The 144,179-nt window shown below is 39.3% G+C and overlaps 2 protein-coding genes across 5 annotated transcripts; one reads left to right on the forward strand and one right to left on the reverse strand.

The window, feature by feature from the left end:
• The first annotated feature begins 6,094 nt into the window (after positions 1-6,094).
• Positions 6,095-94,165, forward strand: OXR1 (oxidation resistance 1). 4 transcript variants are annotated; one of them, XM_075704695.1, is made up of 15 exons: positions 6,095-6,263; positions 18,214-18,296; positions 28,964-29,071; positions 30,194-30,313; positions 36,081-36,233; positions 43,933-44,117; positions 47,609-48,402; positions 52,383-52,551; positions 55,697-55,859; positions 78,622-78,702; positions 82,083-82,208; positions 82,911-83,063; positions 90,641-90,736; positions 91,315-91,388; positions 92,168-94,165. In XM_075704695.1, the coding sequence occupies exons 1-15, from the start codon at positions 6,110-6,112 to the stop codon at positions 92,301-92,303; spliced, it is 2,595 nt and encodes an 864-aa protein (XP_075560810.1). In that variant the 5' UTR covers positions 6,095-6,109; the 3' UTR covers positions 92,304-94,165. The 4 variants fall into 4 exon arrangements, with proteins under 4 accessions (XP_075560810.1, XP_075560808.1, XP_075560811.1 ...); XM_075704693.1 differs by lacking the exons at positions 6,095-6,263; positions 30,194-30,313 and having other exon boundaries at positions 18,228-18,296; XM_075704696.1 differs by lacking the exons at positions 6,095-6,263; positions 18,214-18,296; positions 28,964-29,071; ... (4 more) ...; positions 52,383-52,551; positions 55,697-55,859 and adding an exon at positions 67,261-67,326.
• A 7,816-nt stretch (positions 94,166-101,981) lies between these two features.
• Positions 101,982-110,045, reverse strand: ABRA (actin binding Rho activating protein). The gene is made up of 3 exons (XM_009484964.2): positions 110,010-110,045; positions 108,114-108,940; positions 101,982-102,459 (listed from the first exon to the last, which is right to left on the reverse strand). Exons 1-3 carry the CDS (start codon positions 110,043-110,045, stop codon positions 101,982-101,984), a joined length of 1,341 nt encoding a protein of 446 aa, XP_009483239.2.
• Between the last annotated feature and the right edge of the window lie 34,134 nt (positions 110,046-144,179).

Below are 144,179 nucleotides of genomic sequence, written 5' to 3' on the forward strand. Positions count from 1 at the left end.
CTGATCAAAATATGTTGCAGGATGAGGTTAAGTGTATTTTATGGAGTAAAATACACTCACTCACTTTACACTCACTTCTATTGACTTTCATATGCTCAGTATGCATTTTTGCAACTATGGTGTGTATGCCAGTACAGGACACTTGTGAATCAATTAACTTTTGGGGTTTTTTTCTGTTTCAGTAATGTCCTAGATTTGATTGTACATTTCATTTGTATGGTGCTTTTATCTTTACTATCTAATTTAAATTATGGTATGAAGATTTTTGAAATTGCTTTTGTAGCTTCAAAGGTGACAAGGACTTGTTGGGCTGTCCTAAGTATAGATAGTCTGACTTGGATTAGGTTAGATACCAACCTAACAAACAAAAACATAACATTTATTTAACTACAACTGTATCAGAACAGACAAAGCACAAACAGGTCAGATGTTGCAGTGGCATCTGACAGGAATGACTTGTCCTCTTGAAACTTTTTAGATTCGGTAAGACAAAAACTAAACACAGCGAATGTTACGGTACTTAAATATTATGAAATTAAACCTAAGGAGCAGTGCTTAGGACTGCATGTTTTGATGCTTAAATGCATTGTTGGGGGAGGCTGAGGTGCCCAAGGTCCAAATGTTCTCCTCAGCCTGGAGAAACCTAATGTCTAGTTGTGGTACCTTTATTTTATACAGCTTCTACAAAAATAAATGAAAGATTTCTTGAGCTAGATTTAAAATACTAATAAAGTAGGTAGTCTGATTCAGTTTCTACTGAGAAAGCAACTCCCCTAAAAGAGATGCTGTAATAGCTTCCTGTCTTTTTCAGTGTTATTTCAAGACTAATCAGATACAAAACATAACCTATACTTGAAGTATCCCAGTCCAGAACCAAGGACTGCCAAATTCCTTTGTTCCCCATGTTTATTCTGTATTGTCCGTTCAGTGTGACATTTTCTGCTGAACAGTGAACAGCATCAATGTATCAAGGTGGAGACTGGCCCTCATTTCATTTAATCTTACAGGGAGCTGGTTAATAAAAACGGAATTATAATCCCTACCTGCTGAAGTCTGAAATTCCAGGTTTACCATTTCTGAGGCTAGTTTGCAGATGATAGCTTCCTTCTTGCCGAGTGTCTAATCTGAAAAGAAGATGCGGTATTGTGAAACCTGTATGGACGAACACACCTAACCCACAGTTCTCTGTAAAGAACCTGTTTTAAACACACCCATTTACTTAGTGTCACCTACTGGTTATCTCTTTTCAACTTCTCCCAAATTTATAGTGACACTGAATTGCCATTTGGAACTATTTGGACCTTCTGAATCACAAAAATAGATTTGTGCAACTGTTTTTACTTCTAGAACTGTGTACTAGCATACTTCATCATTCAAATTAGTGGGTTCATACGGAAATATGCCTGAGAATGTGGGAGTTCTGCATGCCTCAGTTCTAGTCCCTCCTTGAGGGACTGCATGTGCATTCTGCATTGTATTTAATTTTTACTGAACCAGCGTTGGAAACAGACTGCAGTCTGTTTTTCTGTGTCATAAGAGTTTAGCTTTTTCACTAGGAAAAAACAATTCCTGAATTATTTTACATGACTATAAATAGGTTTCATTAAAAATTGAGAGGTTCAGCTTTTATGCATGTTCTAATTCAAATCCCTATTTTAGCCACTCATTATAGGTTTTGCAACCACATAAATGGTAGGGTCTTGACCAGTAATTTAGAATACTTAACAAAGGCATACAGCATCCTCATAGCATCACATGAGAGTCAGTGCCTCCAGAATGAGTAAGGAGGCTGAAATGAGGCATTTGGTTCAAACTGTCAAAATTACATACTTGTGTATAGGTTGCTTATATTCAAATGAACACTGACTGATTGCCAAATGACTGACATCAAGATTTTCACCTCGCAAAGCACGTACAAACCTCATTTCTCGCAAAATAAAATAGGGATTTTCTGTTAGCGCCCAGTGTACTTTTGCCTGCAGCTTGGTAGCACTGGAAATTTGGCAAGATGAACTGCAAGACGCCCATATTCTGTACACCAGGCATGTGAACCGGCCAAGACCTAAGGAAGTTTGCACAGCATCTGCTGGCATGTTGCCTGGATTAGTTGCTGCAATTTGCACTTATTTTCACAAGCAACAAATCTGTCCCCAAAGAAATGATAGGTCACTACCACTTCCTGTGTTTTTATCTTTTTTTTCTCCTTTGAAATACTTTTATATATAATTCTATGTTCAGACCTTGGAAATAGTCTTTCCTCATTGTGTCCTTTTCTGTTTGACCAAAACTGATCCCTGTTCTCCCCTCCACCACCAGCTCTTTTAGGATGCAGCTCAAACAGCTCTCTGCCTGCTCTGGTTTGGGACATTGGGATCTAGCTACAAGACCAGGCTGTGCCTTTATTTACAGCAACAGATTGGCATAATGTGTTATTAAGTGTTGCATCATAAATGCAGACAGATTGTCAGACATTTCTGTGGCTACTGGAGGTGTTCTTGTGTGTAATACCGATATGAAGCCATCTCCAGTTGTGCCACAATCTCGCTATCACGTTGAGCTAACATACACTGGCACTGAAGACAAAACTGCTGGGCTGCAGCTTCCTCCCTCCCTTTCCTCTCTTCCAGCCACTTGTCCTCTTCTGTTGCTTTGCAACTTGTCCTTCCACAGGTGTTTACACACAACTCAACCACATCTGGATATCTAACTGGGGATAATATTAACTCCACAAAAAAAAAAAAAAAGTTTAGTTAGTTTTGACTGAACTAAAAGAGACTTTTAAATGGGTCAGCTTTACTGCACAGTTCATTCACCTGCCAAATGAATGCTCATGCTCACACTGGTAGCACAGGAACAGGCACAGGCAATTAAGAGCAGGTAGAACCAGCTCCTCCTTTTGGAGGGCCAGTTTTAAGGGACTGAGTTACAGAGATACACTTTCTGCACTGATACCACAGGCCAGAAAATAAACCCAGAGATCGTTGTTGCACATTCAGAGATCAGATACAAACTTACTAGCCCCTCTCAGCAAAACCCTGGTTATTTCTAGACATTGAGGACATAAAGGCAGTATGATCAAGTTTCTGTAAAGGTGCTCACTATCAATGTAAGTGTAAAAAATTCTTATGAATATTGTAGAACATATTTATATTTAATTTTATGGCAAAAGGGACACACATTGCTTATGTATGTAGTGTTTACTACATACTACTCCTACCAATGAAAAAGTTGAGGAATGCTGCAAAGGTTTTCAGATGGAAACGTGGGCTATAATCTTAAATCCCAGTATATTAGATTTTATAAATAACACAGGATTAAGCCTGGGCAGTTTTCAGACCAGAGATCTTTGTCAAAAATCTTGCTATCATAGGTGTGGCCTAATACTACTACTGGATGTTTGTGTTGAAGATGCCTACTGAAGTAGTATAGCTCTATGTTCTTCACAATGTATTAATAGTATTATAATAATTGTATTACCTCAATGCCTTGAAATTTTATCGGTAGTCAATAAGTGTCACATATCTTAAAGAGTAGTGTTACCTTTTGAGCACAGATACCTAAATCTTGTTTTTACAGTTGAGACAGTTCAATTGAAGTATTTGTTGTTCCTAAGTAAAAACATTGCTAAATGGATGCTTTTGAGTACAGGGAATGATTTTCAATACTATGAAAATCACATTGCAGTAATAGATGATCATTTTATACTTCAGTTAGACTGTTTCTGAACAAAGCAGATGGAAGCAGCTAAAATGTATCAAATTCATAGTTATCAAAACATTTACCTTGAATACTTCATCAAAATGTTGGCTGAATCTGAATCTGTAGCCTCTATCACTGCAATATAATGATAAACGCTGCATAATATGGACTTGGAAGAGAAAAAAAAGAACTATTTCAAACCACAGAGGAAATACGTGCAATCAATAAAATAACAGAGGTGCGTATGTGGCTAGAATACTGGTGGACAAGCCAGCTCAAAGTTTCAAAAGTGCTGAGCACTACAGTTGTAAATTCATGGCTGGTGCAAAGATGTAGGTACATTTTGCCTAATATAGAATCAACAGGGCAAAAGACCAACCGTAACTTCTTCACAGCAGAAACACTGTAATGAAATGAAAACTAATTACAGTGTTTAGGGCAAGACAGATCTGGTAGGCAGAATAGTTTATATACTAAATATCTAGTGGTACTTAGACCATGCAGTGACTCTGCAGTTCCCGATTTATTCATTTGTCTTGGAACAGACAGATTACACATCCATTTCTACTGGCAGGTTTTGGGGGGAGGGAGGGAGAGCTAATTCTGCTGAAAATTTCTTGTTCTGTTTCAGTGAAAAGGTTTTATTTGAAAAAAGTCTTGAACATCATTATCTCCTGAGCAGGAACTGATTTAAGTAGTAGAAAGGTTGATTTGAGTGTACTGTTTACATCAAGTAACCCTCAGAAATCAGCACTCCAAAACGCTGACGTTAAACTGATTTAATTGAGCAGCTGCTACAACTGAATAGGAGTTGAGATAGCTCAGCACTTTGTTCCTCTGTTCTGCATGTACACAATAGATTTGGCTCAACAAGAGCATTTTTTATTAAACAATGCTTTCATTTGCAGCTAGATGCAGCATATAATTGCATCATACTGTGATTAGAATATAGGCACATTAGCTTACAGTTCTGCGTTCTTAAGGTCTATGGCACAGGTAGTAAATGTTGTTCTTCCAGCCTCAATATGTGCAGAAAGCACCTCCTAAGGTGAATCATGAGATTCAATGCCTTAGACATTTCTTTCTCTGTTAAAATGCTGGATCATGTTCTAACTGGTTTTATTTCTCTAAACCTTAAAAGTTCCATCAATTGTGAGGACAAAGAATGCGAGGGTACAAATGAACACCACAAATCAAACATCTTTTTCAAAAAGAAAGAAACACTTGTATACCCAGTAAGTTCTGCTGGAAGACTCAAGTGAGATAGTCAGTTCAAAGGTCAGGTCAGGCAGCAACGCTGGCAGTCAGGCAGCAACGCTGGCAAACGCTCAGAGGAGGATGGGGGGCATGGCTGGGCTAGCACAGCAAGGCCGGCGGCTCCCCAGATGGCAGGAAGTCTGAGAGCGTGAGGGATCAAAAGCGGAGCAGCAAAACCACAGAGTGTCACAGCTGGTCTCCTTTTACAGTTACAGTGGTAAAACATCTTAATATCCACGGCTGTCAGAAGATTTAAAAGTAAGATGCTGCCTTGGTTCTTGATTTTCATGCTTCTTAGTAAAGGGAAGCTGGGACACGAAAGCTAGAAGTTAATAGAAAGCTCGGCAGCACATCGCTGTAAAGCAGTGAGGTTTCACTGAAACACAAGTAAAAATGTAAACATGACAAAACGTAGCAATACAGAAGTAAGTACATAACGGAACAGAACATAACTAAAACCCCAACCTGCGGATAAGTTCACAGAGATGTACAGGTGGCCGTGAGCCTGCCTGAGACTGAAAGGAAGCAATGTCCCAGGCGTCCCGGCTGAGGAGGCAGCGAGGCGACCCAGGCGTCCACCGCTCCGCTTCGCGGCCCTGGCCAAGCCGCCCCCAGGGCCTACCGCCCCCAGGGCCTACCCCCCTCAGCGCCTTCTCCGGCAGCCGATGGGCCGCCTCCTCAAGGCAGAGAGAAGTTTGGGGCCCGCCCCGGCGCCTCCGCGCTCCCCCGCGGGCCCGAGGAGCCTCGGGAGGACGGGGGCGGCGAGGCGGCTGCGGGAGCGCCCAGCCGAGGAGACGCTGCCCCTCCGCCGGAGGGCGGCCGCGGCCTGCGCGGCCCAGCGCCCTCACAGCCCCGCACGGCGCCGGGCCCGCCCGGGCCCCGCCGGCTCTGCCCCGGCGCCGGCACGCTTGGGGGGGTGGCCGCAGGCCCCCCGCGGCCCTCACGGCCCGCTCCCCGCACGGCCCCCGCGTCGCGCCCGTCCGCGCCCAGCGCCGGCGGCGGCGGCGCGGCCCCTTTAAATGGAGGCGGGGCCGGGCCGGGCCCCAAAGTTTGCACAAGTTGTGGAGCGGGGCCGGCGGCGGCGCGGAGCTGCGTGTTCGGCCCGGCCATGGGGCCCCCCGGCCGTTAGGAGCCCCCGCTCCCTCCCGCCGCCATGGACTACCTCACCGCCTTCACCGGCAAGGGCGGCCGCCTCCTGCGCGGCACCGCCAGCCGCCTCTGGGGCGCCGTGCCCGGCGGCCTCCGCCAGGTCCGCTTCCAGGACGGCCGGAGCCGCGGGGCAGCGGGCCCCGTCGAGCCGGCGCCAGGTACCGGCGGGGAAGGGGCCGGGGGGCGGCAGGGCAGCGGCCGGTCAGGGGCCTCCGTGGGCGCCGGGGTGGGTCTCTTGTCCCCTCTGAGCCTCCCTGGAGGGGAGCGAGCTCCGGGGGAGCGGGAGCGGGACGGGGATAGTGTCCCTGCCCCAGCAGGGAGCGGTCCGTGGGCGCCCGCCGTGCCCCGGGCTCGCAGGCTGGCCGAGCCCTGGCAGGGAGACCCGCAGCGGGCTGCTCCCCTCCGCTCCGGGGCGGCCCGGAACGGCGGCGGCGGTGGGAGACGGCGAAGGGAGGGCGTGGGGGGCCGGCAGCCGGGCCGCGGCCTGCCCGCCCTGCCGGGGCGCCTGCCCGGGCGGCGGCTGCGCCCCGAAGGGGTTGCACCAGCGGACGGGTCTAAAAACAACAAAACCAACTTTGCTCTTGCTGCGCGTCTTCCTGCTTTCACTGACAGTACTACTGCATGTACTTTCGTTACCTCCCCCACTAGCTTCCCTGCTGCCTTTATTGACCAGCGTGAGGGAAAGCGGCTGGAGCACAAGCTCCTTGGTTCGAGATCTCCTTTGCGCACAGGGTGGTTTCTGCCTTTCGTGTGCTCCCGGAGAACAGGCAGTAGCGCTTTGGAAGCAGGTTTGGTGTTGGTGAGGGCAGAAGTACTACATCTGCCTTGCAGTAGCCAAACGGGTCAGTTAGGAGACAGTAAGTGGCTCTTTTTGTCCTGTGTCTGGGAGTAAGAGGGCTGCTTTTGTCACCTGCCTTCTTCATAATGTCGTTGGGCTGTAAGTATGGGTGTTGTAACTACTCATCTGAAGTAAGTGTTCAGATTGGCAAGAAGTACCATGAAAACTGGAGGGGTGGACAGTGAAAGTACACAGACTGCGTATGCAGAAGAGGACTGGGCAATAAGGACTCTGGGGAGGTACTGCTGTTGATTGGAGATTAAAAACAAACCATGACATAACTAGTAAAAGCAGCATGGTCTAAGGACTACTTGGAAAGAAAAAGCCATAGGAAGTTAGGTTTGTGAAAATGCTTTCTAAAAATCTGCAGAGCAATATACAATGAATGGTAGACTTGTTGGAGAACAAGTTTTATGAGGAGTGGCTGAGGGAACTGGGATTGCTTAGCCTGGAGAAGAGGAGGCTGAGGGGAGACCTTATCGCTCTCTACAACTACGTGAAAGGAGGTTGTAGTGAGGTGGGTGTTGGTCTCTTCTCCCAAGTAGCTAGCGATAGGACAAGAGGAAATAGGCTCAAGCTGTGCCAGGGGAGGTTTAGATTGGATATTAGGAAAAATTACTGAAAGAGTGGTCAAGCATTGGAACAGGCTGCCCAGAGAGGTGATGGAAGTCACCATCTGTGGAGGTGTTCAAAAAATGTGTAGATGTGGCACTTTGGGACATGGTTTAGTGGGCACGGTGGTGTTCGGTTGATGGTTGGACTGATGATCTTAGAGGTGCTTTCCGGCCTTAATGATTCCTAGTTTTACTTTCATTAAAAAATAATCCAGCCACCAAGCCAGGCAATGTGAAATTAATTCTTACTCTCCCCTTAATTGGTTTAGTGGTGGACTTGGTAGTGTTAGGTTAATGGTTGGACTGGATGATCTCAAAGGCCTTTTCCAACCTAAATGATTCTGTGAATCTAAATTTTTTTTTTTTTTTTCCGTTTCAAGAAGCTCTGTGCAAAGTGGGTGATCACGTGTTTGTCGTTGTCTGTGGGTAAGGTTGAAGTCAGGTCTCTACTGAAAGGTAATATTAAAGACCGTTAAGTGTCATTGATACTTTAGGTTATTTTGGAAGAGTAAAATAGTCTTTTTTTTATCAAGAGAAACAAGATCTGGTACTTAATGTAGTAGGCAAGGCAATAGGAATATCCATGTAGTCTGTCAGATGTAGATGATGTCTCCTTGTGTGCCTTGGATCACACTTTTTGCACAGAAAGGATAATAGGTAACCAGCTATATTTACAGTGCCACTCTTTCTTTATTCCGTGTCCCTCTCCCCCAAGACATACAGGGAGGAAAAGAAACAGCAACTTGTGTTTGAGCAGTGAGATGAAATACCTTGAATAAGGCCTCTACAAACTGTTAAAGGCTTGTTGACAAAGATTACTTACACTCTTTTGCAGAAGCAAAATGGAAGCAAAACTCACATCTTCTGGTCTTTTGATCAGTTACAAGGCCATGCGTTCAGCTGTTCATCTAAAGCATCTCCTGTGATACATGCGATTTCTTGGAGGAAGAAGCTCTCTACGACTGTTCGTCCCCTCTTGCTCTGGGACAAAGGATCCACTTAGACTGCATTATAATGTTTTGGTTTTTCCCTAGCTTTGAGCAGGAAGTGTATTTCCTCAGATACTTTCATAATGTAATACTTAATTTGTGTTAATGCAAAGTGACTGCAGTTCTGGAATGCAGGGTAGGTTTCTGTGTGTACAGAAGCTGATGTGCCTTTCTGACAGAACCATACTTGGGGTTTTTCCCTAACCTAGGCAAAGCACACTGTGCCAAGCGATTAGATCCCCTCCCATGCTTTCTTCTCCTTGACGGGGTTTCTGTCAGTTATGGGCAGAAACAAACTCTTGTGACTGTAGAATTCTTCTTCTGGCAAGCATTTTGCTGGCTTTCACAAACTGCCTGTCCCCTGGTAGTGGGTGCTGTGGAAGCTGCAACAATGATTACAATAGTTCAGTTGAAATCCAACCTCTCTCTTAATTAGAGATGGGTCCCCTGACATTAACTTAAACCTTAATGGCAAATTCTGACTACTCCAAATGTTTAATCTTTGTATGTGGTGTTCTGGATTCAGGCCTACTCTGGCTTTTTTTCCCCACTTAGGACTTTTCAGGAGGATCTTTTCAGTGTTCATTTGATTTGCATGGTTCAGTTGTGACTATGCATTACTTCTTAAAAGAGTAGTTCTTCATAAATACCTTAAAAACCTGTTTCCATGTTTCTGAAACAAAAAACCAACCTTTTTTTATTCTTAATTATTTTTAATTTCACTTCTACAATAAGGTATTTCAATTTTATTCATGTAATATTAGTAAATTTATGTTTACTGTTTCCTTGCTTGGCTTTCTAAACAGTTGAAGAGCTGCTCTATAAGGTTTCCAAGTTCAGGGAGGCAAGTTTGTTCAAATGCTGTACTTTAAATCACTGTTCTGAGCCTCTGTACTTCTTTGGGTACATGCAGAACAGTTTATAGTATTTCTTAGTAGGGAGACTGAGTAGTGCCATAGGAGGCCATAAACCTGTTTAACCAGTTTACATTGTTTGTGTCAGCAGCCAAGTCGGTGAAATAACTTTAGAAAGGTATTTTGTCTTTTAATGATTGTGGTAGAAGGTAAAAATGCAAGGAGAACGAGAAATTCTAGAGAAGCATCTGGCTCTGGTAAAGGTGCTACCAATAATTTTGGAGTGCAAAATTCCTTTTTTTTTTTTTTTTTTTTTTTTAAAGAAAGAAAAAAAGGCCTTGTGGGCTTTGAAATGTAATTTCTGAAGACAGTCTGTTGATAATTTCTAGAGAGAGCTTGTATGTATGTACGTATTCAAGGCCTGGATTTACCTAGAAACTTTAGCTAGAACAGAATGTAGTTTTCTTGTTGTATATTGTTTAGGTGGTGGCGTGCTGAAGTTGCATGTATTCTTATTTGCTTTAAGATGCAACTCAAGGCTTTAGGGGATGTGTGATTAAGGATTACCTTTACTGCAGAATTAACTTGAATGTTCAGTTTAATTTGAGTCTCATCTATACAAACCTCTTGCTTAAATGAGCCAACAGCATGTCTCATAGTTTAGTATGCCGTTTGCTTTGTCTGCTGTGTAAGGGGGAGTGTGACTGGCAGTGAGGGACATGGTTTTGCTGCTTTTCTGTGACACTGGTGAGGCCATACTTTGAATATGCTTTTTGGTTTGGTGCACCACTGTTAAAGCAGGCTGCTGAGCAAGTGCAGAGGGTCCAGCCAGTATGTTTAGGGGCATAGGGCATATAACCTGTGAGGAGGGATTGAGGGAGCTGGTCTTTAGTCTTGCAAAGAGACCAAGGCAGTTTAGGGGCAATCTAATCGTGACCTACATCTACCTAAAGAGGCACACTTTTCTCAGTAGTAAGAGATGATAAAAGAAAGGGCAGCAGCCACGAGTTAGCTTAGGACGTTCAAACCGGACAATAGAAAAAACTTCACAAGGGAAGTGGTCCATCAATGGGACAGGTTACAGTTTTAAGTTGACCTAATCTGATGTTGACAATATTCCTGCTTCAAACTAGAGGCTGGAATAGATGTACTCAAGAGGTTTCTAACAGATAACACTTTTTGGTTCTGTGAGGATATACTTCCATACCTGGAGTCTCATGCTTCTTCCCTCCTAGACATTTTCACCTCGCTTCTGTCTGTGGTCACTTCATGGAGGGAGAAGATATACTGCACAGGCAGTATGTGTCTCATTAAGTACTGAAGTTTAAAGAAATGAAAATCAGTCATTCAGAACTCCTTGTTAAGAGAATCCTCTTAATCAGTCTGTCAGGGAAATTGTTCTAGCTGCTTTCTATTAAAAGATTTTTGGGGGGGTTGTTTTTCTCCCTCAGGCTCAACTTGATTGTTCAGTTCTGAACCATGTGGCCTGTGGGTTTATTTACATTTTTTTTCTATCAGCTTTTGAGTCTTGATTGGTAAGATAACCATACACAGTATATCCGGTAAGCCATGTGGCCTGTCAGCCATCTGTACTACAGTGAAGGTAGCAGCAGTGCATTAGAAAGATAAATGTGCATAGCCAAGTTATAGTACATTTGTCAAGTCCTGCTGTAAAAGTTAGTATCTTGCTTTCTAAAAATCTGTCTCAGAATAAAGCCAACGTAAAAATAAGGTAGGTTATTTCCTCACTTCATCATTATTCAGTACTTCACTTTTAAGAAATTAACTTTTAACAGGTGTGTGATAAAGTATGAGAGAGGCTTAAACTGGGCAGACACAATTCTGCAAGTTTTCTTGTACGTGCTGTTCCGGATGAAACGCATGTGAAATGTACCAGCACTCTTTACAAAGACGCTAATGCTTCGCTTTCATGTCTGAAAATACTTCAGTTGGTACAGGCATAAGAAGCAAATGTGATCTTGGAATGTATCAGGCTGGTGACTCAGTCATCTTGTGATATGTTAATTATGCACAATCTCTTCTTCTGACTTATGCACTACTAGTATATAGAAATTCTTGACTATTCTCTGGGTTTATGTGATGTTAAATGATGTTTTACTTATGTTATGCTTTGTACTGCTACATCTTGCCCTGATTTTTTTTTCTCCAGGCCTTGAGGCTACAGAATCCTTGGGGCTACAGAATTCCTTGTGTGTCCTTTTGCCCAGCCTTTGCTGTTGATTGTGCTTCTGAGTTTGCTGATGTGCAATTAAACTGTTTTAAAAACTAGTCCATTGGGAACTCATTAATATACCCCTCCATTCTGCTAGTTTCTATTTCACTCTCTCCTTTAGTGAATTTTTGATATAGTTTACAATTCTTGGTCCGTTTTTTACTGTTTGGTAGGATGCTGATGTATTGGATGTTTTACTGAAGTTTGGTCTATATCTGTTTCGGTCATCTGCTAGATGAGTTGCTAATCTAAATATGGTTTATTCTAGTAATCTGGTATCCCTTGACCATATTGCATTTTTATTTTAATGTGTCATGTTGCATTTTTATCTTAATTTTCCTTGTTAATTCCCGCTTCTAACATTAAAACAGTTTTGAAGCTGATGTTTTATTGAGAACCTGCATGTTCATGGCTGCCTTTCATCTTATACATGTATGAGTAATACCTTTCTGTTCATCAGGAAGCAACACACCTCACTGTGTTATATGCATGGATCTCCCGCTGGCTTGGTTTGGAGATGGCCTTAAAAACAGCTGCAAAACTTGCTTTGGTGGTGGCCTCATGCATCTGCGTTGCTTGTCAGAAAAAAAGTGGGAGGAATCATAGTTGCAGATAACTGAAATGGCAAGGAAGACTGTTTAGCCCTGCTTAAAGTAGGGAAGACTATGACTTCAGGTTAGGTTTCTCAGTGTTTTATCCAGCTGGGCCTTGAAAACGTCCAAGCATGGAAACTGTACAACTGCTGTGGGCAATTAGATTTTTACCTCTTATCCAGTCAGAAGCTCTCCTGTTTCTCCATTATGTCTGTTGTCTTTTGTTCTCCCACTGTATATCACTGCAGAGCCTGGCTCTGTCATCTTGGCACCTGTGGGCAAGTTATCTAGAAGTTACAGGAAGGCTGCTGTTACAGTCCCTCAAAACCTGAAGAGATCTTCTTCAAGCTGGAGAATCTCTGTTCTCTTAGCCTCTTCTCACAGCCCCCAACTACCTTGGCCCTTCACTGAAATAGTTCCTGTTTATTAATGCCTTTCTTCTATTAAAAGGGACTGGGAGCGGGGTGGAATGGGATGGTGACGCTAGAGCCAGTATTCCAAAAGCAGTCTGAGTGCCAAGTTAAGGAGAATAGCTGCTTCCCTCTGGCGCTTTCAGTCTGCTGGCTATGCTCCTGTTAATACAGCTGAGGATGCTGTTGGCCCTCCTTGCTGCCAGGGCACGCTGCTGGCTCATGTTCATCTTGCTGCCTACGAGGACCCCCAGGTTTTTTTTTCAGCAGAGCTGCTCCCTGGCTGGGCAGTGCCAGCCTGTACAACACAAGGGGCTCTTCCCTGCCATGCAGAGGACTGTTGTCCTGTTAAATTTTATAATGTTCCTGTCAGCCTGTTCCTCCAGCTTGTCCAGGTCCCTCTGAATGGCAACCCTGCCCTCAGGTATGTTGACTGGTCCCCCCAGTTCAATGGCATTTGCAAACCTAATGCAATAAACTTGTACAGTAGGATGTTTACCACAGCATTGGGTCTAACTTCACATACACAGTAGATCTGTTTGCATGTTAGCAGAGCAGTTGAGGTGCATGTCTGTGATATGTAGTGATAGTAGTGATGTGATAGTAGACATGTAGTGATGTGATAGTAGACGTGATCATGTCTGTGATATGTAGTGTAGCATGTAGTGATAGTGCATCATTAGGATAAGCTGACTGATTTTGAGCTCTTAGAAAAAGAGGTACCATTGGCTTAAGTGTGATAAAGCAAAGTGTGAATTCTTAAAGATGTCTACGGATAACTTGATACTGCTGCTTGATGGTTAAACTGCCTATGGGGTATTGTGTAGTCTTGAAGATGTAGAACTAAATGGAATTCAATATCTGAAACAGAAGGACAATGATTATCGGAAAAGTTGACTTCCTGTGCTGTCTCAGTAGAGCAGTCATAATTTTTGCAAGTTTTCATTAATATGTACATCTGGTCTGCAGAGAGGTTGTACAGCAGGTGGACATTGCAGTTAGGTAGTCTCTAATGTATTAAGCTGTATACATATGTATTTTAGGTGGAACAGGGAAGGAATCTTACTGTTATTAACACATACTGTGGCATAATCTGAAAATCTGGTGAAGCATTTCTGTTTACCCTGAATGTGAAATCTTATTTTAGAAGAAAGCCTGTGTGATGCACGTAGCAGGAGTGTCATGCATGGAGCTGGTGGTGTCTCCTAGCTATTTGGAGAAGTGGCCTGCCTTATATTTGTTTCTGTTGAATTGTCTTTCATCCTGAAATCATGCATTTAATTATTTCTGCCTGTGTGCTATGCAGCTGGCTGGATAGCAGAAAATATGGTTACGTGTTGGGGGATCACAAAATGAACTTGAATCAGTGCTGAATCTGTATTGCAGAAAAAAAGCTATTTTAGTGTGTTTGAAGTATTGATGCAACATTAACAACGTCTCAGATGCATTTAGTTTGGGGTTTTGCTTGAGAAAAATGTGAACAAAAGAATTGTGTGGAGAGTAGTGATAAGGATCAAGAGTTTTGAGAACTTGGCTTACTAGGCAAGACTCAATCACAGAGTAAGTAGCAGTTGCTTAGCAAGAGGACATTGTTTATGACACTGCCTTTGTCTGAAAAAACTACCATTTTGGCTAGAAAAGTGCAGGCTACTAGCATCTTGTAGGCTTCTATTAGGGCCTCTTTTATTCTGGTTCCTAAGATATTGGAAGATAACTGAAAATAATATTCCAGTAATTAGCATAAGCATATCTAACTGCAGGAGAGGGAGAAGGGTCAATGAGACAGTTGCTCTGTTGAGATGTACCCCCTGCTATTAGGAACCCCAAATCACCAAGCCTTATGGAATATAAAAATTTCCTGCTTCAGTCTTTTTTGTTTCTTTATGAATAATGAATAGATGGTAAGTTTCTTAATGAATAGATGATAAAGATCTGTTATTGAGGAGAACTAATCAAATAAAGACGTAACATCTATGCTTCCTCTGTTTTATCAATTAGAAAGTTGTTTCATGTGCTACTGAGTAACAATGTACTCAAGAATACTTCAAAGAAAGACTAGTTTTCTTTCTTTACCTTCTTGTGATTCAGTTTTTAAAAATCTTTACCCCATATGTGCTGTGTGGGTTTTTTTTAAGAACTGTGAAAAATTGTGTCCTAGACAAGTATTTAACAAGGCTGCCGCCTCTGTCTTTTTCTTAAACACATGTAAATCTAATGCATAACTTGCAGTTCCTGTTGGGGGTGGGGGGGTGTGTGTAAATCGCCTTTTTCTCATCTTCTTGACCATAATAAGCTCAGTTATTAATTGTAAACAATTTGCATTAATTGTTGACTTGTCCAGCTTACTTGCTTTATCTCAAAGGATACTTGTTTGGTTTATCAATTCATTCCTCTGGAAAAAGTGATCTTTGTAATATCTGTTAACACTGAAATTAATAGAAGACCAGCAGCTGAGAAACATTGCAAGTTATTAGAAATTTAAGTTTATCATGCAGAAAAATAGTAGGGTAAAGGAAAATTTAATACATTTTGCTTTATGCAGAGCTTGAACATACATGCCAAGAACTGCTTAGGAGTATCATTGCATTGTTACTCACAGTACAAATCTTGAGTTCTCTTTACCAGCTTTTATTGCCAGAAGTCCAAAGGATGTGCTAGAAGCATCAGCAAACAGAAAACTGAAGGTCTACAATTCAGCTCTGACAGCATACTAAGAAATGAGAAATGTCACTCTTGTCATGTCAATTTGAACTAGCAGTGCCACAAGAATATTTTCGGTCAGCCAAAACTCAGTGGCACAGGGCCACACAGAGGCAGTTAGTAGAACTCACCTATAAATGTTTTAATTTAACTTCAGTTGTCTTCAGATTACAGTTGAATAATACCACTGACTTAAATATTTTAAGGTCAAAGCTGCCTCATTGAAAGCTGTATGTTTCTAAAACATAATGTTCCTAAAAAAACCTTTTTCTGTCTTGTGTAAATGTGTTGGAACAGTAAGTCCTCTCTGGTTATGTTGATGATCATATGTAACCATTCTTATAACTACAGTCACTTAATCTTAAGTTTCTGTATGCATGCATCCAGCATTCAGACTAAATATTGGTTTGGTGTCATTTTGAACACTGCCTTCTGTATCTTTCTAGTTCTAGTCTTTTAAATCCTGGACAGTTATAATATTTTCTTGTAATTTGTGGATCTGATGGGTGCTTTTTCACTTCACTGTTTCAGGCTGTTGTGGAGGCCCAGTCCTGCAAAATGGTAGTTCAGAAGTAAAGCATCAACCCTGATGTTACAACAGGTCTGGTCTTGTTTGTGTCTAAAGCAGCACAGCTACAGATCTGATAACCTAGCACCACAGATCCCCTTGTTAAACAAGTTACTGTTGACTCTTGAGGTTGTGTACAGCATGGTCAGGTTTTTCCTTCTACCTGTGGTCTGAGAACATCAGCCTTTGGTAGTCTTGCTGGCTTAGTGCTGGCAGATGAGGTAATGAATGTATGTAACCTAACAAGATGAGCTCATGTGCAACAGAGTTATCATCAGGAAAATAAGTAAAATAAAAGGATGTGACTGATTCCCATTGGTGCTGAGGTCTTTTCAGACTACTGCATCCTATGCTGGCAGTTGTTTCCACTTTCACGTGCTTCCTAGAATACTAGGGCAAAAGGATGGCTGAAAGATTTACTTTCCTCTCAAAAACAAATAGCCCGCTCATTCAGCAAGAGATAGTTGGAGGCTTTGGAGTATGCCCTCAGGCAGGTTGAATTCATGTCTCTGCTACCCTGACCTATTTTCACAGTTGAAACACCTCCTAGTTTTGAAATTCATGCAAGTATTTGTCTAGTCTCTTTTCCAGTGTTGCAGTCAGGATGCTAATTAAAAATAGTAATGCACAGAAGTTTCTGTCAATTTATCAAAAACTTCCTTAGTACCTCAGGCGAGGCCTAAATAGATGTACAGCATGTTTTGCATTCTCAATCTAGCCATGCTAAAATATTTTGAAATAATACATTTTGTAAGGTTGGTTTCTTCTATTCAATTTGGCTTCAAATATTTGACTAAATATATTCAGTTATGGTAACAGAAATTTGAATGTGTCAAAATGGGAGTATAACTAATCCCATTGCAGCATGAAAACCTAACATCTCATTCATGTAAGTATTTTGGGCTCCTTAATAGCAGATATTTAACTGTTGAAGGTGGAGGCCTTGTGACAGAGACCTAACTTCTTAAGAGGTTATTCTCAAAAAAATGCATGTGTGTATATAAATGGATATGTTAAAAAACCACTTTTCTAGAAATGTAGAATTTAAATGCTTTCTGTTGAATCATGTAAGTACACTGTTGCATGGTCTTTATCCTAAATATCAAGCCAATTAGTATCAAAAAGTAGAGTATCCTTCAGGTACAAATTGTCATTGATTTGGCTTATGAAATGGAGATCATCAAAATACAATGCCTCAATGAAAAGAACAGTTCTTAACTTGTGGGTTTTTTATTTAGAATCTTTGTTGTTTATGCATAGGCTATATGTGGTTGCTACAGACAGGATATGCGAAGTTAAACACTAATGCTTTTTGGTTTATAAAAGAAGTTTTAAATGCTCTGTACTTATCAAACAGCATTTAGACAAAAAAATCCCACTGATTAGATCAAACATGCAGGAACTCTAGATCATCTCCCCTCTAGACAACAGCAGACTGGGTATGATATAAAACCAATTAAACGTGGTAGTTCCAGAAATGTACTCCCCTGTACTGGGCACTGGTGAGGCTGCACCCCGAATACTGTGTCCAGTTTTGGGCCCCTCAATACAAGACAGACATTGAGGTGCTGGAGCGTGTCCAGAGAAGGGCAACGAAGCTGGTGAAGGGTCTGGAGCACAGGCCTTACGAGGAGCGGCTGAGGGAACTGGGGTTGTTTAGCCTGGAGAAGAGGAGGCTGAGGGGAGACTAACTATCTGACAGGCAGTTGTAGCGAGGTGGGGGTCAGTCTCTTCTCCCACGTAACAAGCAATAGGACAAGAGGAAACGGCCTCAAGTTGCACCAGGAGAGGTTTAGATTGGGTATTAGGAAAAATGTCTTCATGGAAAGGGTTGTCAAGCACTGGAAGAGGCTGCCCAGGGAAGTGGTTTGAGTCCCCATCCCTGGAAGTAATTGAAAGACGTGTAGATGTGGCACTTAAGGACGTGGTTTAGGGGTGGATTTGGCAGTTAGTTAGGTTAACAGTTGGACTTGATGATAAACAATTCTATGATTCTAAATGTTGCTTGCCTCATGGGGTCAATCTCCTATTTAGTCTTCCTTCGTTAATAGCTTCCTGGATAGCAGCAAGTACTTATGCAGTTAATTGAGTCCCAGTTATCAGTGGTTTATATTGGTCAAATTCTTGAAGCATTGCAGAGGAATGAAGTCCCTATTCTAGCAGCTGGTTGTCTGTTAGACAGAGTCACCAGGAGCAAGCTGTGTAACTGGTGAATTAGATGTCTGCCCACGGGGCTGTAGTCAGCAGCCTGTGACAGTACTGAGAGAGGAAAATGAATTTAACACGCACGTTGCCTCAATTTTTTTCAGACACTGGCCAGAAGAAGACCCCAGACAAGAAAGATGGGCGACGAATGTCTTTTCAAAAGCCTAAAGGGACTATTGAATATTCTGTAAGTTACTGCTTTATTGTTAGAATGTCATTGCAAAGCAAGTGCAGACTTAGTTTCATTATGAAATATAAGCAAAACAGTAATGTGTATTACCTTTTAATCTTAGAATTCTGTGTATCTGATAGCTTATTTTGACAGGAATTAAATCTGGAATTAGCTAGTAGTACTTGAAAATGCTTTTTTTTATTTGGCTTTTTTCTTTAAGTTACTTTTTTTTCCTTCAAAAACAAGCTAATCAATCTGACTAGTTCACTTTTAGGTAACGAGTGAGAAATGGTAAATAACATTAATTACAAAAATCATGTGCAAGTTCCCTGCTTTCAGCATTATTCATAAACTGTTGACATCAGGAGAAATAACAAAATTAAGTTGGGGGGGAGCTATATCTTGATACTGGCATTCTGGCATTCTCCTAGTAATTTTCATAGATCTATACCTTTTACTGTACAGATCTGTTACCACAGCAGTATCTGAAAATGGAGCCTTTCTCTGCCTGTTCTGTTCTTGAAATGACCCTCAAACTGTGCTGCAGTCAGCTTTTCACATTTGTGGTTACTAAGGGAAACTGAAGTGAGAAGTATCTGTCTTGTGTTATATACTGGAAATATAATTAAGCCTATAAATAATGCTTATAGGGTTGACATTAAAATAGGGAAAGTCTGTCACAATTATCTTTGAATGCTTTTGAAGCTGGACATGATAAAATAAAAATGAGAACTTTATAAAAAGTCTTTACTTCACCTCTCGGTGTTCTCTTATTCCAAGAATAAGAGATATGGGGGAGACTTAACTCTTAACATTACATTAAGCCAAGCTGTGGTACAGCTTAACTACTGAGAAGGCTGTGATAGTCATCTGGAGAGAGACAGAGGATGTGTGTATTGGAGCGAGAAGCACTTCATTAATGTGGCTTATATTGGGAACTTGAGTATCATTCTAGCCTATACTAAAGACTTCCTTGAAGCTGAAATTCAGAAAATAAATTTCTTCTGCTTAAATTCTAGCAGCTGAAGAATGGTAAAGTAAATGTGACTTCTTTCTATTACATTAACCTCATTTAGTCTGCAATAATTGGAAAAAATGCTCACGTGTAACTGTAAAACTGGGGTTCCTCTTCAGTCAGTAAATCCCTTAACTTGTCTCTTGCCACCATGTGTGTGCATTTACCTTGGTGTGTAAGATTCCAGGCAAAGCTAAAGCAGCAAGCTTTCCTTTTTTAAATTAGTATGTTTGTGTCAAGTTGTCATGTACCTCTGCAGGTTTTTGTGTTCCAGTAGGTGGGGTTTTATTTGCAAAAATAACTTTCTTAGTACATACTGAAGGTATGTATCATTTCCTTGTGAGGCAAAAAGACCGATTCACAAGAATCAAAGACTTTTTGTCTTTAAACTTAGTTCAGATTCTAAAGGAGCCTGTTGTGTGTACGGAACATGGTGCATTTCGGCTTCGCAAGTGCAGTATTCTGACTGGTCTTGCTGTACCTCTCACTCCTGAAGTACTTAAGTAACATCAAGTGTTCAGAGCTTTCAGTTATGTGTCTTGTACTATGTCTTAATAAAATGCACAGATACAACCTTTAGGAACCAAGGTTATGCTCACTATATGTATGAGAGAGGTCTGGTAACTTGTGATAATTTGCTACTGTTATTATTTATGACTTTATATTGTGTGGAGAGATGAACTTATGTCTAGTTTCTGCCTTCATCCTACTACCTCTCAAAGCAACAACACACACATATTTATATGTCTGCATGTGTTGCTGCTTTGAGAAGTAGTAGAAGGATGAAGGCAGAAACTAGACTCCCCCCAGTATTGTTGAAAAGTTAGTGGAGTTTTCTGCTTTGTTTTTTTAATAATAATTTAATGCATTAGTTTTTCCAGTGGCTACATGGTTTTAGGAGGGAAGGGCTTATTTGTATTCCTGAAGTTTAGAGTGAGATAGTCTCACTGATGTAAACTGTGGATTTTTAAGGTAAAATACACCTGCCACAAGAATTTTTTAAAAAAGAAAATCATTACTTTGGGGACAAATAAACAATAAAATATATTTTCTCTTTTAAGATAAGGCCAAAAGGCAGTTAATGTTAAAGATTTTAATCTAAAATTCCCAAAACATAAAAATTTGGAACTGCTGTTCTGTATGTAGCACCAGCAAGAAGATGTCAACAGATTTGGTACTAAGTGAAGGAAGCAAGTCCTAAGCTTACCCATGTTAGTAGGTTTAAAAGAATGTCACTAAGTTAATTTTCGGTGACTTCCTCTAAAGGATACAGAAAACTCTGGTTTATTTTCACTGTCATTGCTTAGACACGGAACAGATTTTTTTTTAAAGCTTTTTAAAAGTTTTTAAGGTTTTTAAAGTTAATATAGTTTCTCTTCTTCTGAATGTCAATTAACAGATTAGATGCAAATTGATTTTCAGTTGGTGTTCCAAGCGAATTGTTTTCCCCTTCTGCACACAACTCATGCATGTGAACAGGCTTTAAGGACCAACAGAGCAGATAGTTTAGGTGAATTATTGTTACTAGCTAGAACTCTTAGTCCTTTTTATGAAAACAGTGTTTTTATGTTGCTTATTTGACATCATTATATTACTGTTGCATTAGAAGTATTTTGTGTTAAATGTTGTACAAACGCAACCAGTGTCTGTCTACAGGTGTTAGAAGAGCCAACTACAGATAAATAAAGGAGCATAAGCAGAGACAGTGTCAGCCATGAATTGCCAATGATACTAGCATGGTAGCAGTTGCATGACTTCAACAGAAGTCTTCTAACCCCTCTTTCGCTTGAGGAGAAAAAGGAAATAATGGTGGCTATTTACAGATAGCTTTTTCTCAAGTGCAATAGACTATACAGGGAAAGCACTTTTGTTGGAAAAAAATTACAAGTGAGCAATGGAGGCAGGTGATCTGGTTTATATCTGTGGCAGACTCCACTGTAAGACTTCCCTTCCCCTGCCCCACTCCCTCCCCTTTAACTCTCTGGGGATCAAAGGCTGTGCTCTTCTCCTGAAATAGCAGATAAGCACCGTAATACACGGAGTATGTTGTCCAGATCATGAGAAGAGCCTGATACCAAGTAATGAAGGTCACACAAGCCTGTAATAGACCAGAGTCTTAAGACTGAGTTTTAAGCCTCAATGTTGAACTGCAGGTCTTCCTGCATGTGATCTTTTCCCTGTTACTTAGCGCTAAGTCCAACATCTGGAAACCGGGTCTTGACTCTTTTTTAGTTAGAAACCAGTTAGCTAAGTATACTGAGAACAAAACTGCAGGGGCTTCTGAAGTCAGCTTCTTAAGGTAAAGCAAGGAGGAAGTTTTGATCTTTCATTAGCTCAAGGGGCATGGGTGGCAAGTGGTTTTTGTGGTGACCATCAAAGAGGTGAAAGTTCACTAGAATTTGAACCCACATGAATACTTGGAATTTCTTGTTGTAATGACTTGCTGAACATGTTTATTTTGAGAGTAGATAAATGGTGAGTACTTGATAATATCTTTCTAGAGTAACTGGATTATGCTTTCAATCCTAGGGTAGCTTGGTGTCACAAATGCAGGTTTGTGAATCCTGCTGATTATGTCAATTCACTATGAATGAGTGACTTTACACAGTTTGATTTAGTAAAAGTCAGAGTTTACTTGTAGCAAATTGCAGAATTGGATTATAATATTTTCTATAGCGCTCAATCATCAATTTTAATCATCATCATCATCAATGATTAATAAAGTGATTAGACAAAATTGATCAAAACAGTGACTTAGTTACAGATTCGAAGATGGCAAGGTTCACTCTATTACTACATAGAAGCACATAAAAGAGAATTAAATCACAATGAGTTAAAATGATTCATAAAAGGATTGCGTATATATGGAATAAAGGCAAGGAGGAGGGGAGGGCCCTCCCATTGAGTCACGAGGTTTAGACTAGACCCCCTTGCTTTCTAAACTCCTTCTCAGAGAGGAGCCTAGGTGTGGCTAGGTCTAGTCTTAGTCTCAGACTTGGTCAATGGTTTATATGGATAAGGATAATGTATATATGCATATATGTGTATCTACTACATAGGAAAAATATATAAAGGAAATTGGATTATATGAGAGAGAAAGAGAAATCATATGTAGGGGATACGGAAACCCTCCCGTTGAGTCACGAGGTTCAGAATGGACGCCCTTGCTTTCTAAACTCCTTCTCAGAGAGGAGCCGAGGTGCGGCTGGGCCCACTCTTAGTCTCAGACTTGGTCAATGGTTTAGGAGAGTAATGCTGTAAGAATAGTACAGCAATATAAAACTCCTTTTAAAATTAAATCATACATCTACAAAACTACTTAAATTGATTCACGCATGCACACTTACAACTATAAATGCATATATGAAAATCGTATACCTGTTAAAAATTCCCCTCGAGTTTAGTGAAATACTCACGTCTAATGCCTTGGCATTTCTCAACGGGCGAGGGCAGAGTCTCGAGGAGTGAAGAATATCAGCAGCCCAGGCTCCGTTGTCGATCTCCGGCAATGGAGTTCTGGTAGCAGCAGACTTTCGGAGTCTGCTAGTTTTCTCTGACTCCGAGAGACATTTCGATCAGAGGGAGATGCTGGTGCGGCCCGCGGTGGTCCGGGGGAGCTCAAAGGGCCTCACTTAGGACTGCCGTTTATAGGATTGTGAGATGATTGACTTTAATCACCAGTAAATTTCCATCCAAGCCACAATTCGGGTCGGCTTGTTGTTGGAATTCCAGCAGTGATGATACCACCCAGTTTCAAGGCTGTCCGGGGTAGCTGTTTGTTCTCGTTCCCCTCGTTAGCCATAATATGAATGTTGATAAGAACAGAGCCGCCCTCTGCTCCAGCCATGTAGGAGTTTCTGGTACAATTAAGGGGCGCTTAACTGACCAACTCTCTACGCAAAAGCTGCGGCCTGGAATTCCTGAGATTGTAAAGCAGCCGAAGTAAAGGGGAAAAACAGAACAGAAAATCGGGGGGTGGGGGGAGATGTACCACCACACTTGGATAAAGGGTGCTAAAGGTTCTCTCTTCTGGTGCAGCTAGTTTTATTGCCATTGTAAGCCTTTAAGTGCTGGTTAGACTACTACACACTTAGGAGTTTTTTCTTTTTTTCTTTTTTTCTTGGTGCTTGCATTTCAAAGTCAGGGATTGTGTTCTTGTCTGACTGCCACTTTTTGTTGACCGTGCTACTATCATAGTCTTTTTCCCAATTTTGGGGAATTTAGAAAATGTGGATCATAATGATGGCATATTACTTTCTGTTGTATCTTTTGCCTAATTCTAAAATTATTTTTGGAGTTGCTTTTATGATATTTACAAGTTCTGTTTTCCTGATGTTGCATATAATAGAAGTTAGACATATTAACAATTAGTTAGTATAGTCATAATCTGTTATTTCTCAAGGCTTGGGTACAGCACCAAAGTTGTTGTTGTGTCCTCTTCTGCCCTTTGTCCTCACCCCTCCTTCTAGTCTTCCCATTTCTTTAATTTTATTACTTCCTTTTAATACTCTTAAACCATTGCTTTGTTGTTTTCTGGTTCTTGGACAATTAGTCTTGAAATACTTTAAAACACCTAAATAATTCTTTGTGTGCTCTGATTCATATGTATTCAATGTGTAATTTTTAATGGAAAAATAAGTGAACTCCAGTTGTTGAGATGCAATGATAGTAAAGTTCATTAAAGTATCAGTAGAGAATTCGGTTTTAAATAAGGCTTTTAAATAACTTTGCCAGCTGCTAAACTGACAGAAATGAAGGCAGTTTGAACTATGGTCAGTGGTGACTCCAAAGCTATTTTGTCTACTGGTGCACACAAGCACACCTGACAAATATTGGGTGTATAAGTAGTGCTCCATAACTGGAAAAAGGGTAATGGGATGAACCTCTGCTCAAATGGGGACACAATGATTTGAAGAGTGTTTGATTTGCGATTTTATTGGAAAAGGAAGATGGAAGATATGGTTCTTTTGATATATAGACATATCTGTAAAAACTGATTTTAACTAACTTAGAATTTTAGCCTTATTTGTATACATATGTTAGTGATGACATAAGGTAGAAGTAACTACATAGTAAGGCCTTATGTATTTTATCTCCACGTAACAGAGTTGATGACTAGAAGCTCTTGCTACTGAATACAGGAAAGCTACTTATATTTTAAGAAGCTTTTTTTCGACAGAAGTTTGTGTGCATTAAGTTTAACACAGTCCTAAGTGATTCTTGTTTTCTTTTTACGTTTTCATTAATTGGTATCTTTCGATCTTTATACTCAAGTCAGCATACTGAAGGGAGCAAAACCAATGTATGATACATATTGAACCACTTCAAAGCACCACCTGGCCTGCTCAAGTCCATTTCAGATTCTTTCAAGGAATAAAATAGTGTTTTCATATGTCTGTTGGTTGTTTTTCAGAGGTTTACTTGTATTTGAACAAATCTTGCTGTTCTCTTAAAATCATGAAACAATGCAATCATTGTTCATCATCCCTCTCTCTCCTCAAAAGGGGAAATTATCCCATGAAGATTCAGCATAGTACTTTAATATCCAGGTATTTACATAAAATTCTTAATATTCAAAATAGCATTTAAAAAACTACATGCATATTGTTAGCAAGTTTGTTTCCTGGGAGAGAAGTATTGAATTGGGGGGGGGGAGGGTTGGGGTGGAAATGATTGGAAAAGCTGTGGGGTGGCTGTGGTATGTGGTGGCATGGCTTTTTCTTTGTTAGTTCTTAAACTATGCTTTTCCACAAAGCTATTCTTCCAGTTTTTGCTGTTCAGATTCTATTTTTTTGAAATTGTGGAAAACCTGAGTGTCCTGGCTTCAGCTGGGATAGAGTTAATTTTCTTCTTAGTAGCTGGTATAGAGCTGTGTTTTGGATTTAGTATGAGAGTAATGTTGATAACCACTGAAGTTTTAGTTGTTGCTAAGTAGTTGTCGTGGTTTAGCCCCAGCTAGCAACTAATCACCACACAGCCACTCGCTCACTCCCTCTACCCCGATGGGATGGGGGAGAGAATTGGAGGACTAAGAGTGAGAAACACTCCTGGGTTGAGATAAGAACAGTTTAATAATTGAAATAAAGTAAAATAGTAATGATAATAATAACAATATAATAACGATGATAATAATATACAAAGCAAGTGATGCCCAATGCAATTGCTCACCACCCGCCGACCGATACCCAGACAGTTCCCGAGCAGCGATCTCCGCTCCCCGGCCAACCCCCCCCCCCCCCCGTTTATATACTGAGCATGACGTCATATGGTATGGAATAGCCCTTTGGGCAGTTTGGATCAACTCTTCTGGCTGTGCCCCCTCCCAGTTTCTTGTGCACCTGGCAGAGCATGGGAAGCTGAAAAGTCCTTGACTAGCATAAGCAGGACTTAGCAACAACTCAAACATCAGCATGTTATCAACATTCTTCTCCTACTAAATCCAAACCACAGCACTATGCCTGCTACTAGGAAGAAAATTAACTCTATCCCAGCCGAAACCAGGACAGTAGTGTTTACACTAAGTCAAGGACTTCTTAGCTTCCTGTGCTCTGCCAGGTGCACAAGAAGTTGGGAGGGGGCACAGCCAGGACAGCTGACCCAAACTGAAGTCTTTATTACATTAACAGCTGCTTTGTTTTAAGAAGGTATCAGTCCTGGTCCCTGAAATCCCATGTAGTGTGGAGATTTGCCTGTGCAAACTTTGCAGCCAAATAAGAAAAATAAGCTTATATTTGCCATTCTTGTGTTCATGATTTGTGAGATAAACCCTTTAGTTGCCAAGAGATCTCATCATATGGTTTTATTTCTGAAGGCTGAAAAAGAGTGAATGCACTCTTAAAGGGCTTAAGTTCTGTGTTTTTTAAATGAATGCTTTTAATTAATTTATTTTATGTCATATCGTAAGTTAGTCTAAAATCTCAAATATTTCAGTTGGAAGTGATGCCTAAGGAATATCTACCTAGCAGCTAACGGTTGTCTTCCAGCACTTACGTGAGAGCAAACTTTTGAATTAGACAAAGCTTTTGAATCTTGCTTTACAGTTTGCTTTAGCAAACCTTTGTATTATGTAGAGCTTCTGATGGAAGCAGTACTGTTGGTTGCTTTAGTTGTCAGTTTTGTTATCATCTATGGAACAAGTAGTACATATCTGGTCAGGTTAGGGTCCTGTTTTTATTTCTGTCTTAATACTAATTAAAAGTGGCATACAAGAATATTCTTATTTTTTGCATATCTATGTTATCATACAGTACTGAATTACTAAGAGGTACTGCAATACAGTCTTTCATAGCTGGAATACCAGGAGAGAGAGAGATTTTGCTGCTTTGTTTAGCTTAATGGCTTCCTGTATAGAGGGTTGTCAGAATTAGGAATTTATCTTAAAAGCTAATTGCCATTTCTTTGGCAATACCTATCTTTTTTTCTTTAGTGAATCTAGGCTGACAAATGCACCTTTACCAAATGGTAATGAATTCTTTAAATCTTACTTGTGAACCTTAATTATGTTAGTATCCCAAACCACCCTCCATTTTTATCTGCTGAATTATAACAGCCTTCAAAGTACACTATACTTATAGCACTTTTTCTTGCAGGACAACCCACTTCTCTATTTAAAGGATATAGTTTGCTTCTCTATCTGTCAGTTACACTTTTTTGTTCCTGTGCTGTCAACATGTGTTCTCTAACATGACATAACTTTGAAAAAAGTTAATGAAGACAAAGTGGTTCTTTTCCTAAATTCTTTTGGGGCTGGTGTTCTTTTCAGTGTTAAGTTTTGGAACATTTAAGTGGGAATAGGTTTTGAGGAGCAATTAATTTAACTTTTCATGTACTACTTTTGCTTTGCAGCCAATAGGAACTCTGTTTGCAAGCTATTCTCGCAATGCAAGTAAAATGTATTGCAATATTAAATATTTAATCACGCAATATTAACTAGCACTATAACATGTAGATACATATTCTTCCACTCTGGCAAAATGTTTGCTGCTTCTGTAAAGAATGAATGTGCATAATTACGTTCTACTGACAGCAAAACATATAATGCTTATTAGTTATATGGAATATACTAATTCAACTGGAACAGTCCACAGTAGAGTATGTCTGGAAGCAGGGTAGCCCAATGTATGTTTTATTACTTACCTCCACTGCAGTATGGCTACTGAAATAGAGCAGTGTAGTCTTTTGGTTCCAAACGCTGCCTCTTCCTGTGTGACTGTGTAAGGTCAAGGTCTACTCTCAGAGCAAGCAGTACCAGAAGTTATTAAAACATGTATGCTCCAAGACTTTTCCTCCTTCCGCTTACCCTACCCTCAATTTTTTTTTCTGCACCAGTTCAAGCAGAAGTAAGGGATATCTACCTTTAAGTCTAGAAACTGTTGACAAGGCATACAAGACATGGTGGTCACACAGTTTTGTTAAGTGAGTGAGTGAAGAGCAGAAGATACCTAGTGGGTATGTAGTCAACTAATGATATCCATTGGCTTTCTCAAAACAGTTGTATGTAGAACATAACACTATGAAAAAAAAAATGGTGGTGTTTTTGTCTTTCACTTTTTTCTCCCTTCCCTACTTTTCCCTTGAAAATTAAGAAAAGGGAATTTAAATGAGAAAGCGTTCTCTTTCTGTAATTGTCAAGAAAACCTAGTTAAGTGAATCGCCTGAAAATAGAAGGAAAATTAAACCTGAATAATTACTCTAATACCTACTGTTTACATAGAGTGGAAGGTGTATATCTTCTGCAGATGTAATAAGAGGGACAAATGAGAAGACATTTAAGACAGGAGTCCGGAATTTTTCTAGCTGTGCTCCATATTTAGCAACACAAATGTAGCTTTGCTTATATTGCTTCATCTTATCTTAACTGATAAGATTTATTTTTCCTGGTACAGTGTTTGTGAAGCCCTGTGCCATTGTGCAATAACTTCTTTTGGTTGTATGCTCCGTTGTTACATGATCTTCACCATTCTTAAATGCTTGCTATGAATTCTTTGTTCTGAAATCCTCTCTGTGAATGAAACTTTTTCCTTTTGCTTTCTTCTGCTGGTTCATATTGCATATATCTGGGGAGACGGGGGTGGAAACAAGAGCTTGAAAAAATCCTTTCCTTACTTGGGAATCACCTGCTCAAAATGCTTATGTTCCATCTGCTGTTATACTGGTTGACCTGTTTTGCTTCAGTATTTTTACTTTTTATCTTAGTGATGGATTTTACTTGAAAGTCAGGTTAACGGAAGATGATTTCAATAGGAAGAGAGTGTGTTTGTGTTTATAAAGATTGCTTCAGCTTTTCTATAAATGAAGAACAGAGAGGACTTGGAAGAGGGGAGAATGAAGATTTCTGTGAAACCAGTCAATCATGTGTTGGTCTAGTAGTACCCAGCAGTGAATGTACAGACCAGAAGTTCTGGTGCAATAGCTGAGCCTATAGCTCAGGGTGTGAGACTGACACTTCTGGCCACCTGAAAACATAGTGGGAAGGCAGGTGTCCTTATATCGGGTTGCAATAGACTAATATTTAGGGGATAGGGATGGTTTTGGGGGGGGGCAATCATAGGATATGAAGTTCATCAAAATCTCGGTAAATCTACATGTGATAAAGTTTGTAAGCCACTATTTGAACTAACTGCTTACAGGTTTGTTTTTCTTTTTCTTTTTTCCCCAATTGATACAGGTGGAATCAAGAGACACTTTAAACAGTATTGCCTTGAAATTTGATACAACACCCAATGAACTGGTTCAATTAAATAAGCTTTTCTCCAGAGCAGTCGTTCCTGGACAGGTACTATGACACTATGTTACTTAACCAACAAAGACCTTTTTCCCTATATTTCTCACCTCTACCAGAGAAAGTGTTAAAGTAGTTCTCTTACGGGTTTTCCTATTGGCTTTGTAAAAGACTTTCTCATTTTTCTTTAGTTTGTGAATTCCTTGTGCCTATTTAATAACTGCCTAAAAGGGAACATGTAACGAAGCTACCTGTCTCTTAAATAAGATCGGGGACTTTTAAAACTAAATATACTTAATGGCATAATAACACTTGGGTACAAGATAAATTGTTACTTTGCAAATATAGCAGGCTGTTTACCAACTCTAGTTCAGAAGACAAATTCAGGGTACAGCTTACAAACAACATTCCTGACTGCATGTTACTGCCTGCAATTCTATTTTAATCAATTGAACAATGTTTCTGTTCTGTCCTGAAAACTTGCTGTCTTTACTGGCAGTATAAGAACTATCATTCATTTCTTGTAGGTCACTGTTGCTTACATCTTTCTTTCCCTTTTTTTTGTCTTCACTTTTAACTTCTCTTTGAAAGTCAGGCCTGGAAACAAGTAATAAGTCAGCTACAGTATTAGCCCTCTGTTCGAACAAATCCTGCGTTTATTTCTGATTGCTGCAAAACTTTGCCTAGGCAGCCTGAATGCCTGTGATGGCCAAAATAATGTATTTAAGGACTGAATAACTTCTATTGACTTTCTTTTTTTACATTCAGTGCTATGAGCTATGTCTAGGAACTTGTTCCCCAGCCTGTTTCTTCATTGCTCAAATAGCACAGTAATAGCATGAGAAATAATTGGGCAGGTCTTCCTTGGACTCTATACTGGGCGTTCCTGGCATACTGTATACTTTTAATGCTTTCTCTCTGTACTTTTTCCTCAATTATTATGACTAAAGGTCAGTCTTATCTCAAGATAGCTCTTAAAAACTTTAAAAGCTAAAATGAAAAAGTACTTTGGTATTGTTTATTCCCTTGACTCATAATTTCTCTTAAAATTAATGGGAGCAGAAATGATTTTGTTTAGCCTATTTTGAGAAAGCATAGCAAATATACCTGAACTAGTGGGAAATCTAAAGTAAACCTGAAAGCATAACTTCTAACTACATTATATCTTCTTTATAGATTTTGTATGTTCCTGATCCAGACTACATTTCTAGTGTGGACAGCTCCCCCTCTCTAAGTCCTATAAGTCCCCTATCACCTACATCTTCCGAAGCAGAGCTTGACAAGGCTACAGTAAATGTAGGTATACCTGTTGTCCTTGAAATTAATTTTCCCTTACAAGATAAACGTTACAGACGCTATGCTTTCTTCTTAAACTATCCTTTCATTTTGAGGAGAAAGTACTTTACAACACTTGGAGTTGAAAAGTAAAATAACAACTTTTTAAAGTAAATACAAGCTTTTAATCTTTGTAAATGAGTTTTCTATGTGAAAACTGATTTGAAGGCAAGTTATTTTTAGCAAAATACTATTCTTGCATACCGATACCTCAAATACTAGCTCCTGTTGCATTTCTCTATTTGTTACCTTGCAGAACTAGTTAAATATTTGTCTCTTATTGATAGTTTTTGTAGCAATGATAGATAGGGAAGAATACTGAAGTACCTAAAAGGTAAGGGCTCTGCCTGCTCCCTGCAGAGGTGCAGGAGGGGGTTCTCTAGTTTCATTTAGCAAAACAAAGTAAAGGGGGGGGGCAGGGAAGTCTGTTCCAGTGAAGTTAATACAGAGTTGATTATAACTGACTTCTGCTCACTAGTTCTACCTTTGTAGACTTCCAAATACTGAAATTGTTTAGCCATCAAAGCTGCTCTGTAATTCAGCTGGAATGTAGGTTTTGGCTAGGAGCTAGCTTTATAAAAGCATGTCTTTCCAGAAACACTGGTTTGCTGTCACAGAATTCCATGGGGAGAACTCCAACCAGGAAGATGCTGTATTGGAGCCTCAGGAAGATGCTGTATTGGAGCCTGAGCTTCTCTGCAATTTATGCAATGATGACCTTATTCAGATGTTTCTTAACATGTCACTACTATTCTTTTCCCAGTTATTATTATCTTTTCTCTCAAATTACAAATTTTCTGATAGTACTTCTTGATAGTGCTCATTCAAACTGTCAGATTGTCTACACCAGGGTTTTGTGTGCTCAAAGTTTAGGACGGTTTGAGACTTTAAGCATTTATTTATTTGCTTGCATGGCTTGGTCCAGAGAAGTTTAAATATAAAGGTATTGCTTTGTTGCTGAACAGGTTGCCAAGCTGCATTACAAAGGCTGTGATGACTCTTCTACTGAAAATTACTCTTGGTTTTGGTGTTATACCTTTATTCTGACATAGTATGCCTGTTCTTGTGAGGTGTCTGCTGTCATTTGTGCCGAATAATTTCTTTTATATTTTATGACAAACTGAAGATGTTGTAGCACAGTAAATAGACTAGTCTGCAAGAATACATTCTTCTATATCTGTCTGGGAATGACTATAAATGCTAGGATAGGCCTACCCATGTAACATATGCCGTGAGAAGTGACTCAAGGGAAAATTGTTAGTTTTACTACTAGAAATTAGAGTTCTTCCTACAGTGCACTAGATCCCATGTCAGAAAAAGACCTTTTTCTTGCTTTTGTGGATTATTTTCTCCTGCGGAGAAGGACTTGGGGGTACTGGTAGATAAAAAGCTGGACGTGACCTGGCAATGTGCACTCGCAGCCCATAAAGCCAACCGTATCCTGGGCCGCATCAAAAGAAGCATGGCCAGCAGGTCGAGGGAGGTGATTCTGCCTCTATACTCTGCTCTGGTGAGACCTCACCTGGAATACTGCATCCAGCTCTGGAGTCCTCGGCACAAGAAGGACATGGACCTGCTGGAGTGGATCCGAGGGCTGGAACACCTCTCGTACGAGGCCAGGCTGAGAGAGCTGGGGTTGTTCATCCTGGAGAAGAGAAGGCTGTGAGGAGACCTTATTGCGACCTTCCAGTACTTAAAGGGGGCCTACAGGAAGGAAGGGCGCAATCTTTTTAGCAAAGCCTGTTGTGACCGGACAAGGAGTAATGGATTTAAACTAAAGAAGAACAGATTTAGACTAGACATTAGAAAGAAGTTTTTTACAATGAGGGTGGTGAAGCACTGGAACAGGTTGCCCAGAGAGGTGGTGGAGGCCCCATCCCTGGCAACATTCAAGGTCAGGTTGGACGGGGCTCTGAGCAACCTGATCTGGTTAAAGCTGTCCCTGCTCACTGCAGGGGGGTTGGGCTAGATGGCCTCTAAAGGTCCCTTCCAACCCAAAGCATTCTATGATGCTATTTTGGATATGCTTGTTTGTATATAGTAGATAAGGAGGCTTAATAAGTGTTACCATACCTGTAATTTTTTTGAAACTTTTTTATTGACTATATGCATATAGCAGAGATAAAAGCTTGAAAGTGTAGAAGAAACAAAGCAGATTAAAATACTTTAAAAGTTAAAATCCTCTTATGCAAAAGGTTATTTTGTTTAGCGTAGGCAGTTCGATGTTGGCAACAATTTGAGTGTTAAATTTCATTTTACTAACACTGTATTGTTGCAGAACTATTTTGTGCATCTCATTACATGTCGTGGATCACTACAAGCAGTTCTTAAATGCTTCAGGGAAAGTCAAACAAATGAGCAGTGTGACTATATAGAAAAGTGTTTATGGAAGTTTCTGTTCCTGAGGTCTTTTAGGAGGGAAGGGATGCTCCTAGATACAGTTTGTCAAAAGAAAGCAAAGAACAGAAATCACTTGGCACTTGTCAGTGTGGACTCTGTGTGTGTCTCTGTGTGTGGTTTGGTTTTGTTTTTTAAACAGTCTCTCCAGAAACACAAAAAGCATTCCACTTCTATTTGAGTAGTTAAGGCTGGAGGGTTTTGTTCTTCATTACAGCACCTGTTTTCCATGTTTCTCTTTTCTCTCTTTGCTGATTTCTATCCTTAAGAACAAGAGAAATACTAGCGTATGTTCTCTAATGCTCTGTATTGATGTCTGTCGTCTGACTCTCCTCCAATTTTTACTCTAGATTTGCAGTTTAAGTACAGTTCAAGGTAAAGAGGATGTGTTACTCTGCCTTTGTAATGTAAAGGGGTCTTCTCTGTGTGCTATGGTCATAGAAATTGATGAGTTCTTGCCAGAAATTGAATGAGATGACTAACCAACATCTGAACCTCTGTGGAGGCAAAATATAAACTATGATGTGCTTTGTTCTTTTGTTTGTGTTTGATAAACATTGGAGTAGCTTACCACAACCGTGTGGCTAACTATAAGCTAGCATGTGGCTAATAGAAGACCTGCATAACCCTGTTAAGTTTTTTACGTTGCTACACTTAAGCTTAGATTTCAGTGTGTATTTCAGTAAGTTTGTTAGTGTCAGTGTTCGTGTAAGAACTCAGCTTACATTTTTAAGCCTTTCTTATCCTTCTGGATTTTGTGAAGGGTTTCTTCATTCAGCAGTCAGATGCACGTATTTGAGAAGATCCAATAAGGTTTGCTACCTATAAAACTGAAAATCCACTTCAAAGTAATATGTGAAGACAAGGGTGCTGTCATTAAATTTGAAAATCTGCCACCAGTATTATTCCTGCTTCTGTGTCACGTGCCAATATGAATGGGAAATAGCTGGCTTATTCACAGTGGGCTTGGATGTCAGCTGGGGACTTTTGCAGCCACTTGCTAAGTTAAATGCAGTCACAAAGGTGACCACATAAGTTTTAGGAGAAAGGCATATAGATAAGGAGAACTTGTCTCCAGGAAGTCTGCCTTTTAATTATATCTTCATTAGCTTTTTCAGCAAAATTCAGTTCAGTGTTCTGTAAGTTGTTTTGGGTTTTTTTGTTTGCTTTCTAACTGAAATTGAAAGATGCAGGCAAAGGCTAAAGTAGTGCCAGAGAGATGATGAACTGAAAACAGTTGTGCATAATGTTCCTGCGTATGATTAAAGGCATTTAACTGCAATCTGTACTAGTGACTAGAACTGAACAGAAAAGCAGAAAACAAAAGGGAACGTAGAAGTTCACAGTTTTTATAAATAGTAATATTTTATTAGTAACTAAAAATAGCAATTATGTATGAAATGGAAGTCCTTAAATGTTGACTAAGCTCCAAAACAGGGTTGCTATGACTATAAAATAGGCTTAGGTGCAGTCTGGCTACAACACATGTAGCTTTTATCTGAAAATAATTTTTTCACTGTCTGTCCTGTCTCTGGTAGGGTTCCACATTTACTACTTTGTTGGATGTGCTGTTAGACAGGAAGTTAGATAACTCTTCTTACCAGCTGCCCAGGAAGGTCATGAAGGAAACTTTCTGGAAGTTATATCCAGGCATGTGAAAGACAAAGATGGTTCGGAACAGCCAGAGTGAATTTTGCAAGGGTTTATCACTCACACCTGGACAAAGTGATTGCTTTCTGTGATGAGATGACTGGCTCAGCAGATGAGGGAACAGCAGGGCATGTTACTTACCTTAACTAGAGCCAGGCCCTTGACACTGTCACAAATCAGACTTGTTGCAATAATGGGGAAATGTGAACTGAATGGGTAGGCTACAACATGGGTTGAAAAAATTGGCAGGATCTTTGGGCTCAAAGTGATTCAGCATTTGTGTGTGGCTGGGTTTTTTTTGTTGTTTGTTTTCTGTGGTGATGGACAGTTAAAAATCCTTGAGAGTCCCTATTGGGGCTAATATTGTTTATAATCTTCCCATCAGTGACCTGAATGGTGGGACAGAGGACAGAATGCACTGTCAGCAAGCTTGGGGGAGGGGCAGGCAGCAAAAATTAGGGAAAGTGGTCAATACACTGGAGGGAAGGGCAAGGGCTGCTCATCAGGGACATCAGGAGTCTGCAGAGATGAAGTAACAGAAGCCTTATGAAGCTCAAGAATAGCTAAGACCTGCCTGGGACAGAAAGGTCCCCATATGGCAGTTTGAGCTACATAGCAGTTTTTGCAGAAAAAGACTAAATGCTAACGAGATGTTGAGGCTAGTGTCCTGGTGGACATGTTGAACAATGTCTACTAGTGATGGTGAAAGCTAATCACATGCCAGGTGGCAGATGAAAGAGGAATACCAACAGGTTAAGGAAAATTATTATTCCCCTGTCTAGGGGGCTTATGAAGCTGCATTTGTAGTGTTGGGTCTACTTCTGGCACCTCCAGTACAACACAAAGATTGACATGCTGGAGAGAGTCCAGTGGAGGGTCATTAAGATGATCAGGGAATGGAAACAGATGAGGCACAAGGATTGGCTGAGAGAGCGGGGTTTTTTTAGTCTAGAGGACAAAATACTAATGGACAACCTGATTTCTGTGTTGTACTACCTAGCAGACAGGTTAGAGGGAGGAGAAGAGTCGGGGGCTTCAGAAGTTCACAGTAAAACAATGGGCAGCAACAGCTGCCAGTTGCTGCACAAGAGGTCCTGGTTAAATAATGGGAAAATATTTTTCCTAATGAGGGTGGTTAAACGCTGGAGCAGGGTTCTTGGAGAGGCTGTGGACTCTCCATCCTTGAAGACTTAAACTCAACTGGAAGGGCCATGAGCAACCTGATCTAATGTAGGCTTAGGCCTGCTTTGAACACAGGTTTGGACTAGCTGACCTTCCAATGTAAAGTAGTGTATAATATTATGGAAGGATAACAGGATACATTTAGTAGGACTTCTGATGAAGTTTGAAAATAATCCTATCAGCTAACTTCTCAAATTTTACATATGACAGTATATTGGATAGTTTCCTTATGTGAGTTCTGATCATTATTTTGTTGTTTATTCCCAGGTTGATTCTTTGCCCACTTGTATTTCTTATGAGCTGGTTAAGTTGTGCTTCATTAGTTATATACACTGTCAAAGCAAAGCAGTCCTTTAAACTGCAGAGGATTTGGAACCCTATTTTTACATTTACTTCTATGTCAAAGAAAAAGAACAAAAAATTACACAACAGAAAATCTCTTAATCCTGAAAAATGCAGGCTGCTAATTTTTTGTTTGGGTTTTTTCCCCCCCTTTTAGGATCCAGATGGAGTCCAACGGAAAGAGTCAGCTGCTTCACCAGCACATGCATGTGTTCGTCCTACAAGAGTGGTATCATCCACCTCCGAAGAGGAGGAAGCATTTACAGAGAAATTTCTAAAAATTAATTGCAAGTACATCACTAATGGCAAGGTACTTAAATGTTCAGGTTTTACTGTTACTGTATGGGATGTAAAAATAAAGTATGTTTAAACCATAAACATACAGTAAAATTTAGTTAATGATGGGTAGATGGATCAGCTTATGTACATCTATACATCTATATATTAATATTTTTATTCACCATTTCCTTTGGATTACCAGACCACTTGTTTCTTAGATGTGATGCAAGCAGTTAATATGCAATTAACCTGTGACAAACTTCCCTGTAGCCATACTGTTAAGTGACTCTCTTGTGCTGAGAGCATGAGGTCTGTTTGTTCCTTATGTTAGTATCTCTCATAAGTAATTCTCTTTACTTACAGTGGAGAAGAACGTGCCTTAAACTATAAGGAAATATGTGGTTGGTAGCTTCACTTCCATTTTCCTAAAGCAGAACAGCGCAAGCAAAATTAACTTCTGATTCTGTAAACAAACACTTCTGTTTTGGGTATAATATGGTAGAAATCTTGATTTTTCTTTGAAGCAGTAGTTACAGTTCTCTCTGTCATTACACAGACACCTCTAAGTTTGTGGCACTTAATTAACTTCCATTCGGCTCATAGGTGCACAAGTCTCGTGCAGTTTTTTAGGGACTGAGATCATGTCAAAAGACTTTACCTCAGAACACTTTAGGAAAAAACCAAAATGTATTGCTCTCCCACCCCACAGAAAATGACTATTAGGCACTTTAATCATGAAAAATCCTGCCTTCGCTCAAGCTGAACAAATGCAAAGAAACTCAAAGTACTTGTAATACTTTCTCTTTCACCTGAAGTTTGGGTATGTATATACAAATACTGCTGATTCTGTGTTGCTCAGCAATAGGTTTGCAGATAAGTTACACTAATGATAAACAGATTAATAAGAATCTCCTAAAACTGCGTTTATTTTCTTCGCTGATGGAGAGGATTGCAGACCTGTGTATGTCTAGACTTAAAGCCTTTTGACATGTATATTACCAACAGTTGTGTTCAGAAGTTGGTGAGACAAGTACTGGAAAGGCTTTGTTTGTTACTTTGTTCTACTTATGCAGTTAATTTGCCTCACTCCTTGCATTCTGTCCCTAGGTGACTCTTTATGTTAATCCTAGACAGCTCATTACTTCTCAGTCTCCTCTCCTGATGCAGAGGAATTGAGAACTGTGAGCCTCTGTTAGAACTTGACTGTACTGGAAAAATGCAGTCTAGGGTTAAAATTTATAGCATATTACTTACATGCTGTAATTCCTCATCAGAATTTTATGAGGAGTGTTCACAGCATCTGTCTTTGACTTGCATCTTTACAGCCTGTTTTCTAAAAGCTTCAAGGAGAATCCTGTTTCTAGAGTTGTATAATCCACTGCAGTATCGGTCCATACTTGGGGAGGTGGGTGGGGAGAGAAATGAATGCTAACTCGCTCAGATTTGAGTGTTAGATTTCATAAGTCTAGCATGTAATTTAGCCTTTGTCTCACATGTGGTAGGAATGTCCTCTGGCATGTTGTCTTATCCTCTCCTTGATATATTTCTAGATGATGCAGGATGATAAATCTTCAAAGGTTTTCTGGAGAAAGCTTAAAAGATTCATCCTCTGCTTCCCGCTCTGGGAGTGATTTTGAAGCTCACTGTTAACTGTTTTATAGGGCTTCAGATGTGAAGTCTCAGTCCTCACTGTACTTGTAAACTAAAATCTAGTGAAAGCCTCTTTTTCCATGTGTTTAATTTCACATATGTGAAAGGGCTTGCGTTAAGCCTGTCTCACTTCTCGCTTTTCAAGACTGCTTATTCTGTAAACGTTCGGAGTTGGTTTTAGTCACATCTGTTACTTTCTGGACACGCACACAGGAATTCTGAGAGACAGTGTCTGGAAACACTTGCTTTGTTATAATATTTGCTCTCTGTTACCTCGTTATGGCTACTGTTAGAGACAGGGTGTTGGGCACAAAACAGGGTGGTGTGAATATGCCACATCCTGGTCAGACAATAAATCAGAGTAGAGTAACCAGTGTGCTGCAGAGTCACACCTTAACTCACTGTTTATTGCTCATGTAGGCATGCCCTTTCTTGCAGCCACACTGTTTGCTGCTTTTCTACAAAAGTATGCTGCTCTGGTTTTTTGTTCTTTGCACTGTTTGTTGGAGGCAAAAAAAGGTATCTTAAACAGTCTGCTTGATTGAAACAAAGTAATCGAGGAGCTTTGAAATTCTTTGTTCTCTCTTACGCTTGCTAGTTTGCTTGCCTTGTTTTTAAAGTAGTGGGTAAAGGAAAATTACTAACACTAAGGCTTAAAGGAAAAAAAAAAAGCCCACAAAACCTGGCAATATGGGCACAAAAAGCACAAACATATTGTTCATGAAGTGAAAAGGAGGACACTGATGAGGTTCAAGACTTCTACAAGAAAAAAAGAAGTAAATTGTTATCTTCATGATAAAGGCTTCACAAATGGTGAATTACAGTTTTTGTTCTACCTTGTGTGTTCAAGAACATAATGGAATTATTGAGAGGTAACTTCTGTTTGAAAACTTCTTGGTGGAAGTCCTCTCAAACCATCTTAAAAGTGTGTTTTACTGAACTGCCTAATCTTAATGTTTGGGTTTACCAATGTAATAAAGTTTGGCTCTAATCCTCCCTTTTATCGTGATTGTTCAAATTTCTATCTCAGATATTGTGTGCTATTTAGAGCTCCTACTTCCTGAGGTTTAAGGAACTTTAATGGAAAGAAGTTCAAACCAATTCAGAATTGAATATCTGCAGGCAGGTGCAATTTAATCTACTTTCAATGTGCATGTTTTTGCTTATCTAGATTAGTATGTTCTGGACCAGCTTTAAGACTAAAGGGATCTATTTCTAATAACCTAGTGTGTCCACATGGTTTTCAGTAATAAAGCGGCTTGACATTTCTCCTGGGGATTGGAGTGGATGACCTTTAAAGGTCCCTTGCAACCCAAACTGTTCTATGACTCTGTGATTGAGGCTGTTAAATCTTCAACTTCACCTGAACAGAAACTTACTTCACGCCTTTAGAATCTGTCTTACATACCAGAAACTTGACTTCTCCCCAAGACACCACTTAGTTTTGCTCAAGAACCAGAACTTCCTGTAACAGTGTCATGTTGAACTACTTAGTAGCTATATGCAGGGTAATTTTTACTTACATTTCATTCACAGAGGTTTTTGATAGTTTTTTAGGCCATCCTCCACCAAACAGCCAGTGACTGGTTTCTCTTGGACCATACTTTTAACTAGCTGTTGAGGGGAAAAAAGTGTTTACCACGGTACTCTATCAACAATTGCGCTGCTTATAGACTTTCTTCCCCTGCCCCCCCCCTCCCCCCCCCCCCCCCCAAATTGGAGATTAGAGCCCACACTGGCAGTATACTGGAGTCATGTAGGAGTCTGTAGTGTGCATGCCGTTGCCCAATCTCTTTACTTATGCTTGTGCTCTGATTTGCTGATCTGTCTCTAGCTACATTATTGGTACAAATAATTTTTTGAAAACAATTTGAAAATTGAATTTGTATAAAATAAAGTAAAAAAGCTGTTTCTAAAATGTTCAACAAATACTTGATTACCATCAAAGGGATCTGTGCTGAAGACACAGTGTGTCAGGGCATGACCACAAAGGAGAAGCTGGGCTCATCTCCCTGTGCTGGTATCGGTAGGTGAGGGCATAGGAAGGGCTTTACTTAGTAAGTAAGCCTCCATGATATTCTTTACTCTGAAAAATATATTCATGCTGGAAATATTTTCAGCTGCTCAGCCAGGCCAGAGAGGGAACTTTGGAACTTTCTCTCTGCTCCAGAAGCAAGGAACCAAGAAGATTTTATGGGGAGCAGACTTCAGTCTTCAGTGCTTGTAAGATAGCAGGGGAGGTCAGGTTATTGAAAGTAAGTCACTAAAGAACAGTATGCTGTAGGGGGTTTTTTTGTTTGTTTTTTTTTTCCTGGCATCAGTGTTGTTACCCATTTCTGGGTATTTTGTAGAACAACTGTAACATAAGCTGCCATAGTGCATAAATGTGTACAAGTAACCAGAAAAGTCAGTTCAGAACCTGAAATGAGTATGTTGGTTTTGTGTGGCAAGTTTTTGGTAGTGGGGGGTGATACAGGGATGGCTTCTGTGAGAAGCTGCTAGAAGCTTCCCCTGTGTCCAATAGAGCCAATGCCAGCTGGCTCCAAGATGGACCCATGGCTGTCCAAGGCCAAGCTCATCAGTGACAGTGGTATCGCCTCTGGGATAACATATTTAAGAAAGGGGTGGGGGGAGGAAGTGCGCAACACCAGCAGCAGTCAGAGCAGAGGAGCAAGAATATGTGAGAGAAACAACCTTGCAGACACCAAGGTCAATGAAGGAGGGGGAGGGTGTGCTCCAGGCACCAGAGCAGAGATTCACCTGCAGCCTGTGGTGAAGACCATGGTGAGGCAGGCTGTCCCCCTGCATCGCATGGAGGTTAACAGTGGAGCAGCTATCCTCCTGCAGCCTGTGGAGGACCCTATGCTGGACCAGGTGGATGCCCAAAGGAGGCTGTGACCCCATGGGTAGCCTATGCTAGAGCAGGCTCCTGGCAGGACCTATGGACCCATGGAGAGAGAGGAGCCTGTGCTGGAGCAGGTTTGCTGGCAGGACTTAGGACCCCATGGAAGGGACCCATGCTGGAGCAGTTCCTGAAGAACTGTAGCCCGTGGGAAGGGCCCATGTTGGAGAAGTTCATGGAGGACTGTCTCCCGTGGGAGGGACCCCGTGCTGGAGCAGGGGAAGAGTGTGAGGAGCCCTCCCCCTGAGGAGGAAGGAGTGGCAGAGACAACATGTGATGAACTGACCACAACCCCCATTCCCTGTCCACCTGTGCCACTGGCAGGGAGGAGGTAGAGAAATCGGGAGTGAAGCTGAGCCTGGGAAGAAGGGAGGGGTGGGGGGGGAAGGTGTTTCGTTTTTTATTTTCTCATTATCCTACTCTGATTTGATTGGTAATAAATTAAATTCATTTTCCCCAAGTTGAGTCTGTTTTGCCCATGATGGTAATTGCTGAGTGATTTCTCCCTGTCCTTGTCTTGACCCATGAGCCTTTCATTATATCTTCTCTCCCCTGTCCAGCTGAGGAGGGGGAGTGATAGAGCAGTGTGGTGGGCCCCTGGTGTCTAGCCAGGGTCAACTGACCACAGTGGTACTAAAATGCTCAGTTCATCGCTGGCTTACTCTGAGGCAATAGTTCTAAAGTATATGTACTGTAGGAATACTAACACAGAAGTCTGTCTGATCTATAATGGCAAACCCACAAGGGAATGAAGTTTCAGGTACTGTCCTTTAAAGAGGATATGTTATATTTATCTTTACTTACGCAAAACTGTGGTGTTAGCTCTCCAAGGCTGGAGTTGCATCAGTTTCTGTCTTTCAGGGAAGACTAGTGTAATGCAATGAGCTATTCTTGACCCGTGGTCAGCTAGATGCACGTATGCTCCCACTTACAAGTTTTATTCTGATGTTATACATTTTTATTCTCACAGAATCAATAGCCCTTGGTTTCTGTCCATGCTAAAAATCCCATCTGTTAAGTATTACATGTTCCACAGGTTTTTAAGGAAAGTTTTCTCCTGCAATCAAGTTAGAAGGCGGTAAAGACATAAGCTATTTGTCTTACAAAAGAGTCACAGAAATTGTTAGAGAAAGTGGCAGAAACACTGGCATGTCTGAAGAATAATAATTAAAACTTGGGACCAAACGAAATGTCTTTATCTGGTTCTTCCCTGAGCTTTACGTAGCTACCTAGGTTAACATTCAGTGATTCTTGGTAATAATAATAATAAAAAATTACAGAAATATTAATGATGTTTAGTGTATTGTTAAGAATCTCATTTCTCTAGCCTGTAAACTTGGGGTAGCAATTCTTCTCTAAAGAATTACCCTGAAGTGTTCATGTAGTAACTGTGGACCATATCAAATAACTCATGAGCCAAAAATGTTGCATTGGTCTGCCTTGTGTCATTTTTTTTTCAAATAGATAACAATGAAATAGGTCATTTCTTATTGAGGAGCTATAAAGCCAGTGTTTCCAAGATACCTGTATAGTCTTTCAATTGCTTGTAGTCATTGCAAGTGAAGTGTTTGATCAGCTGCTTAGTCAAGTATACATAAAAGCCTGATAGTTCCGAAGGTTTAATTCTCTCTTTCTTTATCAGTGTAATAAATTTTAAATGGAATTACACTTTCAGATGAATTTTTATGTTGAATATTTACCTATTGGTATTGAGAGCTTCTTCTAAAACCAAGATAAGCAAACTTTCAGGTTTCTAGCTGTGTCTTTTGTTGAGGCTGCAGAGGTAGGCTTTAGAATGTTCCATACATGTCAAGGACAGCTGCCTGATGTACAAGTTTGGGGGTTTTTTGCCATCAGACGGGTCATTGTCAGACTGTTCTAGGAAGCTTCCATTTACAATAGAAAGTCTCTTAAACTTGTTTGCCTTATGTAGTCAGTAGTCTTGCACACTTCTTTGGGTGAACGTTTCCCTGTAGAAAGATTGTACCTAAATTCTTCAATGTCTGAGAATAAACACCACAAGGTACTATACAATTTCTTTGAACATGTTCAAATTTGCCACAAAAACAGGCTCTTGTCTTGGATATGATGGCATTTCTTTAAGATACTGACAAGCCTGGGTTCTGGGTTTTGGGGAGGGGTAAACTGGTGTTTTCTGACCTGCTAAAATTGAAGCTGAAGCAAGGTAACTGAAATGAGATGATGTGCAACTGGTTCTTCATACACATCATTCCAATGTTGTGACTCTAGTGTTCAGATAAACAATGTAAAATTGACTTATGAAACTTTTAAATTATTTTGCAATAAAATATTCTTTAATAATTTTTGACCTGGAGTGCCAGCTGAAGCAGTCTTTTAACTTGCTTTTGAGAGCACAGTTAAAGCATGTTTAACATACTGTAAATTAGTGTGGTACCTGTATTGTTTAGGAACCCTAGAGCTCATACTATGAGTGTCAACTTTCTTTACACTTTTTCATACCAGAAGTTTAAAATCTACTTGTGTTTGTGTACTGCAGCGATATGATTGTGATTAAATCCATCCAAAGCAGTATCTTGATGCAGCTGCATCTTTAAAAATCTTTAATATTTTTAATCTAGTTTCATACTATCAATGTATTTGTCCAACCAGTCAACAAGTCTATTAAGTTAGAATGACTTGTATCGGACACTGCTGTTGCTTTTGTGTAAACAAAATGAAGATAAATGACAGGTTTTGAAGATTTTTCTTGTTTTTTGTTCTTTAATTAAATAGTAGAAAGTGAGAAGAGTTAAGAGTCAGGTTTTAGACAATGCTTGAAACTTCTTGCAAAACTAGCAGTAAGCCCTGTGGTTATCTGGGAAGGATGTATCTTTACCTCAGAGGAGCTGCCTGGACTACCCTTTAGGGTGCATGGGTTTCTCTTTTCTTTTACTCAACTCAGCTATTAAGTAGCTTTGAGAAACAAAACTGTTTCTTTTGGGGAAAGTAGGTGGCATTAATTCGCTTCACCAGAGAAACGGTTATGCTTCTAGATGACTGCAAAACACAAGAAACTGTATGAAGTTACTTAAATAAAGATTATAAAGATGCTTTAAAAACAAATCAGAAAACACTTTTTTCCTACAAAAAAAAAAAATGGAGAATAAGCTGAAGTATGAAGGAGAAAATTTACCACTTCTTTTCCCTCTCATTTTAGGGTACAGTCAATGGTGTGCTGCTAGTGACGCCAAATAATATAATGTTTGATCCTCATAAAATGGATCCTCTGGTCCAAGAGAACGGCTGTGAAGAGTATGGCATCATGTGTCCAATGGAAGAAGTGATGTCAGCTGCTCTGTATAAGGAAATTGTGGACAGCAAAATTAAGGAATCATTAACCATGTAAGATAGAATAGTATTGATAAAGCTTTGAGTAAATATGAACTGTAGTCATATTGCTGACCATACAAAACTAGCAAAACCACATTTTCTTCTGTTGTTTTCCTTTTTAAGATGACCATCAAAGATTGGCTTGGAAAGACCCTTGAGAAAGCTTGCGTTACCTTAAGTTCTCACATTCTGTGTGTGATATAGAATAAATCCTCTTTGATATACATGGATTCTAATTTCCTCCAATAGTATCTTTTAAAAATCAGTGTACAGCAAAAGGTACCACACCACTTCCTCTACCCCTTCCCAACTATGAAAACAATAATAGATGCATTTGATTCTTTAGTAATTTAAAAACTGATGTACAGAATAGAAAAGTCCAACTTAAACAGCTTTAGGTGCAAATCTTCATTGTTTACAATTTTCCACTTGCTTCTCAAACTAGCTTCACATACCCTCTTGTTGCTCTGATAAATTACTGTAAGACTAATTTTTTGAGGTTTGTGTATATTTTTATGGCATTAGGAGTATATTTTTTTTTCCTTCTTTTGCTAGGAGAAGAACTGCATATTTGCCTTTGGGTGTAGCCTTGTTTGGGGTGAACAGAGTGAATTTGGATCGGTGAGCTTTAATTGCTGGTGTTTAGCATTTAAAACTGACTTCAAACAACATTATGAAAAAAATCTTTGTTCTGTTCTGTCTGTTGCCTAATTTTTGTACTGTCCTCAGAAATAGGATGAATTCTAACATTAAAGCCAAAAAGGATTTAAAAAAAAAAACCACCAAACCACATGCCACCTTTACCTATCACAGCCCATAAAGCACAAACATTTGCAGACTACCTTGACCATCTAACTGCAGGGAAGTGGATTGCTTTAACCGAGGTAGAGTTGTCTATATGTATGAGAGAGTAAAGCTGTTCCCCTGATCTGCAACTCTAAAAAAAAACCCCAAACAAACGAACAAAAAACCGAAAAAAACCAACCATTTTACTCAGTAACTCTGAAAAATGCCCTTTTATGGTTCTTACAGGTAGTGTGCCAAGCACATCTTTCTTGGTAATCTAACATATCTGGACACACAGAAGAAATAACTTGTCTCATACCATTTTTAAGTTCAGTTTCAGCAGAGACCTGGTAGTAAACTGGTATCTTGGCATGGTCTTGTTTGCTGCCTGAAGTCATGTGTTTCTTGAAAGAGCAACTAATGTATGTATTACTATGGTAGTACTTTTGGGGCTTTTGATGTAGAATGATGATGCCTTCAGCATGATTGCTTCCTGGAAGTTTATTTTTCAGATTGAGTTTTAAAAAGTTGCTTGTAGTTCCTACTCCAATTGATGTATAGGGCAAGTAATGAGGTTATGAAAATCAGATGACTCTTTAATCTGCCTGTTTGAATCGCAATGTTGCTAGGAAAAAGACTTGTTTTGCAACTGCATGTTTAGTTTCTTAATGACTCAGTGTAGACTTACAAATCTACCTTCTGTGCCCTGTTGATTTTTGTGCTCTTGTAGCACTTGCATTTTCCGTTTTGTTTATAATATAAATGCATATGGAATGAAAACATGTCTAATAATGAAAGGTTAGACTGTGCGTTCAGAGCCCTGTATGTCCAATCTGATTTATCTTTCTTGTCAACATTATAAACTATTAAATGGAACACTAACTTCTAGTGTTTTCTTCAGTCCCAGCACTTTTATGCCTTAACCTCATCAAAATTTGAAGCATGTTTGTAAATTTTGGGGAAAATAAAATTCAAATTTCTTAACTCTCTAACCAGAACTCCCAACGGCTACAGCTAGACCTGACAAGACCTGTGTGTCTCAAGGTATTTGAGACTTAAATCATGTTTTCCCACTATTTGTTTTTTTATAAATATTCCACTGTTATAATTTAACCCTCCTTTACTCTCCTAATTTTGCCAACTGTCAAACCTGTTTAAACTTGGAAAAACAATCAGAATACTGACGCTAACATTATTGGTATAATGGAAACTGATCCAAACCGGATGGATTCTTCAGTTCTTAAAACTTCAATTTCATGTTGTATGGTTTCTATAGATAAGCCACAATCTATGCTGAAACTGGAAAAAAAATGTATCTGAAGACATAGGGTTTTACAGATTTCATGAACCTTAGGTTGTGCTTGTCCAAGAGCACCTATTACCAGCATAATCCTGAAAAATTAAGGAAATGGCCCAGTCTAATAGGTGATAAATCCTGAAGTCTAATCTACATGCTTTGTAAGCAAAATTACTACATCAGCACAAGCTTAATATCAGCTTCATGTTAACGCTTGGGTAAGAGGGTGCATATGCTTTGCAAACATCCTGAATTCTAGCAGTGTCTCAGTAATGTCAGTAATATGACCTAACTGAATGAAAAGTTTTGTAGAAGTGTGGAGTGGATTTATCTATCTTCAAGATGGGAGATTAAGGTACAAGCTTCTTAAAAGCATTTGATACTCGGTAATGGAAGGTGTAATGGGCTTGTTGTAGCAAGGGAGTTGGCGTTGATAACTCTAGTCAAAAGTATGTTTAAACATGAGAAATTTTTTATGAACGTTGTGTACTGCTCAGTTTTTTTGATGACAGTGGGAAAGTTTGAGTCCTGTAGATATAGTTGAGCATGTCCACAGTCCCCTTGTAGTCCTCCTCTTCTAAAACTCATAGAATTTCTGGTTAGCTTATTTTGAAAGGCAGGTTTGAATAAGATTATTTCCTTTGGGGAAAATAAGTTCTTTTATGCTTGATTTTTTGTTTTTTCCTTACACTATTTATCAACATTTGATGTCTGCTTTTTAAATTGTTCAGTTGTACCAAGTAGTTTGGGATTTATTTTGCCTAACAGTTGCATCATTGAAGTTAGTTACCGGAATGGTGAAGGCACTAATCACTGTTAGGCATTTCCCATGGGCAGACTGGTAAGATCTACCTTGATGGTTCCTGTTGTTCTGCATTGACTAGCTTAGATAGTTAAGGTTAGACCAGGTGACTTCTGCCATTCCTTTCTTACTAGTGGGTTGGGTGTCAACTTCATAATAGCATGGGACAGATCTATACAATTGTACTGGCCTCTTCAGTAGGCAAAGCTTAAACGATTGTGGAAGACTCCTACCTTTAGAGATTATGGTTTTGTGTAGTGCTTTGTTGGTTTTCCCCTGTTTTATATTTTATTTTCACACTTTAAGCATCTCAGACAGTCTTGTTGGTTTCATAGGAGAGCTTTTCTCTTTACTTGCAAAAGTAATGTCATGCAGTTGGGAAGTCCTATCTATGTCATACTGGCAAAAGGTCTGCCATAAGCTTACTGTTACAAGAATGTGTTTTATGCTTGTTTCTTATTACTGATGCTCTGGATTAAGTTTTGGGGTTTGTTGTGGGTTTGTTTTTTTTTTTTTAAAAGCACCTTTAATTTTTTTCAGCATTAAACAAAACTTAGTAAAGAAAAGAGCTTGATGTAAAAGGCACCTGCTATAACAACAATCTTATTTGCTCAACAGAGATGTAGAACAGCTGTCTGTAAGAGAACTTTGCCATTCCAAGAAAGCTGCAAAGAGCAACACAGATGAAATGGATTCCAGGATTCGGGATACAGGCAATGACAGTGCTAGTACTGCCCCAAGGAGCACAGAGGAGTCTCTTTCAGAAGATGTCTTCACAGAATCAGAACTCTCTCCAATACGTGAGGAACTTGTTTCCTCAGATGAGCTTCGACAAGACAAATCTTCTGGAGCATCATCAGAATCTGTCCAAACAATAAACCAGACTAGTGCTGAATGTTTAACAATCATTTCAGACTCAAATGAAGCTGCCAGTGACTTAAAACCCAGTGCCGAAATGGTTGTAAATGTTAAACAGTTTGGTACCCACAGCTTGGGTTCAGAAAGTGCTGAAATGTCTACAAAGGGGGGACAAGAACCTAGTGAAAATATTGCAGATGTCCTCCAGCAGTCTTTGCAAGGATCACATGGTAGTGAAGAGCATGACAAAGAGGCAGAAGTGGGCAATGATCAAGATTCCTCGCTAGGAAAAGAACCAGAAGGAGAGAGTAAGACAGGAGAGGAATGTCCACATTGTGAAGATACCACGGACTCTCAAAAGAGAGAGACAACTAGCAAAGGAAAAGTAGTGAGAGAGGGAACTCAAGACTCGGAGACAGAAGTTGAGGAACTCCGCAAACTCTGGAAGACCCACACTATGCAACAAACCAAACAACAAAGAGAAAACATGCAACAGGATTCACAAAAAGAAATCAGTCAGAGAACTGTGGCGGCAGGAGATGGGCAGTTAGAAGGTGAGTGAGTCAGTATTTATGGATACAGTGTTAGGCTTCAAATTTACAATGTATCTCCCTCCAGTTCATCAGAATTTTCATTGGTTTCCATTCTGTAGAACACATTTCCACATATATTGCTTGTATTTCTCATTGGCTTGAAGATATGCCTAAGGTATACCTTATATAAACCAGTGGGGAAAATAGCGCTCAGGAAACTTGAAAGCGTGGATAACTTTGTTACTGTCATTTCTTCTCACTGAAATTATATTTGTGATCATATTAAAACACAGTATCTCTGTAGGGGAGACTTAAATGACCCTGTAAAATTAGATCCATGATTCATTGGTCACTGTAGAGCTCAAAATTAAAAATGTTCTTTAGCAAACAGTTAGCTGTGTCTTAATTTTGATCCCAGTGTACATGTGTATGAATGAATTTCAGGGAATTAATTTAATCTTATTTATAGCATATCTGCCTTGTGGTTAAGGTTTATGGTGTGAGCAATGAACACCAGAGTCTTAATACTGTTTGATACTTTCAGAACTCTGTTGTACTTGCATCTTGTCATACTTTCATGCTGACTAGAACAAGGTTAAGCGTACAAAAAACATTTCTCAGGATAAGTAAGACCTAGATGGTAAGAAACTTAATGATATGAATATGGGGAACTAGGTTTATTTCTTGACTACCTTTAATCCTCTGCAAAGATCAGGCCCTAGGATTATTAGTTAGATGTTATCTTGAAAGTCTGTTGAAGTTACTCAAGTCATATAAAAATGCTGTGTCTTTAAGTAACTTTAAGTGACTTAAATGTTTCTGTATGTATGTATCTGATCTTCCTTTTAAAAAAAATTAATAGGTTACTATCTGATGCCTTACCATCTTACTAGTTTTAATTGTGCAATATTTTGGGGCTAGAAAGAAAACACATCTATAATGCCTGTCATATAATAGATTATATGTGATAATAGATTATACGTGAAGTACATTTGTAGGTCAAATTGTTTCTGTTAATTATTAATAGTTGAGGTTGAATAGAGAGGTATATTCTTCGGTTGACAGAAATTCATCTTGTGCTTCAGAATCTGATATGGTAGTTTGGGGGGGGGTGTCCTTCTGTTAAGGAAGTAACTGAATTTTGAAATTTGAAGCAGATTAATAGTTGCATCATTCTGTGATAAGTTTGGCTTTTATGCCTTAAATATTAGAGGAAATCCTCTGTCAAAAATGTCAGCTAGCAGTAGTTGCTGGTTGTGACTTTTAAAAAATGCAAGCACCAAGTGTTCTTTGCCACAATTGCTGCTTTACTTACAATTGAATATTATTTGTAATTCAGTTGTATTAGGTTATTTAGTTTTGTTGGTTTTCTAAAAGATTGTATCATTGAGTGACTGCAGGTTTTTCATGCATGTGAGCTGTACAGTCACAGAGTATATACATATATCGTCAAAAAAGTGTATACATACAATCAGACAGAGGAGTGCTGGCTAGAAAGTTCCTGCACATGGTGTTACAGCCTCACTGAAGGTTGTGGGGGCAAAATAGAAAAAAAAAATTTAAACAAAAAAAGTACAGGTTACTTTTTGGACATGTGTACCAATGACTTCAGTCCAACTTCAGTTGGAATTATTGTATGTTTCTTATTCTTGCATGTTATATTAGCGGAATGGAAATAAAACAGTAAATTATTAATATTTCTCAATCTAGATAGATTTGGTGAAGCTTCTACTGGCTTTGTCTACAGGCAAGTTTAAACAGAGCCATGGTAAAAGCATAGATCTATTGCTTAACTCTTGAAGGTCATCAAAGACTAAATATGACAGGTCTGTTAACAGTAGATCACTAAAAACACTAGGTCATTAAAAAATTGAAACACTGTAAACACTTTCTAATATCCTGTCTATCAGACTAAAACTCTGAAGTAGTCATACTATGAGTTTTGTATCATTAAGTTACCTAGACAGTCTTTTTATTTTGTGTATAGAGCAAGGACTCAGTTAATTTCTTCTCTTTTGTGTGATTTTTGAGCATCTAGGGTTTTGGGAACTACCATTCCTCTCAGAGGTCAAACGTTTCTGAGTTTGGAATTAATGATCTATTTGTTCTGAATGTTGAACAGGTGATGCAATGCAAGTTGATAACTGAGTGGACTAGAGTAGCTAAAAAGGTCTCCCTTGGATTTTTTTTTTTTAATTACCCAAGACTCTCTTATATTCTCTTCTGTTTTTACAGACACTTAAGTTAACCACTGGACTGAAATAAAAGCTAGATGTAGTTGATACTTTGGAGAAATTGTAATGGTGTATAGTTTTGTGTGTGTATAAATAAGCTGAAATCTCATTAAAGATAACATGGCTGTTTGCTGTGTAGTTAGCTGGATATTGGCAGAGATTGAGAGGAAAAAAAAAGCATGACACGCACAATAGCCATTACTAAAATATTTTTTTTTCTGATGAGTTCTGTGTCAAGTGTATAAAAAAAGTATATATTGGAGAGCACACCAAAAAAGAGCATCTTAAATAGCCCTTTCAAGATTTGGGGGCAGGGCTAAATTGTTTGTTTGCATTCTTTCTGCTAGTTGGCACTTTAATCTCACTCATTTTTCTTTTTTATGGTATAGTACAAATCCCACTTCTCTGAGCTCTAGGTCAGAGAAGTTCTAAACTGCTGCATCTGAAGGACCAAAATCTCAAATATCGGATCATTTTATTAGTACTTCTCTAACGTTGCCACAAAGTTCATGTGCTAGTCCTATGAAACAGGTTTTTTTGGTGAGGAGTTTTTTTTTATTTTGGGTTCTTTTGGTTTGGTGGGGTTCTTTTTTCTGACAATTTACCTTTGAGCTTACAGATTTATAAAATACTTCCAAATCATACATATTATGACTATTCTACCATACTGTATACTGCAGGTATAATTCTAAAATGTTCTAACTGAAAATTAGGAGGTGCACATTTAAATATTTACAGAAAACAAAAATTATTTGGTGGAACAATGCTATTCTAAATTTTATGGTGAAAATCTGATTGAGAAAACATGGTAGAGGTGTCTATAGGTCAAGAAGGTGATGTTTTCTGTGCTTAGTGTATCTGTAGTCTGCATAAAAACTGAAGGACAACTTCAGCTGTAAAGATGAGTGTCCTACAAAGTTGGAACATAGCTGTATGTACATGTAACACCAGAGGGAGGATAAATCCTTTGTTGTCATAAATGATCGTAAGAACTCCTAAATTTACATTTTCCTTTCTTGCTTTAAAAAGTCTTTTGTGGCTGGAGCTCATGTTCTAGGATTTGGGCAATTAACCTAGCAAAGAAACAATTTTGAGAAGGCTTCTTCCTTTACTTTTTGCTGACTTGACAATCCAGACCTTGAGGGTAATCATATAATTCTGTTAGTTCAATTAAATATACTACTGGAGGGAAAAATCCCATACTGCAACATCCAGTGTACTTCATCCTGAAGTGGTGTTCACACCTTTGAAGTGTTTGGTATAGCTAACAAATTAAAATTCTTCTCAATGCTCTCTTAGTAGTGCCAGAACTCTTCTTTTTTAAATGAAAAGTAACTAATGGACAGCTTTGACATACGTGAATCAAGCCGAAGTACTTATTTAACACTGTATCTTTTGCATGTATATGGAATATCTTTTTAACAGTGGGGGGGGTTGTCTGATTCAGTGTTGAGGGATATGCATTGAGAATACCTTCTGAAATACTTTCAAGCATGGATGAAAGACTGTCATAATGTGATCTGGGATTGGAAGCAGAAATGAATGTTAGAAACATTTGAATGTGGTGTACTCTGAAGTTAATTCTGCTGATGCAATTTATATAATAGAAAAAGGACAGGTAATTATTACTACCTATGTTACCTCATCTCCTATTACTTATTTTTATATATGTCCTATATACCTGTATTGCCTAATAAAAAAATTGGCTAATAATTTTGTTAAGTTCTTTGGTACATTGTCAATAGCTTACTTTTTCTTTACTAACAGGTTCTTCTCTTACGAAAGAAAAAAGACGACATCGATCTCACAAGTTTCTGTGTCTCAGGGTTGGAAAACCCATGAGAAAAACATTTGTTTCACAAGCAAGTGCATCAATGCAACAGTATGCACAGAGGGATAAAAAACACGAGTACTGGTTTGCTGTTCCACAAGAAAGGTAAGAAGGAGGTGGACTGCAAAAATGAACACTTTCCAATAGGTCTTGGAGCTTTTTTTTTTCCTTGCACCGTTCAAAATTTTTCAGTGACTGTGTCTATAAAGCAGCACAAAAAAAGGGTCAACAACTGAGGATATTGATGATTGGCTTGTACTTAACACTGGAATACCTCATTACCATACTGAAGTTTTACTGATGTACTTGAGTTACTTGTAGGTTCAGTCAATGGTTTCTCATGCAATTATTTAGGCTTGTGTTTGTAGCAAGTAAATAATGAAAGAAAGATTCAAGTGGTGTCTGGTGAAGGAAGTGAGTTCTGCAACAAAGTTTTTATTGTCATTATCTGTACTTCCCATTATTTGGAAGCTTTCTAAAAATTCTCTCTACTTCTTAGAGCTCTGAGTTCGGAAGAGCTAGCTGGGGTTCTTTTGTCTTATCTTTATATATGGAACATAGAACTTTTCCAGGAAGCAACTTAAGCATATCTACCAGAAAAAAAAATCTAAATTTGTTGCAGTGATTCAAAGACACGAGATGTCCATGTCTGTTCACTGGTAAAGTCTTGAATTCTTAAATGATCTTTACTGCTAGGAAACTGTGACTTATTTTCCAGTTGATTGTGATTTTGGGGGGTATTGGAGATATTCTGTCCTTGTCAGAAGAGGGGGTGGGGGGAAGAAAGAAACAACAACAAAAAACTATCAGCTATCATCTTGTATAAATACCTACACACAATGATCAAGTCACTTTTCCATCTTTTCTTTTGAGCTGAATGGCATAGAATGTCCAGTTGGGGCACTGCAGTTGAGGACAGATATGGATCAATTGGAGAGAGTCCAGAGGAAAGCAGCAAGACTAATTAATGCCTAGAAAGTGTAACATATAAAGAAAATTAGAAGTAAGTGGGGTTCTTTAATCTAAAGGAGAAAAGGTTGATTACAAACATAAAATCATTTCATACCTAAAAGTTGGCTGCAACAAGAAAGGCAGTAGTCTTTTTTTCCTGTCCACTGCGAACGGAGATGTGTAATGGACTGAAATTACATCAAAATAGTTCAGTTTTCCAGCACGGAGAATTGAGTCTATGCTAGTGCATCACTAACCTGCTTTTAAACATCACCCCTGCTACCCCTAAGTGGTGGAGATTATGCAATTTCTTGAGACAAATATCTGTCCCACTGATTCCGGTATAGTTAATCTGAGCTGGGCCAGGTGACCTGTTGTGGTTACAGTCAACTCAAATTTTCTTGTTCTATTCGTATCTCATTTAATTTGAAAACAGATAAATGTTTCACATACGGCAGTGATGTCTAGGTCAGCTGATTAAAATGATCACTGTCTCTTTGGTTCATTTTCTTAATGTAGCAGAGCAAGTACTTATCTTAAGCATAAAGCAGAATTTATCACCTATTTCAGAAGAAATATTTCTTAGTTTACAGTCTGTATCTGATCTCCTTGGAAATTACTCCACCTATGAAGGGTTTCTCTCTCTGACTGCATGGGGAATTAGTAATCTGTTCTATATCCATCCAGTGTGTGTCCTGTTTTTGTATGCAAAAAGTCACATGTGGTGGTAGTGGGGTGTTTGTTTTCTTAATTCAGTGTTAACCTTTCTGAGTGCTACTCTGCATAGGTAAAAATATTTAGTGTCAACCTAGTTGTCTTTGTCACCTAGTGCTAAGAAAGAGAAAAAAGTAGGTATCTGACAAACCTGTGTTATTTCTGTATTCTTAATCTCAAATCAGCCAGTCTAGGAAGGAGTGTCTTAGAGTTCCATAAACATCAGGTTTTATATACTTTAACTGCTGTAATTATACATGATTTCAAGTTTTTAAAGTTAAAATCGGGATGGTTTTTTTATTATTTTCCTACTTGTAAGACTTTTTAAAATTGATACCTCTTTTGGTGCATGAGGAGTCTGCAGCTTCTTGTTCTGACTTTGTCGTAGAACTTATCTAGCCTTATGCATCTGAAATGTTTTATTCTCTCTTACTGTCAGAGAAAGGTTTCTTTCTGGGGTGTTTTTTCCTTTCATCAATGTTATCCAGGAACCTTAATTTTTGAATAACTGGCCCTGTTCAGAGACTATCATTACATATCTGTGTGCTGCATGCTTTTAGACAGAGGCACATGAAAATGATAGCTGCAGTTTTGAGAGACTTTTCTGCTCTGTATCTCTTGCTATTCTTCCAGTATTGAGTTTTGCAAGGCTTTAGTAAGCGGAGGGCAGGGGGGAGAAGTCCAAATATTGCTCTTCATGCTAATCCAGCATGCAGATTCACTGTAGCAAATATCTTTGAAGAGAGACATAAGGAATATTCTGACTCTTGGTAAGCAGAGCCATAAAGCTCTAGCTCTGAAGCTGACTTCCATGATGAAGAGATACTGGTGGATTCGTTGCATGTCCTTTTTTCTAAATGCTCCATGTGTGCACCTATAGGAAATGCTTAAACAGTACAGACTGACATCTGTTAGGATTGTAAATAACTTTCATCTGGGAATTTGGGCACTTTGTTCTTCCAAACTGGAGAACCATGCCATTTGTGGCAGATAGCTTAAAAGGAGGTAACTTTGAATCTTGGTACTTACTGCAGTACTGCAGTTAGAATAGTCTGTAGTTTACGATCTAGCTATATGCATGCTTTCAGCCTTATTTCTTCATATCTGTAGTAATTCTCACAGTCTGTATAATTTTGGTTACATGTCTTGGGAGTGTTCAGCTGTTCTTCAGGGGTGGGGAAAACAGACATGTAGACAGTCTTAAATTCTAATTTTGTTTATGTTTTTATGTAACTTGTTTTAAATAAAATAAAAATCTTAGTGTTTTATTTTGGAAGTTATTTCAGCTGTAAACAGAGATTTCCAATGGGATAGAAGTGGTTGAAGGACCGTACTTGCATATGAAGACACAGCTAGTCAATTGCCAACTTGTTTCCTGTTTTTCCTCCAGTGCCTCCTTCATATAATTAAAAAGAAAAAAACATACTAACTAGCTTTTTTCAAATGTATCTCTAATATCTAGTAAAACATGAAATAGTAAGTATTTTCATTCTAAGCTTAAATGTTTCATAATTATTAGACAGGACCCAAAAGATCACAGACTTACCTTATTTTTCTCTTCTGTATCATTACTTGACTTCTTTAGGACAGATCACTTGTATGTCTTCTTTATCCAGTGGAGTCCAGAGATATATGCAGAAGATACTGGGGAATCTCTTCGTGAACCTGGATTTATAGTGGTAAAAAAGAAGGAAGAGCCTGAAACTAGTGAAGAATCTACAACTGAAGATGCTGCTAAAGAGTGGGAGGTAAGGAAGAACAGTTCTTTTTTTTCTTTTTTTAATACTTTCATAGGAGTATAGTTAAAATAAGTGTTGTTAATACTTTCCAATAAGAAAAATAAAGCAATGTGCTTTATTAGTCTGCTTACTATGATCATTACAGTTTAATTTATGCCATCCTAATGCTTTGCTCTAACATCAGTTCAGGGCAACATTTCACAAATACAAGTCACTTTTGTATAGAGCAAATTGGAACTTAAAACTCAAAGTTGAAAGGAATGTGAGTATAGCAAAGAAGTTGTAACTTTGATGAAGCAGACCTAGTTTTCAGCCAAGTAAACTGACAGTTCTCTGATATTTATTTTTCCTTAATCTAGAATGTTGAATACTGATTGGTAAGTCTCAAAACAGGGATGAGACAACAAAAAAAGGAAAATTAATAGATTAATGACATGTTTTTCCAATAATCTAGTAATTAACTTCAGTTATATCTTCTTCATACACTGAGATGCTGTTGCATGGATTTTAGTAATATACTGTAACTGGAACTGTCTCTTTATTTTTTTATAACAAACACATTTCTCCCATGTGAATCTGTGTCCACTGTGTTTCTATGGACACATCTTTACATGTCTACATGGTTTTGTTTTGTAGTGTACATACAGTTACAGCACTTGTAGTCTTGTGCATTCAAGTGTCAGTCAAAAGCTTGATGATTCTTGTCATATATATTGTAGAAGTATCCCATCAACACTGTTTAACTTGAGTCTCAGGACAGCAATTGCAATCTCTGACTGTAAGACTGATTTTCCCCCCCTCCCTTTTTCTTCTCCCTCGCCCCACCCTGCAATGGAGCATGTTGAAATTAAGGAAGTCTATACTTGTGTTTTATGTAGAATGTAGAAGAAATTTTAAAAAAACTGCAGTAGTCTAACTACAGGTAATAGTTTTTCTTCTTGGCTCCAAGAGTCAGAACTCTGACTTCAAACTTCTCACTGTCTTAGCTGAAGTATTAGGCTGTGGTTACAAAACACACTCTGCAGCTCTGAGTTTTTTTGCATGGAGTGTTTTTGCTTTGAGATATTGAAATTAGTATCATAAAAGCATGTCTTCTGAATCTTTGTATTTTGAGCATATATATTGCTCGAGTATTTTTACCAGCAGTGTATTTTGGTGTTGGCTCTTGCTCAAAGCCTTTACAAGTAATCGGTGTTTTTAAAGTTGGCCTTTTGGAATATGGGGATCAGTGGCAAGTAATCAATATTATGGTTTAAGGCACAGTATGTCTCTCTCTTAATAAGCTCTTCAGTAACTTTGCACCTTAATATAATTACAGAATAATTTCCACAGAAAATAGTGTAAACTTTTTCTTCAGGATTAAATGTTGTAACTTTTTAGTAGTTATTTTTGAAGATGATAGAGGTAGTCCTTTTCCTGTATGTATAAATCTGTAAGTTATTTACTGCACAATGAGGTCATGCCTTAAGCCTTTATTTCGGTCTCCTCTGGAAACAATTGTAGAAGACATATTTCAAAAATGTTATTTCCATATGTGTAAAGTGAAAATTATGTCAAGTTTGCTTTTCTTAAGATTGTCAAATAATAATTTTCTAGATTTAGAAGTTAGTGTGATGGATAACTTTTTTTTAAAAAAAGATGTTATGTAAGTACAAGAAATATGCTAATGTGGTCTTCTGTGCATTTTAACTTGAGTAGTGTGACTTCTTATGACTGACTTCTAGCACAAATCTGAAAGCTGTTAAAAAACCTAACTTTTTAATCAGAAATGTTTGACAGTACCAGATGGTTCAACCTGTCATTACAACTGCATTTTGGTGGCTCTTAACATACATGCTAGAAAGTATCAGTACATACAGGAAATTGTAGCAGTTGTTGTCATACCCCCTATTCCCATTGAATTTCAGTCATTATTTTCAATCAATATACTTCCTCCTTTGAACCCCAAAAGCTTTTTCTCTGTCAGCTCTTGATCCAGGTGTAATCCAAGATAGCAGGTGAACAGTATCATTGAAACCTTTTTGTGGGTATTGGGATGAAAAATAGGCTGCCTTCTTCAGAACAAAGTGATAGGAAATCTTAGGGTGGAAGGGAAACGGGAAGCAAAATCTTGATGTACAAATGCATCACGAAGTACTGTTGGTTTACCGAAAGAGGAAGCTAGTGGAATAGCTTTCTTTTCCAAAAAGTGTTCTCTGCTATCATTGTACGGTATCTTAAAACAGGAGAAACAGGGAAGAGGATTAATGGGTAACCCAGGTGTGGTGCTCTGCGACAGCTTTTGCTTCTTTGATAGTCCTATGTTAACACATTCAGCTGCAGCTTTTTATCAAGAGACTTTAAGGAAGTACTGTGCTTTATTAGTGGAAAAGGAATTATGGGAACAAGGAACAAGCAAAAGCAAAGATCGGTAACATACAAAACAAGTAGTTAGGGGTTGGTTTGTAAGTTTATTAAATGGATCAATGAAGAGGACTGAACTCTTACTCGGAACTTACTCTGATTTTTTTTTTTTATCTGCTTATGCTTTATTCTTCTACCTGTTTATACAGAGTAGTCTATTTCCTGTCAGCTTTTTCCCTGGAGTAATCCGGTAGATGTAACCTCAACTGATCTAGTGGCAAAGAGATTGAGACTCCTGCCATCATATTAAACACTGGTTTAAGCAAATACTGCGCTGTATGAAGTGTCCACAAAACTCAAAAAAATCCAGGGACTCCTTTAGCTGACTTTCTTTGTATTATATGCTACATACTTGATAGATAACTGACTTAGATTCATGGTTATTTCTAATACTATCTAACATTACCATCAGTAAAGGTGACTAATTCATAGTCTTCAGTTAGTTTAAAACAAACTCTATGTGGTGTACCTCATAGCTTCTGTTGCTGATGATGTTCCTCAGTATCTGCCTTCCTGAGAAGCCTCTGCCTGTCCCATTGGCAAAGATCTCTAAAAAGGATACTTTTTCACTAAGATCAGTCCATGCTAAAAACTTCTCTGGAGTCCACTAGAAATGAATAGACAAGAATTTATTTAATATATTATGTAAGAAATGAAACTGTGCTGCTAGGTTCTTAGTGGTGTTCTCCCCATCCATTGTCCTCAAATAGCTGTCTTACCTTCTTGTACTTAAGTGAATGGGCATACACCAAGGAAGAGGGCATTTTGGGTTGCGTGTGGGTTTTTGGTTTGGGTGCGGGCAGTTTTGGATTTGTTTTCTGTTGTTGTTTGAGTTTTTTTACACCATCTCTACTGAGCCTTGGGGGTATAGAAGTATATTTATCATTTACTTCGTGTGTATAAATTCAAGTACTAATAGCTTTCTTTATCTGTTAGCACAAATAATTAATGCTGTTTAGAACCCTATGTGTTGATAAACAAATGCTTTCTCCAAAGCGTATTCTGTACTTGCATCTAAATATGGATGGCAAGATTTAACAGCAAGCTGATTGTTTCTGTTGTGCAGTGCCTCAGAAACAGCTTCCATCAGTACTTTACGGCTGAATTTTGTTTTCAAGTTGTTTATATAGTAATGTGTATAGAAATTAATGATGTAGTATTAAGGTGCTTGCTGTTAGATAGCTGCTGATGCATTAACATAATTTTGGTGCCAGTTAGTACCACAGATTGAAAGCATTTAGGAGTTGTCACCTTGGGTTGGTAAAAGCATGGTACCATAACATTTGAAAGCAAGGATGAGTCCTTAAGCACTGCTAATAGGATTGGTCTTATGCTTGAAGTTTAAGATGAGTGAAAAGGAGAAACTCCTTGAATTCTCCTACAGTCTCCAAATCCTGGTTGAGAAATGAGTTTTCAAGTAATACAACTATTTCCTACTTCTATAAAATAACTGCTAATAGTTTCTTATGTCTGCATAAAAGATTGCTTTTCTAAAAGTGTTGTTGACATTCCCTGTAAAGGATAAATGTTATTCCATTGCATATACATTGCATATTTTGAAAAATCTAAACCAACCAACCAAAAAAAAACCCCAACTGATCAGAGCACAAATTATGAACCACACTTGGTCACAGAACAACTTGAAGAAAGATTATAAGAAGTGCTGCCCAGTATGCATTATTTTCTATAACCTTTCTTGTAGACTCTAACTTCTTTAATTCAGGAAAAAATCTGTACTCTTTTAAAAAAAAAAAAAAAAAGAGGTAGGGGTGGGAAGCAATATCTCTGTGATTAATCGATCCCAGAAATTCCAGTTATCCAGTTATTCTACTATTGTTTTCCTAAAACAGATTGTAAAACCTTGACGGGCTCGTTTCCGTTGCTGTTGCTGTATAAAGTGTCGGGTGGCATTTTGAAGTTGATGGTTGGAGGGAAAAGACATGGAAAACAAGTGCTCATGTGAAATGTCATTAACCATATCAGGGATCTAGTATAGAGTTAAATGAGGTAAATCAACTTTCCACTGAACTTGTGTGCATATAAAGTGTGCTGATAAGCTCAAATATTTTTCTACAGAAGCTGGCATGCACATGTAAATAATCTGTTAAAAGCCTTAGAGAATCAGTTTATCATATATGGGGAGGAAGGACAACTGAAACTAATTTTCCGAGGAAGGTTTTTACAGTTTTAATAATGCTAGATGCAAAGGAAATTGCTGTGCTCTAACAATTCAGCGCAGGGAGGAGGGCCTTAGAGGGGAAACAATGGAAATGACTAGTTGTGTAAGAAACATTAGTGCATAAAGAAGAAATGACACAATTTGTGCTTTCCCACGTGAGTTTTGTCATAGAATTTTTGCACCTTCTATTTCTATTTAACTAAAGGACTAGTTGGTCTCTTGGCAGGGAGGGGAGAAGGGCAAGAAATCAGAGATCAGAATACCTTAATTTCCTTATTTAATGCTTCATCTGTTGGTCTGTGAAGCTAATTCTCAAAGTTAAACTGGGATGCGCCATTATATGGACTCTATGTATATAGATACACTTTTCATTTCTGTATGTGATAATGACTTACTGACATAGACTGCTAATCTAGCTTTAGATTCTGGATTTGAATCTGGAACAATCAAAATATCTATTTAAGGTACTACAGCTGTTAAGTGTCTTTATCATGCAGTGTTAGAACTACAGGATTTATGCTGCATGAATCATATCTCTGGTCATCAGACAGAGTATTGATGCAAAAAAATGTAATTACTGAGTGTGGCCACAGCTAAATGTTTCAGAGCCATTAAAGAAATTTCATCTTGGGCACTTGTGAAGAAATCAGTTAAAGAAATCAGTTCCTATTTAAACCTGAAATATCTTAAGGAAACAAAATTGCTTTGTACTAGAATAATTCTTAATTATTTAAAGTGTTGATTCCCCCCCCCACCCCCCCACCCCCCCCCAGTTCCCCCTGTCATTTCATCTTATTTGTTGCTGTTACTCAGGATTGAGTAACAGTTCAGGTCCACATGAATACAAATAGTCATCCACATGGTATTTGAAAACAGGAAACTTCTTGTCTTAGGACTGCAAGCTGGTCTTAAAGGAGCTGGAAGCTCATCTGTTTTATTTTTTCCATTTCGATTGTTTGGAAAATACAGAGAATTAGTTTGATTTAAAGCTGTCTGGAAGTTAACTTCCAAAACGAAGAATGAGTTGATAGATATTTGCAAATAATTTTTCCCAGATTCACTGGGAATTCTGGACTTGCATTTCATAATCATTACCTTTGGTTTTGCATATTAAATTTCTATAGAAAATACAGATACAATACTTCTGGAAAGCAATACCCTGTAGTAACTCACTTCTCAAACTGAATTTCAGTTGGAACTTTAGACATGGTTTGAGAATGTTTACTAGATCAAGCCATTTGTTGCAAATGAAGTTCTGCCTTCCTGAAATAGTATTTGAGTTAGACACTCAACATTCCAACATAAACAAAACTGTAACTTCCGGAGTGTCTAGAAATTCTATTTCTGTGTATTTGTAGAAACATGAAGGTCACAAACAGTGATTATGTCTCCTGGTCAGGCAACATCTGAAGAAGGTTTTTCAAGATTGGAGTACTGGATGTAGGTGCTTAAGTTCTTTATTGGATCTGGACTGCAACCTACAACATTTCTGTAGAGGCATTTCAGTTTCAGTATGCACTGTTGTCTTAAGCTTTTGTATTCTTAATCATGTTTTTTCTATAAACTTGCTTCTGTTCCCTACTCTACACTTCTGTGCTCGGATGCTAGTGAAACAGCTGCTTGTTGTGTCTTACACTTTAAAATGTGGTATGATCATAATGCTGTATGACAGCTGCATAAAACCGGATCAGCAGAGAGAAGAGGAAGCCTGGAAATTGTAGGCCTCTAGAATGAAACGGTGCACACGATATGTAAAGATGCACTGCATTAACAGTCCTCAAAATAAGAATATTTTTCCAATATGTTTCTTGAAAGGTTGTCTCTTTATGATAGTATACTCGTTATGCAAGTTAGATTGTTGTTTGGTTTCTACATCATGCATTGTCTGTTAAGAAATTGGATGTGTCACTGTGCATGTGCTGCCGTGCATTAATAAGCACGTTTAATGGGCTTTGCTCTTGTACTGGATGATGAGTCTCTTGAATTTCAGCAGTCATGTGCAATACTAGAAATGTTTCTGGTAAATTAATTTATTGTAATTGAAGAGAGAGACTGGTGCCCGTTAACATAATGCAGTATCCTTTGTAGAGACTGGTAACTTTCATTATTGCTTTTGCAATTAACTTGAGCAAATACTGTACTCTCTCTCAACTTCATGCATGGGATGTTTCTTGCTTTGCTCTAATTTATTTTCTGTACTAAATCTATTTATAACTATTAAGTGCAATTCGTATGTTTTCACTACTTGGAGCTGTCCTGTAGTTGGAATTGTAACTGATGGTTATTTCATGTATCTAATAGAGAGAACTGGGGCAGCCCCTCTGCTGAGAGTAGAAGCAGAATAATTCAAGTAAAAAGCTTGTGGTTTTGAGACTCTTAATGGCTTTCAGTGTACCTTTGAAAATCCTGAGGAAAATTCCGGGGATGGAAAAATGCTGCTTTTTGCCCTTTCCCCTAAGCTGTTGAAAGGAAACAAAGGATGACTTCTCGAATTAGACTTCCTTTCTTACAGAAATATCAGCCAACTAAGCAGCTGTGCCAGTCCCTGTTGTACTGGATACCACAGGAGGTAGCTTTTGTACTGTTTAGTGTGTTCCTTGTAGCAGGAAAGGGGGAAGGGATCAGACCTCAGTTAACTGTAATCCCATGTTAGTTTCACATGTAACAACTTTTAAAAAGGTCCAGTTGTTCTAGAAGACAAAGTAGTAGTCTTGCTTAGGAGCCAGTACCTGATTTTTTTCTTTTTTTTTTTTTTTTTTTTTTTTTTTTGCATTCTAACTTCATTACTCCTGGACTTGGCACTCTTTCCTTAGTCACCTAAAAGGCTTTTTGTACCAAATAGAACTTGTCTGCCTTTTATTAAAGATAAACCAGACCTTAATTCAGCTGACTTTTGTATGCTTTACATCATCAAAATATGAAACTGCCTTCCTTTCACCTAGTGGGATTCCTTCCAAAGATGACTATTTAGGTGGCCTGAGCATCTAAATTGGGTGTCTTCTGAACTTTGAAGTTCTTGGCAACTTATATCCTAAAACTATAAGGCGTAAACATACAGGTTGTACATCTCTTAACAGAGCTGTAAAATGCTATTCTAAAATTAAAAATAGTAAAAGACTGTAAGAGTTTCTAATTCTAGAGTTGTTTTCTGTCTTATTATACTAATATGTATTGAAACTACACTATTTTAAACACTGTTTGAGGCAGCTTTCAGTTTTTTCTCTTGGGCTCTTTGGTGATGGGAGTTTTTATTATAATCTGTGAAACGAGCCTGTTAGATGTAATTAAATAGAAATCTCATCTGTTGAAAAATACATTCTAACAAGCAGATAGGCTACTGAAAGTGAAACTACTGTTATTGCTTATTCATTTGTTTGTTCCTAGGCAAACCAATACAACAGCATGAAAACAAGCTTTCTTCTCATCAGTCAAAAATGCAAGTGACTTATGAATGGCACTGAGGCACTTGAGTTGTTTCCTGTGATTTACATGTTTTTCTTAATTTTCAGGGCTGCTTCTGAAATTGAATTATTAAATTCTGAGAACAATCTTATTTTATACATATGTCTCATATAATCTTCTCAGGAAATGCTGGGGTTGCTTATCTTCAGTGCACCACATTTGTTGCTTTTCATGACAAAATCTGGTCACCTACACAGCTGCTTCATGTGAAATCAACAGCAAGTTCTAAATAAACTGAGTAATTATGCCCCCCTGCCCCCCCCCCCCAAATCAGCATTTCTCTGGGCTAACCTCCCTCCCTTAAGAGGGAAGGAGCAGGGGAAATAAATTACTTTTTACTAATGTAATATTGATCAAAAAGCATGCATATTAAATACAGGGATTGTAGAATTCAACATCACAACTTCTCTGTCACTGTGCTATCAGGACATTGTGTTAGCTACTAGGTGAAACAGAATAATGCCATCTAATCAAACTGCAAATATGTTCTTTCACACCCAGCATCCAGTCTTCCTACGCAAGTTTATAGAGGGTTATCGTACTTACTGTCCTGTTTCTAGGTTATGAGATCTTGTCAGCTGGTAACTTTAAATCTGGTCTGGGAAAAGGCATAAACTAGATAATTGATTTGGAGTGAAAATAAGACACTTCATAAGTTGTACCTGTATTTGTTGGCACTCTCCTTTTTCTCTGCTAATACTTTTTAATATTTTTAACACAGATCGGTTTATTAGAAAAAACATCACGAATAACAATTACTGAAAGAACTATGCACTTCTGCCTTGAACATTGATTGTGTGGAGTTACTTAGCTTGGTTACAAACTAACAATGACAATAACAAGATTATCATTCAGTGTAATTAGATACGCTTTGTTTTGCTCTGGTCTAGGTAGCAAATAGGTGGATGCTCTTAAGTGTGTGCTGCTGTTCTGCACATATGTCGAGTCTGAGCTGGTACTCCTGACTAGAATCTTCCTAATTAAAAACTTTTATATTGGCTAGCGACAAGATATGAGGTTCTGATTCAAATTAACAGATCAGTAATATAACCCCCAAGTGCGCAAAAGAGTAAAAGGGCAGTTTATTTTATTTATCTTTTAAATAGGGGATGCTCCTGGGGTCAAGCTTCTTGTTTGAGCTCCTTTCTCTGGCTAATAGAAATGTATCTTCCACCAATTTGGAAAAAATACTGTTAAAGGTCTGGGGTGGAGGTCAGTCCCAAGAGAAAGCTTTCGCCTGTTGTAGGACCGCACCATTTCACGATGGTGCTTCGGCTCTCCTGACCTGCTCTCCACCTGCCCTCTGCCTCCAGCTGTGCCCAGCTGCAGGGCAGCCAGCAGCTGGTGGGAGCTGCTGCTCCTGGCAGACTGGACATCAACACAGGCTGGCAGGAGGGCTGAGGGAGGGAGTTACTAGTGCGTTTATTCCCGGTAAACTTTGCAGCTATAATTAGTGAAGAAGTGAGTTGTCAGATCTGACAAGACGTTTATTTCTCTCTTTTGTTTTGAGCAAGTTTTTTAAAGCCTTTTGAGAAGCTCTGGGAGGAGCCAGTTTTATTTAGAGAGAAGCTAAAAACATGCAAGTAAGTTGTTTGAATTGTTTAAGATTAGATGTTCTAGAACAAATAAAAAAACTATATGATGGCCCGGATTCTTTTCTTCCTCCCCCAGTTTTGGAGAAACGGTGTGTTGGCTAGTGTTTGGGAAAAATTCGGGGGTTTTTTCTGAGGGGGAAAAAAATGGGGGTGGCGGGGGGGACTGCTAAAATAGGCTGTGGGGGAGTTAGCTGTGTGGCTAGCTTTTTGCTTTTTGGCTTAGAAGTTGCATGTCCAGATAGTTTTGAAATAGTTTTTCTGCATACTCTCCATTCCTTTAAGATTTGTCAGACTTGGGGGAGGTTGTAGCTCATATTTTCTTTTTTATATTGATAAATTTTATATTTATTTTATTGATATATTTTGTATTTATTTTTTATATTTACATTCTTTTTTATATTTTCTCATTTGAAACAGTTTTCTAAGGCTGTCCACTTTTTGTTCTTGTTTTACCTCACTATTAGCTCACTTATTATTTAAACAAAAATAAAATGAATAGGCATATGGTTTATTGTTTGAATCTTACACCATTTGGCTGTGTATCTAGTGTAATATTGTATATTTGAGTTTCCTAAAGCCTAGTTTTCAATGTCCCAGTGATAAAAATGTTCTTACTCCTCACCGTAATAATTCTCGTAAGTTGGAACAAACTGATTTTTTTAGAGTTACCAGCTCCTGAGGAAGCTTTTACTGAAAAGAAAAACACTTTATCCATCTGAGTTACTTCAAGTTAGCTACTAATGCAGGGTGAGGTTTCCCAGTGCACAGTCTGCAGTGTAGTTAAGTACAGGTCCTGGTACTCGTTTTCTGTGCTTGGGCATCTTGGCTCTTAGATCACAGCACAACCACACGAGTGAGCAATGTTTTAATGTTGTTGTGTTGCTGCCTGCTGCTGCCCTGGCCTATTGAATACTTTTATCCACGACTCAGAGCACTGGGTGGTGTTTTTTGGTTTGGTGAAGGGGGGGCACCACCAAGTCCTACTACAAGGACGTTCTTAAAGGGTTGCTGTGTGTATTACTGTTGCACATGCCTGTTTAAATAAACATCCTTCCTTAAGAAAAAAAAAAAATTAAATCATGATTCCAAAAATACTTTGTTGCTGGGACTAGCATTTAACCCATACAGCAAGTTTAACTTATAGACAAAAGGATTCATTTTCTTCTTGTAGCTTACAAAACTGAAAATGCTGTGAGGCTAACAGTTTCTGAATCCTTTAAAACCTTTTTTTAAAAAAAATATTTTTTAAAAAACTTTACTGACCACTTTTTTAACTGATTCTGGACTCTAAGAAATAGCTGACAGGGTTTATATACAGTTGTCAACATAAGACAAACTGTTATTTTAATATTGAGTGCAAATTTGTTACCATTAGAACTTGTTTATGAACAGCTATAGTGTAACAGAATATTGCAAGTAGTTCTTGGGGGGATTCTGTATTCTTCAGTATTGTATAAGAAAAATTAAGTTGTTCTGTATCTTTAAATATTTTAGCCTTTTTAACAAACTAGTGCTCTGCAACCACACTTGAATACAGGAAACCTTTCTTTTTCTGTACTGTCACCATTTGCGATACATCCCCCTACTGTACACTCGTTCATTTGTTCCCTGCCGTGTCAGTCAAATGTGCGCATCTAGCAAAGTATCCTGTCGCTGTCGTGGGGCTCTGCCTGTGCCTGGAACTGACAGCAGGTACAGAGAATGCTTTCAAACAGCCTGGAATGATTTTTTTTTTTTTCTTTTTTAGTCTCGTTTTATTTTTAGAAGGGAAATGTCTCGTCTCTGGTATGGGAAGAAGGGAAGAAAGCACCAGCCAGTTAATCATAAATACGCTCTGGTAATTTTCAGTGTAGTATGTTCATTTCTGTTATTGCATTCTTGTAGTGTTGTGGTGCAGAGACAGTTTCTGGAAGTTTAAATTTTGAATGTGTAAACAGGATGTTAAGTCACAAATTTTCATTACTTACAAGTGCATAACCTAATTGCTGGTATTCCATTGGCATTAGATAAGAGAAACTACTTTGAGCATTAAGGGGTTCAACAGTTTTAGGGTGGGTTTTGGTTTGGTTTTTTTTTTTTTTTTCCCTTTGGAGTAATCCATTCTTTCAAGAAAAATGTGATTTATAGCTAAATACCGTGAATGGTAGTTTGCATTGGCATTTAATTAGAAAAGTGAAAATCCCCTGAGTTACTGTTTGATTATACCTTCTCAGAAGTCATTCAACCATATGAAAGTCTGATAATACTTCTAAATTGATGGAGATGAGTATGCTCTAGTCCCACACACATTTATAATGAAGGGGGGACCAATACCACTGTTTTTACAGTTTATTAGATTTATGAAAGTAACCGGTGTTTTTTCAGTGTTGATTTCCCCCAAAAGACTTAAATTTGTAGTAGTATGTAAAGGAAATGGTTCTCAGTGAGCCTTGCAAAACAGTAACATCTTGGGGATAGGGAGGAAGTGATCTTGACAGTATACTTGTTGTGCTTTTACCAGCTGGTAGATCTGGAAGATATTTTTCATTCAGACTCTGCCTGAGACAGGCTTTTTACCATCTTTTTAAGAGTTAGATCTCTGGGTTTTGGTGCATACCTCTTTCAGAGGTGCTGTTGGCTTTGGTTTTCATTTTGGTCTTTATTTGTAGCCAGGTTACTCGCAGAATATGAAATTGTCATGTGGCAGCAACTGGTTCTTGTAAGTGTGTGTTCCTAACAAAATATTTTTTGAAATAATAGGCTTTTAATTTTCTTCTGTGGCAGTAGAATGTAGAATGGAGATGTAATTCCTAAATTAACTCAAATGTAATTTGAGCATACCCTGTAGCAGTGTAAAAGGTATCTGAAGTTTACCAAGGATGTGTTCTTTAATATATATTTATATATGTAGATATATATCTATATCTTGCCCAGCTAATGAAAAAAGTACTAGTATCCCGTGTTATAACTTATTTCCCTTAGGACCAACACTTCATTTTAGCCAGAGTCCAACTATGCTAATAAAAGCAATAGTTATAAGCTCTTAAGGAGAGGTTGAACTGAAGATGACTGTATGAGAATCTTCTTTGCTGTGAGAGAGGTAGAGAATAGGCTATTTTAATGTGTAAAACAAGTCAAATCAGAAAAAGGGTATAGAAGTATCTACAGATGGGAATATTTTTAAAATGTTGCTATGTCGACAAGACATGCACTATTCTTGAAGTTGGGTTTCTTTCCTTCAATGAATGATCATAAAGTGCATAATGTGCAAGTGTAACCTTCTTACAGGAAAGAGGGAAGGAGTACAGGTACCATTACTTCTGTGTTATGCAAGACAAAGCAGGAAGCATATGAAAGAGACTGGCCAGATATATGAAGTACAGGTTTTTGACTAAATGTTTCATTAGTGGTTGTTCTGAATTTGGATGAAAACCCATCTGATGTGAAACAACATAATTGCTGGACGAAATGGAGTGATATAATAAAACAAGAATGCTTGCTTGAAGCTACTAGGTTGCCCTGGATTACTTGTCTGAAAGGCCTTTGTTATTTTCATGGTGACAGAGTAAATTTGGACTGAGCATTGTAGGGGTTCGATACTTTCTCAGAATTAAAAAAAAAAAAAAAATCTTAGTAACTAACCAAGCTATTATGCTCCCCCTTCTAAAAGCTGGTAATACTGGTATCCCACTTTTTTAGTAAATCTGTTTGGTATTTACTGTGTCCCTTTATTGTACTAAAACAGAAGAGATGCCAGTCAGTTTCTAGAATGTCAAAAATGCTGGCAACCATTCTTCTGTTAAAGCACTTTAGACAAAAGACATCAGACAATGCAAGAGAACAAAAGGTGAAATGCCTTCTCTGGAATGCTTGTCCTGCCCCGAATGCTTTGCAGAGCTTGGATAGGCAGTGTAGCCAAAGGGGACAAAAACAATGGAAACTTATCTTTGGCTTTTATAGTCTTAAGATATGCAAGGGGATTTAAAGTGGTGTTGGTTTGAATAGCTTGAATAGTTTGAGACTTGCACAACTTCTGACGTTCTTGATTTATTGCCTAACTGTAGTTGGTAAGCTAATGGCTATAGTTCTTTGGCTATATGGAAATGCAATAATAGGGGATTACATGTGAAAGATGAGAATTTAGTACTTCATCCCTGTGGATGTCAGAACTGTGAGGTTGCATCAATCCAATAATACTGCTACAAAGATCTTTTAAAAAGTCAACTTTCCATACTAAGTTTTGGTTTAGAGTAATAAAGAGTGAACTGATGATCTGAGGCTCTTTAAAAATAAAAAAGCAGACTGCAGTCCAGTACTTTCCTACACTGATCTCTAAGCCTAGAAGCTTTTCTTGATGACAGATATTTGGCCTACCCACTGTGCTAAATAATTAGGGGGGTTTATGCATCATACCTCAATAGATCTTTCATTTAATTATTAGGTGTTAGATTGCTTATATTTTCAATAATTGTGAAATATTAGGCCTCACTACAACTGCAGTCAAAGTACAGTAGCAGATGAACATTTGAAAAGGTTGTTTATAAGCTGAAAGAAAACAAATGAGTAGTAGAGGCTTATTTTCTCTGTATGTCTTTGATTCTTTTTCCTGATGAAAAAGAGACAAATATTTCCATACTGGGCTGTGATTCAGTTACCTACTTCTAAGCATGTACAGTACTTTCTTGTCATACAGGAGAGGATCTCTGCGTGCCACTGTCAGGACTGAGATGTAACCTTGCTCAGCCTGCCTTCTCCTGGGGTGGCAGCTTGAGGTCAGGCACCAGGTGCTGTGGTTTTGGCAGCTGAACCTCTAGTATCTCTGCTTGCTAGTGCTGAAAATACCTTAAATTATTTTGCAGGATAAATTGACTGGGCCTGGACAGCTGGGTTTTATTGGTAATGCTGCTACGGATCTTTTTTCTTTTGACAAAATGAGTCAAGTTGCCTGGCCAGCTTCTTCAAGAAAGTAATGTGCATAAATCTAATTCTTAGTTTTCTGCACAAACATCCTAAACTCTGTTTAATGTTTGCCCATGTTAAATTTAGTTCTTTGCTGGCATTATCATACGTCTCAAATTAGTGATTTCTCATATCTAGAAAAAATAGCTTGTTATAAAGGTTTCCAGACTCGGTGTAACAGTTTGTGTGCTGCAGGCTTTGATTGCTTTCTTCTCAAGTTCATTTAATAATTCCAGTTATTGCAGATATTTCAATTTATCTTCAGTATATGTTAATTATGGCTTTGGTACAGTTGCTGTGAGCTTAGAGCACTTTGAGGCAGATATTCAACAGCCCATCTTGCAAAGCTGTGGGGACAATACTGATCACAGGGAGAATGTTGCTGTCATGTAATGTAGCTCTTCTGTCGCTGCTCTGGAAAACACCTTGGTGTGCAAACCAGTTCTGAGATGGCCAGTTTTAAAGCTATTGAAAGAGAAAGAGAACCACAGTGCCAGCTAATTCAGGGGACTGCTGTGATTCTCCAGTCCCCCTCCTCTGCTTAAAATGGCTAGCTCGTGTACCTTCCCTTCCTTGCCACCAGCAGAGTGATGGGGAGCTGAATTGGCTGAAGACCACATGAGACAGAAAATGCTTAGCTTTGCTGTCACACCAGCATCCTGAGCAGACTCTCATGAACTGCATTCCTGGCTGTAAGGAGAGTCCAGAACCTGGAGACCTTGCACGCACTGTGGTCCTGCAAAGCCATATTAAGATTGTATGCCTGGGTGTCATTGTAGCATACTCCGCTTCAGTGCTAATTCCTGCTCTCATGTGCATCTCTTAAGACTTTCTGCAGTTTAGTTAATGCTGTCAGAATGACCAATACTGCCCAATTGCTTTCTCATCCATCTGTATTTCACTTTTTTCTTAGACTGGCTAGAACCTAGAGGGTCTGTCTTTTATTTTCTTGGGGTGGGGTTTTGCGGGGGGGGGGGGGGGGGGCAGGTAGCAGTTTGGTGTTTTGGGTGGTCTTGTTTTAGGCAGAGCCCATGTAAAAGAATGGGGTCTACATTTTGAATTCCTAGATGCTGTTGGAATTCAAATAAATACTAGTTCCCTCAATTGATCTGTTTTTCCTAAACTCTTCCATGTAGCGGAGGGCTGGACCTGCCACTACAATCACTTCCATCTGTAACTTGTATTTTTGGGTCCTAGTTCAAAATATATCTAGGAACACTTCTGGTGGTATGAGCATGTAAATAGTCTGATAGTTGCAGCTGTGAACTCTTCATATTACCTATTTTGTTAAACTGAGGCTTACTTTGGCAGAAGGGGCGGGCAGCTCAGGAGGAGTACAGGGATCTTGTTAGGTCCTGCAGGGAGGAAATTAGAAAGGCAAAAGCCCAGCTAGAACTCAATCTGGCCAGTGCTGTAAAAGACAATAAAAAATGCTTTTATAAGTACATCAGCAATAAAAGGAGAGCCAAGGAGGATCTCCATTCTTTGCTGGATGTGGGGGGGAACATTGTCACCGAGGACAAGGAAAAGGCTGAAGTACTTAACGCCTTCTTTGCCTCTGTGTTCAACAGCCAGACCGGTCATCCCCAGGGTACTCAGGCCCTTGAGCAAGAGGATAGGGATAGGGACCAGAATGGAGCCCTCATAGTCCAGGAGGAAGCAGTTAATGACCTGCTATGCCACCTGGACGCTCACAAGTCTATGGGGCCGGATGGGATCCACCCGAGAGTACTGAGGGAGCTGGCAGAGGAGCTTGCCAAGCCACTTTCCATCATCTATCATCAGTCCTGGTTAACAGGGGAGGTCCCTGATGACTGGAGGCTTGCCAATGTGATGCCCATCTACAAGAAGGGCCGGAAGGAGGACCCGGGGAACTACAGGCCTGTCAGCCTGACCTCGGTGCCGGGGAAGATTATGGAGAGGTTCATCTTGAGCGAACTCCACAGGCAAGTACAGGTCAACCAGGGGATCAGGCCCAGCCAGCATGGGTTCACAAAAGGCAGGTCCTGCTTGACCAACCTGATCTCCTTCTATGACCTGGTGACCCGCCTGGTAGATGATGGAAAGGCTGTGGATGTCATCTACCTCGACTTTAGCAAAGCTTTTGACACCGTCTCGCATAATATCCTCCTCGGGAAGCTGGCAGCTCACGGCTTAGACAGGCATACTCTTCGCTGGGTAAAGAACTGGTTGGGTGGCCGAGCCCAGAGAGTAGTGATAAATGGTGTTAAGTCCAGTTGGCGGCCGGTCACGAGCGGTGTTCCCCAGGGCTCTGTTTTAGGGCCAGTCTTGTTCAATATCTTTATCAATGATCTGGATGAGGGGATCGAGTGCACCCTCAGTAAGTTTGCAGACGACACCAAATTGGGTGGGAGTGTCGATCTGCTCGAGGGTAGGATGGCCCTGCAGAGGGACCTGGACAGACTGGATCGATGGGCCGTGGCCAACTGTATGAGGTTCAACAAGGCCAAGTGCCGGGTCCTGCACTTCGGTCACAACAACCCCATGCAACGCTACAGGCTTGGGGAGGAGTGGCTGGAAAGCTGCCTGGCCGAAAAGGACCTGGGGGTGTTAGTAGATAGCCGGCTGAACATGAGCCAGCAGTGTGCCCAGGTGGCCAAGAAGGCCAACAGCATCCTGGCTTGTATCAGGAATAGTGTGGCCAGCAGGAGCAGGGAGGTGATTGTCCCCCTGTACTCGGCGCTGGTGAGGCCGCACCTGGAATACTGTGTCCAGTTTTGGGCCCCTCACTACAAGAAAGACATTGAGGTGCTGCAGCGTGTTCAGAGGCGGGCAACGAAGCTGGTGAAGGGTCTGGAGAACAAGTCTTATGAGGAGCGGCTGAGGGAACTGGGGTTGTTTAGCCTGGAAAAGAGGAGGCTGAGGGGAGACCTTATCGCTCTCTACAACTACCTGAAAGGAGGTTGTAGTGAGGTGGGTGTTGGTCTCTTCTCCCAAGTAGCTAGCGATAGGACAAGAGGAAATGGGCTTAAGCTGCGCCAGGGGAGGTTTAGGCTGGAAATTAGGAAAAATTTCTTTACGGAAAGGGTGGTCAGGGATTGGAACAGGCTGCCCAGAGAGGTGGTGGAGTCACCATCCCTGGAGGCGTTTAAAAAACGGGTAGATGTGGCACTTCGGGATATGGTTTAGTCTGGTCTACCCTTGATTAGTCTAGAGTGGGCTTGGTAGTGTAGGTTAATGGTTGGACTGGATGATCTTAAAGGTCTTTTCCAACCTAGATGATTCTATGATTCTATGATTCTATTAGCAAGGAGGCACATGGAAACATTATGCATGGATTTTTTTTCTTCTCATTAAAAATGAATCAAATTAAATTAGTCTTAGGGTGTTGTTTTTTTTTTTCAGAATGATACCTCATAACTGTTTATCTGATGTGGTAAACCCTATGAATTAATGCATTACTGTAGTATCATCAGTATGTCCCAAATAACCGTATTTGTGATAGAGAAGACTGCTTCAATATGGCTTTCTCTCAAGCAGTGTCTAACATTTTGGGAGGAAACTAAATTTGTCTGAAAAAGAAAGTTAGTGTTTTCTCTTAAAATATTCATAACAGCATTCAGTTTGTAAGTGCACCTTTTATTTTCATTGGAAGATATTTACAGCCTTTAGAAAGGGTTTGATCCTTTCTTTTCCCTCCCCATGTACTCATGAATTGGAGGTGGACTGATATTTTGGAGTAACTTTGTCAATAGCCTGATAAAATTACATTAGCATGTATTTTTTCAATTAAATATCCTGGAACTTTAAGGTGAAACTTTTTTTTTGACTCTCAAGAAATAATGTTTATGAAGCTTGCAGTTCACCTGATTTTACACAGAAGTATTAAGATTCAAAGTGAAATTGTTCAGCTTTCATTCTCTTTCTTAATATTTGTTTTTTTTATTTCATATTCACAGTTAATCATGAGGGTATAGATAACCTATGTTGGAGAGAACCACTTACACCATTATGCTTTCTCCATTCTTATCTTTCAGAAGCACTGTTCGGCTCCGATAAGACCCTCCCTTTCTCCAAGGAGACAGTTTCAGCTACTTGTTAACTCTGAAATTTTAGCTATACTTGGTCTTATACTTGGCAATTACACCACCCTGTTAGCAAACATGCATTAGGTGCATGCATGTTGGTCACTCTTGGCTTTGTTAAACTGGCAGAGGAATGCCTCCGTGTAAGCAGTTTTCACATTTGCAGCTGCATGTAACAGATTGTTATGACCAGTGGCTGTGAAGGGGCTGGTGTGTCACTGTCTGCATGGCAAACTGTCCTTCATGGGCATTCAAACAGTTGTAACTGTTTTCATGTGTGTTGCTGAAGGACAAATAAACTCCTTATTAGGAATTTTTATTTCTGTTTTGCTCACTGTGTATGCCAGTATAGCTTGCAAGAGTTAGGTACTCCAACATACTTTCAGAAAAACAAGGTTTAGAAACATGAGTTTCTCCAGAAGGAGAATCCTAAGCCTCTTGATTGGTTGAATCATTAGTATGCAAACCTGCAATTTGACTTACTGCAGTAAATATTAAAACTGTTGTGTGTTCTGCTAAGTGGCTAACTTGCATATACATGGTGTGGAGAGTCAAGTTGAAAGGCATTCATGCTACAAGTCATATGGCTTATCTCATGTTTTCTCATCAATGTTGCTATTATGAATAGAGCAGGTAGTATTAGATGTCTAAGGATATCTCCCATATAATTTCAAACTTGATTAGCCCTTGGAATTGTCCTGTGGTAGACTGTTCTGAGTCCATAAGCAGAATCATTTTTGCCCCGAAGCACACTGATCTCCTGGCCATATACATTATTTGTTTCGGTCTATTCCAGCCAGTGCCCAGGTTAACCATAAGAGGTTTAGCTGCTGTTCTTTCCTCCTGCATTCTCTTTGAAGCAGAAAATAACTAGAGAGAGAACAGAGGGTCTGTCAGGAATGCTTCCTGATCTTGAAAAAGTAGCTTTGGGTATCAAGGAAACAGGATGCTGATCTAGCATAACGAAGAGTGTGTGGCAAATAAAGCACATAGCAAACTCGTACAGGTAGGCCTGCATTTTAATCCTGGGCAGAATACTTAGATTGCTACAATTTTGGGCAATTTGGCAATTTCTGTGTAAGGACGTGGACTGTATTGGAATTTGGAAAGCCTTGTCCTATACCTTGAGGACTTAAATGTAAGAATTTGTCCAGGTTGACTCGACCTTGCTCAGTCAAACTTTGAGAGCCTCCAAGGTTGGAGGTTCTGCAGCCTCCCTAGGAAGCCTGTTCCAGTCCTTAACCATCAATAGCATCAACCCTTTGAGCCCAGTGGTCCAGCTGCTTTTTCAGCCTTGTTCTTTATGCGTTTGATACATAACTGATTTGATTGCAAGGCTACTATAGGATAGCATCAAAAACCTTGGTGAAACACAGATAAATAGCATCCACTGCTACCTGCCCAAAAATACAATAATTTTATTACAAAGAAACATTCTGTACTGAAAACCACAGACCAGTATGATGCATAGAAAACTGCATCTGTCTTTCACAAATGAAAGACCTTGCTTTCCAGGTATTTCTAATACTGTGTCAAAAACTAATAAAGTTCTGTGTTTAAGAATGAAAGTTCAACGTGGAATGAGGTAGAAAGTAGCTTCTAAAATGATCAGGAGAACAAAGAGCTGGGGTAGGGGCTGGGGGGAAGGGAGGAAAATAACTGGTTTATCTAGCTTGGTGAAATAGAATAGAGGATTAATATGACTACAAGGAAGGAAAATGAAGACATCTTGATGGAAGAGGAAACAGCATAAGCAGACTATGAATTAAACCAGGTTATAAACCAGAATAAACTTCTAACTAATGATACTACTAACATTTCAAAACAACCCTCTCAGACCTTGCAGGGACAAAATGCTAGCTGTTTTCAAGATGTATTTCAATCACTTCTTTCATGAAGCTGTAGAAGGTTGCTGCCAGGAGGCTTAGACAGACATGACTTCGCGATTAAACGAGCTACAGAATCCTGAAGCACATAATCTTGTCCACTGCAAAGCAAAAATAAAGCATGTTGACCTAAACTGTAAGCATTTTATAGAAGGTCAAGTACTGTAGCTGAACTGTTGAGGTATCTTAATGTACTCATTGAAAGCCAACTTCAGTGATGAGTGGATAACTGAGTTTGTTTTGTGGTTTACTTACAGAATATAGTATGGGCTGTATACTTAAAATAAGCACTGGGTTTGAGAGGGTGGATTCCTTGCCCTTAATTTTCCTGTTGATAGTTTGACATTCTGTGATGTGCTTTTTATGACGTTTGTCATTGCATGCCAATGGTCTGCCAGTATGCAGGCTTTTGTTCACAAAACAGCTGTAAAGATGTAATGTGGTGGTGTGCAATAGGTTCACGATGCCAAGGAGCTATTATTGTGTACATACTTGGATAAATATTCATGTTTCAGGTAAGAAATCTATCAGAATACCTTGTGCACCTGTTCTGAGGATGCAGGCATCCCCTGACTTATGAAAAGGTGTGTCAGATCTTGATCACTGAGCAAAAGGGTTGATAAGCAGTTCCCAGGTACAGGCTGTTTAGATAGAGTATGTGTTTGACAAGTCAAAGGCAAGATGATATTGCCTATAAAATTATGTACATTCCAGTATGTGAAAGGGCAAATATATAATGGTGTCAGGGAGGAGGAGTTGTTGGGTTTGGTTTTGGGTTTTTTTTTTTTGGTTTGGGGTTTTTGGGGTTGTTTTTTTTTTTTTTTTCAGGAATCTCCTTAAGTAACCACAAATTTGTGGCCCATTGTAAGTTAACTACTGCCTCTCATGTGGTAGGGGCTGAGCTTAAAGAAGCAACAAGGCTAAAAGGTCCTCACATTATTGTTTTTCAGATTACGTTTATAAGGTGCTGGGGTGAACAATGTAATCTACAATGACGTGTCATAGCAAATAAAAGGATAAAACTACACTATTACTTACACGCTTGAGTGGAATATTGTTAAAGCTTTGCATATAGCTACTTGACTCTGGGAATGCACAAACCAATACAATTTACAACAATTTTCTTGATTTTTTTTTTTTTTAAGAGAACAGTAGAAAATGGTGGAAATAAACTGAGTGCTAATAATTACTGATTATTCAGTAATAAAACTGGATGTCACAAGTATTCCTTTTTCTTGCCTTGCAGTTGCATGGGGTAGAGTGAACCATCGCTGCTCAAGAGCCAGTCATGCATGACTGTGGGCTCTGTACTCAGGACAGTGGCGAGTATCTGGCCAAACTCCTTGTAGTAGGGGCAGGTAGATGGGGAGCTGCTGGACTTGTGGTTATCTTCCTTTGCACTGTGGTAGGCTCTAGAAGTTTTTAATACACTCTTACTACATGGGGCATCCATTTAATCTCTCCACCAGCTGTTTTAAGATGCTTTCATAAAAATGATGATTTTGAGTCATTCTCAAAATCACATTATTTGCTGTAGTTACATCAAAATGACTGTTGTAGTCCTTTAGCCAGCTTGTTGCACCAGAGCAGCATGTTCTAGAGCTTTCTGACTGTACACCTCCTGCCAAAGTGGAGGTGCCATTTGGAGTGAATGTGTTAACGGATGAGCAGCTGCTGAAGCTTTGGAGGTGAATAGAATGTACAGGATAAAGATATTGTGGGGTGGTATTGGGGAGTTTGTTAAACTTTAGTCTTGCCACCTTGTCCTTAACTGTATCTTCACTGCCAGATAAAAGAGTCAGAACCTACTGAGAAGCCTGAGGTTTGCTTCTGTTCTTTATCCAGGAAAGCAAACCAGGTTCACAGGACTCATTAATCTGGGTGTAGAGTGTTTGAGAGTACTTTGGGCTGAAGAGTTTGTGTTAAGGCATGCAACTCAGATTGACTTCTAATTTAGCATCCTGATACTGGTAACTTTATGCGCTCCTGTATCACTTCTGTATTCATCCTAGAGCAGTGAGATATATCTGACTGCTAGTGCCATTAGCGTTTAATTTGTAATTTTGCTGTGTCTACTCATATGTCTAAAATCACCTACATGCACATTGTCCTTGCAGAAACAAACATCTTTTAGCACTTCTTGTTTGTTTGTTATCATTGCACTTTTTCCCTTCATTACTCTCCTCCACTTTTTTTCTTTCTTACCTTTTTACTTTTCTTCAACTGTCAGTGGAATTATTGTCTTCCTGTCTCCATATTCAGGTAGTGTCAGTGGCTGAGTATCACCGCAGGATCGATGCTCTAAATAGTGAAGAACTGCGCACACTCTGCAGACGTCTCCAGGTGCCCTCTTCAGTAGTTTAAATCCCATCTCCAGATACCAAAACATCTTTCTTTGTAGTGTCTTTGATCAGGGCAAGTCCCACACTCAGTGGGTTTGTCTTATCTACAGCACTACGAGGATCCAGCAGAAAATTCCTTTGTTTTGGATGTATTTAATTGTGCAATGCTATGATGGAATTAGTAATTTTATGATGGAATTATTACTTCCAACTTTTTCAAACAGGAATTTTCTGTCAGAATTTGAAAGTTTGTTCTCAGTACTGCTTGACTCAAGAGTGATGTGTTTTAACTTCCACTTTAGACAGGTGTGTTGTGTTAGATAGAAGCTTTCCTAAAAAGAATGCAAACCAGGTGAAGAATCCAAAACCTTGTTGCATGGGTATTTAATTTTATATAGGAATCTTTCATCAAGAATCTCACAGTACTTGGCAAGTATGAAGCTTCACAACTTCTGTGGAATAGGTAAGTATTTTTTCCATTATGCAAGCAGGTAACTGAGGCAGTTTGACATGGCAGAGGTCATACACGTGGAGCTGGTAATGGAACTGTCTGTTTCAAAAACAGTACTTCAGTTTGAATTTTTGACAGTTTACTGATATGGACTTAAACTGATATTTGCATTCTCTTTAGGTGTTTCTTAGTTCTTTGGGACTATGAAATTGTTAGCTGCTGTGTACATCATGCATAACTTACTGATGGAAAGCATAGCTTAGAACTCCTTAGAAGCATTGAGTATTTTGTTTCCCTGTAGTAATTGGTTGCTGAACTGTAAAAAGTTTTTGGTTCTGGTTCTTTTGTTTGTGGGTTTTTTTTTTTTTTATTTTAATCGTGCCTTTTTCCACCTATTATGTAATTACATATAAGAAAACTTTTTCGTAGGGCTTTTATTTCTGTTTGTTTAATAATCAGTAATTAATTGATTTAAAATGTTTTGTAGGCAGTATGGTTGCATAAATCAATAATGAGTGTGAACCCCAAAGCTGCAGTTCTATTTCTATGGGAAAACCAGAAATTTTGCCAAAAAAAAAAAAAATCATTCCCACTTTAGAACAAAACAGTTCTGTTTCTGGCAAGTGGTGGTGGAAAATCCTTATATTAATATCCTGGAAGTGCAAGAGCTCTTTCCAAATACCTTTCACCTGGAATGCCCAAAGTCAGGGTTTAGGCTGACTTGAAAAATCTGATGTGATGGGCTGGAGCCTATAAACTCTCTGCTGTGAGGCTATTTAAGTATTTGTGGTATAGACTGCATGGCTGTCACTAACCTTGGACGCCCCTGGAATCTGACTACAGGTCAAAGTTTAGTGGGAAATAAATTTGCAAGTTTTGAAACTGTGTTCTGTCAAATGGATACCTTTGAACAGACACGTGTCTTTGTCCACTTCTACAAAGCAGTGTTCTTCCTAGAAGAAAGTTGCTTTACTGTAATAATAATAATGATGAAAAATGGAGAAAAATCCAACAAAAACCACACAAACCCCACCCCCCACCACTTCAATCCAAATTACTCATGTTTTGCATGATGCAATCTAATCACAATTAAAGAATAACAAAGGAAATAAGCTTTCTGCTGTACACTTGAACAGTGCTGAAATTTTATGGAGTTGAAGTAGTCTGTGATGTACAAAAGGCATTTGAGGTGGAAAAGAGTTGGACTACCAAATAACATGTTTTACAGATAGCACTCTGTAATGGTAGGTCATCTTTTTGTACATGAAGCTGTATGGAAAACTGCATATACTTTTTTGTTGTGATATGGAAATTAGTGCATAGCTTACATTGGAAATGCTTGTTACTTTCCATTGAAAAATGGAAGGCTTGAGCTTTTTGCTTGCTTGATAGTCACTTTCTTTAAGTGCACCTTTTCTTAAGAATTAATATTGTAATTAAGTTATGGTATGAATATACTTTATTTCAACTTTATAGGCCTATTTTTTTAAGTAACAGGAGTTTGTGATAGTAACTTTTTTCATAGTTCTTGAGGGAGAGGAGAGGGATACCTTTTTTTTCCTCAGGTGTCTGTATTTGTTTAAATAGCTTTATCTGTATTTCAGAATTTTCTTTGATTTGGCTTTTCTTTTGTTAACTAAGAAAGCTCTCTTCACAAAAGCTTGGCAAAGTTTATCATGGTGGTATGTGAAATACCATACTTGTGTTCTGTATGTTTAGAGTATGAGGCATGTGGCAAACACTGGTGGTTGTTCTGGAGTTGGCAGGTGGTTTTGGCAGGTATTTTCTTGAAATTCTCAGGATTCAGGCTTTAAACAATTTGGACAGTCTGACTTTCAGTGAAACTTGGTTCAGGCTGATAAATTATTCAGATGCACTCATTCTTGTTAAGATTTTTTTTTTTTTAGTAAATCTCTCAACATTTTAATGAGTTTTTCTGCAGTGGCTTAAGTTACTGACTTCCTTCACTTTGTCATACTTTGTCAGATTTCACTATCCCCACAGCAAGTATTAACTATCCCTGCCGTAAGATTTGTAAAAGAAAGCATGTTTGGGTCTCAGCTAGTCTAGTTCTCAACACATAGCACTTCAGCTTGAAAGTGCCAGTGAATATGGACTGGGGTAAAAAGCTGTCATAAACTATGATATCTGATGAGGAGTATTGTGGCCTTCTGCTGCGTCCACTAAATGGTGATCTACAGCAGCTCAGTAGGGTGGGTGTATGGGACAGTTAGTTTAAACTACTACAGGATCTTCGTGCATAGTGCCAGACGCCAAAGCTCACTATGCACCATAAGTATTAATGCTGCTTTCTGCTCCCCATCCTCTCAATCCTTTCTTCTTCAATTCCCATAAGTACTCCAGCAGATCAGTTTATGGAGCAGCAGTATTCCTAGGGCTTCATTCAGATGCTTTACTCAAAATACTTGACAGCAGTTTTTCCACATGTCTATTACATATCTGAAAACTTTTGCAAGTACTCTAATTTTAGAGTATTGATTCAGAAACTACTGAGAAATGTCCATGTTGAAGTTTCAATTCCTTTTCCATCTGGGTTTTTTAATTACATTTAATGTAAATGCTATGTTAGTATTAAAATGCAAGCACTTTGTAAGCTGGCCTCTGAAAAACATTTGAAGTCCTTCAGCTGTGTATGAGAACTCTCTCTTTTTTTTTTCTTCTTTTTTTAAACCATAAAACCATAGCTTACTTCTGAGTAGGTGCCTGTGTAATTTATTCTTAGTATATAGTCGAGTACCGGCTTGCTAGCGGAAGCAGTGGAAATCTTGGTCAGATCAAATCTAATGGACTTCTTAACTCTGAAGGAGTTGTGTAACTGTAAATCAGTCAACTGCATGATCTTAAACTTGCAGAGTTTCTCTTCCCTGCTAACAGAATTGTGAATACTCATTTTCTTGTTCTTTTTGTAGATAACAACAAGAGAAGATATCAATTCAAAACAGGCAACAGATATCAAAACAGACCTGGAGCCTGAAGCATTCCGGCCAAATCTTAGCGATCCCAGTGAACTACTACAGCCAGAACAAATTGAAAAGGTATTAACTTATATACGTCACTTTTTAGTATTTTATGTTAATATATTACAAATGCTATGACCATAGTGTAAAACATACCAGTAGGAAGGCCTTGTGTGGTACTAAATGCATGAGCACAACATAATTCGTAGCTAAAATGTTGCGCTTTTTTCTTATCATAACTTTCAATATACCATGACCACACTAGTCTGTGTGCCTTTATTTCATTCTTCCCTGAAAACAGCTTGGCTTTCACTGCAGTTCATTCCAAAGTCATCTCATTAAATGTGTTGATTGAAGGTTTGGATCAAGGCTGATTGTGTTCAAAGGCACAGAAACAGAAGAACAAGCATCCTTTACTCTCCAGCTTGTTACCTGTTGACTTGAGTATTCTAGTTCCCCAGTACTGAGGCATAGTATTGTTTATGCAAGAATAACTACGTGGTTTTACTGTCTTTAGATAAACCTTTTAGAGACCTCACCAAACACATGTTCTTCAGTTGCTAAATCATTCTTCTGCAGATCACTGGTAGAGGTAGGAAAAGAAACCTGCTTGAGAGACCAGGGATAGAAAACTTAGATGTGAAACTTTAGAGTTGGTCTGAAGTTTTAAACTAGCTTTTATAGGGCCACTTGTAGTAGTTCAGAAGAACATAATCAGCTTTCATTTATATGTAATATTTTTTTTTTTTTAAATAAGAGTTGTCATTATCTTGGTAACAGCTCACAAAGTCTCTTCCACCACGGACCATTGGATATCCATGGACTCTTGTATACAGTACTGCAAAGCATGGCATGAGCTTGAAGACTTTGTATCGAACTATGCTGGGATTAGACACACCTGTGCTGTTGGTTATCAAGGACAGTGATGGACAGGTAAGAAAATATTTGCGTGGAGGTAGGGGACCCATCAAGAAAAATGCTTGAGGAGTATAAAGGCGTAGCTGACATGTCAGTCCATCATGGAAGACAAAATTGTGTGCATCAAGCTGATTTTCTCCTTGATAGTTACGTAGAGGCTTTTAAAAACATATTTCACTGTCAAGGAATCCTCTGACCGACTACATATCTACTTTAATGATACAAGTTCGTTGTCAAAATGCATGAGTCTTATAATACCCAATAACTGAATTTACTTTTACTATTCTTTTTTTAATGCACCTAAAGCACAAGAAGTATAGTCTCTAAAACTTTCTGGTGTCAGAAGATCTTGTTGAGTTGGAATGTCACTACCAGCTGCGGCCAGTGCTGCTTGGTACGTTCTGTGGCTGCAGCCAGCATCTTTTTCCCATTCAGGGGCTGCAGGGTCTTTGCTGCATAATGAATTTTTGTTCATTGAGTCTCTGTAGTTGTGCCCTATTCCCCTTTGACTGTGGTATGAATTCCAGAAAGTGGATCACATCTCACCATTTGAATAGCAAACGTCATCTCTTGAGTGTTCTGATAATAAGTGAACGTTACAGGCAGCATGAGACTTTGATTCATTCTTTGTGAAACTTCTGTGCTCTCTTGTGGAAGCAAGTTACTGCTGTCATGAAGAATTAACAGAACCACTGCAAAGTCTGTGGTGTTTTCTTCACTTACCTGTCCCGCTTTGGTAATCACTGTTTTGTTTTCAGGAAGCATGGGCTCATATTATTCAAGGGGTCTGAAAACTGTAGATGAAGGGTACGTTTTCTAATTCAAGTCACAACTTGTTTGTTCCTTCTGTTTCCTGCCTCAGGGATCCCTTAAGAAGAAAATTCCCTCCTAAATCTCTGCTACTAGAGCACTCTCTTTCCCAGAAGTTTTTCAAAAGGGAACTTTTCTTCATTTACTTTTTAATCTTGAAGATAAAAAACTATGCAATAGACTTGAGATGTCTCAACAGACCCATCAGCCTGTTAAATGTTCTTTGGTAACTATCCTTCTATGATTCCCTTATTAGCTTCTTAAGATTAATTTGTAAGATATCTACTTCCTAGTACCTGATTATCTGGCCCAGAAATACAATGTCCCTTTTCTGACAGGGCTGTCTTGCCACCAGCATGTAGTATTGTTCTGTTGCTGGAAGTATTCAGATGACCTTCCATATATGAATATCTCAACTTGCATGTTCAAAAAGTGTCATGGTTGTCCAAACAAAGCAGGGAATTAAGAGACATGTCATATTTTTTTTTGTGAAACAAACCATGATAAATCTCAACTTACAGGCTCATGCCCAGGGACATGTATGAAAACATTCCTTGGGCTTTTGGGACAAGTAGCCACCTGAACTTGTATCTTTCACAGTGTACAGCAGATCTCACCTGAGTTCCACGCGAGAGTGAGTGAAATCCATGTGTATTCAGCATGCAACATATGCTACAGAAAGAAAGATTCAGACCAGTTTTACATGCTGAGTCCTTCACCAATGTAGTGAGCGGTGTTTTCAGTAGTTCTGTCTTTCAAGCTATTAATGAGAAATGTCTTTGCATTTGACAGCTGAAAATAAATTTTACACTCTTTGAATTCAAAACCTGTGGAAGTTCGGTATAGACTCTTTCTCCCCTTGATGCAAGGTTCTACAATCATGAAAAATAAGACAATGGTAGCCTACTGTGCCCTTTGGTAATCAATCAGGGTCATCCATTTTTTAGAGAAGCTATTGATTTTTCAAAAGCAGTTAATTTATCTTTAATACGTTGTACCTTCCTGGCAGATAGTACTATAAAACTGCTTTCCATGACTGAAAAAGAATCTGAGTACTTTTTTTGTAGGAGAGTGTATCCAGAAGTAGTTCACTAGCAATATGCTAAGATACATTCTGGAAGGGCATAAATAGTATTCATTTTAAGAGAGACCAGGAGACCAGGTGTTTTCATATTTTATGCTCCCAAGATCACTGCCTGTCTAGGCTATCTAGTTCAGGGAAGATCCCAAATGAGATTCAGCCTTTTTGAAGAATGACAGAATTATGACCAGATAGTTTCTTGCCATTTGCTAAGCATAACTCCTCACTCTTTTTTGGCATTCCTTGTTCTGCCCACTTTATAGCTTCTATGTTTATGAAAGATACTGTGTTTTTCTTAACCTCGGTTGAGGTACGTTTCCTTCAAACTAGAATTAATTCATTTGCTGGGCTACTTCCTGTGAGACCCTGTTCTTTGTTGTCCATGTTTATGAAGACAGCCTTTATCTGAGGTTGACATTGAGTAAGGAGCAAGTGTACCTTGTAACTTTTCATAATCTGGTTCATTAAAGTCTGTTAAGCCTCACCCTATTTTTTCTTTTCTTTTCCAAAACCTTCTCTAATCTTGATTTCTTTTTAAAATCAATTAACAATTTTACTTAAAGTGCTGACAAAAAAAACCCTAGCCAAAACACTCAGCTTTCATAAACTAAAGCTTTATTTGTGTAAAAGCTGAACATTGTCTAGTTGAAGGTTGGAATCTGAAGCCACCTAAATTGCCTGCGGTAGTCAATTCTAGGAGATCCTCTAATAAAGGTGCCCAAGAAATCTATGTAGTTATGTATGTATGTAGTAGGAGTTATGTAGATTCTACAGAAATGTTACAGTTGTTAGGCAGCCAGTCCATAACTACTGGTATGTGCTTCTGTTAGTGAAGACACCAAGCTCTGGTGTCTGCTCTGACAGTCATTTAAAAAGAAATTAATACCTAATTCCTGAACATGAGTCACTAAACAAGTAGTGTTCCAGAAGCAGAATTAATGCACTTAACCACCCAAAGGACTGTGTAGTTTTACAATAAGTCATTCTTCAGTTTGTATTATATACACTGGAAAAGTGTATATGGAGCATAGAACTTGGGAGTTTTAGGTACCCACTCCCAATGAGCCACAACAATCCAATCTCATGCAGAAACCCTATAGACATCACTTCTCAAAGGACTAAAATAACTGATGGGAAGCAAATAGCTCTTTTGCTGTAAAGCCTGATTCTTTTAATGTTGCTTATAGCAGCAATGTGATCTTTCAAGACCCAGATTTGGTGATGGAAGTATGTAGAACATGTACATAGAGAGGCTGTGGAATCCTTATTCCTGGAGGTACTCAGAGCCTAAGTGGACAAGACTCTGAGTCAACCCAAGATAGCTTCAAAATTTGTCCCCCTTTGAGTAGGGAACTGTACAAGAGACCATCTGAGGTTTTTCATAACCTAATTTATTCTATAATTAGAAATAAAATACTCCTGTATATGAAGCAAGCTTCAGAGTCTCTTAAATAAAACATGTAAGGTTTTCCATACAGTTAGAATGTGCTAGCTTTGTGGTTTGCTGGTGTACAAACAACAGCCCTGAGATGATCCAAGACAAACAGTGAAATAAGTCTTGTGTGACAAGTTCATACCTGTGTAAAGGCTGAACTGAGATAGTTTAGGATTAGCACAACTCTATGTTGTTCTAACAGAAGGCTAATTCCTCTCAAGGAATGTCAGTTGTTAATGAAATCTGATATGTACTTCATTTTTTACCTATATTTGCTTAACTAGATGTAATGTCAGCTCTGAGGGTATTGATCTGAACTAAGACATGACTAAGCTACCTGAATGTAGCTACCAGAGCTGCTCTTCAAATAACTTGAGCCCTTAAAAGACGTTGGGATCCAGAGACTTAGGTAGTTTGAAGCTACATACAAATTAAGAGATAATCAGAAAGGTTCAATGGCTTCACATTGCTGTGGAGTTGCTAGAAGATATTCATGTGGTTATTTAAACATAGGGTTTTCTTTATTTCAGCAGCCCATTTTGTTCTGTTCATGAATCACTTTCTTAATTTGAATTCAATATGGATTTTTACCCTAAAAGATGCTCTATTTAAGTTCAGTTACCTGCATATAGTAAGCAAAGTTGAAGGTCATAAAATGTTTGACGGAGAAAAGTTACACCCAGGTTTCTGAAGTCTAGCTTACTGCCCCAGACACTTGAAATCACAAGAGGGGAAAAAAAGTCTCGCCTGTTCTACGTTTTAGAGATGACATGTGCAAAGGTAACAAAAAAAGGCGGGGGGGAAGTTGAGTACTGGTTTCTGCAGAACTCTATCAATAGACAGAATAGACTACAGCAATTACACATTCTTTTGGAGTCTCATCTTTAATTTTTAACCTTAACAGTTAGTTAATGAAATGGGTAGTAAAGATCAGGTAAAAATGAAATACTGTCTTGAAGTTCAAATTCTATTGTCACAGAAAATATGCATGAAGTCAGGGTTGGAGGTAATTGTTTTGTGATGCTGAAGTAACCAAATAAAACCCTAAAAAAATGTTATGTTGCTAAACAACTTAATTGATAGAAACTTGAGGATTAGGGTAACCAAATACCTAGTATCTAAGGCTTGGATATTTGGTCAGTTGTCTTTGAAGGACAATGAATCAATAATTCTTAAAGTCCTGATGGAAGACCTGATTTTATAATGAGGTCATTAAAAGCCTTAGCCAAAACTAAGTAAAGCATGCATAGAATAATCCCTCTCCCAGCCTTTACTTGTAGAGACTTCTCAGCAATACCCAAAGTACCAGCTTAGAATGATTGACTACTATCAACCTAAAATGTCATCACGTAGTCTGAATCACTCTGTTAAGTCATAGAATCATAGAATTATTTAGGTTGGAAAAGACCTTTAAGATCATCCAGTCCAACCATTAACCTAACACTACCAAGTCCACCACTAAACCAATTAAGGGTAGAGTAGCAATTTCATGTTTCCTAGCTTGGTGGCTGGATTAATTTTTTAATGAAAGTAAAAACCAGGAATCATTAAGGTTGGAAAGGATCTCCAAGATCATCAGTCCAACCATCAACCTAACACCACCATGTCAACTAAACCATGTCCCGAAGTGCCACATCTACCTGTTTTTTTGAACACAAGTCTTCTCACTTAAAACGTATTTCAACTGAGCCAAGCCTATTTTTAGAAAAAGTATTTTAGAGCTAGTATTCTTTCTAATAGGACAACTGTTGCTTCTCTTAATTTAAACCTGAAATCAAACAGCAGTTTTAACTGCCTTGTCTATAAGGTAAATTGAATTCTTCACAAATTTTGGGGGAAGAGAACACTGCATGTCTTTGTAGCACTAGACTAAATGAGTGTGATTATGTTTAAGCCAGCTCATTTTCTACAGATGTTGATTAACAATGTTCAGATCTACTTCATTCCTAATTTCATTTTCCTCTTTTCACCCCTCTCCCTGTATTGTTGTTACTTAATTACCTATCATGCCAGAATTGAGGTGGACTTCTCTGATTTTTTTTTTTTTTTTTAAATTATTACTGCTGCTGTTTGACTACGTGATCATTTAATGTTCTGAGCATGACTTACTACAAATCTTGCGTTGGGTGTTATACTTGGTCAGCGCTCACTTGAACTTTCTCTGACCCACAAGGCCATCTAACTAGTAATGGCCTTAAAAAAAGGAAAGTATAAAAAGCTGCAGGTCTTAATAACACGGGGACTTATTTAAAGTCTACCTTAAAAACACACACACAGAAAAAAGGCAAAACCAAAAAGCCTTCTGGAAAGTTAACAGGAACACAAACATTTCTTCTTCTTCTTCTTAAAAGAATTCTTTTATTTTGGTCTGATTTTTATCTATTTCCCCAGAAAGCAAAACATAAATGGTAGTTTCTTTCTCTTAAGCCTATTCTTGTTATTTAGACTGTGGGATAACAGAGAAATGTCTTGCCAGTGTTTGATCCTATATGTTCAATGAAATAAATGTGCAAAAAAAGGATTGGGCTAGTTCTCATGGGAGCTTGCATTAAAACAGAGGTACAGAAAACTTGGACCTCAGTGCATGGAACTTCAAACCTTTAGACCGAATTTGCTGTTTAACAATGCATCTGAAACTGATACAGGTCTTTGAAGTGAGCACTTTTAGCTGACTGTGATACTTTATTTCATCACTTTGTCAAGTAAGTTTAAAAATTCCTCCAGAGAATCAGATTTTAGAGTGTAAATACTGGTCACATGTATGCTCAAAGGTAATTCTTTTCATTTAAGTAAAGGAACAGGGAAGTGTCTTGTCAGTGTAGTGATATTTTGTTCTTTTTAAAAATAAATAAATAACTAAATAAAATATTAATAATAATATAAGGAAGCTTCTGTAGATGTTATGACTTAAAGGAAGTTCGGTATGTAAGTCCTACCTCTGTCCTGCTCTGTATCAATGGGGTCGCAACAGTGACTTTTAAAATGTGCAGTACTACCTGCATCAAATTAATTTTGTTTGCTGTTGTGCATACTTTTTCAAAAATATTAAAAGTTTATTGCAAGATATTAGTGCTTGAATTCAATAAAAAGATTTCAAAACATCCGCTATTGTCATGATTGATCTGATAAAGACAGTCTGATGTGCGTTATCAGGATGTTTAAAGAAAATTATCCCTGATATTCTTTAGAAGACTAGCAACCTTTCTCTCATAAGAAGTCAGTGTAAGATTGTGTATTGAAGGCAGAAGGGTGTTTAGTTTTGTGAGCACATCTTTTTCTTTACATGACTCTCAGGCTTGCTATCTTCTATTTCAATTAGAAGTTTCGGAACAAGAAACTTTCTGGACCACATAAAATTCCTGAGAAACAAGGAATTTTCTAACAGTTGTTCTGAACTGGTAACTCAAAATTGAGCTAGGGCAGTCTTTATTGGATGCTTGATAGCTGTGTATAATTCTTGAGTTCCTGATCTGAAGTTCATGCTCACCTAGTCTTGTGTTTATTAACAGCTACTATAGAGCTCAACATGGAAAGGAATACTTGGAAAACCTACCTACAGCCAAGGAGTTCCTTAGAATAGGATTTTGGGAGGGTTGTACTTCATGGGGTATAGTTGATTTTGTATAATTGGGGGGGGGGGGTGTCCCAGTTATTCTTGTTCCTGAGAAATTGATACTACTTTAAGGTTTAAATATCTAATAATCGGTCCTTAGACCTTTTTAACTACTGTTGTAATGATCTTATTACTGAATATTATAAATACTTTTGCTACCCAGCAAAGGCTTATTTAAAATCTGTCTCTGTAAGACAGGGTAACCATTGCTTACCTGTTACTTGGATTGGAATGAATAAATTACATAAAAAATAACAATTCAGTTACAGCTGGGAACTTGCTGAAAATAGCCTAGTTGAGGTGGAAGAGGAGTTAATATGAGGTAGCAGAACCTTTTGATCTGAAATTTTAAAAAACTACATTGTTTCTGAGAATTTCCTGAGTTCAGTTTTCATCCCTTTGATTTTCTTTTTTAGAACTATGTTAACTTTTTATTAAGAAAGAGTCCTCTTCTTTTTATTTTACCACAAGATACCATACCATATCCAATCAACGTGCTTGGAACAGTGGTACAATGTAAGACTTACCTTGTGGTGAATTCCAAATCTGGCAACGTTTGCAACCCAATTTGTTTATCAGTTACTGTCATGAGAGATTCTCAGGTACTGTGCAGTTTTTCTTAAGTATTTCCTCTTGCCCATTTCTGCGTGCAGGTTTTTGGTGCACTAGCATCTGAACCATTTAAAGTGAGTGATGGCTTTTATGGGACTGGAGAGACCTTTATGTTCACTTTTTCTCCAGATTTTGAGGTAAGTCATAATAACTTTGTATGCTTTTGCTTTTTTGCCTCCATATGCATTATCTTAGGGTAATTACTGAATAAATCTAACAGTAAATAATCTGAAAAATTCTAGGAGTTGGCCCAAAAAATGTTGTCATACTAGGTTTTTCAACAGAATCCGTAAGTGCACAGTAAATCGGTAGTGTTTGCATAGTGAAAAACATATTCAACCTCTTCTGTTGTACTGAAGATTTTTCTACTATTCTAAATTCTGCCAGGTATCTGTCTGAAAATTCACAAATTGCATCCTTTTAAAGGGCATATCATTTAACCTAAGCGTATTTTCTTGGTATTTTTCATTGTGTAGAGGTTTCAGTGCTCAAAGACGACCTATTTTGAAATGGTCTTATTTTAAATAGCATAAACTGTAAGAGAATTTTTGTCTGCATGTATCTTGTCCTTGAAGTGTCTGTGTAGACTTGGTGACTTGATTAAATTGGCCTCTAGCCACCCATAGTGTGTCTTTACTGGTTTTGATTTCCCTTCCACCCAAACAAAAAGGTCAGATATTTTAACTTAGTAGTCTGTTTTGATTTTTTTCATTAGGTTTTCAAATGGACAGGAGACAACATGTTCTTCATTAAAGGAGACATGGACTCCCTTGCTTTTGGTGGAGGAGGGTAAGTTATAATTTCTCTTTGTCATTAGAGTCTGTTAAAAGTGTGTATGTTTGCACACCTTTGAAAAGAAAATTTGGAGTTAACTTCAGTTTGATAGCTCAGGACTCAATGGTTACCAGCCAAGAAAGTTTTAGTATGTCAGATGTTTAGCTTCCTATGTTCAGGAAACTTAAACAGGAGGTTTGTCTTCAGCATAGTGTGGCATCAGGTTTCAGCCCTGCAAGGTTATGATGTCTTGCATGCTCTACTGGAGTGTATGTGTTGGTATATTCAGAATGGACACAAGATAGTATGATTCTGAAAGTATGTAGATCTGAAAATTATGTGTAACTAGAAGAGGCTTGAATTGAAACTGTACCATTCCAAGACATGCCAACGTCTTCAGAAATTTTATGTTGTTTCACCCCTTTTTTTTCCCCCCATGCAAGTGTATAAGCTTTTGAGCTGTTTCCACTACTTCTTATCAGCATTCTCTTCACATGTAAGAGTACTGTTATGCCTTTTTCTTAATACAAATTGAAGGGGCAGAAAACTGAGGAATTCTGGTTAGCTTTTTATTTCAGAATAGCTGAAAGAGGGATATTGCCAAATTAGTAATAAATAGTGTTAAAAAAAAAAAAGTCTTTGCGGCTTCAAATTTATCAACATCTGTGAGGTACTTGTGTTAAAAAAGAATTCTGTAATTCCTCCTCATTTCTGAATTCTGAATGAAAAATTCATTCATAAGTTTAATGCTTACTCCCTCAGTCTTTTTATTTAATATATTGTCTGTCTTGCAGGGGAGAGTTTGCTCTTTGGCTCGATGGTGATCTCTACCATGGAAGAAGTCATTCATGTAAAACATTTGGGAATCATACACTTTCTAAGCGAGAAGATTTCATTATTCAAGACATAGAAATCTGGGGTTTTGAATGAGGATTTAACTATTTCTACAGGGTATTGTCCCAAACCTGACAAGAATCAGTGCAGCTCAAAAATCCCTGGGAGCAATATAATGCACCGTTTACCTTTTTGATTTTTTTTGTAAGTTTTCAGCATGGCCATCTAGTTCTTATTTTGAAATAGCAGACTTTTTTCATGCTCTCACATCTGTAATATACTGTCATACTTTTTCTAAGCTGTAGGCACTTTTACAAAATACAGACCATGTGGACTAAAAATTAACATTAGTTACTTTGAGCCTTGCAGCCTACAAAATTTTCTTATCCTTATTACAGTTGCCTCCCGGGTTTCCCACACACACCTTTCTGCAATCCTGCTAGGGGGCTGCTTCATTGAATATAGGTTATTATTTTTGTACTCAAATTATGTCTATGAATGAAGTTGCCCTCTGTGAGCCTATATAAGAAAGCTGCGTGTGGGTATTTGGCAGCAGTACCGCAGAGGTTGGTCCAGACAATGATGGGTTAATTCATATGGTGCCACAAATAGATGAGAAGCCTAGCATTCCTCCTTAGCACATACTATTACACGTTAGAAGATATCCAAAGTCAACAGTGCCACTTGTCTTGTTTATTGTTCATGTTTAGAAAAAAGTCAGTTAATAGTGTTCTAGCTGCATGCTGATGGTATGAAAGAGTGTTTTGCACATGCTGTTAATGATCTGCAGGTTTGGGACAAATACTGACAATATTGAGCTACGTGGCAACGACTTATAAAATAGCAAGGGAATGTAAGAATATGATAGTTTCACAAAATTAAACGGCTAAAGCAAGCAGAACTCGGTGAATAATTTGTAGCTGTAGTAGGGCATTAAAAATACAGAAACAGATGCATCTTTCTTCAACATAAAGTGTCAGATATATACTGTTATACTGTTGTAGCCGTGTAGCACATCAACTCCAAGAATATAGCTTATTCCTGTCCAAAGAAAAAAATAGTTGTGATGTTTTTGAGTGGGTCTATGTTGTAAATTTACAGTTAGCACCAGCTCTGATTAAAATGAGATAATGTACTATAGGTAGACAATATTGTAATTCAGTAGACATGTGGAATATGCAAACTTCTTACTGTCATGTGACCTCAAAAAAAAAAAAAAAAAAGGCAGGCTAGAATACAGTTCCAGTAGCTCTTGTCCACTTCTGTAGGAAAATTGATAAGCCATTGTGGCAATAACAGCTCAACAAACTGTTTGTTTCAAAGCTTCTATTCTATGTTCTGCAAAAAACAAAACAAAACAAAAAAAAATTGCTGTTAAGTGTGACAGTGACTGACTTTGTGCTGAAATTTCAGCTATTTCAGATGAACATTGTATATTATCTTGTAAATTAATGTTTAAAGTAGTTTTGTTATTATAGAAAAGTGTTGATTGACGGGTTGCTTATAGCACTTTAAATTATTCTAGAAATGGAATAAAAGCCAAATGGGTTGGCTTAAGTAGATGTAGTTGTATATTATTTCAAAATATTTACATCTCTGGAAAGTTTTAAAAACTTATTTGAAGACAGCTTACTGCTATGGTAATGAGAAAGGGCAGATGTTTCATCTATAATATGCTAATGCTCAATATGAATAGAAATACAGGGCTTTGTTTCCTGTCTCTATGTATAGCTCTTTATCCTTATTAGAACTTAGTGCAATGTGTAGACTAAATGTTTACAAAATAAGGAACTGTAAATAAATTGAAATGGCTTTTCTCCCCTTTGGTCTTCCACAGCAGTATTATTGTCTTTGTGGAGTTAAGACTGATTATTACAACAACAAAAAAATCCTGTAATGGATTTTAAGTACTATAAGGTCATAGTGATGTATAGCAAATAAATCTAAATATATGTAAAAATAAACTTGAGTTGGAGTTTATTTAGAAGTTGGAGTTTACTTAGAAGCACAAATGCAGATTATTGTTGTTCATTTAATAACTTTACTGAATATGTAGGATGCATTTGCTCATTTTTGGGGATTTTTGGTTTTTGAAAACCAAATGGGAAGCAGTAAGTGAAATACGCTGTCTTTGGCCATTTTCAAGAGGGGGTTGGGGGCGAAAGTCTCAGATTATCCTTTCTGACAAAACCTATTAATTCAAGTGCTTAGTCTCTGTCCTAAGCTCATATTGCAAGTAAAGCCTATTTTAGATTTTAAATACTACTGTGAAGAGTTTTATAAAGAATTATACTTTGAAGAATTATATAAAAGCACAGAAAGTGTTCTGTAGCTGACCGTCTCTGAGTCTTGGACCAATCTTGGAAAGGCACATGGGGGAAAAAAAAAAAAAGTGGAAATCAAGAACAGTATAGTAAACAGTACAATAGCAATTACGCTTGTATAAATACTAAATAAGTTAAGGAACAGAAAGACATTCAAGTTACAGTATAAATGACTGTGGTAACAGTGATGTGACTAGCTGTGTAAAGGATCCACCACGAGTAATGCATGTTCATTAATGAAAGACCATGAATTTTGTTAACCAAAGGTGTAGTTAACTTCTGTATGACACATATAAAAGACTGTGTAGATGAGATCAAAGGCACTGTCTTGATGTACCTGCTGCCTTCAATTCAATATGAGTTTTCTGCAGTATAATTCCTTTCCATCTGTCCTGGCAAGGTTTGCCTGTATGATTGTAAAGAGTTGAGGTTTGACATATGCTGAAGGCCTTGAGCTACATTTTTTTGAAAGAGTTTGGTTCCAAAGACTGTATCTCGGCATACAGTACTCAGGTGTATTCATGGACTAACTTGATGTTTTGCTCGGATATCCGAGATTCTTACCACATCATCTTTCAGCTCTAAATCCTATTTATGTTAATTAATGCTTTTGTATAATCTGCAAAAAGGACGTAGTTTCTCAGGTATGGCTTGTGCCTGCATCCTCCTGCTCACCTATATATACTACGTTAGAGATTTTTTTTTTTTTCTTTGTATGGGAGTTAGCAAGTCTGCATAAAATCCAGTCTTTGAAGAGTAGTAAGACCATTTAGTACTCACTCTATTTCAAGTTAAAAAAATAATAATAATCTTGATTTGGATACTCCCCAGTATTCCTCATTCAGGACTTGAATCTTCAATCTCAGTTTTATGTTCTTCCTTTGTAAATGAGCACATGTCATCAGAGTGTTTTACTGTTGTCACAGCAACAGGGAACTCAGTTAAGGGAGTAAACCTCTGCTCTTTCTCCCCTTCAGAGTACATGCTGCTGCAATATGAAATAGGCTATGTTGTGGTACTGGAGCAGAGGAAGAGAGTGTCCAGCTGAGTGAATGGTGTACACTTAGTGTAGGATGTACAAACCAAAGTGGTGCTGCTGGCTGTCCCACTGCGGTACCACCAATGTCAGGTCTGTTCAAGCTCTGCTTTCTGCTGATCTGCTTATCTGACAAGCTGTGTCGAGTTTCTGTTGTTACACAGCTACTAGTACACATGCTGTTGAACACTAAACTACTTTCAGTGTGCCCTGTGGTGGCAGGAGTGACTTCAGCTGAGATGTTGGTGTGGTGCAATGTGTACATAGCAGCTAAAGTAGCTGTGGCAACAGGGCTTGTCAATATTTGTTCTGTGGTCAATGATGATTGAACAGCTCACCACAAATGTTATACTTTCCACTACAGCTAATTTTATTTCAGTAGCCTTCCATTGTTTTAAAAATGAGCTGAATAATGTATATACTGGACATATATAAAAGATACATAATTTTATATATATAAAAATAATATATAATACTGAATCCTGAGTGTACAGGAATGTTTTAAAGAAGGAATTGCTGCCACGGAGGAAGGAGCTGATTTCCAGCGGGTGGGATATGCACCCAGTGAACCACCCACTCACTTCAAGCCACTACAGCAACTGTTGTAAGACTTGAAAAAAACATAAAGGTGTGAAAGTCAAATTTATTTCTTCTGATACAAATTCCATGGTGTCACTTAAGCATGAAAGGGACATTCAGAATATGGAAAATGTACCTCTCAGTTCCTACAGAAGGAGAGACAAGTTTTTCAATACCAAGGAAGGAACTTTGCTTTCCTAGCAAACTACACAGCCCTTGCAAGAGTGACACAAGCCTGAGACAGGAAAATGAGGGAAATGTTATTTATCAGAAGGAAATCTGTTTCAAATGAACCATTTTGGGGGTGAATACAGTATTTAAGAAAATAGTGTGCTAAGCTACCATGAGAGTTACGAAGAGTTGCTCGCTCTTTATCTGAAGGTTAAGGGTTTTGGTTTTGAAGCAAGTCAGAAATAGGAAAGCAGGTCTTAAATAAAATCTACAAAGACTGCTTTAATCAAGCAGTTTCTGACCTTTATCATCTTACTACTTAGAATTCAAGTAGAATATTTAAATTCAGCAGAGGTCACTCTAGTTTCACAAGAATGTAACAGTAACAATATAGTAGGAGAGTTAGACTGGATAATCTGTGGAGTGCTTTTGTTTAGTTGTTTTTTAATGAATTCAGATTTTTAATAAAACATTTAACCTACATGAAACACTTCCCTACATCATAAATTATGTCAATATTTGATGTTTCTCTTGCACAAAAACTGTAAATACTTTTCACACTTCACAAGGCTTTGCATGGTACTGCCTTCTCAAAGGTAAATGGTGGAGGACAGTATGAGGCAAATCATTAGTCATATCACATGTGTGGTTTTCATACCCAATTGGAAATAAATATTTTGATTGGAAATATGGAAAAAGTTTTGGGTGTTTTCTGTTTTTGTTGTTGCATAAAGTTCTTAACATTGCATTGGGGTGACTCTGAATGGGAAGCTTAAGAAGTTATCTGCAGTGAGCTATAGATGTATTACATTGTTACACAGCTGATCTAAGGATTTAAAGGCAAGGAGAGATTTGAAGAGGGCTTGGAAGCTTGAAAGCTAGTCTTCCCCCCACCCACCCCCCCCAAATGTGAATTGATCTAATGTTACCTTTCTCTAAACCTATAATCTTGGTTTTACTCTATATGGTAAGCATAAATACACATATATCTGGGTGTTCCAATATGCAAGAAGACATAAGCTAAATGAAATGTTGAAATTCAAGAAGTTGAGTGCTACTGGTCCATTCTGTTGCTGAATGTGTGTGAATAAAAGTTACAGAAGTTCAGTTCTCTGCTACGTTCAATAAACGAGAAAATGGGAAGGTTCTTCATCTCCTCTGCCACTAAATTACAGTTCAGCTGAGAAGGTTGCCCTGCAGCTTAGGCCTGTCCTTGCCTCTCTTGTCCCCAGTGTCAGTATATGCATGATATGAAACTGTTAAGTGTAGTCTTGTCCACAATGACTTCTAGTGGGCATACAAGAGCCTGCAGAAGAGTCAAAAGTCAATAACCTGTTGCTCGCAAATATTTAAGTGGCTGAAATTTTCATGAACTTCAGCATTAACTTAGATGCAGATACGCCTACATTTCAGACATTAAGACTGTGTCAGGAGCAATTGTTGCCTCCAAAGTGAAGGCTTAACTTGCCCTAATGAACCTGGAGGAAGATGGCGGCATTTGAGAATGCCAGCAGTTTATGCAGTCCAAGTCAGGTGTCTGCATCCGTGCGTCAATATGGGGTGAGAGCAGTAAAGTGCCAGAGCTTGATCTGCTGGTGATCCTGTCAGCCCAGCGTTTTTTGTCAGTACACATGCAACAAGGCAGAGATCATAGCTCTTGTGAATGAAAATTGTTGGCAACAATTGCTGCCTTCCTTTCATGTGACAATTTCTTTGTTAGAAGCAGTGCTCAGCAAGTAGAAAATAAAGTAGAAGAGGCACTCAAACTTCATGTTCCTATCGAACAGGTAGGAAGCAGTAGAAAAACTTAAATTACTCTTCAGTTTCTACAGGCTAATGTGTTGGCTCCAGACCTAAGCCAGGAAGGGGTTTTTTGATTCCTACTTCAGCAGGATGTGCCTAGTTGGATTCCAGGTGTTTCCCTGAAGGCGAAGTAGATGGCATAGACTTCACATCAAAGCACAAGCTCTTATTACATCCTATAAACATGCACAATATTGAAATGCACCTCTTAGTGGTATATTACAGTTTGAGTGTGTCAGTGTCATGAATGCAGGTTTGTGAATCCTGCTGATTATGTCGATTTATTGTGAATGAGTGACTTTACACAGTTTGATTTAGTAGCAGTTTAGAATTTGCTTGTAGCAAATTGCAAGATTTGATTGTAATATTTTAATAGCACTCAAACATCAATGATTAATAAAGTGATTAGACAAAATTGATCAAAACAGTGACTTAGGTACAGATTCGAAGATGGTAAGGTTCACTCTATTACTACATGGAAGTGCATAAAGGAAAATTAAATTACACTGAGTTGGAATGATTCACAACGGGATTGCGTATATAGGGGATAAGGAGGATCCTCCTGTTGAGTCACGAGGTTCAGAATAGACCCCCTTGCTTTCTAAACTTCTCAGAGAGGAGTCTAGGTGCGGCTGGGCCCACTCTTAGTCTCAGACTTGCTCAATGGTTTATGTGAATAAGGATAATATATATATATGTATATCTAGTACATAGAAGTGGTCCATAAAAGAAAATTAGGTTACACTTGGGTGAGAGAGATTGCAGATGCCGGGGATAAGGAGGACCCTCCCATGATGTTCATGATGTTCAGAACAGACCCCCTTGCTTTCTAAACTCCTTTTCAGAGAGGAGTCCAGGTGTGGCTAGGTCCAATCTTAGTCTCAGACTTGGTGAACAGTTTATAGGAATAAGGATAATGCAGTAGCATAAGACTCACTTTGAAATTAAATCGTACATCTACAGACTGCTTAAACCGATTCACACATGCATACACACAAACATGAATACATACATAAAAATGGTATACCTGTTAAAAATTCCCCTTGAGTTCAATGAAATACTCGCATCTAATGTCTTGGCATTTCTCAATGGGCGAGGGTTGAGCCTCGAGGAGTGAATGGATTTCTGGTTGTAGCAAACTTTCAGAGTTCGCTGACTCTGAGAGACATTTCGATCAGAGGGAGATGCTGGTGCAGCCCGCAGCAGTCCAGGAGAGCTCAAAGGGCCTCGCTTAGGACTGCTGTTTATGGAATTGTGAGATGATTGGCTTTAATCACCAGTAAATTTCCACCCGAGCCACAGTTCGGATTGGTAGTTGCTGGAATTCCAGTAACGATGATACCGCTCTGTTTCAAGGCTGTCAGGGGTAGCTCTTTGTTCTTGCTCCCCTCGTTAGCCATAATATGAAGATTTTGGTAAGGACAGGGCTGCTCTCTGCTCCAGCCATGTAGGAGTTTCTGGTACAATTAAGGGGCGCTTAACTGACCAACTCTCTACACAAAAGCGGTGGTCTGGAATTCCTGAGATTGTAAAGCTGTTGAAGAAAAAGAGGAAGGGCTGGGGTGGTGTGCACCACCACAGTCAGTACAAAAATACATCACTCTTGCTGTTTCGGGGCAGTGAATGAAAGTAGATGTATATGATTCCTTATGCAATGGTGAGGTGCTCTTGGGCTTTGTCACACATGAACGTAACACTGGAAAAACCATCTGTAGTGAACTGTGTCTCTGCTGTGTTGTCCTGTGGTAGGGTGAGAGTTCTCGTGAGCTGAAATGTGTAATGCACTTACACATGTGCCTTTAGCACGTATTTTTTGTATGGGTATTTTGTATAAGAACTGTTTCATTTTCATGTACTCTGGAACCTTGTTCTGGTGCTTTGGACAGAGAAACCGTCACAGGGAAATACTTTAACTGCCTGTCAACAAGAGAATGTACTTATATTTTGAAAAAACTCACTGATATATTACTTCACAGAATATGCGCACGTATTTCTTTTGTAGTGCGTGGGAGGAATTACCCAAGAAATAATCAATTCAGGGTTTTATTTATAGTTCGTGTATTCCTTTGACAACCAAATTTCCTCAAGACAATTTAGACAGCTGTAAAGATCATTATATAAAGACATAAAGACTAAGGTAAGAATATGCAGGTAAATATTCTGAAATACAAGTATTACACTTAGAGGTCAGTTTTGCAGGTCAACTCGAGTAGTCTGAGAGATCTCAAGAGAATGTTAAATAAGTTCCACTGCATCAATCTTACAATTTTTTTTCTTCCTTAGATTTACAACATATAACTGTGCCTAAAATATTAATGATTTACATAGACTTACAATAGACATAATCAGTTCTTGTATGACTAACTTATAAAATATTTAATTTATGTGTTCACTGGGGCTTCGAAGTGGAGTACCTGTACTCTCATAATGTTAGCAATGCTTGTTTTATCACAGAGACAAGATGTTCATACACCTTTTCTTCTGTAAGAAGATATTTGCTCTTTCAGTTTGAAAGAATCTTATGGGGAAAAAAAACATTTATTTTTCATTATAGAAATTACTTGCCCAGGCATCTGGCTCCGAAACAAATGTTTTTCGCATGAAGCACACTTCTACCAGGATAGCTATTTTTACAGTAGTAGTTTAGAGAAACGGTGATCTATGTAATCCAGTAACCACTATAGACCTTACAGAGGTCTCAGATTTGTGCATAATACAAACGGTTTTAAGACCTAGAAGTATCAGCTCACTAGCCTTTGCTCCTCTTCAGCATCACCTGGACTGAAATATATTATTTCAGTGGCATCAAAATGGTTCAAATGGCAAATGCTGTAAAATAGGGCAGTGTTTCTGTGTAATGTGAAACACCATTTTCCTTAAAGTTACTTGATTTTAGTTATGAACACTGTTTCTGTGTCTTTTCTCACAGAAGTACATGCCAATGGAAGATGCTGATCATAGTCACTTTTTTCCTATACACAACAGTACAAGTACCTGACTGGTTTTTATGTTACATGTTATTTTCCCCCATATTTATAAGAACTGTATTTACATAGATAATCAGAGGATATGTTGCACAATGTTGCATAGGAGGTATTTTCTACGTGGCTATCTATTCAAAACTTTTTTGTGCATTACATTCTATTGTGTTGTTTCTAACATGCATAACTATGAAACTAATAAGTTACATAAATACATTAAATATAAAACCTCATTTATAAAAAGAAGGATTTTCTCTTTGTCTGTGATATGTAAGATACAGTTCTGTCAATAATTGTCACAAGATAACACTGCAGTAGTATTTGCAAATCCAGTTTGTAAAGGAAATGAATGTGGTATCCTTGATTCTGTGTTCAAATAAAATTATTTTTACATGCATTTAAATAGATTAATTAGGAAATATGTGTGCAAGATCACTTTCACAGATCAAAAACTTGGTCTGAGTTTATATTGTCATTCAGCTTCTGATCTGGTATGGTTTATATTACCGATATCCCAGTTTAAGTAGTTGGGAAGATCTTGAATGTAAGAACAAGTAAAAATTGGAATTAATTTGTAGCTCTTTATATTGCTATATTCTATATATTTATATTTAGCTGCTTTATATTCCACATAGATTTTTCTCTTTATTTTTCATGTAGTAATTAATTGAAGTGTCCTGCAAGCCCTTCTGGTACAGAGAAGAATCCATTCAGATGCTTGCGTTATCATGCAGCAGTTATACATATTCAGAAAAATGCTCAATGTTTTTTTCTGTGCCTGTGAAAGGGGGGAATCTTGTATTCAAAATGTGCAAAAGCCAATAGCAAGGGAGAAGTGGAGAAAGGTTTTCCAAACCAGGTTGCTCTTGTTGTAACGTGCTTATTTTAATAAAGTAATTATGACATTATCATCCCTTCCTTGCCATAACATTTCTCCCTCAAAGTCCACCAGCCCGTGTTTCCTGGCTCTCATGAGAATCCCAACAACCTTATCTGAAATACGAACATATCTCTCGAAGAGTTCCCCAAAAGTGACTTGGATCTTGCCGTCGCGCCGTGGCTTAGCCATTGATTCAATGATGAAGCACATGTCTCTAATCTCCCGGTGGATGTGGGCCTCGGCCCTCTTGGCCCTTTCAGCAGTTTTGGTTCCTTCCTTTGGCCGGCCATAGCCTTCATCTCCTTTGTGCAGGCGCGTGGACATGGCCAGCTCATGGTCAAATTCCTCGCTGAAGGGATTCAGCTTCTGCGTTATGATGTGCTGGTCGGCCCATTCCTGCCATCTGTCCTTCAGGCTGTTAACGGGGCTGTATTTCCTGCGGGCTTTGGTGCTCGCTTCTTCGCTAAACCTGCTTGCCCTGAAAGAAACCAAAAGGGGGGCTGAGCTTTGCATTTCATCGTTTAATTACACAGTTCTGCTACTGCTCTCTCCCCTTCGCTTGGTTGCCATGTTTTTTCAGAGATGCTAACCACCAGGTGGCATGAGTTCACTACTTCTAAACCAGTTCTTTGGGGCCAGATTGCACTCGAAAGCAAATTTGCTGATCACAGCTTGATCTCATCTACGTTACCATCCGCCAGCCTAGATTTGAGCCCATTTTGACACACTTTTGCCCAGAATGACTTAATGCTGGGGGGGGGGGGGCGAAACAGTGTGTTGCTGATTACCTGCGCTTTCTATACAGGTTCAATCCCTGCTCACTGCAGGGGGGTTGGGCTCGATGATCTCTCAAGGTCCCTTCCAACCCAAAGCATTCTATGATTCTATGATTCTATACCTTTGGTCAGTCACGCAGCTCCCCGTTTCTGCCTGGCAGAGCCTGAAATCTGCCTGCCCTGATGTTATAGATGACAATAACTGTAAGTGCAGGGACTAGGCCCTCAGCTGTTCTTGGCTGAAAAACAGAGGGTAGTGTCTATAAAAATCTGTCCCCTGCAATAGATGTCGATGTTTAAAAAAAACAACAAAAATCTAATAGAGTGCAGGAGCTCTGCCTACGCTTGTGTGTTTGAAGTATGGTTCTGAACAAATGTCGAAGTCCTAAATTCACGTTCCCACTGGCAGGGTACAATCCTGAAAGAAACTTGGGGCTACTGAGATTTGTGTCAAGGTCAAAGGATGAGGAAAGACCTTCAGAGGTCTTACTGATTTTTTTTTTTTTTCCCCCCCTTCCCTCCCCCCTCGCCGTGCGTGTGTGTGCACGTAGCAACATCATATTGCTGGATGACTCCAGACAGACAAATTGTTGATATTCTTTCCTTTAGTGGCCAATCTCACATGCTGTGGGGGAGCTATAGATTGTCTGAGCTAGTCTCTGCACTGTCCACATCTTGTCATTGTGTCTGTACAGAGCTTGGCTAGGGAGTATGCTGTGCTGTGGCTGTGCCAAAGTAATTTGTTTTCTAATATTTTTACTCCCCAGAAGGCTGCTCTGAAACCTCACCAGTAATGTCAGCTGAATGTTAACAGTAACACCGGCGAACCAAAATACAGTTAGCAAAACAGTACCGAGGACTGCAAACCTGCAGAAAATGTTGTTTCCCTGCTGTTTGGGCATTTTGTTGTTTTCTACTAAGCTTGTTGAAAGAGAGAATAGGAATGATAGAGATGTTCCCAGTTCAGGTCTGTGCACCAGAAGGATGCCAGTACTGGGCAGCACTACAGCACCAGAGCAAGAAGTGCAGACACTTAGTGCCAGGGGTAGAGGAAGGAGTAGGAGGGCAGGACCACTCTTTTAGCTGTGGAGTTGCCATTAGCTTGGCTTAGCTATATTGAGAAACTGTATTTAAAAAGCTCCAAAATACCCTTCCCCATCAATACGGTGAAAAGCATCAGAAGAATCGAGCACGTAGCGTTGCCAAGTAAGCGCACCTTTCTTCTGTGGCATCCTGAGAGTAGGCAGTGTGTATGTACCTGTGGTTTTGTGCACATAAATGATTAACAGGTGGCTGTTGGCAGGAAAGGATTAAAATATATCAGTGGGGTAAAGCTAGACAATTTTGTTTCCCAATGATAAGCCAAATCCTCCTGTACATAAGCTGTTATCCTATAGAGAAAGGGAAAGCTGTGATCCTTTGCCCCTTGCCCTGAATTGTGGCTTCGTTGCCCAGAGGAACTGCAGGCACAGGGTTTGGTTACACAAAGCAATTTGTCTCCTGAAACCTACAGATCTCCCAAAAGCTGTAAAAACCCTGTGCCAGCACAGTCCTAACTCCAGCTGAAGCTCAGACTGATTGCTTCCCCAGCTTTTCACATGGGAAGGTATCAGTGAAGGGGGAGAGGCGAACCCGAAGTGAATCAAAATTGCTCAGAAGAAGTGATACCAACAGTCTCAGTGGAGCTGAGGAGCGCATCCCATCGTGGAGACCTTACCCCTCAGCCACCGCCAGCTGCTCCCCCTTCTCTCCAAGGGCTGTGACCCCTGAGAAAGTCCTGGAGCTTCAGTTCCCCAGGTTGAGGGGAAAGAAGCCAGTGAGTGAGATAGCGTAATTCTGTAAAGACTTTGTTACCTCTTCGTTGAACAGTTTAGTAAGTATTCTCTTCTTCTGCTACTGAAACCTTTAATTCTCTTTTCTAGCTGAATACTGTTATCACCTTTCTTATCCTTATCATCTTGTCAGTGGCTGAGAAAAACACCATCCTATCTATCCTTTTGCTTTTATCATGCCCCACATGGGTTTGGAAACACCTTACTGTTACTATCTTTTTTTTTTTTTTTTTTAATGCATCTTCTAATTTAGCCATTTCTGATGGCTGAAGTACAATTTTCCCCATTGTTTAGCTAATGAGAAGTTAACACAGTAAACATGTCAAGTTAACACAATAAACTGTATACACAGAAGCATTTTTTTCATGTTTGTACAGCACCTACACAATGGATTGTGGATCCCAAACAAAGGTTGTGAGCGTTAACCCACCGTAAGAAGTGCTTTACCTGTAGCAATCGAATAAGTTAACCTGTTAACCAAAATGATCACCCTAAATGCGTTCTGAACTTCTAGGAGAACAATGTCCGTGCTCCCTATGATCATTTCTGTAGGGGAAAAGTATGGATCCTTTTTTAATGCTTTGAGTTTCATATCACTGTTGCATCCCTTTGGCTCCTAAGCAGGAATGAAACAGTATTTCTAGGCCTGTAGGCATTACCGTGCCTCCTGCTAAGGATGTAACTTTATTCCAGTAAGTATTGCAGCTGGAAGTGACAAAGGTGCTGATGCTCTTTTCCTGGAATATAGAGAGGAAAATAGGAGTTTTGCTTTAACAACCATATACTTATGGCCTTTTTGAAGAAGAGCGAGCCACACTGACAGGTTCATAAAAGTAGCAGGCTGAAATAATGTGTTCTGAGGCTATAAAATAAACTTTAAAAAATAAGTAGTTAAAAAATCCAGTCCTGGTAACATCATTATAAGTGCAGAAAATGGCTTTTGTGTCAGATTGCAGTGGAAGAGATAGCTGTAAGTAACATAGAGGGTGTTGTTTCAGTCTTTTGCACCTCAGTAGATATGGCTGATCGTTTTTTTCCTAGGTAGCAGCACTAAAATTAGACATGTGGAGAAAATGCATGTAAAGTTTAACAGAATGATAGCTATTGTGTTTCTAATATAGCATTATAAAGTGAGCAATTTGTTTGAATTGGGGTTATTTACAGATAATATCTGCTGCAAATGTATCTTCTTTCCCCACTGTATGTGCGAAATCTTTGTTTCGAGGTCCTGACTTCTGTCAAAGGACAGTGTACACGGTCTCTCCCAAAAGCAGGGGCCACAAACTTTCCAGCTCTAGGTTACTGGAGAGCTGGTTTCAGTTTGGCTGTTAACCATTTGCTCCTTGCAGTAGATGACTGGTGAGCTGTGCAGCAAAGCATTCTAATCCCCAATCTGGATAGTTAAAAGAACCGTGTGTGTGTTCAGATAGCTATGCTAAAAAGTACCATATGGTTGAAATCCATTAGTGTGTTAGTCACAGTGTAATGTTGGTCATAGTAAATGCTCGTTAGTAGGGAGGTATAAAACCTGAGCAGTAGGAATGGTACAGCCTGCCTGTCTGCAGACACAAAGTCTTTTGGCAATTTCGTCAGTGCTAGTCCCAGTTTTTCATTTCTGAAATGACGATTAGGATACGGTATGAACATACTGGCCCCAGTCCTCTGGTTCCTGCTGCCTTGCTAGTCCTGTACACACAGGCTAATTGGGTGGGTGAAAACCCTGCCTTTTCGTCTCAAATTGCCTTGTGCTCAGCTCATGTAGCGTGTGTGCGGGTGATGGACACAGAGTAGAAGCAGTGGAGACTCGGGCCCCATCACGGGATGGCTCCTGGTAGGAACCCATGCCCTGCTGCTAGCCTCTTCCCTCCCTGTGGGCTCGGGCAGATGCGCTCTGCCGAACCCTGCCTTGGTTCGAGTTACACCTCCAGCTGCCCTCCCTGCCCAGCAAAGCCAGCAGGTGGAACGTGGGCTGCGCCTTGGCCATGGCTTGGGGTACCCTGGCCTCGGAGGCTGCACTGTCCTTCATCACAATTTTACAGCTAGATGTGAGGTTTCACATCGAAACGGTTCAGGCTCAAGCACATGTTCCTTTCTGCTGTCTTTGTTCTGGGGAATTACCAAGTTTGTAAAACAGGACTGGAGGAAACAGCATGTTGTGTCTGTAACAGCTACCTACAGTTTCCCATCTTGCAGCATTGGACATATGGATCTTTTAATCTTCTACCAACAAGAGTGTGATGAATCAGTTTGGCATCTGCCCATTGGCAAGTCTGGCCACAGCACAACTGTTTGTAGCTGTCTTCTGGAAAGGTGGCTCTGCTGGAGATGTCTGTGAAAGAAAACTGGAGAATTTCTACCAACCTCTCCTCTGCTCTTCTGGGAGACTTCCCAAGGACTGCATGGCTACAGCTGAACTCTACTTGTTTACTACCTGGGCTCCAAATTTAATATGTGCCTGCTGTTGCGTAGTAATCTTCAAGCGTGAGCCTCTTACTGAAAGAAGTATTACTCAAAACTGTCTGATGCAATTAATTTGTTACTTAATTCAAACTTTTAAATAGCACCTGTAATAACTCCGTAGGTAAGTAACAGATTCTGCTTCCTTTTTCTTCACACAATTTACAGGCATAAGGAAGTCTGTATGGCAGGAACTTCTACTTCCATAACATATTCAATGAACGTACTTCCCCTTCCCCACCCCTTATGATAGTGTACCCAAAGGGACACCTTAAATTTGAAGGATCTCTTGGTGATTCAAATGTTCTTTTTCATCAAATGATTTATAACATACAGCATGATTCAATCAGTCCTGCAGATGTCAAGGCAGGCTGGATGCTTTCTAATGTATGTTTGGGGTCCCAACTCCTGTGAAAGTTTCCATTCTTTGACTTGATGAATTCCAAATCCATGGGAAGCTTCCGAAGAGAAGCAGTGAACACAGCTTTTGTTGAGATGTACTTAAAAGTAATCCTGCAAGGTCTATTTTGGACATTCTCTGCAAATTACTCCTGAGAATATTTACAATTTATTCAATGCAAAATAATGAATAAGTATTTGGAAATATTATTTTTCAAGTATATTGCTTTAGACTTAACATTTGCTGAAATAAATGAATAACTATGGGCTTTTGATCAGTAGCTATGGGCTTTTGATGAGGTAAAAGTTGTTATTCTGAAATATGGACTAAAGTACTAAAAAGTAAGTAGTGATTTTGATGAACCAGTAAATCTAGTGTGAAAATTAAATATAATTAATATTTCCCAAATATAACTTCCAGTGTCTAATATGTATATAGCACATAAAACCCAAAGCTATAGTCAGATGTTGTTGACTAACTACTTAAGCACAGAGAGATATGTGAAAGTTGTTTTTTTTTTTTTCTTTTTTTTATTTTCATCAAGGGTAGTAGTTTCTTTTTGACCACTTCCTACCATTCTTCCCCTCTCCTTTTCCTTGTGGAAACCAACATGTCTCTCAGGGTCTGCTGACCATTTGTGATAATGTAATAAAGATGTTTTACTTACAAAGATGGCACAGGACGTTTAATCCTCACAGCCGTCACCTCTCGGTCACTGTCTTCTTGCTCCAGTTTGTCCTCTGCTTCCCCATAGCCACTGTCCTCTGCGTCCAGGCTGTCATCGTGACACTTAAGCAGCAGTTCTTCCTTAGCCCCCTCTTCATCCTCTTGTTCCATCTGTTTCCAGCCCTTGGTCAGCTCTGATACCACGTTTGAACACTTTCTCCTTATGGTCGGAGACAATTTGCCACTAAGAATTTTGTCAATAGCACTTGTTTCTTCTTTGAGCTTGGTCATCTCTGGGCTACTATTGTTGTTCTCATATCTTTCACTGAGGAGGCTAACATCACCTCCTCGTTCGTAGGCTTTGCTTACAACTGTTTTGGTCACCTCCTTGCTTTTAATGCTGAACTTTTTGAGGGCTTCATCTGATTCCCTTGAATTTTTTTCAGCGTCTCTTATTGTCACTGATTCCTTTGCTGAAGATTTTTCGTCATCTTTTTCTTGGTCCCTCTTGACAGATGGAATTGGCCATTTTTTGAAGGATCTTTCTTGTACAGGCTGAGATGATGAGTCTTCTGCAGCAGGGACCCATCCAGGGGGCTCTTGGGCTTGCTTGACATGGTGGTCAGATACCCACTGCTGCCAACCTCGTGCCAAGCTGAAGACTAAGCTGGCCATTCGGATCTTGTGGACAGCCCTTTTTGCAGGAGTAGTGCTCGGCTTTTCTTCAGAAGCCATGTTGCTGCCCGCTGCCATGCTGGCTTTTCCTCTTCTTATGCTAAGCACCTTCTGAATGAACTTCCTGAAGTGAATAATGTCCCCCGAAGAGAGCTACGGAGATTTAAATAGAAGCAGGAGCAGTTTGTGCCCATGGAAAGTATGTGAAACACTTCTCACAAAGATATAGTATCCTCACTGCTACGGAGGTCTTTTTTTAAATCATGGGGTTGCCTTTCATCACAGCAGATGAATGATGCATGATGTAAGCAGGGTGACACAGACCTGCACTGGAAATAGTGGGAAATTAACAGCTCCTTTAGTCCCCCTTCCCTGGGACTGCTCAGTTCTCAATTTGTTGGCAAGGGCCTTGTTTTTCTGGAAGTGCAAAACTTGGATTAAAGATACTGAACAGAGTGGCTGAAATTGCTAAATGTGAAGTGCTGTCGGTTGCTGACAGCTTTGGCCAGAGTAGAGAGCCCTCGTCATCACAAGTAAATAGTGGCCCTCGTCATGGAGTGTAAGGCCAGAAGCAGACTATGAATGAGAAATTTTTAGATGCATTTTCTAAAAAGATGCTAGGTGATTTCTTCTTATTGCTTATATGCCCAAGGAAATCCAGATTTGTTAATTTTTTAAAAGGTATTTATGTGCTCTCTTCCCAGTCATTATCTATTAATGTCTATCTATTTAGAACATACCTTCGGGGGATTGGGGAGCAGTGTCGTGTTTGGTGTCAGCAGTAAGGATAAGGGAATCACTATCTCTAGCCGGGGGATTAATATAGTAAGTCTGACTTGATCAGATGGATGAATGATTTCCTAGTTTTAGGATTTTTGAAAACATAAAGTATAGCCTATTTAATTCCTGCCTGCTTTTCAAGAAACTTGTATATAAAACTTAGTGTTTACTTGTATACTAATTACAGCATAATTATGTTTAGTATGTACAGTATAAAAAAAATCAAATTTCCTAGGAGAGTTTGTGATTTCTTCATTCCAGAGGACTTCCTGGAGTATGTTCTTATTTGAATTTGTAAAATCGTTTAGTGAATCAATACATCAATTGTTACATAATAATAAGCAGACGTTATCTGAGATACAGTCCTGTGGTATCATATTTCTTAGTACAATGTTTCCTAAATAGGAACGGAAAATGGCATTGCTTTTTCCATCGATCATACCTTGCAGCTTACAGGATGACCTGCGGCACTTGCCATGTGGTGCTCTGAGGCACACTGAACTTCAAGGAATCCTGTTGGCTTCGTTGGTGTTACACCAGAGATAAACATAGATTCTTGGTCCTCTGTCTTTTTCTCTTCACTCTATTAAAGACTGGGCTGTTTGAAGTAGGTTAGATCATATCTAGCTCTTGTTTAATAATATAAGACTGTATCATACCTCTGACTTCTAGGCAGAATTCCTCATTAATCTGTGGCTCATTTCCTCTTCAAAACTGATGACATAATGTAAGTTAGTGTTGCTATTTGATATTTACTTGTACTTTTATTTTAGAAAGAAATGTGTCACCTCTGTATACTGTACAATCTCAGCTATTACCAACTGCATCATAACTCTGAAATGGCATTGAGATGTACTGATGCAACTTGATTAAGAAGCATGTGTTACCAAACATTTATTTTGGTGCCTTTTTAAGGCTAACCAGGAATGGGAGCTTGTGTTTAAAAAGTACACATGCTCATGCATGCATGCACACAGGGTGGTGCATGTTCCCTAATACAGAAGGAAGATGTAAGTGAAAGAAGAGAATAATGCACATGAAGAGTAGGAGTATGATACCAGCTCATTATATCATTCCCTATGATTTCTTGAGTGTAAGGTGGCCAAGGCTTTAGGAATGAGCTGAAAGCTAAATAAGGAGGTAAGGGATGAGGCCAGGGAAGTGCAGTGACACTTAAGTGAAAAGACTGTGGAAGGACAACAATGGATGTTGTCCGAGAGGGACAACTAGACCTAGAGGGACCCCTGTCCTAAGGCAGGATCAGCTCTACCTGCATCTATTCAGGTTCCTGGTTTACCTGTTCTTAAAGACCACCAGCAGTAGATACTCCCCACTCTGCCTAGGCAATCTGTTCCACAGGTTAACTGGCTTAAATTAAACTTTTTCTGAGGTCTAACCTTCACCTCTGTCACAGCACTTTAAGCCTCTATCACTGCCAAAAACAGACAAATCCCACCCTTTCTGAGGCAGCCTTCCTTTGCAAAGACTGCTGTATTTCTCCTAAATCTTCTAAGCAACCTCACTTCTTCCCAACTTTTCTTGTGTCTTCATGACCCCTGATCATGCTTTTGCCAGCTTCTGGATTCCCTACACTAGGTTCACATATTTCTTCAAGCATGATGCCCAAAATGGGGATGGTATTCTGGTTTAAGCTTGCCCATACTGCTTAAAAGGAACAGATGTCTTGTATGTACATTGTGCTCCGGGTTCATACCCTACCTGTAATCCCCGAAGTTTGCAAAGACTTTCCTACTAAATGGCTATCTGTATTCACAGAGCTGACTGTTCCTTCGTATGTGACCACCTTTGTTGGTATCAAATTGTGTTCTGATTTGTTCAGATAACTTTTTCAATTTGTCATGATTAATTTGATTTTTTTAATCCCTGTTCCAGTGTTCTTGCAACTTGATTCATATTTCATAAATGTACTCTTTATTCCACTTTTGGAATCACAAGTGAAAATAGCAGGTAAGTATAAAGTACACCCAGTTAACAAGCACATCTAGTTTCATAGAAAGCTATTGGTATTTATTTTCATGTGTTTTTCCAGTTAATTTTATACTATTCCAATGAATTTTGCATATGATATAAAAATCAAAAATTTGACCAGCATCTAGATACATAGCATCTACTGCTCTTGCCCATCTTTGGGGGTTGGACCAGAAGACCTCTGGAGGTTCCTTCCAACCTCAACTGCTCTGTGATTCTGTGATCGTCCAAGAGCTGCCACTTTGCTGTAAAAAGAATTAAGACTGGTTTAATATAATTTGTCAAAACAAAATTGCTTGTAACTGTCCTTGTTACAAAGGTTTATTACTGTAATTACTCTTGAGGTTCTTGGGCACTTCTACTGTCATACCATATTTACAAGTAGTTCTATTGAAATTCATGGTACTGAAAAAAAATTACATTCCTGAGGAATATTTGGAAATTACTACACGTTTCAAAGAACTTCTTAATAAAGAGACTCCTTTTTTCTAATGGATTGGACCTTGGTGTACTGGTCGTAGTCCCACAGACTTAATACTTACATAGTTTAGATAAATGACAATGAAAAGCTACAGACTAATGAAAAACACCAAGATTACAGTTCTAAACTACTATTAAATCCATGTTGCATGACAAAATGTTAAACAAATGTTTAGTTTAAATCAGTCACTATTTTAAGCTGAAGTTATAACATCACAGACTTGTCCAAAGTGCCAATGAAACTTCAGTGTAATTATTTTGAGGATAACTAAATTTATGATGCTTAATTTTAGGGTCTACAATGGTGTTGCCTTGAAAGTGTTGAATGGTGTCTTATTTTATATGGTGATGTTGCCAGCAAGAAGTTAATCATAAGAAAAGTATAAATAATGTCTGAGTCATCCAGTCAGATTCATATTTTGAGGGTTGCTTACTTTGTGTATGTTTTACTGCAGTAAGAGCAGAATTTATTACTTCATGGTCTTTAATTTTTCTTCTTAATGGAATAACAAGCCAAAGCTATACCTAAATTTCTGTCTTTCTACTAGTCTTTCTACTGGCACTTCTGAAAGGCAATAGCCAGCCCTTAGGGCATGGGTATGTTTTAGGCTGGCTGAGCCTAGACCACATTTTCTATGTGCCTTCCATACCTCACAAGGTATACTCCAATGTACAGCAAGGCTTGGTGAGGGTGACTGTCACACACTTTCAGAAGTTCAAAACCTATGCTTGAGGTCAGGGTTGAGGGACTATTTATTGCAGAATAGGAGGAATAACAATTGGAGAAAGCAAATAGATGAGTGGGCTTGAAACTTATATTGAAAGTTGTAAACTCCCTTTTCCTTGCCACTGGCTGCATACAGTTCTGGGATTGAATCTTTTTGATATCTTCAGACAAGTCTGCTCATGCTCCTAGTACCTTGATGCTGCTTTTGGATTGCTGCATTTCACTTAATACCTCTGATTTCCTGAATCCAAAGTTATGAAGGACCAGCTGAGAGGTTGCCAATATCAGTGTTAAAAGTTGGGATTTTTTTTGTTGTGTGTTTTGGTTTGTTGGGGTTGCTTGGGTTTTTTTTCCCCCTGGATGGATTGTTCTCTGTATAGTTATACACTATTTAAAAATTCTTTTATTTTCTCTCTCATGCTGTGGAATATTAACAGTCTCTGAGAGATGAGTTTGTCATTGCTTTTTAATTTTTTTATTTTTTGGGGGATGTGTAATTTTAAAAGTAGAATTGTATCCTTCATCCATTGCCTTACCTTGTCAGACACTGATATAAGTTATTCAATATTTTTGATGTCTTAAAACAAGGAATTTAATTTTCAACCAATTGTAAGTGTATGAAAGATGCTGTCTTCGTCCTCAAAGTTAGTGGTGAATAACAAAAACAAGCTGTGTTTCAAGCTAAAGTATAACCAGCTGCCATTATGAATAGGAACATCAAGACTGAATTTTCTTTTCAAGGCACTGTTAAAGTACACTGTGTTAGAACATCATATGTTGCCAGTGATCACAGAAAACCTGGGCAAATGGTTAGAGTTCTGGATTTCCTTATTTTTAGAGTTCACATCAAATATATAACTTCTAACAATAGTAATGAGCAACTGTGTCTAATTCAGTGTGCAGTTTCATGTACAATCTAGGAATCTGAGTTCTAAGAAATGGACCGATCCTGAGCCTTTGGACTGAGTCCTCTCCAGCCATTAACAGAAAGCAGTCTATGTATTCATTGGTGCAGTTCCTTGTGTTTGTGTCCTATATATATGCATAGTGTTTCTGTCTGAGATTGTGTTGTACTGAGTAACCTATCCCTGTGGAATTAACAGGGAATCCTGAATCTGCATTTGATTATATGTCATTTCAGAATTTAACTATATGAGAGATTGGGGCTTTTCCATGACCTATCACGACAGCTCTGCTTTGTGAAGAAAATATACCCAACAAACTGCCAAGAAAACCCTGCTGAGAACCAGGGCTGAAAGACTCTTAGCTGTGGAAGGGTAGTGGGGGGAGAAGGAAGACCCGTCCTCCAGTAGCAGCAGCAATAGCTAATGAATTGTAGAGCCTAGCCCCAGAGCTCCTCTCACTCTAAGTGAGATGGACTTAAATGCAAGCCAGCCAAATAATAGAAAACAGCCTTGTAGAATCTGAACTGGCTGAGGATGAGAATTCAGCATGATTTTTCACCACAGTCTGGTAGAGAGACCTAGCTGTTAGAGCTGAGAGAAACCCAACTCAGGATGCAGAGGTGCATCCGTATATCTTCAAGTTCCTATACAAGCCCAGCTACTGAAGCGACAAAACTCTGCTGTCTTGAATATGTTACTCCTCTCAAGTTGTCTTCACTTTACAGAAGAAGAAAACTAAGATTAGGATGTAGACCCTTAAAAGCACTTTGGCGCACTCTTCCTACTTTTGCATATAGTGCTCACCACTTTCCTTGGGAGTTAGATGCCTGCAAGGAATCTATGCATTTTAATCAAATTTATACAGGAAAAGAAAGCAGAGGTAAGTTCAGGTGCTTTTTGTCCCATTCAAGCGTAAATACATCTCTTATCTGAACATCTGTAGGGAGTGAACAGAAAAAAGGAACAAGCAGTAATGAAGCAATGTCATTTAAAAGTGTAAGCAAACATTTCCAGAAAATCATTTGCATTAGGCTTTCAGTTCTCTTTGCATTATGAGGGAATCATGAAAACAAGATAGCCTTTAAAAGATACCTGCAAATATGTTGCTATTCAAGTTTATGTTGATCATATCTCTTTGTCAGTGAATGATTATCTTTAAGAAAATTACTTAGTATTATGAGCAATTTAATTTTGCGTTTCAAACTTGCTGTTGTAACTTAGTTTACAGTTTACCAAGAAATGGTTTTATGGCTTTGAGAATATGACATTATTGGCTGCTATTGAAACCTGTCCCTGAGCAGAACATTGGATACGAGGAATTTAAAGTCTTCGCGTAACTTTGCAATATGAGACAGATGGGAGCCATACCAGAATAGAACCTGAAATCAGACACCTAGACATAATATGATAGATGATAAATGTATTTTAAACATCTACAAGAAAGAATAACAAGTTAAAAAAAAAAAAAGCACTGTTCTATATACACAAAAGATGTTATAAAACCAGAGATAAGAGGTATAATCAAATCACCGTCTTCCAGGTATTAATAAGGCAGTGTTCCCATACATTTATGGCTTTCATTTTTTTCTGTTAAAACTAACTGCATGTTTCTGTTTGTGTTTCTCAGATTTCAAGGTGACAAATTTGAGAAGAAAAAAGAATTTTCACAATTTTCCAAAATTTTTTCCTTTCGGAGACATTGTCTTCTGTCTTCTTTAATGAGAGCAGTACAGAGCAGAACTGAATGAATATAAGTATTTGCTTTATCATCGGTTTGTTTAAAGTGCATTTACTTCCAGGTATTACTGGGTGTGCATCACTTTGTTCTCCTGTATTATCTTTACAGTCTACCAGTTTTGTTTAAAATATAACAATACAGAGTATAAAACATACAGGATTGTGCCTTTGATGCATATAGTTGACCTACTACAGGTTTTTGAAGGATTGCTGAAAATTTACATTTAACTTGTAACAGAGTTAGTAATTATTGTCATTATATTGTAAGTCTTGCAACTTTAAAAAAAAAAAAAAAGTAGTCTTAGTTTCTGAAATCATGATTTGAGGAGGGAGAAGAAAACAGACTGGACATTTTAGGAAACATGTTCCAAGCTCTTCAAACACAGAAAAACCTACACATAGAAAGAAAAAAAAATACAGAAAACCAGAGTTTGTATATAAAATAATTCCAATATTTCATTATTTACTTTAAAGTGTTGTAATTCGGGACCAGGCTCAGAACTGAGGAAACAGGCCTATCTCAGTATATTTTCAGTATTTTATTGTGAGGTTTTTTAATATGAAGAGAGAAATACCTTGAATTAGGCAAATACCGCTCTTTTTTTTTTTTTAATCTATCAATTAGCTAAAGCAATTAGCATATTTTCAATGCTTCAGTCAAAATCATGCTCAGCTCTGTTATTCCGTATCCTTAAAGGTCCTGACACAAAGGATTGTTTGAAATAAGTGATGTTACGGCCCAGATTTGGAGGTATCTGTGGTGGAAAGCAGAAATCCTCTTGACTAGTTCATCACGTTGTTTCTCATAGTACAGGGGATCTCATTTTGAAAGTTCTACTAGTATACCGAAGCTGTAAACTGGGGCTGTGATTCTTGACCTTTGGGTAATGCAAACGGAGTCTCCCGAGTGCTGTCGGCTCTGCCCGCTCCCCCCGCTGCCACATTCCACTGCAGCAGGCAGGACATACCGTTATTTATTAGTTCTCACTTAACCACCAAGTGCTTTAACAGCATGCAGCTGTGTTATTGTTAGTAGAGGTAGACCCCTGACTTTGCTTGTCTTTAACCACGCTGAAGTCCCGTGGCCAGCCTACGAGAGGAGCGCTTCTCTGTGAAGTTACTTGCATGAGCCCGGCTGACATTTGGTGTCAAGGAGTGAGTGATGGGAATTGCCAGGGGACCAGGTGGTATTTACACTGTCATATGGGTATTTCCATGGCTCACGACTGGGCTTCAATTGCCGGTGAAGTTAGAGCTGAGATTCCCAAGGCTCTTTTGGGTTAGTTTTGATCAAAAACTTCAAAAACATGTTAGATTAAGTTACACGGCTACCTCGATTTTAAACTACTCTTCAGACATCTGTCTTGTTTCTTACATTATGTAAGAGTAATTAATGTCCCATGATTAAGACATAAAATTCTTTGCAAGAAGGAGAAGAGAGCAGAGGAGTGGGATCTTGAGGACTATACACCACAGGCATTATTTAAAGCCGCCCACCATTTGATTTGCAGTACAGGAGCAAGCTATGCTTTCCTCTTGCATACAAGGATACCTAATTGCTGGTAGCAGCACCCAAACTGGAAAGAACTGTTCTGGGAGGGGGTCACAGGTATAGCAGCTCAATTTTCTCATCAGTTTGTTGTGCTAATTGTGTGGCTTCCTCATGCTCCACCTAAGTACACAGACAGGTATGCTTAGTAATCAAGTGGATGATTTAGTGATTTAAAATATAGATCAGTGTATTAACAGAGATTTGGAGGGAAAAATAGACTGCCCACCTCCTTTTCTTGACTGAACCAAGTCAACTTCCCTCAGAGGTGGTGTCAGCCATTTGAGCACAAAAAATTTGAGGAGGTGGTGAATTTTCAAGAGCTCTCACTGGACTGGACCTTTATAGCTCATTCCTTACATTACTAGTCACTGCTGACTTAATCCAGTGTTGTATATCTCAGGAGATGGTTAGGAGTGGGATTTGATGGAACAACAACAAATTCAGTATTATTTAACAGCCCCAGAATGCAACCTCAGATTTTCTAGCTCTTTTCTTAAAATAAAGAGAAAGAAGCAGCACATGTTTACTTTTGAAGAGTGTTATGGTACCCACATCACCTGACTGGGTATGGTAATTTTGGGGCTACTGCATTATCCTTTTTTCCTTTGTGGAGCCTGTTAAGGTTTGTGGCAGAGGCCAATGGACCTGTCCCTGAGGGCTTAACAGGTTTTCCAATATAATAACAATATAAGAAACTTAAGTCAAGTCAGACATAAGTAATCTAGTTTTGCTCTTTTCTTAGCCAGATGACTGCCAATAAATGTTTTTTTGCTGAAATTGCTGCACTGTATCAACATTGGTCTTTGTATTTCTCTTGGTATTTCTCTTCACATAGTCATTTAGGAAAGAAAGAGAAAGCGACTGGGAGATTCTGAATGGTAGGAGAGAAGTAATAAAGATAAAAGTCTTCTTGTCAAACACTTTGAAACCCACTGAGAATTGCATAAGAAGCATTTCAGTGAGTGGAATCCACAGGAAAAGGCTGGCACCAGGCAATGCACTGAGGCAGAATACCTACTCTCAAGTCCTCTTTTAAGGGCTCTCCTATTTTGTGAGTTGAATAATGAAAAGGGCAAGGTTTAGTTGAGCCCCAGGGCTACAATATTGCACACATTTGGCAATCAACTTAGGAAAAATCCTTAGCAGGAAATGTATCTGCTGTGTGTACTTTAAAAGTACAATAAAAATAGTTGGATGTAGGAGGAAGATTTCTCATTGTCATTGTTTTGGAGGTGCTGGTTATGAGCATTCAAGGCACTTTCTCAAGAGATTCGCAATGAAGATACATGAGGGAGGCATTGTGCTGTGATGAATGCTTAGTGCAGCTCCTATCCCCTCCACCTCTGTTATCACTTTCCCCCACGTTGCGCTCTCATGAAGCATACAGTCTTTTGGCTCCATGTGCTGATCGTCCCTGCTGGAGCTGCTTGTGAGTCCTGCTTGTGCTGCGTTATGCAGGTGAGACTGGATCCACGCAGAGGCCAGCAAGGCTGAGTACTGCTGCTGGCAATCGCCTGGGCTTGGCACCAGCAGCAGAGTTCACAGTGCCCAGCGCCGAAGGTCTTTCAGGAGTGTCATGGGAAGAGTCAGGTACCCAGAGCAGGGGTCCACAACAAGTGGCCAGCTGAGGAGGTAAAAGGGAGGAAGACCTTCTTCTGACAATTAATAATGAGAACTTCTGATTCTGAGCTGGTTACCAGGAATAGTATTTAATAGTAAATAAATTAGGTTAACAATAGAGAAGGACTTCTAAGGGAAGATTTGATTTCTATGACTGAACTTATTTGGTCATAGAATCCATTAAATTTGATAACACCAGCTACTTCCTGCAGAAAAATTATTCTGAGGTGGGGCCTGTATTTCAGTACAAGATTTCAAAATCACTAGTTACTCTTTACATTTTTCTCTTGCAGAAGAAAAATCCATTAACTGTTCTCAATCTTTCTCTTAGATGTCCTCCTAGGTCCTCAGGCTCCTATCAGTCCTAAATATGTCATGCTATTTATGTCTTCATGTTCTGTTCCATTAAGTTGTTTCCACAGACACTGTCTGATAAAGTACTGATAAAGTAACTTTTTTTTTCTTGAGGTATTCTTCTGTTCCTAAGGTCTCAGAAGATGTCTGTTTTTCCTCTCTCTGTTTTGTGGAAGAAGCTAAAATTATCTTCTCTTCTTTTAGTAAGTCTGCCTTGGTTGGTGATCACCTTAGAAGAGGAAGGAGTGGTTCCAAGAGAGAGTTTCTTGTGCATTCCCATTTTGCCAGTGCAGCTGCCACTATTTGCCAGTGCAGCTGCCACTCCTTGCTTCTTGTTTGATTTCACATGTGGGCCTCCCCCTGCCTCCAGTCTTTGAAAGAGAAGGGTGGTCACATGGGCTGTGTTTAGTATGGGGCACTTTCAAGGGTGCTCCTCCCCAGTTTACCAGTGCCAAATTAGGTTTCCTTTAAGTTCTTCAGCATTTTAAAGCACTCCTCAAGCTGAAGTCCCTGGCTTGCCAGGAAATAGCTGTCACCCAAGATGTTGGGAGGAGGTAATGACTCTTCACATCCCTCACCTCCTGGCAAAATTGTAACCTGAAACACCCAGTGTTCAAAAGGCAAAGAACAACCCAAAAGTCTCTACCATAGGAGAACACTTGCACTGTGAAAAGCTATTTGGGGTTTTCACCCTATGTCCAATGTAATTTATGCATTTTATCCAATCAGTTATCAGTGTAGGTCCTCAACCCAGAATCTTGTCTGCAAGCACTTGCTGTGCTTTCCATCAGCCTGAACAAATGGGCATGACCAAAACCAAGCTGGGTCACGGCAATTAAGTGCCAGACTGAGCTAGCAGACTGCAGAAGGCATTGACATGACCCGCATGCTGTAAAGGACACGCCGACTGGTGAGTTACTCTCTGGATCTCCAAGGATATGTTAGGCACGATTGTAGCTCCTATATATGACAACACAAAGAAGACGGTGAGAACTGCTTCCCTTATCTACTGTTGGAAAGTGCTAATCAGATGTTCAAGGGAATGCTGCAACATGGGGAAAGCAGCATCTGCTAAGAACTCTTTATTCCATTGGCTACTATGGGAAAACTAAACTTGCACTAAGGAATATAAATGCCACTTTCTTCTTTCCACTATTTTGGGGGGAAATGACATGATATTCTATTTTCCTTACAGAAATTCCACAGTTTATTTTAAAAGTAATTCTTGGTGATTATGGAAATTTAGTGATTTATTTAGCTTGTTCAGATATGTGTCTCATAAGCATATTTAGTATTTCTGGGTATAATTTTATCTAATATTTAGTAAATAATTATACTGGGCTACAGCACCTTCCATGCACTATTGCCTCTAGTTTGGGATGGTTCCTTGGCATTTATTAAAAGTAGAGCAGTGACTACAGTCCAGCTGTGAAACAGTATTTTTGGAAATCTCAGTATTAGATACAGATCAAAATGCTGTAGCTCTCCTATTTAAACAATCTTACATTTTTTCTACATACAAACAAAACTGGATGTCTTACTTTATGCATATTTAATGTTTTAGTACAGAAAGAAGTTAAAATCTAGGGAAATCTGAAAGGGTCAGATTCTGATCTATTGCTGTTGATTAAGGCTTGTTATATTGGGACTCCCAACAATACCAGTGAGCATACTGGCAAGATAAAAAAAGCTTGTATTTTAATTAAAAAAAACAGTCCATATAGACAGTATATACAACTGCAGACAAGCCCATGTTATTAGGACTAGAGGATATGGACAAGTATGGACAAGCCACAGGAGGCAGGGCACAGAATGGAATTCACCACCTTGAAAGGCTCATGGCAGCCCAGGCTAGAGGTGCAGAGCTAAATGATGGCAGTGATGAATGCACGTATCACACGCTAACAGAAGGGTAAATAAACATTGTATAATCATCCAAATAAATCTGAATATATGATCAATGTTTTCCTGAGTGCTGGATGGTTTTTGCCTGTTGAGGACATGGTACATCTTATTATAACAATTTTGGGGAAATGCTCTTCCGGTTCATTTGGAAACTGTTATCTTTAAAGTGTTTGAGAGTTACAATGGCAATAGTTTTAAAAGTACCTTAGTGGCACTGAAAATCAGAGGAGCATCAATGTACCACAAGCCATTTTTGGAGATATCTTCAGAGGTTACATGAGTTAGCTCCTGCCCACTTCATTCTAATAAAAACTTAATTTGTCTGTCTTTACTGTGATGAATAATGTTGAGCATTTGCCATAGTACAATCAAATACAGTACACAGTCAAATATATGCATAACTCTAGGAGGGCTTTAATCTTTCATCAAAATGAAGCTCTCGATCCAAGGTTGCTCAGGTACCTCTGTAGTGAAAATGCAGTGGCTTCATTTGGACAGAATTTGTAAGAAGCATGTGAAGCTTTGAAGCAATAGCCAGCACACTTCTCTGCCAAATGCACCCCTGATTTTGCTTTGGGAGATTTGCTTTCTCTGTGACTCTAGGACAGAACAAGCAGCAAGGGTCCTTGCACCTGTTTTTACTTTAACCATGACACCAGGGGTTACAGAAGAAATAATGGTAGAATTAAGACATCAGCACTGATCCAGAGCATTCTTACTGGACAAAACCAGTCAGAAATGTTCTCCCATTAATGAGTGCTGTGGGTAACTTCTGTGTAGGCATGGAGCTATGACCTCCCTTTCTTTCCACACTGGTATTACCTATTCATTCTCATGTTTGATACATTCCCAGTACAGGTTAGCTCTTCTCTAAACTTCAGCTGCCTTCTGAACAAGGGGATTTTCATAGTCTAGTCAGGACTAGTTTGTATAATTGCATGATTGCAGTAAGTCTCAAGTGTCACTTTTGCCACTTCTCATCATTTTCTCATTTTTTGCTGAAATTCTGGATGGCAAAAGAATTCACAGCTTAAATGTCTTTGTACAACACTATCTGTCCTCCATCTGTGTTATTAGACCATTACAGCATCTCGTAAGAATAGATAATCCCTACTCAGTGTGACTGTCTTTAAAAAAAGATGCTGACCTCCAAATCAACCTAAATAGATCATTTATGGAAATAAACAAATTACTGTTGGAGTCAGGCTTGTCCCAAATTCTTCTGTGAGTGGAGAGTTGGACGTAATTGAGAGATCAAGAGTCACGAGGTTAATGAGGTCATACTGCCAGGGTCCGGTCTGGGTTTACTATAACATGAAAGACTCAGCTCTGATCCTGACTGGCACGTTCGCTTAGCAGCAATACCATCGCAGCACCATTCTGTCCAGAAACCTGAAACCACCTTCCACAAGCCATCACCTTGCTGCATGACACCATCAGAAGACATATGTTCCTCTGTAAGTGAAACCACTTAGCCCATCTCCCTCCATGTTTTTTGTAAACAAGTTTGTTAAGAAGAAAGATTCACTAATAGAGCTTCCCCCTTTTTAAATGATAAAATGATTATCAGAATTGTAGCAAACTGTGTTTGAAAACCCTTATAAACTTTCCACTTAGGTGTTAGTCATCTCTATTTGAACTATGTTCAAAATGCCATATTTTACACTGCACATTAGAAAGAATGCTGCCATGAATATTTTTTATTGATGGTGTTTTCTGGATAGTGTGTCATAACAAACCTCAGATAACAAAAATGAAGTATAATGGCTTGTTACAAAATACTTTCTGCCTTGTGCACTGAATGAGGAGAGGTTTCTGTGGAAGGTGGACAGAGTCCTTGGGTTGAGACAGACACCTGGGGCAGAGAGGGAGCAGAGCTGCAGAAGTATAAGCTCTTTTACTTTTGTAAAGTAGTATTCCTAATACTGTGCTTGACTATGCAACTTCAACAAAAGCAGCTTTTAACATTCCACAAGACATTTTTTGAAGTTTACCAGAAAATTTTCTATGGAGCACTTTCTCTATTGGAATATTAAGTTATATAAAAATCAAATGTTTCTTGAAAATAGTTCAGTTTCAACAAAATTCTGACAGAACATCAGGAATTTTCAAAACTGCATTTTTTGCTGCCACATAAGAAAGACCCCACCCTTCTCCTACCCCCCTGAAGCCCAAAGATTTTGTAAGGAAAAACTGAAAACAGTTTGCAAAAATTCAAAACATTTCCCTTTTGGAGCTTGAAAATGAAAAATGTTGCATTTTCAGTGTTTTATTTCAGAATTTACTATATGTAATATTAAATGTAAGCTCACACTGTAAACCTTATTCTGCAATGAAACAAATATCACCCTCCCCTTTTATTTATTTTTTTTTTTAAATTACTTAAATACTTCTGCTTCCTCCATTGATTTTTCATTTTGGAAAGAAAGCAGAAGACATTATTTTTTGCTATATCTAAAAAAGGAAATCACTTATTTTCTCCCTGTATCTCCCAATGTCTCTCACACATGTACTTTGTAAGCACTGCCAGCTGCTGAACTAAGTTACTGGAGTCCTTGTCAGACTTGCTACCCTCCACTTGACTGTCATTGCCACACTGACCAGACTTTGTCTTTCCAAAATAAAACTGATGAGAATTGCAGTACCTTCAGTCAACAGTCGTGAGGCCCTTTGAAACCTCTGCAGTTCTGTAGTTTCCCAGAAAATCCCAGGAAATAACCTATGAATAGGTTTCTATAATAACATGTAGTGCAACTTCATTTCCACACACCTCTCTAAGCCTTTCTTATCTTGACTTGGGCTAATAGAGCTCTGTGAACTCAGATGATTGTTAACTGAAGTTAGGCTGCTCAGTATCTCTGTGGACTCTTTCTTTTGTCTTTTTCTTGTCTCATTGGCTGCACAGGGTGGTTTTTCACCAGACCTGAGTAAGTCTTAGGGTAATTTAAACTTAATAATGCAGTGTTTATTAGTGCATTAGTGCATTAGTGCAATTATTAATTTAGATTTTACAAAGTGCTATGGTCATGCTTTATGTTGATTTTTAATTGTTTTATTGCACCTTGCTGGCTCCTTCTTTGTTGTTGATTGGCATTTCCATTTGATATAGTATTTCTGTGGGCTGTTCTGCAGTAGTCCTTTGAACAAGGCTGATAGTCTAAAAAGTTTATGAACAGAATCAGCATCAAAGATGAGGGGTTTTTACTTTTGTTTTGTTAAATAGAGCCTTGGGCTTAAAATTTCCAATCAAGTACTTTAAACTAGATTACAAATGTTAAGCAACAACACATTTCTTAATTGCATTTTACTCCAAAAAGAAATTGGTTCTAAAGTCTTCCAAATGCACAAAACATTTTAGAAAAAGAAACATCATGTGTGATGTGATGTGATGTGATGTGATGTGATGTGATGTGATGTGATGTGATGTGATGTGATATGAAAGACTATCTCAATGGCATCTTGACCCAAACCTTGTGACTCTGTTCCATGATCTTTTTAACTGATGTGAGGATCATGGAGAGCTGCTGCCACATTTGATTAAAATAAGCACCACATCATTCAGGGAGGACTTTCCTATTCCTATTGCTAATACATCATAGCTGGGCCAGCTCTGAAGAAATGCCACCTAGCACTGCTATGGAGTATCAAACCTTCCATTCCCCAGCAATCACAAAGAAAATGCTAAGATCGTTACAAGTTTCTCTAATTGAAAGTAACACTTTAGATCAGTCACAACATGGATTCAGGTCATGACAAGGAATGGAAATAATTTTAGAGTCAGTGATGGATGGTCCCCTGTTGGTAATAGATGCTGAGCAGGAACTGATCCTCAGTTCTTAGACCTCTCTACAGACCACAGAAAAACAGTAAGACCTTGAGAAGTGTACTAAAATCTGATAGATTCTTCTTGGGGGTCTCCAAAAGGTTAAGAAAGGAATGTCTGCCACTAGACCTCGAAGGAATGTCTGCCACTAGACCTCGTCTTCTTCCTACTGCCATATTCTGTAAATCTCTTTTTTTTTTTTTTTTCTCCACAAGTCTATCAAAACTTGTATGAAGCTGTGAAGGAAATGGATGAATGTTGTGGCTGGAAGTCAGATGCTGAAGGCTGTTATGTTATCATTCCCTCTCTCCTCCTATAGCTGTTTATCACCATTTTCTGGGAAAGGCAACACATGAAGGCTCCTTAAACAATACATGTGTCCTCTCTCAGCTTTAATAAAACAAGTTTTCTACCACTTGTTTTCCAACCTGATGGATAAAGTATTGTCCTTATTTGAGCTTATATGCTTATTTAGGAACCAGATTACTTTAATGGACATACAGAAATCATATTTAGGAAGCTTTAGCCAGCAGAAAGCACTGCTGCACAGATTGCCAACACCAAATATTTTTACAAGCACCTCAAATCTCTCCTGTTTCTCCACAGTGGCTTTCCATAGAAAAGAAGTTGGATTGGAGACCTTGTTCTTATCTTGGAAACAGTAAAATGTTTTTTTAAATGATTTCATGAAGCTCTAGGATGAAGTTCATCACTGAAAAAAAAAATTTCCCTGGTACAAGGAAGCCTTCTGCTGTAATAATGATGTGTGGAAGGCAGAGGACTTTCCTGGGGCTGTTCTGTCTGTGAAATAAATTTCCACAAGGGCAAAGGATAACCCTTGTCACCTTCCTCCGCAAATGACTGTTCATGTATTGCTGTTTCACATACAGCTCCTGCTTACCTAAACTGCTTCTGTAAGCAACTCAGAGCAGCCTTTAAAGTTTAAAAGGCACAGGTCAAGGAAGCATGATCAGTTTGGTGGAACAGTCTCAGTCAATGTTGATTTCCAACTAAGGGCAGAACTAGGCCAACTAGCAATCACCTAGGGCTGTTAAAAACAAAAGTGGAAAGCTCCTCCATCTGCTTACTAGAAAAGGCATCAATGGTTGTTTTGCTGGAGGCAGAAGATGACTTCACACCATGTAGTGATCATGAAATTGGACCCTGGGCAGAGGTGGGCACAGCCATGCTACCTTAATGGTAGCCGTTGCTGCTCTCCCGTTATTAGTGACTGAAGCTGGTGGCTGGAACAAGCTGCTGTTGTTTCTCTGTCAGTGGCACATAACTCAGCGTTGCAAGCACCAGCTGCAGCCTTTCTAGTGCTAACATCCTGAAGGCTACAGAATTGAGGACCGAGGGAGTTTCATATCAACAGCAAGGTCAAATCCTAGCTGGTTATCACCTGAATGGTTTCTCAGCCAGAGGCTGATCCTTAGGACTGCTCTTTTTATTTCTTTTTTCCATTAGCTTAATTTTTCCCAATTCTAGGGCTCTGATCTTTCTTTTCAGGGGTTGGATCTGATCTCCTTCCTCTGATTTTTATGGAGGGAGGGCGTGTGTGTAAATAGGAACTTGTCTTGAAAGAAACTTCAAACTATGATCAATGAGGATCTTGCACGTTGTGCTGCACTCATTTCTTCCTACTGGCTCCTGCTAAATGCAATAAAAAAGAGCTTGACAATAAAATGTCACAGCCATAGACAATTGCACAGGAGGTATTAGCAGCCCCCCTCCAGCATCATCAGTAATACCGGACTATCAACTTGAAAATACATAGAGCCACTTGTTCCTTGCTGTGGCAGTTTTCATTCTGCTTTCCTGCATTTTATCAACTGGCAGTGGCTAGCAGTTACAGGGGAGATATTTCACCAGAAATCTGACAATTGATGTCGTTAGCCCTCAGCCAGGCTACTTGAAGATGCCCTACGGACAGAGAGAAACTCCTGTGGCTGAGGGAGATGGCTCACACTGAGTGTAATCTAGTTCGCATTAAATATGTTCGCAGTTTCCTGAGGAAAGGGGCATTAAATATGCCAGATCACTCTAAAATCACTCTTAATGTGAAATGAGGTTAGGAAAAAAGTTTAATTTACAAAAGATGGAGAGAAGTGTCTAAATCAATCTAGAGACAAACAGGCTGGAAACACAATAAATGTCTCAATAAATACCTGGTACTTTGTTGCAATTGCAGATTTTTTTTGTTTTGTTTTGTTCAGCTAGCGGAGCTGAGCACTGAGGCAGATGGACACAAATCATCTTGGATGCCACAGCTGGTGTCTGATTCTAAACCAAGTCACATTCTCTCAAGATTGTCTTTCCAGGTAATTATTAATGGTATATGGAGGATGTGTAGGTGTTGTACCACTGCTCTGCACTAATATTCTCCTCTTGGTGTGGTTCAGACAGTAGGGGAAGGTCTAGTGGTTTATTCAACATAAAAAAAAAGTGATCCTGTGTAGAAAGAACCTGCTCTTGTCTTTAACAGGGGGTAGTTTGGGTTCTGCCTATTTCCTTCTGCGATTGTTCACTCTTGGAAAGTACAGAACAATTTCTGAAAGCTCTTAATCAGTTGATCTTCTGTGACTTCCCAGAAATATTTCAGCTAGTGAGCTATGCGAGTCCTTTGGCAAGAATTCAGGTAAAGGGGAAGATTAATAAATTTGGGACTACATTTAATAGGAATGAAAAACTGAAGAAGGCCACACTGCAAACAGTGCCACTTTGTGCACGTTGTGCTGCCAAGCTTTTAATCTGGCTGTAGGGTGCTTGGCAGTAGCTTTGTTGGGATATTGCCTGTGAAGTGCTCTGCGATCGCAAGGAGAGCTGTTCATCAGGTGCTGCGGCTCATGCCAGGCTGGATGGAGCAGCGGGACACAACTCGCCTTCCCTCCCTCCATTGCATGGAGCAGCGGGACACAACTCGCCTTCCCTCCCTCCATTGCATGGAGCAGCGGGACACAACTCACCTTCCCTCCCTCCATTGCACACAGGTCTCTGTGCAGCACAAGGTGGATGTGCAGGAGGCTGTGCTGAGGCACAAGGTGGGACCCTAAGCACCCTCACCATGTTCTCTGATCATTAGCTTCAGAGTCTCATGAATGGCTGCCCAGGCTATTTCATCCCTGCACATAGATTTAGGTGTCATCTTTTAAAAAAAGACACCAGTGGGTGCTTCTGAAGATGGCGACTTAGCACAGCTTGTGCAATGCTGCCTTGGCCAGCAGTGTTTAAAGAAGAAAACATGCAGTGTTTAGCCTCTTTGGTCTCTTAGAAGCAGCCAAAACAGTTTTTGGCACGTATCACTAACTGCAGCAAACAAATCAACTGGATGATAAAAGCAACAGCAGCAACTACCAGCTTTAGCCTTTTATTTTGTGCATAACTTGGATGAAATACTTGATCTTTGAGGTTATTGATGTACAACTGCTTGCCCCTTCTTGCTTTTCCTTCTCTCTGCATATCCTTTTAACTAACTTTCAGGAGTAATTTTCCATGCCCATTTATTTTCTTTCCTAGACACATTGCACAGTTTAATGTCCTCCGCTGTTGCCAGGGAAACAGAATTTTGAACCTGGCTTGTCAAGCAAATGAAGGAGCAATTATTTTTGAAGTATTTCTATAAACTTGGATCAAAGTCGATCACACATTTTTTAAAGGTAGTGTTGGTAGCACTTTTTTGTAAGATTACTCAAGACTTCCAGTGGCAATCCCCTGTATTGTAACTCCCATTGTTCAGCATGACATTTCCTTTGGGTGCCTTAATTGGAAAATCCCAGCAAACCTGACCCAGCTCTTTCCAAGCAGAGAGAGCACAAAAGGTTTTAGATGTGTTAAACTAATTCTTACAGCTTTCTAAGTGTGTAGAGCTGCCACTCTGGTGCAGCAAGGTGGAATTTTCCAGGAAGAGACACCCTGGTGGTAGAGGTTTGGAGGAAGGGGAGGGACAATTTTCTCTCCTGGAGTTTGGGTTCTTATTTGAGCTAGTACCTTTCCAGGTGAAGCTGCAGCTACTCCCCTAGGTGGTTTCTTCCCTTCTGCTGCTCACTGGAAGGGACTGTGGAAATGCGGGCAAGTATCAGGCTCCACTGGTGGGCCTACAGGTGTGCACTGGGAGACGTGTTGTGTGGACAGCCCTGAGTCCTCTCCTTCAGCCTCTGAAGCCTGGGTGAGCACACAGCTTCTCTTTCTTCTCTCTGTGACAGGCCACATCATCTTAGAGTTCAGGAGGACTCAAATGAGGTAGAAGCAGGAGGTAAACAGAGGGGTGGGCATGTTAAGCTGCCACTGAGGCTGGCTGCAGCCTGTCTCAGGGTTGTTCCCAAGACTCACTTCTAGAATGTGCAACTCCCCCTGAGGTCAGCGGATATTTTCATTTTGTGGCTGAGTGCCTGCACTTTGCCATACTGGCTGCACGACCTTGTCCAGAAGCAGCAGGTTGTGTTTCGAGTTTGTAATGTTGCTATCTATAGAGCTTTCAAATCTAGCATTAAAAAAATTTAAATCGGTGTTACCTTACACTTCATACAGCTATCTCAGGGAAAGGATCATAACACACCCTGAGACAGACCTTTAAATGAGAACAGCCTGCACTGTTTTCTACAAGAACCTTCTTGCACTTTATGGTATTTATTTTTGGATTTTTTATATATTTTTTTATATGGATTTTTTTTTTTTCCCCACCAAGACACTGTCTGTCAATGAAAATAGTTAGGCACTCAAAACTTCACCCTACTAGTGAGGTTCCTAAATTGTATAGGTATTGGATTTTTACTATTTGGTAATGAAAAATGTTTCTGTAAAACTGAGAATAAAGGTAAAAAATATACATGCATAGACTGTCAATAACTTATGGGTTGGTGTAAGGCAGCTGAAATAAGGAAACATTTTTCCTTTCCCAATGCAATTACATGAGTTGTGGGACAGTTTTCACCGTCCCCTGGTTACAGGCTACACACGGAGCCTGACTGGCTCGTCAACATCCTGGAAAGTCTGAAGAGAAGTGACGTGACACAACTTGCACTCTACCCCTACTTAGTCTTCCAGAAGAGCTGCTGGAAAACCTTATTATACCTACCCTCTCCTAACACAAAAAATTTATCTGAAAATGTCAGGTCAAAATATTTCAAGAAAAATAACATTTTTATTTGTGTTCATAACCTGAGATTTTTGTTACTGAAATGGTTTTGTTGTTCTTTTCCTCACCTTTTCCTCAAGATGTAACATTAGACCTACTTACATGCTTAAAGTAACATATTTTGAGTGGTTGAGATCCCAGTTAATTGTAAATTTCATGTTTTTGTTTAAAGTGGTTATACTGCTGCCTTGCTGTATTTCTGTATAGAAGAAAGAAAAAAAAAAAAAAAAGGCAAAGCAAATCAGAACTCATTAAGAATCAAAAGGCCCAATTTGATTCAATTTGGAATAAGCATTTTGGGGAATAATGCGGTGGAATTTCACCTGTCTGGTGCACTGCTAATATGCTGTAGTTGCTGGTGGATAGTTTGGAACAAAAGGGATACCTTTTGTTACTTGTTGTTAGCCATTTCTACCCTTGAGATTTTGCCTATGTAAAGCTTTGTGTTTAGGATGTCCGGACAGCATGTCTTTTCTTGAAAATATCGGAAGCAGTGTTCTTTCTGTTTCTTCTCAGTTACAGACCGTATCTATTTGGCCATTTCTAGTAACTGGTAGTCAAATACTCCAAATGAGAAATTTGTTTCTTATAAAAGGCTCCTTTTGCTCCTGTTTGTGAGAATTAATTTTGAAGTAGCCTTAGTGTTGATTTTGTTCTGAAGTGTTCTGTATTTTTAGTGTTTATGGAAGTGAGAGCTGCGGTGCGGGACCCATGCAGAGGGCTGGTGATTGACAGTTAATCTAGAAGTGCAGTAACTGTTAGGTCTTTCTAGCCAGACTTGTCAGGGTTTTCTTTTGAAGACGGAGACTGAAATAAAGACTTTGCTATACAAACAAGCTATCAAAGGACAAGTTACCACATGTTAGCTTCTCTATGGTAACTATCTTTGTGTGTTTTTCAGCTCTCAGGCACTCTTGAAGAGATGAAAAATAAATTAATTTCCACCTTAATTGAGAAGTAAGTCACTTTCAATTAGCTGGCTCACATTTGCCATGGGGTACACAGGCATGGATTGAGTGGAGAGGTAAAGAGGAGAGGCACAGCAGTTCCAGCGCTCAGCGGAGCAGCCAGAGCCGCCCTCTCCCCTTGCTGCAGCTGCTGCCTGGTCCCCTCCCAGCACCCTCAGCACTGGCCTTGGCTTAGAAGCACGCTCACAGGCAGTCCCCAAACCCACAGCACTCAGCCGGTCTGTCAAACGCCTACATCTTTCCAGTACGTTCCCCAGTGTAAAGCTGGGGCTGCCTGGATGAGCTCGTGTGCCAGCACGGGGAAAAGGGGCCCTGCAGCGTGGCTCCGCTGCTTTCTGAAGTCAGCCAGAGGAAAGGGCTCGTTAATTCTTTCAAGCTAACCACCCACTTAAGTAATTTTTTTCATCAGCAAGCAAGCCTTTTTTTTCCATCAGTGAGCAGGTTCTGCCTCTCCTGGAGTCCTGGGGGCTGTGAATGACTGTCCCATTCCCAAGCTCTTGCTGACATCTGCTGGCCTCCTGCTCGCACAAAACTCAGGGTGCTGGGGGAAATCTGGGTGGGGAAAGTGGGCTAGCCCTGTTGTCTTGCTGCTGCTGCTGCCTTTTAGTCTCTGCCTTGTTGCTTGCTGAACCTTTAGAGGAGATTAATGTCTTTGGAACAAATATTTATTGGGCCAAGCCTACATTCCTTCATGCGCATAGCACAAGAGTACAGGATAGCTCTTCTCAGCACCTAGAAGGACCATAGTGTGACCCTTAGGTGCTTCAGCATTTCTTCTAGGTGCTTCTTAAAGAAGGACAGCCCGTGCTGGTGATGATGAAGCAGAGATCCACACCCGCAGCACCAGCTGAGTGGCTGGCTTGCTGCAGGGTGAAGCATCTCACAACCTACCCGGGGAGCCAAGAGCTTCAACAGAGCAGAAGCTGTAAAATTTGAATTTGTTCATCATTTGTTCCAAAATGAAACAGTTAGTAGTGCTGGCAATTTGGCATAATTTATGGCAGGTAATTACAAACCATTAATTGTTAGATCCACTTCAGCATTTCTGAATTTATAGAGACACCCAGTGCAATGCTGGGGTCAAACAGACATTAGGCTTGATAAAATTCAGTATTTGTTTGCAGGCAAGTCTGAGTTATGCAAAGACCTAATTCTCTGCTGCCTTGCCTGAAATATACTCACTTATTTAGTGTGCTAAAACAAAAGTGAAATGCAAATAACTTTGCACTTCTTTAAATGACAGCCAGGGTAGTAGGAGACATGGTCCAAAAGTTTGAGCATAGGGGTTGCATGTCCTTATCTGCATGTGAATATCCTGTAATCTGAATTGAAACAGGAGTGTTTGTTTTTTCCCTTTTATGTGGCAGTTTCAACACTCAAAAAACTGTGCCATGCAGTACAAACCAGTTACTGTTACTTGCTGGAATTAGACAAATGGAGTATTCAGTGAAACAGTGTTGCTCATCACAAACCATGCTATAGCATGCTACATGCTGTTTTGGGAGTCAATAACGACTGGAGTTGCAGGGCTGGTCCCTAGCTGGTTATTCTTGTGTTGCGGTAGCACCTGCAGTGTCAGGGTGAAAGGGAAATGCTTTTCAGCGTGCTGAGGAATAGCTGAGCAGAAGGAAAGAAGAGCTGCCATCTTGTGTGGGGAACTGAGACTGCACTAAAGGAGGCTAAAATTATACGACATTTAAAAAATTATTATACCTTCGGAAACTCCTTAATTAAAGATAATTTCCTTTGTAGCAACTAGTTCCATACTTTCTTTTTATTTGTTTTTAACTAACACAAATGAATCACTTTTTCCATAAGCTCTGTTTTTCTGGCTTCAGCAGTACTGCAAACTCATTGAAAGGACGCTGAAGCAGTGGGAGCAGTGACCCATTCTTTGTCTGCAGCAGCTAGCAGAGCTGACTGGCCATGGAGCAGGACATCTTGCAGCCAGGAGCACCAGCCTTGTACACAGAAAATATCTTTGTGTAATTTTGCATGCAAAATATGGTAACCACAAACAAGATATTGATGTTAATCAGATGGTAGCAGGCATCTTTCTCCAAGCCTCTTGGTAGGTTCTTTGGAGGATCTGAATTCATTGCTTTTTTTTTTTTTCTTGTTGAATGTGGATGCTTAGTACAACCAGGCAAAGAAGTGTCCTTGCCAATACTGGAAGCACAGAGATGCTTTTCCAGTTTCTGTTTTCCCATTCCCTCCTAATTCCTAAAAGCATGACTGAATACAGGAGCTATAGTAGCAGACTATGAGTAGACCCAGATGGATAAGACTGTATGCAAAACCTCATCTGCTCTCCTTCTGATTGCCCTGGGCAAGGAAAGTGGGATGCTCTGTTCCTGGATTCTTGCTGCAGGCAGGCTGGTACTGTCCATCATTGTGTCATCCACAAAGTAATCGATCCTATGTGCACCAGCAATGGCTGCATTCCTTGCACCTGCCAGTGAACAAATATAGAGTGAGATGTACAGTGACGTCTAAAGAGGCTATCCCAGATGTGCTGTTGAGAATTTATTGCATCCATACAGATCTCACATGAGAGATGATCATGAGCATTACCACTGATGAGCAAGAGAAAGTATTCCCCTTTTGTGTGGCCAAGGATCTTCCCCTACGACATTACACAGGAGTCTTTTCCAGCCACTGAGGTAGCAGCAGGAAGTATAGCAACATCCTTACCTAAGCTTCTGCCTTTTGAGAGCTACCAGTGGTAGCCAAACTCAAGGACATGAAGACCTTGTGATAAAACTGAGTGTACGTAACACCTAGGCAGAAGAAAACAGTTCCCCATGAGTGTATGGAGGTACAGTAATGGAGTCTCTGATCATGGTAAGTGGAGAGACAGAGGATAGTAAGACTACCGAAAAAGTTGGATTGTTAACCCAGAAATCTGGATAAAAATAAGGGAGAGTGTATGTCAACATCTGCATTTTTTCCAGATTGAAGACATTGCCTTACAAAGCAACATAACACCTTAGCCAGGACACAGAGCATGTCTTCATGTTGGAAAGGTGGGCTTTGCGTCTGAGGTACTGTTGTGAGAAAACTTCTGCTGGTATTTAGGAGTAGGCCCACTGGTTTTATCATGACCTCAAGGAAGCCCAGAATCCTGAGGTGACAACACTGTAGCTGCTAACCATGAGACAGACTGAAAGCACATGTCCTCACCTACTTCTGCTTGTCAAGCACCCAAAGGATACTGAAAGGTTTAGTTTGTTCTGTCAAGCTTACTTTCCTCTAAATGTCTTTGCCAGTTTTAGTTCTGTTCCCTGTTACAAAGTTCCTGTTGAGAGCCAGACTGTGCAGGCCTCCTGGAGAGGAGTTTATCTGATTTCTGCTACATTCCATTAGCAGCACAATTAGCAGAGACAGGGTATCCTTGAGGTCTGTGAGCATCAGAAAAGTAACAGATAAACCATAAAAACTTTATGCCTGTAGGTGAGCTACATGGGGAGATCCTGAGAGAGCAGGTCAATTTTTTCATGATGACAGCTGTATGGAAATTCTACAGAGCTTTAGCAGTAATCTAACAGCAAATGTTAGTATATGAGCAGGTGGATGCTGAATTTTGAAAAACCGTGTTGACAAGGGTTATCTCTGTGGGTTTACTGCTAAGGGGATTGAGAAAGAAGCCTTCTTACTTCAGTTGCTCCTTAAATGCAAACCTAGCAAGTTGGGCTTCTGTCATGCCCTGAACTGGGCTGTCCAGAGAGCAACATGGATGTTCTGTGATTCCCTTGGGCTAAATTAAGGTGAAACACCACCAAACAATCAATTGAACACTTTATTGACTGTAAACACCAACCTGAACTTGGAAAGTATAGTGCAACCCGAACCAGGAAAGCACAACGATAAGCAACATGGCTTCCAATTCAAATACTTGTAAGAGGAAAGGAAAAGGAAGACAGAGGGGGGAGAGAGAGAGAGATCACCACCCTTGGATCCCACGATGACAAACATGGCAGTCCTCCAGCGGTGGGCACGCTGCTCCCGGAGCACAGGGCCTCTGGCTGCACAAGCAGCGGGTGGGGGAGGCTGGTTCAGAGCAGGGGTGGCAGCAGAGTGTGGTCCTCTGATGGTGGGGGTGCGTCACGTGGCTCCTCGAAGTTGTGCCTTTTATAGGCCAGTCCCTGCCTCTAGTCTCACCCACCTTGAGGCTTGTTCCAGAACGTTCTCCATCTTCTGTGCAGGTGCCACTGTGAGGGGGGTGGTTGCGAGGGGTCTTTTGGGTGGTCATGAGTCCCTTCCTCAAATGAACTCTGTGTGACCTTCGGCCATCAGAGAGCGGAACTGTGAATCCTCCAACACGCCTCCAGGCTCCGTCCCAATTGGCTTCTCACCTGTGTTGCTATGCAGACCCCAATTTATCGCTATGGAGACCTTACCTCATCTTTATGCAGACCTTAACTTGCCTCACCACAACGTTTGTGACAGTGTCTCACAGCTTCTAAATCAGCTACCTCTTGTAAAATCTCATCATGTTTTTTAATTTGGAGTTTAAGCACAATACTTATGGTCATCTTAGTCTTTATCCAACTGGCTGTGTCGAGTTAACACTTTATGTTAATGCAACTAAATAAACAGTATAGTAACTTGTTCTTGGGCTTGTGGAAACAATTCAAACTGTCTGCTGTTAAAGTGGTACTGGGAAGGAAACCAAGCTGAGTTAGGAACTTAAGGTGTCTCAGCACCAAACTTGTTTATTTCTTGTTTAAGTTGACCCTTCTGAAGGCCTTACCCTGTATAATTAGGGGCATGCTAGAGCTTACTTAGTCATCTCACCACACAATGGGCCATTCAAGTGTTTCTTCAAAGACCACTGAGAAAGACCAGAGAGGAGCCACTGACGCTCTTCATCTGGTCTTATTTCCATCAGCAACAGTTTGGCTTTTCTGCCCTTGTTTTGTAGTAACTGATAAGCACAAGAGAGACTCTTAACTTCCTACCTCTGCCTTTTCCTGTAATCCTCTTGAGACCCAGCACTGTTTCACTACAAAACATAACTATCTTCACTAAACCTTACATGTATTAATGAGAACAGTGAACATCATCTACCTTTCCCCTGTAAAACATGATCTACTATGATTACTTGTTACAAGGAAGCTTTGTTTTCCTAGATAGACAACAGTTCGTTGGAAAAGGACTATGTACCTTTCAAAGGCTCTACACAAGCTTAGCAAAATCTATGCATTCTTTCTATTCAGGGTTTGCAGGCATTCAAACCTCCTGTCAGACACAGCTGCCCCAAGATCTCCCTTCACATGTCATCGGCATCTTATGAAATGGTATTGACACACCCTGTGTTGGAGATAATTGCCTATCTACATTGTAGGTTCACATTTCGATTATGATATTTGAGAACACTTAGCCATTTTGTGATTGCCTAACAGTGTCTCACTGCCTCTCATTTCACACTGTGAGGCTCCCAGTTCATACCTGAAATTCTTACTAGTCTTTTTTGTACCTGGGCATGCACTGGAATTTCATCCTGTTCCCAGTACTGTTCCTTATGTCTATATAATGCCAGTGATCGCCACTTCTTCTTGTATACTATTTTGATGTCCCTCAGGTGTTGGTTTCCAACTATGTGTCATTGACAAGTCTTACAAGCATGCTACTTGTTGTGCCAACACCTTTAATGAAACTCCTCCCCAAACAAAGCCTTGCAGGGCTGTACTGTATCTCCTTTTCTTCTCCCAGTCTGATACTTCATGTTTCAACACTACCAACAGCTGTTTTCAGCCTTTCATAATTCTTTTATCGTTTCTAATTTTTATTGTTTATCTACTAATGTCTCATGCAATAGTCTATCATATTCACTGAAGTCCAGATAGATCAGATTGCTAAGAAAATCAGCAAAGAAAGACATGGGCTCAATTTGGCACAGTCTGTCCTTGAAATCATATGCATTAACCCCTTTACTGGGCACCTCTATTTCTTTTAATATTCAAATAGTCAGCCTATCAAATGTTGTTTTTGGGGTAAGAAAACACATTCAGACACAAATGGGGGGAGGGAGAAAAATGAGATCTGTAGTTCTGTGTACAGTTTTCTCTTTTAAACATGCATAATAGACTTTCTCTTCTGTACATTCATTTGATAAATATATTAAAAATCCTTGCTAGACTGTGATTCCATGTTCCCATTTCTTCAGTCTCATATGACTGAAGCTCATGTCTCAGTTTCCTAATTTGAACATAAAAACTATATTACCTGCAGTGTGGGTGTTAAAGAAATATTTCAGGCTAGAACTAAAAGTAGTATTTACTGTGTCATTAGGAAATCTTCATTACAGTGTTCAGTCTGACCTGCTCTTAAAACCATAGAGAAGCTCTCAGCACACAGGCAAACACAAATCTGAATTATATCTGCGCATTATCCCATTTGCTAGTATGCTAATGCTTATATGCATGAATCAAGGAACACTCTAATTGCAATCCTAACCACATACCAGAAACATCCAAGCTTTTAACTGTAAAGTATGCATAATCAGGTTTCCACTATTTAAATTCAGTTCTAGAAGCAGATGTAGACAGGCTATTTTAGTTTATGGAAGGCCATTAACCAGTCAAGATAACTTCACTTGAAGGTCTTGAAAAGAATAAAGGAAATTTACTTTGACTCACCTAAATACTTGCGTCTTTTTGTGAAGTGGAACAGAGAAGCTTAGACAGCAGGAGCAACCTACGGTTACAAACTCTATCCTGAACTTCAGCATGCTGTAACCTGTGACAAGTTTTCAACTGCTTTGTTTTCCTATTTTGTGCTATTTGGAAAAAAAGGAGGTAGGATTAAAAAGAACACCAAATTTTGCTGTATTGCAGAAATCATTATGAACAGAAATACATATTAACATATTAATGAGAGAAGGTAGAAGGATCTAGCAATATCTATCAGATTGCTAGTACAGTGACAATATCTGGGGCCATAATTTTTTGGCCAGACCTTTCAAAATGATGATAACCTTGCAGCGTCCATCCTTCCACTGCAATTTTTATTTTTTCCCAGAATTAAGCCCAGAACATGCTTTAAAAAGCACTTGCTTTTTAAAACTGGTAGTTGGGAAAAGGGGCAGGTAGCTCAGCAGGACAATTTTACCACTGTTAAAAATCACCCAAGTTCCTGACTATAGAGGAATGACAGCTCATGGAGTTCACTTCCCTAAGATAAATCTGTGTATCCATATCAAATAGTGACTGACTTAGGAGTTACTTTGTATCTACCTGTTGGGAAGATGAATCCTTCATACTTCATCCAGTTTAATTCTCCCCTTGGGATTCTGGATTCTGCATAAGTAATTAAATACAGTAACACTATGCTGTATCTTGCAGTATATCAAGGTATTCCTCAGGCAATTTGGTAAGAAATGTATTAAGAATAAGCCTTATGTTAACAATCAAAAGAGAAAATTTCTTTGTGGTGAGGCTGATATTCTGCTTTCAAGTATATGTATAAAATGAGATATATGGGCTTTTCAGCACGTATTAAAGCCACTAAATCATGCTGGCTTTATTTTCAAAGGACTTGAGCATTTAAGATACGCTTGACCAGTGCAGTTGGTAGATACTCAGCACTTCCAAGTATTCTCTTAATTTACTCCCTGATATGCTCTACTACAATGGAGTAAGTTGCTGTGTGATTCCTTACACCAGGGAAGCATAAGCATGTACTGGGCATTTTTGGGTAGAGGCAGTGATGTTGAATCACTAAGTTGATGATGAGATAAAATGGAAAGATGAAACCTCCTTCTATTTCTATTTGTTTTAATTCTGTTTTTGTACACACAGTTTAGACTGATGTTGCATGAGGATCTCTGGAAAGGCTTACCACACTTTCTTCAAAACAATTAATGCCACCTTTCTGAGCTCATAACATTTCTGTGTCGTAAATCAAGATTATTCATTCCTACCCTGGATCGTATTATCTGACTCCTACCAAGCCTGGGATTTGGATGCATGTCCTTGTTTGGCAGCAAAAAGTTCTGTTCTTAGGCCACAGAGCTGGCTTTTTGTAAGCATAGTTTTGAAAATGTAAATGCAGTGGACCATGTTTCCCATGGAATTAAAATAAGGTGCAATCCTAATTTATTGCATTCAGTGATTAAACAAATAAATTCTTCCTTACGTATTCAAATTGCCATCCATTACCTCGTTCAAGACTGACTCTATAGTACCATTCTAGATAGCTGGAGAAAAGTCTTTCATTAATTATCACACACAGTGTTATTACTGCCTGTACACTGCTGGCTGCAAAAATAATTCTTTGCGTTTCTTTGTTGTAACTTATTGTTTCTATCCTGGCAGCAAATGTACTCACTCAAGCACTGCCATCATGTACGGAGTTCTGTACACACCTCAAACCTGTATGGAGAAGATAGAAACCCTTTGAATGGAGCATTTATCTAATTTAGTGAGAAGAACAGAGGCCATACTTGGCAGGTAGACCAAGGAATGTTTCCTCCCAAACTTGAGGCTGCTATGCAAACTGCTCTGGGGTGCTGGAGAACCCAGGTCATAGAACCATAGAAGCACAGAATGGTTTGGGTTGGAAGGGACCTTTAAAGATCATTGAGTCCAAGCCCCCTGCCATGGGCAGAGACATCTTTCACTAGATCAGGTTGCTCAAAGCCCTGTCCAACATGACCTCGAACAATTCCAATGATGGGGCATCCACAATTTGTCTGGGCAACCTCTTCCAGTGTCTTACCACACACATTGTAAAAAATTTCTTCCTTATATCCAATCTAAACATCCTTCTTTCAGTTTAAAACCATTGCTCCTTGTTCTGTCACTACAGGCTCTGGTAAAAAGTCTTTCTCCATCTTTCTTACAAGCCCCCTTTAAGTATTGAAGTTCTCTCTGGAGCCTTCTCTCCTCCAGGCTGAACAACCCCAACTCTCTCAGCCTTTCTTCATAGGAGAGGTGTTCCAGCCCTCTGATCATTTTTGTGGCCCTCCTCTAGACCCACTCAAACAGGTCCATGTCTTTCTTGTACTGAAGACCCCATAGCTGGATGCAGTACTCCAGGTGGGTTCTCACGAGAGCAGAGCAAAGAGGGAGAATCACCTTCTTTGATTTGCTGGCCACACTTCTTTTGATGCAGCCCAGGATATGATTTGCTTTCTGAGCTGCAAGTGCACATTGCTGGCTCATATCAAATTTTTCATCCACCAGTATCCCCAAGTCCTTTTCCACAGGGCTGCTTTCAATCCATTCCTTCCCCAGTCTGTACTGATAATGGGGATTGCCCCAATTTAGGTGCAGGACCTTGCACTTGGTGTTGTTAAACTTCATGAGGTTTGCATGGGCCCACTCCTCAAGCCTGTCAAGGTCCCTCTGGATGGCATCCCTTCTCTGTAGCGTATCAATGTGGTTAAATCCACAACCACAGAGGCAGTGGAGAATTATCCATTTCTTACAACTCTGTTAACTGTATTGTTTTCTGTGGCCCCAACTAGGTGTTTACGACAAACATCTTTCCTGCCTGCAGACATTAACTGCCTTGATCCTAGAAAACTGATTTTAAAGTCTTTGTTTTGGTAGCCTTCATCATTTTTGTTTACTTTAAAGTTTTTACACTTTGCTGGTGATGAATGTATCCTTCCTGCTCTGGCCAGGTCCTGCCATTTTCTCAACTAGAGACATCCAAATTCTTTCATTTAATATGCAGAGATCTTGAACCATTTGTTTAACTGGTCTAACTTAAATTTGACATAACTGAAGCTGCAATATTTTTTGTTCTTCTAATTCATTATGAAATGCTTGCAAAATGCTCAGTACAAAGCAACGTTACGTTTCACTACAGTTATGGCTTGCTGTATTATTCTTCTGTGTTACAGACTGTTTCATTACACTTGTTCAGACTCTTCCCCATAGTTGAGCCTTTTTTTGCCGGTTGGGCTGTATAGGTATGTTGCTGCAGGTTAAGTAACATCTACTCTTTTCTTTCAGAAATCACTTGAACCTACAGTAGAATGGGACACACCCAGAATAAGGAGAAGAAAATTTCATCCTGCTTTAAGTTTAGAACTCAGTGGCTACTGCTACTGTCAGTAGACTTGACTGTCTAGAAAGCTTTACAATGTGGTGCATTTTGTCCAGGTTTTCCTATAACCTTGCTTATTTATGTTCTTCATTTTTACACCTTATCTCTATTTCTGGCTACACCTTGTTTGGTAAAAAGGCAACTCTAGGATAATTAATCTCTTTAATGATGTTATGGAAATGTTAAAAGTTATTCTTAATTATAAGGACTACATAAGGACTACAAAACAATGAAAGGTGTTTTGAAGGTATGGTCCACATGGACACTGCAGAAGCTTTGATTGCTAGCAGAAAATTGAGATGAGATGGTAATTTGTATTTAAGAATTGCATTTGGGTGTTTTTCATTTTTTTTTCTCCGTGACAAGAAAGAGTAGGATAATACAAGGAGCTCAGTGTTGCTCCTTTCTCAAAAATAATAAACAAAAATATGAAAGTTGCATAAGGAAACAGTTTGGGACAGTAGGTGCTGATCTTTCAAGAAGGACACCATTTAAGGCATGTGGGTTATTACAAGTAAAAAAAAGAAACAGGGCAGGAGTCTTGCCTTGCCAGTAGACTTTTCTGGGATTGCCAGAGGGCTGGAGTTGGCCAAGATCCTCTGGGCTGCTCAGAGGATGTCAGATGTGGGAGCTTCTGGAAAAGGAAAGTGTTTCTTAGGGCCTGAGGCCATGGAGATTGTTTACATAGATTGATACATTTATTTTGAAGGAAGGATACACTAAAAGCAGGATTTGAAAAAGAGTTCTTCCTTACTTCTTTCTTCAAACCCATATGAGAAAGGAAGTGAAGAGCTTTGAAGCTAGGATTTGGTGCCATATATACACGTATCTGGCTTCTCCAAGTGCATCCCTCAGGGGATAGACCTTGTGCCTTTGCCTCCCAGGTTGGAACCCCCTGTTTCTCCTGCTCTTACACTAGGGTGAAGGCTATAGTATTTTTCTGTTTGAACTCTGTTCATCCAGAATATCAACCAGATTACTCTTGCTAATGTTTTCCTGTAGGAGCTTTGATTGGTTTGGGAGAATGAGGAGTCACTTTAAACAAAGTGCAGTTTACTCTTACCACAACATAAAATGACAAAGTGGGTTTTTTTAAGTCTAGAATTATAAATGAGTACATGAGTGCCTACCTGACTGGAGCCTTTCACTTCTGTGGGCTGTATGCTGGTTTATTACACAGTCATTTCTGTTGCTTACTCTGCATCTTTATAGATAAACAAAGACTTTTATTTTCCTGTCTTAGCTGAGGCATATGAATTAGTTTAATAATACTCAGAAGACATAAACTAAAATAGCAACATTAAATGCATTGCTTTGATGTTTTTGCTAAGAATCTTCTATCTGGTTGTCATCTTTTTCCCCATTCCTTCTTGCATTTACTCCCAGTCCTATTACTGAATTAATGTAACTTAGGCCTATACTAAACAGCCTGACAGACAGATCATGGCACTCTGATGCATTGCTACGAGGAAGCGGAAATCTGTCACAGGAGGAGGTGAACTGGAACTGACTTTAGGTTTCCAATTTCTCAAGAATGCAAGAAAAAGAAAAGTAAGGGGAAGTGAGGAAGTAAGGGGAGAAAGAATTTAAATAGTATTCTTGACATTTTGAAATAATGATCATTGGCACTAATGCCAAAAAGCTTGTAAACCATTGCCTTGTGTGGATTAAAGAAGTAGAAAGGCCAGCTCCCTTTTAGGCAGAGTACTTTGTAGTGCTATCTCAATTTTGGGGATTAAGATAGATTTCGATAGGCTTACATTTCCTAACAAGTCTATGACCACCAGTGCCCCTTAGGGCTCTCCCACTGCACATTCTGACCACCTGCAAGGGAGAGGAAACTCATCTTTCTGCTTGTAAGCCAGATCCAGCACTTGCAGCTAGAAGCATTGCTTTTCTTGGGCTATTACCTACTCATATTATTTACCAGATGAAGTAATGTGGATTGTAACAGAAATGGGGAGTAGTGGCAATACGAACCAAGGTTAGTCTGGAGCTCTTGGCAATGCAGAGGAACACAGATATGAACAAAATTGTTTCCTTCATCCCTCTCTCTTCCTTTGCTCCAACTTTCAACACACTCTTTTCTATGCTGTGAGATGCCCCTGTCTTCTGTGATTTTTCAAATGGCTTTCAACAGCTTTTGAATACTACCGTTACGGAGGAATTACATCTTTTCTTGGGATCAAACTACTCTGGCAATTTTGGTGTACTTGCAGTGTCAGCCAGTCTGTCTTCACTCCTAGTATGCTGACTGTGCAAACACTGGCTGGAGTGTAGTCAGCCCCCAGCTTTGCAAGGACAGAAAGCTCTGTCACAACAAAGTACTTCTCGCCATGTGCAGGAGAGCTGTATGGACACAGGAACCAATCCGACGGGAGAGACCGACATCTGTAAAGTGAGGAGATAGCTAATCTGTGACAGAGGGTGATATGTCTGTATGAAATTATAAACTCTGTTTGGGATTGGGTTCTGAATTGTCAAAGTTAGTCTCTGAAGTGCCTGAGTGGATGTTTGGCAGGTGGCAGCCCTGACCAGGAAAGCAGCCTGCCATCTCCTCAAAGGACTGTTGTGGGGAAGGCAGTGGGTGCTCTGCGGACAGTGGGCTGATGGGGCTGTGCTCCCTGGGGGCAGCTGCAAACAGGCTTCATGGTGCTGAGGTTTGTGCAACCCAGTGCTGTGAACTCAGGCCCAGGTACAGAGCTCTGCGTCACTCCTGAGCACCTGATACTGGAGCTGGGGTAAACCAAGGTAAGAAACACTGCAAATGATGAGGTTCTGTGGTGGCCGTGGCAGAGACACTGGTTTAGGAAATCCTTTCTGCCTGCCTCCTTGTTCCCATCCTCAGTCACGTCTCCCATTCCATGCCACAGCTCCCTCTCCCTTCATCTGTGCTGCTAAAATTGCTTTTGGACAAGCTGTAAACCTGACCTCTATACCAGGATGTCTCCTTTTTGAAGTTTTCTAGCCAGCTTTTCCACTGTCTTGCCAAATGCATTCATAGCCTGTGCAACAGCTTTTTTTTTTTTTTTCGTTAAAGATCTGATTTATGTTATTTTCACCCTCAGTTCACCCCCAGCTGTTAGTTCTGCACCTGCCTGAACTTCCTCCAGTTATGCCTGCTATAAAAACCATTTTGTTATCAATCTGGCTCATAAAATGGTCAAACAAATGGTATATCATGCTGGCATCACGGAAATTGAATAGCAGGAATGTGCATTAAGGGACAGTCTGGAGACTGGAATGATTAAATCTGTACCCAATGCAACAGCTTGTGTGGCCACAGTCTGAGAAGTAAGGTAGCCCCACCTGAAACTCTCCAGAAATGCAAACATTTTTTTCATAGTTTCATAGTATAA

This window comes from Pelecanus crispus, chromosome 2, assembly GCF_030463565.1.
Source record: "Pelecanus crispus isolate bPelCri1 chromosome 2, bPelCri1.pri, whole genome shotgun sequence".
In the NCBI taxonomy this organism is placed as follows: Eukaryota; Metazoa; Chordata; class Aves; order Pelecaniformes; family Pelecanidae; genus Pelecanus; species Pelecanus crispus.

Coding starts and splice junctions, on each gene's coding strand:
- OXR1 (XM_075704695.1), top strand. CDS start 6,110: ATGGACTACCTCACCGCCTTCACCGGCAAGGGCGGCCGCCTCCTGCGC. Junction 29,072..30,193: donor GAGCAGTCGTTCCTGGACAG/GTACTATGACAC, acceptor TCTTCTTTATAG/ATTTTGTATGTTCCTGATCC. Junction 30,314..36,080: donor TTGACAAGGCTACAGTAAAT/GTAGGTATACCT, acceptor CCCCCCTTTTAG/GATCCAGATGGAGTCCAACG.
- ABRA (XM_009484964.2), bottom strand. CDS start 110,045: ATGGCAAGTGCCGCAGGTCATCCTGTAAGCTGCAAG. Junction 108,941..110,009: donor GTCATCCTGTAAGCTGCAAG/GTATGATCGATG, acceptor AAATCTCCGTAG/CTCTCTTCGGGGGACATTAT. Junction 102,460..108,113: donor AAACGTCCTGTGCCATCTTT/GTAAGTAAAACA, acceptor GGTTTCTTTCAG/GGCAAGCAGGTTTAGCGAAG.